Below are 131,286 nucleotides of genomic sequence, written 5' to 3'. Positions count from 1 at the left end.
AACTCTCGTGCTGCCCAAGACCCCACTTTTGCAAAGCTTCACTCTTTTAGTATTGTTGAACTACAGCAGGACAAGCTCTGCAGCTGAAGGGACCTTTACACCCACCTGAGGACCTCCCTGTGCCACCGACCTCAGGACGGGACAGTCCAGAGCTCTTCGCCCCTCACAGGAGTTGTAACTGAAAATGTGGTTAAAGATGGTGCCACAGATGTTTCCCCTGATTCTGTGGGCCACAGGGCCTGGTTTGGAGCATAACAACTCTAAAAGAGGCAAATAAAATATTTCTGAAAGTCTGCAGGAATGTGGTTCTCCTCAGTTTCTCCTGCAGACCACCTGCCCGGTCCTGGCCTCCCGTCACCCCAGGCACACACCTTTCTGCGTGGCCCTTTGGTGTCACTCCTGTCCCCTGCCCCTCCTGTGCTCCCCGTGCAGACCGGTGGTGCCTGTCTCTTTCACAGGCTAAACTCTAAGAAATAATTGCTTATCCCAGCACATGGTGCTTACTAACAGACAATCACAGAATACTTTGGGTTGGAAGGGATGTTAAAATTAATCCAGTGCCACCCCCTGCCCCGGGCAGGGCCACCTTCCACCAGCCCAGGTTGCCCAAAGCCCCGTCCAACCTGGCCTTGAACCCTGCCGGGGGGGGGCAGCCACAGCTTCTCTGGGCAGCCTGGGCCAGGGCCTCACCCCCCTCACAGGGGAGAATTTCTGCCCCAGATCTCATCTAAATCTCCCCTCTGTCAGTTTAAAGCTGTGACTCCTCGTCCTGTCCCTCTGCCCCTGATCCAGAGTCCCTCCCCCCTTTCCCGCAGCCCCTTTCAGCCCTGGGGGGCCGCTCTAAGGTCTCCCCGGAGCCTTCTCTCCTCCAGCTGAACCCCCCAACTCTCCCAGCCTGTCCTCACAGGGGGGCTCCAGCCCCCCCAGCATCTCCGTGGCCTCCTCTGGCCCCGCTGGAGCAGGTCCGTGTCCTTCTGCTGTTGGTGCCCCAGAGCTGGACCCAGCCCTGCAGGGGGGTCTCCCAGAGCGGAGCAGAGGGGGAGAATCCCCCCCTCGCCCTGTGCCCACCCTGCTCTGGGTGCAGCTCAGGTTTCCCGTGGTCAGTGTAGACAATAGACTTCTCCCAGTTTACGCCTGTTGAGGACCTGGCCTTAAAATAAAGCCTCAGACCTGGCTGAGTGGGTAGTTGCAGACTCTGTAACCTTGGCACAAGGGGGGGCAGCCAGCGGGAGATGGGGTCTTGATGCCAACATAGTGCAAAGCAGCAGAGTGTTTCCCAGAGCTAACAACTCCCCTTCCTGCAGGGCAGTGACTGGCGCCAGCCCTTGCACCACCACGTGCCAGAATTATTGGGTGTTGAGGCTGCAGTTGTAGTTGTTCAGTCAGGGGGACAAGACAGGATGAAGCAGCAGACATTTAAGGGAGAAAATGGTCCAGTTCCCCACTTGAAACCATTTCTGCAGCTGCTCAGCTGGTGCCAGGGTCTGCTTGGTCAGGAATAGACAGGGATCCCAACCGTGCAGAAACTCTGGGCAGGTTTGTTTGGTCCCTTGTCCCTGTCTGAGGGGATGCTGAAGAGGCTGTGCTGCAGAGGAAGGGTTTCTTGTGGAGCAAGGTGCTGGTGTGAGCGTGGCCACGTATTGCAACGGCAGCTCGCCCTCGACTCGAGGCCTGTGAATGGTTTTCATTCTTCCTGATGCTGGAGAAAGCCTTTGCCCACACCAGCGCCCACTTTGTTGGGCGTGTGCCTGTCTTTGTTCTGAGCAGCGACTCGGGGAGAGCAGAGCTGTGCCAGGAACCAAACGGGCTTTGCATGAGGAGGTGGTTCATGCTGTGACAGCCTTCCCCATCAGTGGGGCAGCAGCTGCACTCCCCCCCACGGCTCAGGTGCTGCTGAGAAACTAAGGAGTAACAACGGAGCAGCTGCAGATAAGCTAGAGACACGCTGGTACCACCAGTTCCCACCTCCCCGCTGGGGCAGTGCCTGCTGCCTCCAGAACCCGTCGGCTCAGGCATGTCCTTGTGTCAGGCTCGGAGATTGCTGCTCAGGTATTAGCAGGCAAAGTTCTGACGGCTGAAGAGGCAACGCTTCCTTTTCCAGGTGGCCTCTCCTTGCTTTGAGGAAAAAAACCCACCAAAACAACAGTGGAAGGATCCTGAAGGCACTGAGAAGCTTCCCTGTGTGTTTCTCCCCACCTCTGTGCTCATTGTGCTTCTGCGTTTTCCTGCTGTCACATCTTTTGTCTTCCCGCTGTTCGTTTTTAGCCTACTAAAAATTAACACAGTTCATGAACAATTTATGCTTAGGGCCAGAACTGGATTATTCACAACCTGGTCACAGCCTGATTTCTAGTGGCCCCAGTTCTTTCCCACTCTATGTGTGGACACTCTCCATGTTTTTCCAAAATCATTTCTTATTTTTCTGATACTTGCTGTGTCACTGACTCCATGGTATTCTCCCATTTTAAATCCGCTTCTATCCTTACCGAGCAGCCTTGTAATGCCTGCCTCCTATCCCAAACAACGACAAAAAAGGGTCTTTAGACCTATTTCATACTGCTCTGGAGTTTTTCTATCCCACACAAAAATCCCAGAGGACTTTCTCAAGGAACTTCAGTCTTGACATGAAGCCCTGTCAAGTCCTGTCATCATTCACTGCATTATTTATTTACTAGGGGAAAACAAAAGCAGATGCTCAACTACTGGGCCAGCTGTTTCAGACGCAGAAGCAAGCCGTCTCAAAGTCAGCTGCTGATCAAGATTCGGGCTGATTCTCATCTCAGCTGCACAACATACCAGCAGAACCACCTGATTTTTGCAAGGCGCTTGGAAACACCCAGGATAAAACTTGGATCAAATCCATCCGAAAGGAAGGGGGAGCTAGAACTGAGACCTTCAAAAAGAAGCCTCTAAAGCCAGGAAGGTGCCCAGTTGCACTGAGCTACTTTGAAAATTCCCATCTGAAATAATAATAATGATATAATGATGTAATGAAGTAATAATGATAAAGAAAATGAAAACAGGGGAATAAACTAGATCTCTTTAACAGTACACTAATCAACATTGCTTCATGCTTAATACAAAGGGATGAAAATTAGTTCTAATAAACCATACTTCTATTACATTAGAGAATTATTAGTGCTGCAGTCAAGCTGCTGAATCACAACTGTGTGGAGAGCTGATGCTATTCAGAGGATTTTCTCCTGTTGTTAATTAGTCATCTCAGTAACGCCGTGCTCAGCTCCGTAGGTGTAAATACAAGGGGTTGCTCGCTGGGTAACCACGTAAAATTACGTGTGTTGGATTAGAAGCAAACCCAAACGCCTGGTGTAGTGACATGTGCGGAGGGGCATTGCTGCGGTGGCAGGGTGCCCCTGCCCGGTGGGCTAGGACAGATGTGAGCAGAGTCCCCCATGTGCTGGCAGCAGCGTGCTCCCGGGCAGGTATCGCTGCGTAGGAACCCGTGGAGATCTGCCTGGTCACATCAGCAGCAATTTTCTACAGGCTTTCCTTCAGCTTGCCTTCTCTCTTTGCTTTGTTAAGGCCTCTGCAATCCCAGAGCATCTTAGTTTTAAAATGCAGATATACTCCGAAAACATCCCACCTCAAGGTATCTGGCACCATCAGCTGACCCATGCCCGTTTCTCTCCTGACTCTCCCCACCTCCTCTCAAATATTCTCTCCATGTTTCCACCGGCTGCAATACAAACGCTGCTCCTGAAGTACTTGCTGGGCACCGCTGACCCACGGGCTGACCACATTTGCCATCTGATTTTTGGAGCATCCGTAGTGCCGTTTCCCAAATCCCTCCTTCCCATTCCCATCCCCAGCGCAGGATCCACCGTGCATCAGCAAGCTGAGGGTGCTCTTGGGCAACCAAGAGAACCTTGAGCCTCCCTTTGCCACTTTACACGTAGTTTTCCATCAAAACCCTCTAAGACCCACACCTCATGCCTGTGCCCAAACCTGCGCAAGCCTGTGACATCAGGGCGTTGCAGCTTATCCAGCTTCCCAGGACTGTGTCCTTGGGGATTCCTAAATCCACAGGGTGCTACAACAGGACCTGGGCTGTCCCAGCTACACACAGTTGGCAGTGAAGGTGTCCTCAGCATTAAACCTCCTTGCTTTCTTTGAGGAAACGAAGATTTCTTTCCAAGAGCAGAGACTTTCCCTGGGCAAAGGCTTCCCTCCCCAAGTCCTTTGGCTGTGGCATGAGTGCCTGCAAGCGGCATCCCAGATGAAAACACAGCTAGGCCATGACAAAAGTTGTCACCGGCCCTTTTTAATCCAGGCAGTGCTTGCGTCCACTTGAAACAGTTTCCCTTTTTCACCCGCCTTTGACGCGGTTTTGAGTGCTGGCAAAGCCACAAGCGGCTGGCTTTAGCAGGCACCGAGTCCCACATAGCTCCGTCTGCTGCAACTGGCTCCAAAGATTTAATCACCGCTCACTTTCCCTTCACTGGAAAACCATTCGTGTCCCTCGTGTGGCTGCTTTTACAGTTCTGGTCTCTGCAGGCATGATGACTTGTCCGTGGCAAACCTAATAACCTGCAAGTCATTCACTTTGCCTGAATCCTATCATTAATGGGGATTTCCAGAGCCAATTTATAAAGCATCATTTCTGGTGTTTATGAGGTATTTATTAGCCACAATGAAATGCTAACTAGTAATCAGTAGCTTCCTTGCTCTCTCAGCTAGCCACGCTTGCTCAGAGGCAGCTATCTGATTTTCAGACGACATTTTTCCAAGCCCTCCGAGGTTTGGGATGGATTTACTGTTCCTCGGCCGTTGTCCATCTGAACCCAGTTGGGTGGTTGTGCCTGGGATCTCACCCTTTTGGCAGGTCTCAGCCACGGACCTCAGCCCACTGGCCAGCTCTCTTTTACCCTCGTTAGGCAGCTGAGCAGGGCTCAGCTAAGTGCAGCCTAACTGGGTGCAGAACCAAGCCCAAGTCAGCACCAGGTAGAAAATGGCTCTTTCCAAGAGGTATTTGGTAAGTAAGGTGCTATGAAAAGCCAAACAGCGTTTGGAGAAGGATTCCTGACTCTTCTCCAGGGATTGCAGTAGGAAAGAAGCTGTGAGTCAGCTTAGCAGAGGCAGAAGAGTGGGAAGAACCTCCTTGGAGAAAGGCTGGAAAGGAGGGACACGTGTCCTGTGCGGTCTTGGGTGGGACAGACCGACCCAGGAGGGACATGGCCACCAGCTGCTGGCTCAGTGCCCCTCTGCCTGTCAGGATTTGCTCTGGCTGAAGCTGACAGCCACCAGAGAAATTTTAAATGGAAATTTTAAATGGAAATCAGCTGTTTGCAAGAGCCTTCCCCGTGGGAAGGCAGAGCACAGAGGGAGCAGGGGGTGAGGCACCGTCTGCTGCTTTGCCTGCTCCTGCTGCTGCCCCCCAGAACGGCTTGGGGAACGTCTGGAGCTGTGAGCTGGTGCAGGAGAGCGGTGGGGACCCGCAGAAGGGACTGCTGAAGGTATTCAGATCCTTTTTCTGTAGAGATTTTGGCAGAGATTGCTTCTGCTGTGTCAGGACTCCCTTGGGACTTGCAGGGATTGGCACAAGAACGCACTTTCCCGGGTTACCAAGCCCGAGCAGAGCTCCTTGCTGCATTTCTATCCATCTTTGGGGGAGTAAATCCCCCTTTCCCATTGCTTCGCAAGCATGGGGGACACCCCCTCAACTTCCACTGGTTCCCTTTAGCTTTTACCTTCATCCTGGAGCTCCACGGCTGAAATCGTGCAGGTCAGTGTTTTGGGGATGGAGGGGGAGCCTTGCTTTTGGCCCACGCATACAGCCCCCACCGCCGCCTCCCTTGCGCTCGCTCCTGGCAGGGAGGAGGAGCGAGGGGTCCCTGCTCTGGAGCACGGATGGGGCACCCCAGAAGCAGGCTTCACTTAAGGTTTGACAGCCCTCAGCTCCCAGGTGGATTCCCATACAACCTGTCCTTACCCGGACCACAACAGCGAGCAGCAGCCAGGCTGAAACTGGGCTGGAACGTGGGCACTTTGGGCAATTCGGAATTAGAAACGGATGTATTTTATTTCCTGTGCCACTACAGAGGAAGCTCTGACCTCCTGAAGTTAAAGTGTCTGACCTTTGGGTGCCACTGAGGCACAGCACAGCACTAACAGCTCCCAAAGGCTCTTGGGGTCTTGCTGGGCATGTCCAAGTGACCTGGGGTACAGTGGGGAGCACGGCACCCCAAGCCTCGGGGACGGGCACCCGTCCTGCTTTGTCCTTGCTGCGCTCCGTTCCCTCTGGAGCCCGCCAAGGCTTTCCTTTTCTTGAGGAAGACAGATCATGGCCAGTAGAGACACCTTAATATTGCTTTGGATGTCAGATTCCCGTGGAGAAGTATGAGACAGCAGCTGAAGGCAGAAAAAGGGTTTTCCTCTGGAATTACATAAATTATTATTAAAGCAGAGGATGTGTGTCACTGGTGCACGTCGCTTATCAGAAAGGATGTCTCTTCCCAGTAATGCCAATACCTGGGAGTGCAGACCAGCCTGTAAAATATTTATTAGAAAATGTTCCAGAGTGGCTTATCTATTTTTGAGACATAACATCCATCTCATGAGCAAAACTCATCTGTATCTGGAAGAGTGCCCTTGCTCTGGAGGGCTTTAAGCACAAGAAAATGCGGATGGAAAAAATAGAAGATGACACAAACGCCTGCTATTATAATGGATATAAACTTCCCTTGACTCGAGTTAATGAACCAGCCAGAGGATAGGACAATATTTAAATGCTCTCAGCAAGGAATTCACTGCATGGAGTCATCACACGTCAGCTCAGCTGCGTCAGAAACAAAGACCTGACCTGCAGCGGGGAGCACGGGCTCTGCCGTCACGGCACGAGGGGGCACAACGCGCCGTTCCAAACGTGCAGGGATTTGGGAAGCGGTCACCAACCAGCACCGTCTGCCGAGCGGCTCCTGCAAGAGGGCTGGGTGCCGCGGCGTGGGGGCTAATCGCATTAGCGTATCTCAGCCCAGTAACTGTAACGTGGTGAAAGCGAGTGCTGCCAGCGAGGGCAACGCGTGGCAACGCCTCAGCAACGCCGGCCCCGGCCCTGGCAGCGAACGGAGGGTGCGGAGCCGGTGGCATCGCAGGGCCGCGGGGAGCAGGGCGGGCACAGAGCAGCACTGGCAGCCCTGCACAGCACCAGCGCCAGACTTACATCTTGCACATGTCAGGTGGAGAGGCAGAAGGTGCCTTGATAAGCTCTTGTGTTTTATTTAAAACTCTAGCTCTCAAGCCTGAAGTTCGTATTGATTTCCTATAACAGTCTCTGACAAGGGAAAATCTCAAAGAGCCGTTGGCTCTTGTGCAGTGTAATGGCAGGTGCTAAGTAGGAAAGCAGACCCGTGACATGTGTCTGTGTGCCAACCACAGAGCAAAATCCTTCAAAATATAAATCTGCTGCTGCTTATTGCTTATTTTACCCCAATAAAAATGCACCATGTCTCAACTTTGAGAGCAGGAGTGACAGTCATTTATAACAAAAACCAGAGCAGACGTGAGCAGCTGCCCCCAGCTCTGTACAGCTCATCTCCCACAGTTCAATCTCCTGCAATTCTTTCTCCAGCAATACTTTATTTTCACTGGAATGAAATCCCATACGATAGCCTTGGGCTGCAGGACTTGTGGTGGGAGAGAGGGCGTGTTTCAGTGTCCCACAACATATTAATTGTTCAGGGACTGATGGGAGCGGGTTTAAAAAGGACAAGGAGAAAACAGCAGCACCTCGCTCTCCCCAGCCAGCGCTGACAGCACTGTCAGACCTGGGGACAGCCTCCGATTGCTGCTGGGACACTCAAACCGGCCCCATCACAAGTTGCTTCTTCCATTTTTAAGCTGGAAAACAAAGGCCAGATCCATCCCGCAGGCTGGAGCTCGTGGCTGGCAGCTGTGCAGTGACACACAGCCACAGAATCTTTGGTAATTTTGATCATTTTTCCCTGGGCCTTTCCTAGATCTAACATCCCCTTCCCAAGGGATGGACATCGAGGTCACAAGCCCACTTCCCCCAGTCCCTCCCAGAACTCACTGCAAGAATCACAGCACAGACTTCTTGTGGCTCCTGGAGGGCGGGAGCAATGGGGGGCTCCAGCATCGCCGTCCCCCACGCTGAAGTTTCCGTCTGGAGGGAGTCGGCCCAGTGCCACACGCTTACACCCAACCTCCCCGGCACGGCTGGGAGAAAAGGCTGCCTCAGGGTCTGCTGCAGCTCCTTGCTCTGCTCTTCAGTCACAAGCTGGGTTTAGAGCAGAAAGACTGTGGTCCCAGACTTCTAAGAAAACACAGAAAGCGGTCTTAATAAAAAAAAAAACAAACAACAAGTCTTATGAGGAGCGGCTGGGGGAACTGGGGGGGTTCAGTCTGGAGCAGAGGAGGCTGAGGGGAGACCTCCTGGCCCTCTGCAACTCCCTGCCAGGAGGGGGCAGAGAGGGGGGATGAGTCTCTGGAGCCAAGGCCCCAGCGCCAGGCCCCGAGGGAATGGCCTCAAGCTGCCCAGGGCAGGGTCAGGCTGGCTCTGAGGAAGGATTTCTGTGCAGAAGGGGCTGTTGGGCGTTGGAATGGGCTGCCCAGGGCAGGGGGGAGTCCCCGGGATCCCTGGAGGGGTTGAAGAGTCGGGCTGAGCCAGCGCTGAGGGATCTGGGGGAGTTGGGAACGGTCAGGGGGAGGGTCATGCTTGGGCTGGAGGAGCTTCAGGGGCTTTTCCAACCGAGATGGTTCTGGGATTCTGTGAAACAGTCAAACTGTTCCAACCAAAGGCCATTTGCTGACCTCAGAACTGTGGTCCCCAGCTCACCCACCAAAGTCTGTCATAACCCGTTTCCCCTTCTCCTACCTTTGGCTGCTCACACCAACACCAAGTAGCCTTCGCAAGAAACGCTCAGGTAGTTTTTCCCATTCCTCACCGGTTCTGATCGTCTCCCTGCCCAGCAGCACGAAGCTCCTGGGGCAGCTCTGACCCCTGAGCAGGTCATCGGGATTTCTAGGCATAAAGCAATTCCCCATATTTTGAGAGGTGAGGGATTTATTTATTATTTCTCCTTTCCTCTGGCCAAAAGCCGTGTTCAGCTGGCGGCAGAGGGCAGCAAAGCCCTGCCAGGGCAGGGCTGCACCCCAGCCAACAAAGAGCCTAAATAAGAAGAGAAGGCCCATGGGAGGGTGGCGGTGGTTCTACAGTTATTTAAAATTCATGAATTTGCTCTTTTGAAATTCATTAGGTCCTGAAAGGGCCGTACTGCCTTTAGTTTATCTTTGGGCAGCCCCAGCTCCTCGCCCAGGCAGAGATGCTGTAGCCAACAGGGGCTGCAGCAGAAACGGAGCCGCAGGCTCTGCCTAAGACCTGGCAGCCCAGCTCCCCTCCCTCTCATGTGCCGCTTTATTGAGGCAGCCCCTGTTACAATGGGAACTTCAAGCTGTTGTCATCAAATTTTCCATTACTCCTGAAGTGCAAGTCCTGGGAAACCTTTTTTTTTCTGGATTACAGACAACACGGGGAACAGCATGAAGCAGCACCTTTGAATACAGCAGCAGATGCAGGAAGACCCCCAAAATCTTGGTCACGTAGGGCAATGGCCAACACGCAGAGTTCCCAGCCACGGTGTGACAACTCCAGGGCTGGCACAGGGACAGGCAGGTCCAAGGGACAGAGCCCTACGGAAAACCCAACGGATGTGCCCCGCAGTGGGAGCAGACTTCGGCTCACAGCCTAGTCCTGCCCGTCCCGCTCCCACGGGAGCTGTAACCCCGCTCCGGAGATGAGGCAGGAACGGCTCTGCCAACGATTAGTCCTAAAGGAAAGGTCTGAAAGGTCAAAAAGCCATTAGCTGCAAAGTATCTGGATAGAGATGTGGGAGAAAATTGTCCAAGCGAGGCAACCTTCACCCCCAGCAACAAGTTGTGCGACTGGCAACTACCTGAAGTAAAAGACCAACTACAAGCAACACGATCACAGCAGAGCTATGATTTGGCAGCCAGTGAACCAGGCCGACAACAAACCCACAATATTGTATATTTTATTTAAATTAACAAAACTACACGTTTTCCAGGTTGCTTAAAGCATTCTGTAAAAACTGAACTCAACCTAAACAAAAAAGGATATATTTTAATAAGACCCAGGGACTATTTCTGAGACGTATGAGTAGGGCTTAGGAATTAAGAAATAAAAAAAACCACACACGCACGCACGCACACATACACGCGCCCCGTAAACAAATTGTTAGTGTTTGACACAAAATTTGGTTTTAAAGCTGCAGTTCCCCATTTGTAAGGAGCCTTTACAAAATGCAACGCTATACTAAGCTGTAAAAGAAACCATGGACACATCTATTGGAACAACATAAATATCACGTAAGAACCCAACGTAAAAAGGATCTTAAAGTTGCAAAGTCGAGCACTCAGCCAGGAACGTGCCGGAGTTACAATGATGTGCGTTAATTTAATTCACTCCGTAACTGAACAGCTGCCACAAGTAGGAACGTTGCTTGGACCTACTAGCACTTATTTTCCTTATTTAAATCGCTTACAAGTTATTTTGCCATCCCTGTTGAAGGTGTGGTCCCAGCACTTATTCCTCATACAATAGTGCTCCCTCCTTTTTGTTTTTTTTTTTTTTTTAATTTTAACCACATTTCCTTTCAGTACAGAGGCACCATCATCCCACTTTACAAAAAAAAACCCCAACTCATAAAAAATTATTAGTGTTCCAGTTCAAGTATCTAAAACCACCCGAAGCTACCTCCTTAAGTAGTGTTCAGCACTTTTTCTGTGCTACAGTGACCTCACACGCTCAGACATAGCAGCAGGCGAGGGACTTCACCCCGAGGGCCTGGGGCAGGGCGAGCCGGGGATCCCCGTGAGGGCCCACAGACCATCCAACAGAACTGCTTTCTTTTAAGAAAATGCTAGAATAGCTTGAACTAACAAAACTAGGGTAACCCTCCCACACACGGGGTCTGCCTGCCGTGCTGCACCCCGATCAGAGACCCGTTGGAGGGTGCTACCAACTGGGGCATGTGGGATTATCTACCCCATTCTCTGCCGTGTCGAGCTCTAACAAATGGTATTTTAAATGCTATTTTACAGAGTGCTGTTCTTACTGGGATCGTACCAGCCCAGCACTGCCCGGGGCGATTCAGTTGGCACCGCCAGCAGTTCCAGCAAGAAATCTCTTTGGAGGAAAGGCTGGTGAGGAGATGGGGTGCCCAGCCAGCCCCACACGTGGCTCACCTTCTGGCCCCATTCCCTGGCAGATTGGGAAAATAAGGATGAATAATTTGAAGGCCTCACCCCAGCTGAAGTACTGCCTTGTCTCAAGAAATATGGGGAAGGGAAAGCAATGGGCAAGGGAAGTCGGTGCTGTGTTTTGTTATTAACAGGTTTGAAATGGTGACGGGGATGGTTAGAGCTGAACTGAGCAGCCCCCCCAAACAGCAGGGTGGGCATGTGGGGGTGCACGGGGCAGCCGGACGGGCAGGGCCGAGAGCCAGCTGCCTGCTGGGGTGGGAACCGTGAGGAACCAGCACGTCCTGGTGCAAACCAGGGCCCTGGCTGTGCAGCCTCAACTCCTGCCCAGGGCCCCAGACTCACACACAAAGCAGAGCGTGGCAGAAGAGCCAGCAAGGAGCAGCCTTTCATTGCAGGGCGGAAGGAGTACGCTGGCTACGGGAGATTAAGGTGTCACAGGTATCTCTACTATCTCTAATCTTCTAGTATCTCTCTGTACTTTCATTTTGCAGCCTCAATACTCTAGCAATTGATGTGTAATCTCAGAAGTTTTAAGAATCCAAGGATAAGGGATCACCTTTTCCAGGATGGTGTTTCTACCAGTACCCACTCCGACTGTCTGCCAGCAGCTTTGGAAGCTTCCCCCCTCTCCCTAATCTCTGACCAGACAGCAGTAGCAGATCCTTATCTTTTGGGGACAAAACTGGGGTGGGGAGGTTATGTGTTACTAGCACTTAACACAGATATTTATTAGTTCCCAGTGCCAAGGCCCCCTGGATCCTCCAGGCCCTGGAAGATGAGCCCTGAGCAGCACAGACCCTTCTGGCCACGCTTCTTCCCGCACACACCATTAACACTTCTCTTAACTGGTCCCCAGCACAGTCCAGTTTACGCCTCCACCCCAGCCCAGTTCCCATTCCCCTCGTACTGTCAATGGCCTCACATCCAGACCGGCCCAGGCACAGCGCAGGGGTGAGTGACCTTGTCGTCTGCTTTTGCTCTGGAGAAGCAAATATCCACATTACTGCACGACAAGTGGGTTTTTTCAAGTCTGGTAAGCCCTGGAAGAATCCACCTCTGCCAAGCGTGCTCCACCCCGGCAGCGCAAGGAGGAGTGGGATGGCCCGGCACCCTCCGCCCAGCCCACGGGCACCGTCCCTCCTGTGGCCCTTCTCTTCTCCCCGCGGCACGTAAGCAGCATAAAAATGAATGAACCGTAACAAAAAGTAAGGTGGAGGAGGACAACAAAAATAAGGGAAGCCAAAGGGGCTGAGAATAGGCAGGAGCTGGCTGCGGGACCGGCACCTCTGGGACTCGGGGCAGGAGCACTCCCTTCTCCTGCAAGTCAGCTCAGAAATCAGGTTTTTACATTCCCCTGGAGTTAAACAGCTGCAAAACCTACGGAGAAAGTGTTGCTGCTTCTACTAAAATCTTACCAATTGCGTCCTACTCCCTTCCCCAGCTGCGTTTCACTCAAGTGACAGAGGTTTGCTGCCGAGTTACAGGACCACCCTAAAGACCTCAAACAAGGTTCAATACAATTACAGACGGTGAAATTAAAATGTTTTTACAATGAGGCTTTAGTTTCCGCCCCCCCAACCAACACCTTGTTCAAAGTTGCACACAAGAAGAACACTCGAAGTGCTGAATACGTGCTGCTCCCCGCCTGAGCTCCCTGCACCACCTTTACACACCAGTGTAAAGTAAATACAAACTGCTCGATGCCAGCTCTGCCCCCTCCTACCTTCTGAATGTGCGACTTTGCAACCTTAACGCTTTTTTAGCAGGTTTTTACGTGCTTGAGTGTAACACAATATACATATCCCTCCCCCCAGAAATAACTACACCATATTAAAGAGTTTACAAATGTTCTGCTCGGTGTCACTGCTCTGTGAAAATACGCTAGGTACGGGGTGCTCGAGAAGCAAGTTAGGTCAGAGAGGTCTCCTGCCACAGGGCCTTGGGTTGTCCTCTGCTCTCCACCCCGCGCCAGGTCCCAGCTGAGGCCACCTTGGCGTTATTCCTGAGCCTCCTTACGAGCCAGCTTATAAAGCTCCGTGGGCCCATCCACGTGGGTGATGGTGGTGGTGAGCTGAAGCTCTTCCCCGCTGTTTACTCCCAGGTCACCTGAGAAACAAAGTTATTTCATTAGCCCAGTCCCATAATAAAATATTTGACAATTAGAAAGCAAAAGGTCCGGTTTTACTCCCTTGAGGCTTTCAGCAGCTACCTGTGCTATGGACGACGCAACATTTCTACAAAAGCTTTTATTAACAGTCACATAAATACCAGCATTTCGGCAAAGGATGGGTTTTGTACTACTGAAGGCTCCTGAGAGAGGAATCCAACAGCACTGCCACTCTCCACTTGCCCAGATTTCCATTTTCTTCTTTCATCGTCCCCCCATTTGAGCTACGCAATTACAACTGGGCTGTACTAAACAGTACAAAAACCATCTAGAAGGCTTTAGACAGCCTTGGCTAAATACTCTAACCCTAACCATTAATTAAAATGTCCGCTAGGAAAACCAAACCAGCATTTGCAAAACATTTCAAGGTGCTGAATAGGCACTTTGGCCCCCCCCAAAAATGCACAAAGGATGTCACCCCTTTTATACTGCTTTAGTCCCATGACAGCCTTCACATCATGTAGAGGCATTTACCGTTCGACTGGTCTTCGCCGTAGTTCTTGTGCGACGGCGCGTACAGGAACATCAGGGCGAAGACGTAGAGGTTCCACATCCCGTAGATGCCGGTGAAGAAGGCGCTGTTCACTTCTATCGTTATGTCCCCCCACTTCCAGTGGCCTTCCGTCACCTGCCCGGGAGAAAGCAGACACGCACAGGCTGGTCAGCAAGACCAAACTCTGTAAAAATACAGAAGAGAGCCCCTAAAGCACTAAACTTGGAGTAAATTGGTAAGAACGGCATCGATTCAACAGGATTGAGTAAACAGAGTGTAACAGACAGAGTCGGTGATGGAGGAGTCAGCCTAGGATTCTCCTTTTTAGCCTCAGTCTGCAGGAAGAAAATGGTCCTTACAAAATGACTGCGTCAGGATTTCCTTAACTTTGATTTATCATTCTTAAATGTGACAAAAACTCTCATATCCCGCGATACGTCCCTGCCGTAACTGATGGGTTCAGCAAAGCTTGCCACGTAAAGGGCAGTACCTAGGAGACAACTAGTTACATCTGAAAACATTAGACTTCTATAAATAGACCTTTTATAGAAAGAAAACCAGCACGAATAATGCGAAGAGCTAATGGGCTGAACGCCTGCTTGCTGCTTCTGTCTTGAGAGGGGCCTAGGCTGACAGCATCAGCCTTAGACACGCAGAGATTTGTCAAGAGTTACGGAAATATCATCAATATTAATATTACTTGAAGCTACACAGACTGTTCACGCTGAAATGATGGCTTTCTGTTAAAAAGACGTAAGGGGGAAAGCTGAAAGCTCAACTAGCTTAAAAAGAGTAGCTGGACAAGATCGTTTGTGTCACACCCGTACCCTGCGATGGTCATTAACACTCAATAATGAACTGAACGCCAAGTGGTGTTCCTCAAACCATCGCTTCAGTCTAACAGATTTTCAAGAGCAGAATCATCTGCTGCTGTATTATACACCATGTACCCCAAGGCCTAAGCGGTGTGCTGGGTTTAAAAACGGCTCCTGCACCCCTAATTCTGTACTACTGGACTGGCGAGGCTGTACCCACGGCTCTCCTGAGGCCACAAGCTGCCTGGGCTTCGGAACAACAATGGATGCAAGCTTAAAAGTCACTTGGAAGAAACCATCAAAGTACCTTTAAGCAGTGCTAAAAGCTCATTTGTGCAGAGAGATGGCATCGTCGCTCAGAATAAACAGCTATAGATGCTGCTGGGAACAGCAGGGTTGGCAAAGTCAGCCCAGGGGAGATCGACTTCTGTTAGTTCTCTGTGGGCATACAAAGCCACTGGATTCTTTCAGTGCGAACAGAACATTTTTCTTCTTGCTGAGTTCTCAGAAATGAGTAAACCGTGTTGGCTGGTATTTCAAACAGCACAGCCCCAAAACCTTTACCGTGAGCCAAAGGCCTCTGCGAAGGCTTCAGCTTGAGCAAGTTGATGGCAGTGCTTCAAATAAATGAAAAGCAGTTCTTAAAAAGCAACTTATTATCAAACTTATAACAGGCGTGCCTTGTCTGAACAGCAAGTGAGGTGACATCCTCAGCAGGCAGGCAATCGGGGGCTGATTCTCAGAGGAAGCTGCGTTTTGTCACTCACCTGGCTCACGATGAAGAAGATGACTGTCATCGCTGCACAGGCCAGGGTAATGAGCATCAGGAACTTGAACCTAAATATCAGCCCCTGCTTAGAGAGAAATGTCACTGGTCACATTAACAGAATCCACAAAAACCCATTTTTGTTTTTAGCATATGCAAGACACAAGCATAAAAAAAAAAAAGCGAAGAAAAAACAAAAAAAGGGTCCAACCCACGAAACCCCAAAGCAAAACAACCTCCACCCACTCCTCTGCGCCGGCTTCACGACAGCCCATATTCTCCGCTCCCCACACGTCTGCATTCCTCCCGGATGCTCCGAGCGGGGTGTGCGTGTCTGGACAGCTCTGGCTTTCCATTACATTTGCTTTTTGTGACTGATTTACCAAGAGTTAACGTGGAAGAGGAGGCAGGTCAGTGTAGGCCATGGGCTTCACGAGGAGCCGGCCTGAGAGCTCAGAGCTCTTGTAAAACAAACATCTGCGGAGAGCCTGCACGGCTCAGCAAGGCGAGTCGGGGTTTCTGCAGCGCGGGTACTGGGTCTGCCCCGGACTAATCCTCACCTCCACGCTCTGTCTGGGAGGAAACTGCAGCAATTCTCAATGCCGACGCTGCCTTTCACAGCACAATGGAGATTATGAGACAAACGAAGCCTCGAGATCACCTGGTTGGCACCCTGACTGCACACCGTACTTAGTTTCACTAGATTTACATTTTTACTTACAAATTCTTTTGGTTTTGTTTTTGTGTGTGTAATGTTTTTTTTAACCTGTTTCTGGAATTTTGGTGGAAATGTCAGTGTGTGCGTAATTACTATGCCACACTGCGACAACAAATTACTATTAATTTAACTCTTCCGGATCAGATTCATGCTTGCCAGATGTTTGTATGTAGAGCACGGCTGTGGCAGCTCTACAATAAGAGCTGAAGTCCTGTGCCTCTTGCTAAAGGGAAAGATGGAAAAAAATGCTCAGTACCTTCTTTAAATTCTCTCAGGTCCAATTTTCTAGTTTTTTATGTGCATTCTGGATGGGTGATAATGGACTTGTTTAAATCAGAAGCAACCATCATTTAACAGAACAACATTGGTGATAAATATTTACACACCCATGGAAACAACAGGCACTCTCAGCTTAAGCACTTAAAAGTGAGCTCCTTGTGTTTTGCAGCAGTTAGACAGCTAGGACAGAAACAATGTACAAAGTCACAGGCTAAAAATGGGGATAATGGGCTGAACATGTCGCATTTTGATCCTAGCAGGACAGTTTCTCTCCTGCAACTTGGTTAGGAAAAGGCAACTCCAAAAATCTGAATTCACACCATGGAAAAACAGGGTGGTCTTCGCAATACTTTCCATTAAACACAATAATATCACAGGAGAAACAGGTATGGGGAACTGATGGGCTTACACCCCGAAGTAATTTAAATGGTAATTTGGACAGTTTTCTTCCATCTTCCAACACTGTTCAGTAAGCTGGGAGAAAGGAGAACCAGCTTACCCACCCTCCTGAGAGTTTAAAGTACTTCCTCGGACTAAAGACCCAAAAAAAGAAGAAACTTCACAACAGCCAAACCAAAAGGCAGGCAGGGGACTGGAGCAACACAAGACAGCTGGCAAAGAGCGCATCTCCCACTTCAGGACTGTACGGATAGAGAAGGTCTCAGTATAGACTTTAAGGTCAAAAATACATTTTAAAAAGAGAAGAATGCGTGCAGCAAGGAGGGACAGTACCTCGTAATGAAGGCGGCGAGCCTTGCTCATGGCTGGGAGGCTGGACTGCTTGCCACTGATGTTTCTGAACACTTGAAAGACCATGAAACACAGGAAGAGAAAATAGAGACACAAGCAGATTCCTGCAACTATAATAAAGGCCATCTGAGCAGCACAAGTTAAGAGAAAATGCTATGAGCTAAACAGAAATCACAGAAAACGTTATTCAGGCGATTCACTTGTTTTAGTATCAAGTCCTGCCAGCGAGGGCAATGCGTGGCAACGCCTCAGCAACGCCGGCCCCGGCCGTGGCAGCAACCGGAGGGCCGATGGCATCGCAGGGCCGGGGGGAGCAGGGTGGGAGCTGCTGGAGCAGCACCAGCTCTGGGGTTACCATCATAACACCCAAGATCTAAAGCCCCTGTGCTTCCCCCAAAACCTCTAATATCTTGCAGAGAGGGTCAGTTCTCCCGTGACTTCCCCAGGCACAGCACTGGTCCCTGCCAGGACTGCTTCTTCCAAACAACACCAGCATCTCCTGCAGTGCCTGAGCTCCCCCCGCTCTGCTAAAAGGAGGGTGGGTTCCCCACACCCCCCAGGTATCTGGCAGGATGGGAACACCTCCCTCGCCTACTGACACAGACCGAGCCTGCTCTGAGCCGGGGGGGGGGGAAGGATACAGCCAGCTCGGTGCCAACTTCAGTGGTCCAGATGCTGTAGAAGGGGTTCTTCAGCTGCACTCCCCTGCAAAGAGGAGAGAAAACGCAGAGCTGCGAGGGGCTCAGGGAGGAGACAAGGTGGGAAGCGTTTCTTTAGGGCCGTACGGGACAAGGTCCGCTGCCGCGATGCGCCAGCCTGCCCAGCGCACTCACAGGAGCCTCTCCCGGCTTCAGGAGATGGGGCTGAGCATCCAGGCCCGGGAGGCGGCCGGGAGCCTCTGCGCAGGGCAGGTTGGCCCCGGGGGCAGCACACATGGGCTGCAGAGCGGCGCTGCACCCACCTCTCACACATGTCGAAGATGAAGAGGCAGAAGGAGCCAACAGCAATGGGTCCAACCTGCTTCCAGTACCCCGAGAGACGATTCCGCTCATTCTGGTCCTAATCAGAGGGTCAAGAGGTGAGGAGGAGAGGAAGGAAAAGCAGGTTAGCCTGAAGCCCTCTCTCCTGGCGCGAGTCCCCACAGCGTCATTTCCAACACTCGAGGGAGTTGCCAGGTACCTCTGCAAGCAGGGCTGGGAGCCACCTTCCCCTCCGTGTCGTACCCACCATCATGTGCTCTCCGCAGAAGATGATCCAAAACGACAGGAGCATGGCGTAGAAAATACCTTGTCTAATGTCTCCGAAGAGCAACATCCAAGTCCAGTCAAATCCGATGGAAAACCACTCCACGGGGATGTTAATGAACGTCATGGAAATTCCCAGAGCAAAGATGACCCTGGGGAGGCAGAAACACCGTCTCTTTCCAGTTTGCAAGGACACGGAGCCCCAGAAGGCAAGGCTGTTCATGAAGAGCAACAGAAGAAAATCTGGCGCTGTCTGGGCTGTGGTGGTGGGGTGTCACCTCCTGCCAGAGACACCCCTCTGAGCAGCCACGGGCAAGCACAGCTGCTCGCTCTCCGTGGGTTTAATGGGAAAGAAAAGAGAAGCTATGGAGGTCTCCTGCTCCCTCGGTGGAGGGAGGGGACAGGGGAGAGACCACCCCTGTTTCCTCAGAACACGGGCTCTGTCTTGGAGCAGCGACCACCTCGGTCAGGGTCCTCCTGCCCGAGGGTCACCTCGGCCAGCGTGCGAGCGCCTACTCACTTCTCCAGCAGGACAGGAGCGCGCGTCATCAGCGTGATCCGTCTCCAGTACCAGACCATGATAATTAAAATGCTGGGGGTGAGGAAGGTCTTCATGGCAAACCACACTTTGGTAAAGCCTCCGTTTTGATGGATGCCCTGAGGAAAACCAAGGTGGAATGCAGCAGCTGTACAGGGTTTAACATCATTACTCTGTGCTTCTCCTCACGGGAGCTGACAGGAGAGGTGTGTACGTGGCAGTACACATAAGCAGGTCTAGATGCAACTACTCTTTGAAATTGGCTGTTTGTCCAACCCAGGAAAGGGAGCGGGTGCCTACTCAGCATCTGAGAGGGCTTCAGAAGTCTTGACAACACACACCAACCCACAGAGCTTCCACTGCGAGGTGGAGAGCAGTCAAGAGAGGGGCACTCTGACACAGCGTGGAAAAAGCTGGCAGAATTGCTCTCAGACAAGTAACAAGATACTCACGGAGCTAAGTCACCACTGGTGGGAAAGGCATCGGCCAAATTAATGCATTTCTCCAGACACAGGCCCTCCCACCGCCGTCTGCAGCCACCACAGCCGGCTGGCTCACTGCTTCTCTGCGCGGGACGGCGGTGGGAGGTTTTCCAGCCGGGAGCACCCATGGCCACCATGCCTCGAGGGAGGGCAGGAGCAGGGACAGCTGCCAGCCATCCCAAACATCTGCATGGCCATGCTCCCCTCTGAACCCCGCTGCTCTGTTCCTCCTCAGCTCCCATCTGCAAGGGGCAGTGCTACAGGCTTGGGGAGGAGTGGCTGGAAAGCTGCCAGCGAGGGACCTGGAGGGGTTGATTGATGAACAGGAGCCAGCAGTGTGCCCAGGGGGGCAAGGAGGCCAGTGGTATCCTGGCCTGTACCAGCCCTGGCGTGGCCTGCCGGGACAGGGAAGGGATCTGAGCCCTGGGCTCGGCACTGGGGAGGCCGCCCCTCGATGAGTGAGTTCAGCGTTGGGCCCCTCACCCCAAAAAGGCCATTGAATGACTCGAGCGTGGCCAGAGAAGGGCAACGGAGCTGGGGCAGGGTCTGGAGCACAGGTCTGCTGGGGAGCGGCTGGGGGAACTGGGGGGGTTCAGTCTGGAGCAGAGGAGGCTGAGGGGAGACCTCCTGGCCCTCTGCAACTCCCTGCCAGGAGGGGGCAGAGAGGGGGGGTGAGTCTCTGGAGCCAAGGCCCCAGCGCCAGGCCCCGAGGGAATGGCCTCAAGCTGCCCAGGGCAGGGTCAGGCTGGCTCTGAGGAAGGATTTCTGTGCAGAAGGGGCTGTTGGGCGTTGGAATGGGCTGCCCAGGGCAGGGGGGAGTCCCCGGGATCCCTGGAGGGGTTGAAGAGTCGGGCTGAGCCAGCGCTGAGGGATCTGGGGCAGTTGGGAAGGGTCATGGCTGGGCTGGAGGAGCTTCAAAAGCTTTTCCAACCCAGATGATTCTGGGATTCTGTGGACAATGTGTGCCCGAGGCACACTGCTGTGGGGAGGAGAGGACAGAGGGGAGCTCTCCGAGCTGTGGGAAGGCTCTGGAGGTGGTCACAAGGCAGTGCAGGAGGGTGGCAATGCTTGGAGAGGGCTCCTCAAAAGAGAGCAGTCAAAGAGGACGTCCCTTGGGAAGGAGGGAAGTCACATTTGCAGGCAGGTGCTACTCATGATGAAGAGCAGGGCCTTGCTGTGGATCAAAGAGGAGATCAAGAAGGGAGCTGCAGCAGCCCCCGGGCAGACATCATGGACAGAAGCAAGACGGACACTTACCACGAGGCGGATATCCTTGATTTCCCCAATGCCCACGTTGATGCCCTTCCTCTCGTTGACGGGGAGACGGATGTTGATGAGGTAGTACTTGTGGGCCACGCTGCCTATCTCCATGAAGGGAAGGAAGTCACAGTCGTAGTGACGGCCTTCGGAGTCCAGGGTCTAGGAAGGGGCACAGAGCAGCAACACGGCGGTCAGCCTCGGACGGACCAGCACGCCTGCCACCAGTCTGTGCAAATCTGGAGAATCTCAATGATTTGGAGAAAGTTTTGCTCAAGTTTTTGATGGGTTTGGGTCATCAAGTCAATAGGGTTTGAACTGGAGCAGGTTTGTATTTCAGGCTCTTATATGCACTTAAAGTCATGGGAGCCTTTCAAGATGAGATAGTACTTCAGGATCCAAACTTCCTCCCTCGGCAAGCACAACTAGAGCCAAAACAAAATATGCAACCTCTTCACACATATCTTTATGTGGAGTTTCTTAACTCCTGTTTTATCAGCAACACTCCCCTCTGCACCTGGTACGTGTTTTCTGCCTATATGGGGCTGTATGGAAGTACAGGTGCTACCGGAGATGTAAGTGGGTTGCTGAAAGGGGCTGTGAACTGGGAGAACAAGACACGGAGCTGAAAAACATGGCACGGTGAAGAGACACCAGATTAATTTAAGCTACATGGATTGCATTCTGCAGCACAGAAAGAAACACCTTTATTTAAAAAGATGCTCTTGCTCTCAACTGCTAGCTGTGTTCTCTGCACCTAAGCTTTGCAGATTGAGTCATTAAGAAGCTGTTTTAAGAAACTCTTGCCCTGCCTCTCCGTGTTCTTTGAGTGCTGCTGTGTCCCTGGTGGGCTATTTCCTTGCCACTCCTAAAGAACAAGGTTTTATCCATCACAGAAACATAAGGAAAGGTCCAAGTTCTCTTGAATGGTTTGGGGTGTACAGATCTCAAAGCATTTGAGTTCCAGACAACACCTCTGCAACTCCTCACGCCTTTTCTTCCTTACAGTTCTAACTCTACCTCCGACTTCACCCCCTTCTCTTGCATCACCCAACAAAACCAACTGCACATGGAGCTCATCAGGTTTTCAAAGATTTTGAGCCAAGAGAAAGCTAGATGTTTGAAAGTTATGATGGAACAACTCAGAGCACCACGAAGGACAGGAAGAGGCCAACTCCCACCTCGCTCCCACACCTCCCCACCTCCAGTGCCATCAAAACACCTTACTTTTGGTGAGCCAAAGGTGCATTTCAGCTTCCTGATCTCTACTGCGTGTGCTATTTCTTCCCAATCATCAAACATGTCATCGCGATACGCTAATGACACATCCAGGGTAATTTCTGCGTTTTCTTCTGCAAGAGTAAGGAGACATCAGGCTTGTTAGAGAGGAATGGTACAGAACATCAGAAGGGTGGGAGAACCTCCAGACACTGAAAGGACCTCTGAGAGGCAGGCAGCTATGGAGGGGAATGGAAATTTTTGCATTCCAAGCAATACAGATCAAATTACCTTTTTCAAAACATTTATCTCCTTGCTAGTAGTGAAGAAAGAATTTTTACTGGTCATAAAGGTCTGACATCTTTCTAACACATCATGACTTACAGCTTGTATTACGGTTGTGGGTGAAGAGCATTATTTATTCATATAGCATTAGAAACAATAATTTATATAAATAAAACTGGAACTCAGACAGCTGCAGAGACAGAGAGTAAGCCAGGAAGCAGTCCAGCAGCCTGTCCACCACGGGCTGGCAGAGGGACAATAAGACAGGCTTCTACAAAGACCTTCTGCAGGTAACACCAGGGTGTGCAATAGGTCCTTCCGTGTCAGGAAACGGCTAGGTTGCATCATAGGATCTGCTTTAAATCAACGTTGAAATAGTTACAGAAAACCACAAAAAATATGAAGCGTACAACTGCATATGGTTAAATGAATTGTATAAAGGAGAAACCATGCAACTGATGGTGCATTGCGTTCATTCAGACATGACAGCAGAAGTCATCTATCAACACAACCCCAGGTTTCCTATGGCTGTAGGTAAACACCGAAGCCCAACATCTTGAATAAATAGGTCGGGAAACAAAGATGTATTCTACCAGAAAGATGTTAAATGAAAGAAACAAAAGGGTCGCAGAGGTCTTCGGGTGGGATGGGAAGGGAGGAGGGAGGGAAAGACACTGCTGGCAGAAGTCAAAATGCATCACCAAAAGTACAAATGGCTTCAAAACTGACCACAATGAGGATCCTCTGCTCTTAAAAGATAAGCCAGGATTCTTAGAGTAATACAAAAAACACTACACAAAGTTCCTTTGAAAAGAAAGTTCAGCTCTGCTGGCCTTGCTGGAAAAAAAACCTCAGAAATGGCCGCACATGATGGAGTTGATGGTTTCTATATGTACTGTTTAGCTTAAGTCGTTCTACGTAAGACTCCGTGCCCACAGCAGCACTGACTTGTTCCTGCCTTTACAGATGCACCAACTTGCTCCGCAGTAAACACCCGCAGAGTTTGTATGCCCAGGTAACTTGCATGGAAACAGCCAGCTCACCCTCTCCTGGACACGTTCACAGTAAGTGTATGGGGTATAACTGCTTTTAAATATGCTCTTGCTAGGATGCTGCCAAGAGGTCATCTCTGCAAGAAGGAAATGGGGCTGGAAGAGACTTATTTTGGTGTCATAACTGAGTAAGTTCATGAAATCAAAAGTTACAGCTGAAATAGCGTCACGTAAACACGCCTTAAAAACCCAAGGCAAGTCTGCACCAGCTCTACCAGATGTAAAAACCTCCTATTTACCAGGCACCCATCCAAGGGAAGGCTCTGAAAGAGGAACGCATTCTGAAACAAGCATGTACATGCTGCAGCCTAGCCTCTTTTTGTAGATCATCAAACTCTGAGAGCTACAGCTGTTGGAAGAACACTGGAAGATGGCTCCAGACCCATCTACCGTGGAAAAGCACTGGAAGATGGCTTGACCCACAGACCATGGAGAAGCGTTGGAAGATGGCTTGACCCACAGACCATGGAGAAGCGTTGGAAGATGGCTTGACCCACAGACCATGGAGAAGCGTTGGAAGATGGCTTGACCCACAGACCATGGAGAAGCGTTGGAAGATGGCTTGACCCACAGACCATGGAGAAGCGTTGGAAGATGGCTTGACCCACAGACCATGGAGAAGCGTTGGAAGATGGCTTGACCCACAGACCATGGAGAAGCGTTGGAAGATGGCTTGACCCACAGACCATGGAGAAGCGTTGGAAGATGGCTTGACCCACAGACCATGGAGAAGCGTTGGAAGGTGGCTTGACCCACAGACCATGGAGAAGCGTTGGAAGGTGGCTTGACCCACAGACCATGGAGAAGCGTTGGAAGATGGCTTGACCCACAGACCATGGAGAAGCGTTGGAAGGTGGCTTGACCCACAGACCATGGAGAAGCATTGGGAGATGGCTGACCCACAGATCATGGAGAAGCGTTGGAAGATGGCTGACCCACAGACCATGGAGAAGCGTTGGGAGATGGCTGCAGAACCACCTGTGCCAGTGCTGAAGCACCGTGCTCTCGCTACACACAGCTTGCGAGCGCCCTGTGGCACGTGCCTGAGGTCAGACACATCTGTGGAGACCTAAGCTGACAGACACGCTGTCCTGGTTTCAGCTGGGATAGAGTTAATTTTTCTTCATGCTAGCTAGAATAAGTGCTGTGAATTCAGTACAGGATCTGGTATGAGAAGAATGCTGATAACACACTGATGTTTTCAGTTGTTGCTAAGAGATCAAGGTCTCTCCAATTCCCCATGTCCTGTCCCTGTGCAGGTGCTCGAGGAGCTGCGAGGGGGCACAGCCAGAGCACTGGAACCAATCAGCTGAAGGAATATTCCCCATCACATAACGTCATGCTCAGTATATAAAGGAGGGGTGGCTGGGAAGGAGGGGGGTTCTCTCTTGCTTCTGGGATTGTGACTGCAGGATCCCGGTATTTGGGGATGGCTGGTTGGGAAGAGGCTGGGTATCAGTCAGCGGGCGGCGAGCAGTCACACTGTGCATCACCCCTCTGTACCTTCGATTGTTGTTACTGTTTTCTTCTTACAATTACCAAACTGTTTGTTATCCCAACCTACCAGTCTCCCTTTCTCCCTCCATCCCCCGGGCAGTGGGGGTGAGCGAGCGGCTGCATGGTGTCCAGCTGCCAGCCAAGTTCAAACCAGTCCCTACACCCACCCTGCCCCCCCGGGGGGGCTGTGGTGCTGCAGAGGCAGAGCCTCTCCGTGCTCTGTCCCGCGAGGCTGCGGGAGGCCTACGCGACGCCAACGCCCCGAGCTGTGCCCCGGGGACCCGCCGTCTGGGAAGGGGCCTTGCCAGCTCGCAGCAGCAGCCCGCGCATGGGAACGGCCTGCAAACACACATCAGTACTTGATGAGCTTTGAAGTTCAGCTCTGAAAAAAAATCTGGTCTTCATAATTCCGAAGGGAGGCTGTGTCTCATGTCTACGAGTAAGCATGAGTCTTTCAAGTGCTGCGCGTCCCATCTATTTATCATCTTTTTCTGTTATATTTTTGTTGGGAATATGTGGTGGCATACTCATCCAAAATGATGGGAAGGGGCGTGGATGGTATCTGTGGTTTAGACTTGCTATTTATACAGCATTTGGAGGTGGCTCTGTTATGCATCTGATGTGGATGCATCAAGATTTTTCTGAGCATTTTTTTTTGCGCACGTGATCTATACCAGCCAGATTGATACCAAGTTCCTTTCCACAGCAGCCATTAGTTAGGTTTCCATGAAACACGAATTTGCCATCTCAGATCCGCTATTTAGAAGACCAGCAAAACAGATAAATGGGAACATAAGGTTAAACTTGGCCCAACTAAAAAGAACTACAAACTTCATTTCAGAAGCCATAAAACCAACTGGAATGCTTGGGATTAAATCCAACACAAACAGCTTTCATTATTTCATCTTTGCAATCCAAATGTTGCTGCTGCCATCGAGTATGAAAACCAGAAGGCAGGAGATACACCAGTGTGTGCCTTTCCAGACCCACGGATCAGAATCTCCCTCTCAATTTCAATCAGTCACTGAGTCGAGGTAACATCTCCCATTAGCAAAGTTTTGCACAAGGACACTTGAAGATTGCCAACATAAAATACATGTATGTGTGCATACACAGACACACACGTACGTACTTCAGCACAGCATAACAACAGTCCCACGCCAGCCCACCCTCGGCCTTTCATTAGCAATCCTTATTGTCCAAGAGGAAAAAATAAGGACAGTGACATACTGTTTGGCAGAGAACTAAATTTTAAGAAGATTCATGGCTTATTCACATGAATACAAAATTGTCGAGATGGTGAATAAGAATCTGGGGTGTGTGTGCCCTTTTCGTGCGCAGCATTAACACTCCTGAAGTCCTCTGAATGCCAAGGGCGGGCGACGTGCCTGGGCAGGCATAGGTGCATGGGGAAAAATGCAGAGAAGCGGCAGCTGATGTTCCACCAGGCTTGGCTTCAAGATAAAAGAAAGGTGTGTTATTTACCATCAAAACAGCGGGTGGGACGAGTGAACAGGAGGCAAGAGGCTGACGGTCAAGCCAGTTTTTACTTCTGGAATTGCTGAGAGCGAGCGGAGTATTTTAATTATTCAAGGCTGAGCCACAGCAGAAGAGGAAGAATACATGGAAGGACAGAAGAGAAAAAAGCTGCTGCCAACCTGTGCTCAGCTTCCCAAGTGCTCAGATGTTCGAGAAAAGCAATTATCCAGTTCCTCCACGCATGTTAACCAAGAATCTCCAGAATTTCCCAACAATAAAAGGCAGAAACAGGTAGGTAGAAATTTTTGTCTTATTCAACACCCAGAGATGAAATTACCCACGTCAGGAGACTTCACCTCACAAGGACCATGCCAGAGCACCTCCTCATGGCATGCTCCAGATTAACCTTCCCTTCACAAACCTTGTAGATAACATCTAGATAATTTGGAGCCTGGTAAATCTCCTCTTAATATCAGCAGCTCAACCGCAGAGTGGCAACCTCACCAGTATCACAGGGCTATATTAAAAATCCTGCAGAAACAAGAGAGGTTTGTTTAGACGAGCATGTGTTCCAGGGATGGCCAACGAGGAGAAGACAGGCTCCTGCTGGGGTTCCCCGCTTTGAGTTTCTCGATGACTCTCCAGTGGCAGGGCTACGAGATGCTCTGAAGCAGGTCAGAGCCGGGACCCCCCCACAGCAAGGGACTCCCCGATACCCATCTGAGCACCACCAGTACATTTTTTTTTTTTTTTTTCCACATTGGCATTCTACTGCCAGTCGTTCAGCACTCAGGATCTTTTCCATGATTCACTTTAAAGTGTGATATTGGCAGAGGATATCTTCGCTCACATTACAATAGTCTAAAAATAGAGAAGTTGTTTCAGAAGATGGCTCTGTGCCAGCTGCATACTAATACAGCTGTCTGGAAAGGAGCATATGCAAGCAAACAGAAGAAATGCTAGAATTATTTGCATTATACTTCCATGCTTCACTTGCTCTCTCAAATTACAAAACCTACCAAAGAGACCAAAATTAGATGAATTTGAACAGGAGTCTGCAGTGCTCAGCCATACAACTGTACACAATTACTTTCCAACTGCAAAGAAACCAGAAGTTATTCTCACTTACTAACATTTTAAGTTCACTAGACATAAAAAAAAGAGAAGAAAACAGGGTTTTTTTTAGACTGAAGAACTGTTAAGGCCCCTCCATACTCTTACACCATCTGATAGAGGCATCATTATCTAATGTCCAGCACAGCACAACCATCACTTCGCACTCCTCAGGGACGTTGCTTCCTAGATGTCAACTCAATTTTAAGCAATTTTGGGTTTACTTTTCCACAAGGCAAAACCGAGGCAGGAAGAGCTGGGCTGTGGGGGCTCCTGAAGGCTGTGGCAGTCAGGGAGCCAGCAGCCTCCAGGTCCCTGCTCCAGCGAGGGACAGATACCACTGAATTATTTCTTGGCACGTAGGAGGTCGTGCTGCAAAGCAGCTCAGAGGGAAAGGACTGAAGTTCCCTGTTAAGAACAGCGTAGCTTGCCAAATGCAAATGGCCCAGACCCATGGCAGCAGACCAGCCCAAAAAATAAATAAAACCCCCCAGAAATCCCCTCCAAGCTCACAGCACATCCTCCCACCCTTCTCTGAGGTATTCTGCCCATGAAAGCGCAGCAGCAAGATGTGCCAACAAGCAACGAAAGCAAAGCAAGGATGAATTTTTAAAGTGAACCTGGCATGCACGGAACAGAGCTGACTGCTAACCCACTGAGGAGAGAGGGTTTTAGCACGCTCGCTGCCAGCCAGCCCATTCGAGCATGACCCCAGTGCTGCCCAGCAGGGGAAGGAGACACAGCTCCAGGGGCCGGCGCGGCCGCCCGTCCTGTCCGGGAGCATGGACCGTCCTCCCGAGGGCAGATGCTGGTTTGGAGATTGGTCCTTCATGATCTAAACCACCTTCATCACTCCCCTGCAAGCGCCTGGAGTTCCTCAAACCAGCGATGGGAACCAGACTTAACCGTGTGGTAACGGAGTAACGCTTCAGCTTTAAAAGAAGCCTTTTGTCCCCAGGAAATTTCTTATGGCTGGAAACCAGAGGAGGGCCACTGCTCCTCTGGGGATGTAGCAAGGATGGACAGCAGCACGGGCTGGGTGAGGTCCATGGTTGGACTAGATCTTCAAGGTCTTTTCCAACCTTGATGATTCTGTGATTCTGTGAACAGGGTGTTTTGCACCACAGCAGGAGCAGGCCCAGCTCACAGGAGTCGCTGTCTCATGAGCAGCACTAAGATATCCCATTGCAGCTTTTGTGATTGGCATATGGGCAGTTTTAAGATAACTTCCTCGCATTTCTCTGCCTGCCGCCTTTCTCTCTTCTGGAAAAGGTTTTTTAATAATTGAATGCACAATGCATCAAAAAAGGACAAGGACAGCTTGGGCACAGAAATAGCTTTTTTCCTCAGAGAAACAGCAAGTCTGAGTCTCTCCCAGCTTTCTGTGAAGGGTAAACACAAGAGACGCAGCTCAGCTTCTGAACATCTGCATTTTAAAAACATTTCTAAACATCTGCATGACCGAAGTCCAGAGCAAGTTCCCAAGGCGAAGGCAATTAAGGCCGGTTCCTCCTCTGAAGGGTGTAGATCCCTTTCGGGATGCCCAGTGCCTGCGAGGCTGCGGCAGCTCTCCTGCCCCCGGGGGCACCTGCCCAGGGCTGCCCTTCCCCTCTGCCCCAAAACCCCCTCGCTGCTGGGATGAGGAGGGCCTGCGTCGGGCCGTGAAGCACCCCGACATCTCCCTACGGGCAGCCACCCCCCTTGGAAAACCCAAGCCCGCAGACTCACAGTGGGTGCAAATTTTTGTTCTGTGCATTGGCCCTTCTTAGGGATTGCAGGGGAAGCAATTTTTTGAGGAAAAAAAGCAGGGAGCAGTTTGAGATGTGGCTCAGCAGCGTTGGGGAGCAGGGCTGAGCCCAGGACCCTGCATGGCCAGCGCTGACTTTAACATCGTCGGAGCACGCGGTGGGGTTTGGGAAGCCAGTGGAGATCAGGATGCTTCTCCAGGGAGACAGGCAGCCAGCTTCTTCAGGAGGAGAAGAGCATTTGCAGTTACCAGGCGGTGCTGCTTTCCTGGACAATCCGAGGCAGCTTCTAGCTGGTCATTCCGACAGTGACTGGCTGAGGCTTTCACAGCTGTGATGCCTTCCAGGAGCCGTCCCTGGTTTGGCACCAGCCCCTGCTGGCATTAACTACAGCAGGATGACTGCTGGCTTTGAGGTCTCTCAAAGCTAGACAGAGAAGAAACTGGAGCTGTCAATTTAAAAGAAGAAATGAGGATATTTCGCATCTTCAGCGTTGCCTCTTTTGAGGAGCCGATCCCAGTTACCTGATCAATGAAGCTCTAAACACAAAGTTAGCAGCAAGATAGACACACACATGCGCAATTATTTTGGCTTAACAAGACTTATTTTTATTTAATCTGTTACGAGACACTCTAGCAAGCAAGAGATGTGTTACTCGCTAGTTTCTTAGATTTTACACTTAATTTACATCTGCCTTCAGCTTGGCACAAAGTGTAGGAAAACAGCGTTTTAAAATACTTTCTTCAGTCAATGAAAGAAAACCTTCAAGATGTGCCAAGTAAGCTCACACCATAAGAAGTATTAATGTCCCTTGCCTCCAAATGTTTCTTATAAAGAAAAACCACCAGCAGCTAGTGAACTGATAATGACCAGAAATGAGTCTTTCCCAGCTACAGCTCCCCCCCAAACCTTGCTTTTATTACCCCGAGGGTGGCCCAAGACAAGCTTTTCTGCTTTTAAATCTCAAAAAACTTTCCCGCCTTTGAAGGACTTGGTCACCAAACAGCACAAACAATGACCCGAAGAAAAGGCTCTCTGCACTTGCCAGAGAAATTACTTGTCAAAAGCTTGTTTAGCATTTTAGCAACCTGCTCCCAGGTGCTCAGCCAGGTACTGACTCCAGCTCAGCGGTCTGACTTTAAAAGCCTCAGAACAAAGCGTTATTTCTCTAAACACAACCATCTATTGAAGTCTAAGAAGTCGAGACCTTAATAAAGTTACAAAGCTACTCTCTCTCTATTGTAGAGATAATTATAGGGATAAGAATACATATGTAAGCTTTATACAACCTCATTTTTCACTTATCTTAACGATGATACATTAACGAGCCAGGAAGGAACAGGTCCACACCGAGCAGGCAAGGCAGCAAAGGAAACGTAGAGCTGTCACGAAAGCTTCAGCAGATCTACAGTGACCTGGCTGCGGTCCCTGGGGCGCAGGTGCCAGCTCCCCCTGCACCAGCACGTTGCTAATCCACATCCCCAGTTTCACAGCCAGTTTCGAAACCAGATTTGCTCCCTGAACCGAGCCACCACATGGTTACACTAACACTAGAGCCAGACCGAGAGACAGGCTGCAGCCAGAGAAAGAGCTGCAGAAGCCCCAGTTCAGACCAGCCTGGAAAGTAAATTGTTTACTCATTGTTAGGTTATAGTTGTTAGAGAGAGGGATTTTTTTTCCCAAACACTTTAAAACATGCAAACACACATACAACTCTTCTTTCAGTAAGGGGCAGACCAGTCTTACCCTTTCAGCTCCCAACATCATTTTGCAGATTTTCTGCAGTGTTGTATTTGAGTTTGGGGGCTGGTGGGGTTTGGGTGTTTTTTTGGTTTGGTATCTTTTCACACATTTTATCTTCTTTTGGGTACTAAAGGTGAATCGCTGTAAGACAGCATCTTCCACAGTTCCTGTACCTATACAGTTTCTCAGTTAATCTCCACTGTGGTTTCAAGGCCAGAAGGTACTCTCCATCTGCATGTATCAAATCCTAGCAAAAAACCACATCTCACAACAACTGAGGGAAGGTAGGGCGACTGCTTCAGTTCAACAACCAACCCCAAACTGAAGACGCTGAAGTTGTTATTACAGCAAAGGCTCTGTAATAAACATAAACTCTTCCACAACTGGTGCCTGATGGAGAACGGGTCTTTAAAAACTCAAGACATGAGAATTCCTTCTTATGAGCTCCTCATATAACTTACAGATCAGTTATTTCATTTACTGAGTACTTTGGCTTGTGGTTTAGAAACCCATCACAAAAAAGTGCTTGGCAAACACAGAGCAGAACAGCACGGCTTAGCGCACTGGGAACTGGTAACCGGTACAGGACTTCATATAAAGGATTTTTGAGGCAGAGACATATATAAAAATTTTTAAAAAGACCTCCCAACACTGCTTCTGACAGAGCGAGACAGCCAAAGGAGAGCGCAGCGAGGTGACGCTGCTCCCCGGCGCTGCGGTGGGACGCTGGCGCGGGCCCTGGCACCACCCGGCCCAAGCACTGACCGGGCACAGAGCTCGCCCGGCCCAGGCCAAGTCTGCTCTGAGGAGGCTGCAGGAGGCAGCTCGGGGCCAGGCTCACACAGAGCCAGCACGAGGTGGGAACGCGTGGGAGCGGGAGGAAAGAAGGGTTTTCTTTCAGCCAAGGGTTGGGCTGTACGATCGGCTGCGAACCGTGGCTGCGCGCTCAGCACCCCGGAATATTTTGAAAAACCGTGTGAAACCCAGGAGCATATGCTGTGAAAGAGCATTGCTGGATTTAAACCAGCGTAGTTGCTGATGGTCTACGTGCTTTAACAGGGAACTCGCTCGTCATCTGCTTCGCTACACGCTAGCGCAGTGTGAACAGCCCTCCCCGCAGAGACACACTGAACCTCTCGGTGCCGATTCCCACCTTCGGAGCAGGCTCCTGCACCCCCTCGCTGCGGGAGGCGCCGCGGCAGCTAACATATGGTGCAAGATGAGAGCAACCTTAAGAGAAACGCCCTGGGAAAGGCAGACCACAGTCAGCACGTAACAAACAACCGAGCGTGACTTACTTAGGTCGTTGTCCATCTTGAAGGCGATGTCCAGCTGGATGATGAAAAGCATGAACTGGAACCAGGGGCTCATCTCCTTGCTGGGGAGGGGAATGTGCACAGCAAACACGATATCGTTGGCTTCGATCTGCCGGCTCACCGCCTCGTCAAAGTCTTTGAGCTTCTCGCAGTGGTTGGGTCCCCAGGGCATCAGCCACTTGGTTTTGTGGTGGTTTTTTCTTACATCAATGCACTTCACTGACGTGTAAGGAACAGCTGTAGTGGGGCTGGGAGCTGTAAATGGAAAAGAACCACATTTTTAGCATCTTTAGATATCTTATATAGTGGTTTCCCCACCAAAATATGCAGCTCCCCGTTCAACTATTTGAAGGCAATTTAAAACAAATGCATCAAATGATTCTCCTTCACAGCTCCTTGATCTTGCAGTTAAGTAATTAAGTTTATTACATCTACAGACGTATTACTGACTTTGTAGTGGGATCAAATTAGATTAGCTGAAGCAGCTGGAATCTGCCGGTTCAGTCTCAGATACCTCAGTCACACCAGAATCATACTGTTACTGGCATCTTTCTCTGTGCATACACCCTTCTAGTTTGCTCACTCGAGCAAATCCACGTGCAAAGCATGGGCCCATATCACAAACCTAGACGGATGAACTAAGCCTAACCCTCGTGGTCCTGCAGAGCAGGGCAGGGCTTACAGCAGTGATTTGAACCCCGCACAGCCGCACGTTTCCTTGGGCAGGAAGGCTCTTAAGACTCCTTGGTAATGGGAGAGGGCAGCACCACTTTGCACCTAACCCAGCCCAGGGCCATCACCAGCCTCTGGTGCTTGCAAGCTCGCTGTGGGAGCCGTCTCAGCCCCGCCAAAGCTCCCTACGTGGAAAACACGGGGTGAACCAGCCACCGCCGCCATGCGCCGAGGTTCCTCGCACACCCACTGCTGCTAACTGGAGAGAAGCGTTTTGCATATGAAGGTATTTCTTCCTTTTGCTGTAAGGCAGGTGTGAACTAACAGATTTGTGTTTTTCCCCTAGCCACCATTTTTTTGAGATATTGGGAGGAATAAAAAGCTGAATCTTGGCTCTAAAACGCTCCCCAAACTCTGCACTGCCCCCATCATCACAGCCAGTGATGAGGCTTTGTGCACGTGCACAAGATACAATGAAAATGGGTATCAGGACCCTGATAACTTCCCAGACAATTAAAGCTATGGAGGAGTGTACTACTCAGGCTTTACACTGATGAGGAAACAGTCCAACCTGGAAGTACAAATAGGGATTGAAAGCAGAAAAGAAATGCATTCCACCTTCAGCCAGAATTTCACCATAAAACACCTCCAAAACTGAGAGAAAGGCTTTTAAAAACTCAATATACATTTCCAACATAGTTCTGCCACGCAAAGCCTTCTTACGACAGCAATTCTACCCTGTTTTCCAATATCATTTGGGAAATAAATATTTTAATACTATTTTAATGCATCACAGAACTGGCAAACCACAGAGACAAGCAGAGCCAGAGCTGCTCCAGTTCCTCATCTCCCCAGTACGATCCAAGGGGTTTCCATGGGTCACAGCATCCAGAAGGTCAATAATTTCCCCATCCCTTATGGATTTATTCCCATTTTTTTCATAGAAGTATTTTTTTGCACAACAGGCAGCTCGCATTTTGACACCCAATACATTTCACTGCAATTAAACCAGAACTTGCCCTATTTTCTGCAGTATTAACAGGAAGGTACTATTGGACATGCTGTAATGAATTCCTTCCAGCTTCACAGGTTTTGCAAAGTAGAGATGGAGCAGGTTAACTCTTTTTGAACTGTTAAAAGAGTGTTCTTGATATCTGTTTTCACTAGAATTTGAAGAAAATAAAGTTACGTAATACAAGCTTGTGAAATGATGTTTATGAAAACCCCCAAACTCTCCAGCCCTTTTTAAAATGAAAATAAGGCTTGAAATGCAAAACTTTAAGTGCAAGTTTTAACCTAATAATGTAAAAATGCTCTAACGCAAGCGATAAGCATTGAAATGTCCCTACACTCTGAATTAAAACAGAAGTAGCACACAGAATAACAGATATCCAGGCACAGAGAATAACAGGTGAAAGTCTTCAGAGAAAAGATGCCAAGGTGGTCAGGTGAGACTGGGGCTAAGGGGGGCCAGTCCCCAGGCAGGTGGTTATTTTCACGTTGTCACCATCCTCATTCTGAGAGAAGGTCTGGGACTTCCTGAGCACATCACAGCCCCCCCTCCCGCCCCAAAGCTCCATCAGCAAGCAGTAACACCCTACTTAGAAATTTCCAAGTATTTCTATGAGAAAAACAAACCAAAAGTGAGCAACACCCACTCAGCCACCCCCATCCCCGACCGGGGCAGAGCCAGCTCAGGGTCCCCCGGGCTCAGCACGCCGACATCCACCCGCACTACACCCAGATGATTCAGACCTGCCTCCCTTGTAATTTGGACGCAGCATCACAACAGCAGCTCTATTGGTTTTTGGGATCCAAGCCAGGAACCCTGCGTAGCATCTTCCCCAACGTGCCACCTCATTAGAAAGATGACATCCGCACTCCTTCCTACAGGCAGGGGAGAGATGACTCAACGTGCGAGTCGGGAGGAAGTTATTAAAAAGCAGTTGTTTATAAACTGCATTTTTTTTTTCAATTTCTTGACAGCAATAAGTTTCTTCTAGCTGAAAAGTAGCGGCAATGCTGGCATAAAGGGTGGGCTGCAAGGGATTTGCTCAAGCAGGAATACTCCCAAATCCATACCTGCTCTCACTAGCAACCCACAGCCTAAGTGAGCACAGATACACAGCGCTGCTGCACCTCAAACCAGCGTGCAGCCAGCAGTCCCCCAGCAACCACAGACAGCCCCCCAAAAAGAGCAAGTCACTGATAATGCCCAAAAGAAACAGCAAAAGAGAATAAAATAAAGCACTCAACAAACAAAATCTAGCTGCAAATGCAGGATTACGGAACACTTTAATGACGTGCCATAAGCGCATAAACCAGTGCAACATTCCTTTATCGTGCCCCGACGTGGAACCCTGTAATCACGACTAAAGACATGTAAGTGAGTATTAGGAATATTGCTGAGAAATAAGTCAGACGTTCAGGCCAAGCTCTCAGAGCCTTGACAGGTCTTTGTGTGATTTAAAAGTAGGCATTTCTGAATTAAAAGACATTGTTACTTCTACGTTGAAGATGAGTGTTTCTTGCTTTGATGCAACTCATTATAGCCATAAATACATGTTTTCATCACTGACTGATTATGATTTTAAATACTTGGCATGCTCACTGAAGTATCCCCTCTGCCAAAGTTACAGCTTTGAGGAGCAAGAGACAATTACTATATATATTCCTTGTTGGGAACTGCACACCAAACAAACGTCGGCACTTGGCTTCCATTACTTATTTGGCTCCACTCCCATTAAATTCAAGTGAGTGTTGAACCAAGTGGAAAAAAAATGCTTTGTGAAACTGCAGCCAAGTCAACTAACAGTATTACAAAGTGCTATGCAAAACAAAGCTAGCATCGAGGGATTTCAGTTAAAGTGCGGTGCCAAGCAGGCTGCTTTCAGTCCTTCTGCCTGTGGGCTGGTAGATGCTTCAGCTTTATATATTAAATGATATATGCCAGTCTGTAAATAATTAAATAGACGTTTGTGCATAATCCAGTGGATGAGCCTCAGCCCGTGTCCCAGCCTGCTGGCTGTGCCAGCGCAGGTGCCATTTGGAGGGGTTAGCGGAGCGACCAGGGACCTGGGCTCTGATCAGGGGGGTTCTGCAGAAGACAGTCAGAAGCGTGGCTCTCTGGGAGCCAGCTCAAACAGGAACCAGCCCAGCCCGAGTTTAGGGCTGCCCGGGGAGCCCCCGGGAAGGAGCCCGGGCTCCAGGAGCAGTCATCGGGCAGACAACCCTCGCTCCAAGGGGTTCGACCCCTGGGGTGCTGGGTGCCAAGAGCCATAGGCATGAGGCTGCCGGAGCTGCCAACGCTGTCAGTAGAGGCTTCCAACCCCCCTACTTAAAGAGAAAAAACTTCCCACAGACAAGTTTAGAGACAGGATGATTCACAGCAGAGCAACAGCCAGGACCTCCAAGCAGCCGGCGTGCCTGCGCCCATGGGAAGGGGGCAGGAGGTGACTGTCACCACCAGAGCCCCCCTTAGCTCCGATGGGACAAACCTGCATTATATCTTCCTGAAAAACCCAGCCCAGCACACACACGAAGATAAAACCAACACGGTCTGAGCAACCTCTCTTCTGCAGTTCACGAGTTTTCATACTAGTTTGGGGAGTGAACACAGGTCTGCCCACTCCATCCAAGAGGCTGCAGAGGTGCCCGCCTCGCTGCAAAAGCCCCAAGGGTCTCCCAAATTCCACGGGTCACAGCAGCACAGCTCCTTGCAGCAGCATTCGCAGGCGAGCCCATTTTTTTTTCAGCAGCGCGGTCACCACTTCCCAGGGAAGACTTCTGATGAACTTCCAAAGCCATTTCAGCTGTCTTACAGATTGAAGCAACCCTTGCATGCCATTTCCAGCAAGGCCTTCAGTGAGACTTCTCTCACTTTTCATACTGAAAATAGCCTATAGCCAATTGGCTCAAGCACATGGATTTTCTCAAGTTATGTCCCCAAGAAACAGCAGTGGTTAAAAGGGATAGAGACATTCACAGCTGAGGGGGGAACTGAAGTTGAATTGCTTTCAGTTTTGAATGATCCAAAACTCTTGTGTGAAAACTCTCCAGTCTCCTGTTAAACTGGGAGCAGCGTTTCACCCAAAACTAAGACAACGACGGTGTTATAAAATAACTCCAAATATGAGGATTTGAAGGAAATATCTCAGCCTACTTTATATATCTACTGGTCAGAGAGGTCAACAATCTTACGACCTCATGTGGCAAAAGATGCCGCAATTTGGTTTCTCAGCACTGATGACCATCCCCGTTGCCAAGACAGAGAGGATTTCTCTCCTGCATCTCAACTGGAATCAAAATTCTTTCACTTCATGTAGACTAAACACAGCATGAGTAGAGGCAAACAGAGATGATTCCTCACACGGAGGGGATGCCCCAGACCATCCAACGCTCCTTCTGCCCCCTCTATAACCTCCATAGCAAAACCCTACAGCGTTTGCTGAAGAAACTGAGCATCCTGCCCCAAATACCCACCAAAATGGTAAACCTGGGGTTCCCAGGCCTGTCTGTCACTGCACACCTTATCAAACAAGAGCTAGAGCTTCATCTTACAGAATTGCACTTCCATTAGAAATGAACGCATCTAAAGGGAAGAGCACAGCTTGTCGCTGAGGAACCAGAGTTACTCTGGATGGGACAGGACCTCAGGATGCCTCTTGGCCAACCTCCTGCTCACAGCAGGGCCAGCCAGGAGGTCAGAGCAGGGTGCTCAGGGCCTTATCCCACCAGGTCCTGCACACAGTTACTGCTCCCAAGATGCGAATGTGCTGCTGCTGCTGTCCCCGTTTTTATCATTCCACATACAGACTAAATATTAAGCTACTATACAGCAGTCGAAGTTGAGTTTGCATGTGACCGAGATTAGTGCCAGCTGGATCATGTGCACACACATGGAGTACGTATTGCACTTCTTCAAATTTTTAGTCACCACTTTGCTCTCTTCTCTGAACACCCTGAATCTTTGCCCTATGACAAACAGCCACGTTTCAACTCCTCAAAACAGTTTTCAACGCGTTTTCTACAACCCAGGAGATCAGACTGACAAAGTCGTGACTGACACGACACGATGCAACCACCACCACAGTTCACGTTTTGCCTCAGAAGGGTCACAGCTGGTTTTCCCTAGAGCTCTCAGGTCTTGCTCTTCCCTCACCCCCACAGATGTTTCTGCTGTTCTTCACCCATCTCACTCCCCTACGCTGTTGGGCACATTTACAGCTGATGCTTGGCTGCTCCTACAGAAAACTTAGGGGCCCAAAGATTAGTTGAGGCAGAACACAAAGACCAAGAATAAACAACAGTAAAGAGGCCTTTTGGTGGCCATGAACCTTTAATGAATCTTCAAGCATGGGAGAAAAATGACATTTCACATTCAGATTTTAAGAGAAAAAAAAAATTAAGTTAAACCCATCAGATCTTTAAGAAGGAGAGAAGAAAAGAAAGCCTGCTTTCTCCCAGTCTTTAATAAATCCCCCTTTCACATCTTTGTGCCACAAGCACAGCTTGTTCCCACCTATCTCTTGGGGTCACCTCTCCTGCAAACACGGTGGTGACGGCATGTGGGGATGGGCGAGGGCAAATGGAACACGGAGACTCAGTGAGACAAACTCCAGCACCATTCACAGCCCACCGAACTCGCCCTGAAAGATGTTAGCAAATAGCACTGAGCAGCTGTAGAACTGATTTTTGTTTAATTTTCAAAGCTCTGGTTCAAACCTTGATGGGGGTTAAGCCGGGAAGGCTTTAACATCTCTCTAGTACAGCCCTAAGTAGCTCTCCTTTAGTTTCAGCTATACTGTCCTCGAAGCAATCTATCCCCATTAACATGTAAGCATTCATTGCCCTTTTCTTTTCTGAGAAAAGCAGAAAATAAGATCCTGCCTGTAAAGGGGCATACCTCGGAGGAAAAAAAACCCCAAACACACACACACAAAACAACTGTTTCACTGTATTCAGACTTAACTCTTTAGGTTAAAGATTTACTATAAGCGAGCTCAGTTATTCAGTATTTTCATTTTACAATATTACCTATGCCTAGATTTGCACAAGAGCCACCATCACTCTGTTTAATTTCAATAAATTAAGTGGATCTTTAAAAAAAATCTCCTGTGATAAACCCTCAGATAATCCCTTCCTTCTTTCCTCCCCCATACTCCTGCAAACAAGGCATTCAGTCCAGTTACCAGAATCACATCCCTCTCTGCTCCCACTTACCTCTATGATATATATTTTGTACCTTCTCATCTAGAACACCTACAGCATTTCAAATTAACTACTGACCCTTGCTCTTGCACCATAAACAAGCCCTTTAGAAAATCTCAATTGCATTGTGTCTACATTGATTAAAGCTTGAATCCTACTGACCTCATGTGGTGTTAACTTCTCCCATGCACCGGGAGCATTCTGCTTTTCTACTCAATTACCCCCTTCTGTGCAGAGCCATCACTACCCAATGAGCACACACAATGGACTTCTGCTTCATTACACTAACCAACAGCAGGATAGGAATAAACAAGCTAATTTATCATCGGACAGACTGAGCTTTTCCAACTAGAACAGTGAGAAAACCTGAATAACATTATATGTACTCGTTTTTTATAAATACATATGTATTGCAGCATGGAAGTTTTCTTTTCCACCTCCCTCCTTCCTGACCTGGATGCTATCGTTAATAAGAGTGACCACTAACACAGTCTTTAAATTAATATTTTTTGTTAATAGTTACTATTTCACAAGCTACAGGAAAGCCTTTTTCTGAACACTGCAGCAGCTTTTATATACAGAATTGCTGGACATTTAAATCATCTAATTCATCTCTAAAACACCCAAACCAAACCCACTGCCTCCTAGAAGCCCCCCCCCTCTAGAAAGGTATTTCTTTCTTCCCATTTGACTTCAAGCTTCATCAAGACCACAGTCCTTTAAAGCCCCAGGGCACCATTTCCACTCTTATTTATAGTGGGAGCCGCCAGACATACTATCACAGCTGAACACCCTTATTTCTGTCATCTCCAATAGATTTTTCAATGCTACAGGCTTCTCTGTCTTCTTTGTTTCAGACCATAAAAACGAACCTGTCCAATGCACCAAAGCCTGGCCTGGGAGATCCCTGACCCAGGCTTGTCTTCTGCATCCAGGTCTCCTGCTGTGGCCGTGGAGAGCGAGGCAGGAGCGGGCTGTGCACACACCTCCTCTAGTGAGAGCGTTGGCTTGGGCAGCCGTGGCTTTTCCACCTCCTTTAGAGGGTGATGGGAGTCCTGACCCAGCTCAGAGTCCATCTGGATGGAAGGGGATATTTGGTGGCCCAGACCTCTGCCAGGCTCAAACCTACAGGCTTAGGAGACTGCAGTGGGAAGTGAGCTGCCAGGATTTGGAGGTCCCTAACCAAGCACTATAGCCAGCAGGACAGTCTTGCTTGGGTTTTGAGGAATTGCTGTGCTTTCTCAGCGTCCTGTAACCGTGCAGAAGCTAGAGATACGTGTGTCTTACATCTTGGAGGGGCGGCTGTTTGGTTTTGCTCAAGGTTTGCTCTTCAGTGCTACTCTTGCAGCGCTGGGCTGTGCTAGCGGAAAAGCTGCCCGTGCAGCACGGCCTTTCAGAGCAGCATAAACTGGGGATTTTCTTCAAGGAGTCAGTTTGCAAACAGCCAGGGAAACGGCTGTGCCAAGAGCCTTTCAAACTGAAAGCGCAGCCAGGATCCCCGCTGCAGAAGCAAGAGTGTGAGCACCCCGCAAGGCTGCTGCCACCAAACACCAACCAAAGGGCTTCTGGGGGAGTGTCTTGCTCTCAGAGATAAGGGATTATTCCCTCAGCCCCAGGCAAGTCACAAAGCAAGAAAATCTTACGAAGCACTAGAGTACGAGTAGATTTGCTGGGAGAACTAAATAAATGACCTCCACGATTCATATACATGTGCAACAGCAAGCAGCAAACGCAAACCAAGAGAGCACTAGCAGTATGAGTTCCATAAATGCAGAAGTATATATTAAAAAAATACTTTCTTTAAAAGAAGAAAAGGGAAAGAAAAGGTAGAACTGATTTCCTAATTGCCACAGACAGTTTGATCTTTGTCCAAGCCATCCTTTGTCAATTTTCGACTCAGATGAAATGCATTTCCTGCTAACGCCCAGCCAAGATATTAAATCCCTGCAAACAGAGGTCTAAAATAGCAGGATGACCTGATGTTATCCAGCTTTCCTCCTGAGCACAGCCTGAAACTCCCCAAGTCGCACACTACAGATAACAAGGTACCTTGAAAGGGCCGATAGGGAGATATGTAAAGAATTTCATCTGCATTTGAATCGGGGGGATCAGCTCCCGGGGCACTCCCCCAGGCTGGGGCCAGCCGCAGGCAGTCCCGGCGCAGATGGACACCTTGCGCCCTTCAAAGGCTTTCCGAGGCTATCAGGGAGTTATAACATGACTTCAAAGAGCATAAATGTTATTTAGGAAGGCAAAGACTTCCTGTTCCAGCGTTATCCCTTGCAAAGGCAGAGAGGCAGCACGCCCACCGCCTGGTCAGTGTTCAGGTCACGTTTAAAACCCAGCCTGTTCAGTTCGTATCAAGGAGAAGAGGAGCAGCAAGAGGACCATCGTCTTGACGGGAACTGCAAGGCACAGCGTCTCTCTGATGCATCCCTCCCAAGTTAACTGTACTTTGGAGGCAACACAACTGTAAGAAGAGCAAAAAATCTAGCACCTCGGAGGATTTAGAGCCTCGCTGCCCACTCCTTGGGCCCCCAGCACGGGCATTTCTGCCTGGGAACTCTCAATTTCTGGCACATTTGCCCATTCAGCTACAGTTACAGCTCTTAAAAAGAAGAATTGAGCAGACCTAAACTAAATAGACATGACCTTTCATGTCTGCTTTTTCATCGGCTCCCAGTGCTTCTGCCAAGGCTGCAGCACTAAAGGAATGTGGCTATACAGAGGAGGCTATTGGCATTCATGTCCACGGTGCAGCACCGACCTATTCAGCACAGCTTGCCCATCTTCTGGAGAGGCCAGCGATGAAAGTCAGGCACAGAAAAATGGTCTTTTGTCCCGGAGCCCACAGACACTCTTCCCTAGCTGGCTGCATCCACATACCTTCAAAATCAGAGCGTCTCTCCTGTCAAAAGATCAGTTCAGCCCTAAGAAGGTAATGAAATCCCAGGAAAGAAAATTAAATCCTGGAAACTCACTGCTCAGGAGCCAAATCAGACATTTAGATAATGAACTGGAATTGTTGATAGCTGCTCAGCCATTTATACACATGACTCATTATCTCTCTGGGCGAGACACACAAGTAAGAGTTTTATTTGCTCCAGTCAAAACAATTCTGTTTTTTCAACCTTAAGCTGAGGCAAGGGAGCAGTGAACCTGCACCTTCTTAAATGCATCCCCTTCGTCCCAGCAGACTCCTGTGCTAAATAAATACCTCCACTTTTCCAATCAGTTAAATTTGTAAAGTGTACGGCTGGGCACTGAACTTTCTGTACTTAACTGTATGTATGCCTGCTCCTGGACTTTGTCTGCACTACAGAGAGGTTCTTCTGTGCTCTGTCGGCTCATTTGAACTGAAAGCAAGATAATCTGTGACTTGGGACGAGGCGTCCTTGAAGTCCTAGAAGTACCTCACATAAAATAAGTTATTGGAAAAGTTGTCTTTCCGGTAACTGGTCTAAAGGAACAGAAAACGCAGTTTTGAAGCAGGGATGTTGCTGCACAGAGCTCTGTGGTCCCATCTCCTCCCGTGCCCTCCATTTCAGCCTGCCCAGCAGCTTCGCTCTTTGCCACAGCCTCCCGCAGTGCCAGCAAACCCGGGGCGACACGCACATCCCTTCGCCTGAGCAAAGCCCTGGAGAGAGAAAGCCGCAGGGAAGGTGGGGTAACTTCGTGACCCCGGGGGGTTAGAGCAGACCAGACCATTCAGCGAAGCACAGGCTGACTGAACACAAACCAGCCAGCGTGACAGTGAGGGGCTGCAGGTCTGTGCCTGTGCCCAGGCTGCGTGGCGATGGGGCAGCAGCACAAAGCCCACCGAGGTGCAGGAAACCCTGCCCAGGGCTGCGCGCTGTCCCGCGCTCCGCGGGAGCCGCACAGCCACGGAGCGCTGGGAAAACTGCCCCACGCTTCGGGGCTTAGCACAAAATTTCCTGCTGTCTCCATGATCTCTGGACAGATTCGAGCAGTGAAGTCTGCTTTCTTTCCTCTTTTTTCTTTTTAAAATACTGTATGTAGAAAAAAATTCCAGGATGCAAAGGAAATTAGACAGACACCACCAACAGCTTCCCACAAGGTATACAGAGGAAGACAATTTGTAATCAAAAGCTTTGGTTTGAAGAAAACCAAGAGTCATTAAACCCACAGGAGAGTCAAGTCAGATTTCCACACACAGAGAGTTCCTACCACCTGGCCAGCAGTCAGGAGAGGACACGAGGGGTCCCAGCTCAGCAGCTGTGCTGTGACCTCCGTCACAACGCCCTGGTCAAAACTTCCAGTAACAAGCAACAGCCACACAGATGCCGCAGCTGGTCCAGCTGTGGGAAGGTTTGTCCTCATGCTGAGCCCAGGGCCGTCACCAGCTAACCTGGCTCCACGTCCTGGTCACCATGACTCCAAGCCTGGATGAGCCCAGTGGCACTCCCGGCGACAGCCAGGATGCCAGGGGGCTGGCTAAACCCCCCCCCCCGTGTATTGAAAAGGCTGAGCATATACATGCATAGTACGTGAGGGCTCCTGGGAATGCTGGCACAACTATATTAGCTATAGCCTCATTTCTCACAAACATTTATGCTGCCTTGAGTGATAACAGAAAACATTTGTTTGATCCCATTCTCTTCTAATACATGTATGCTATCACTTATAGCAGGATAGCAAAGACAAGGTTGTATTACGATTAATTTTATGGATCATGTTTTATTGAGTACTGAAACATCCTAACAGAATGTGTAACACATAATCCAGAAGTGTAACCTTTAAACAAGCTGTTTACCAGGGAACAGAGCAGACACCAGAAATTCTGCAGGGTTTGAAAACAGAACGGTTTGAAGCAGTGACAGTCCCAGTTGTCTGGAGCCAACAGTTCATTACCATAGCACAACAACAAAGAAACTGCTCAATAAAATTCTCTTTTGAGATGTTTTCTCAACTCCCTAGCTCTGCAAAGCTCTCAAACTGCCACGCGAGCTTCACCCTGGTAAGGGAATGACTCCCATACATGCAGGTCTCATGCTTTGCCAACACACATCTAAGCAAAATCCATCAGAGAGCTGATAAGACTCCTGCTTCTAAATAAAAGAGCTGTTGGGAAAGTGCAAGCCCTATTAAAACTCAAGACATTATGCAGCTGACTATTCAAAAACTAGCTAGAGAACCGCCACTGGCCGAAAACCCCAGTTGCAGAAAAATGAAGCTCTGTCATCATTGTCGTATCAGGTACCAATGCACTGCATTTGTGTATTTTGGACTTGCACAAGTATTCTGTTAAAATAGAGCACTTAGTCATTGTTTTGAAATATGACCTAACTGACTGCTAAAGGAGAGGCTGGGTTAGCCTTGTAGCGTGTTCCAGTTGTGTACATATTTTGGTTTGTCTAGACCTGAATAAACTAAAATAACTAGATTCTTGGTGTCTGTTTGGTGCGCTGGATCAAACCAGACCAGGATCGCTATTTCAGTGACACCTCAGCTCCCATCCCACCTTGTGTCACACCTCTCTGAAGAGCAGCAGTCCCGTGTCATTCGGCACTTCGAGTACTCGCAGCACCGCTTGGCTCCCCACCCGCCGTCTCCAGCCACAGACCCATTTCTAACAGGTATCTCTTAGAAAAACGCCACAGGTGAGGGACTAACCGCAGGGGCCAGGACGCCGAGTGGGCGGCGGGGCCCAGCGGTGGTCCGAGGGATCAGCCACAAGCCATGGGCTCAGGGCTCCCAGGGACACGAGGACACCAACGGCACGCTGTGGGGCTAATTCCTGGGAAGAGTTTGATGCATCCCCCCAGGCTGAGGTGCCCTGCTTGTGTGTCACTGCGCCAGATGTTGGGCCCCACACCTAGTTTACACCCAAGATCTTTGAGCTGGTTCCCAGGCACTTGGTCTTAAGGAGGGCTGGTGGGAGCTGTTGGAGCCCATCGGCACAGCTGCCCCACCGCCTCTAATCCAAGCAGGGGAAGAGCCTCTGAATTCCTCGAATGCATCATAAGTGGTAAATACTGTGGAGAAAAAACCAGTTCGGGTGATTGATTAGTGCAGTTTTATCTGCTCCAAGATCAGAAGTGGGGTTTTTCCAGCAATTAAAGAAAGTTGGCCTGCAATAACCCCCCTAGGACTCGCCCACAGATGCACCGACTCCAGCCCTGAAGTTACCCGCAGTTTGTGCCCCGAATCGCTGTCTCCGTGGGTGGAGAGCTGCCCACCAGCCTTCCAGTCCCAGCAGCAGCATCCCCGCCCGGGACAGGGCCCGGGAGCCCGGCGGCAGCCGGGAATAGGCAAGATGGAAGGCTGAACTAACAGCATCTAAGTTCTTTCATCTCCGAATCCCTACAAACCTGAACAAAAACATTTCTGGGTATTCCCTATAAAGCTGAACAGAAATGTGTCTGTTTATCACACCCTGAGGAGGACAGAAAAGGGGCTTTTCTGATCAACACCTTCCTTTTGTACAAGCAACTTCTTTTTTAAAGTGAGAAGCTACTAGAAAAACACTTTTAAGACGAACACCGAGTCTAGCTTCTCTGCGCAGCACAGGCCAAGACATTTTATCTAATGAACCAGCATCGGGTTCAGTAACCTACACTTGAACCAGCTTTCTTTAAACACAAAAATAAGGAATGAAGGAAAAAAAAAGCCAATCCTAGTAATATTCAGACCCACAGGACTAGAAAAACTGGGTTTTAATCCAATGTTTGCCACTGACTCCTTTGTGATTACGCAAAAACGAGAAATTGAAACGAGAATGAGGGAAACAAAAGTTTCTGAAAATTCTGTGCAGTAGAATTCCTATGGGTCTTAAGAACCGGTATCTAGCGAGGCTACAAATGTAGAGCACTAATATGCCTCAGGAAGACCAACTCTGCTTTCTGAGGAACGGCTGCAGGTATTTCTTCCCTCAAATAAAGATCACCCCGAGAACAGTCCGCTTTGACAGAAAACATGCAACAAATTTTTCCCGATGCCCTTTCAGAGAGATGTAACTTCAGATACCCGCAGTCATTACTATAAATCCCAAGGGCCCCGACTACGAGGGAAGGGGAATAATGCCCCGGGCAGGGCAGGGGGTTCCTGGGGCTGAAGGGCTCGGCAGGGCAGCACCGCCCTTCCCCAACAGCCCCGCGCTGGAAACGGCCAAAGCAGCCACGAAGAGGCGACCATCACTACAAGGAGCCGGCGCATAACTCAGCTGCTTTCTAGTAAAAAATTATAAAAAAAAGTAAAAAAAAATATATATATAAATTCCCGGGACTGCCCCAAACCCCTGCTCTCCTCCATCTTTCTCCTTCCAGCTCTTTCCCCAGGCAAAAAAATCAAAACCCCCGGAGGCAGAGGGGTGGCAAACCCCGGCCGCAAGTTTGTTGCCGAGGGTTACATCTGTGCCAGCACTTCCCCGAGGATTTTGCAACGCTCCCTGCCAGCTAATAAAGAAATAAACACAATCTGCACTCAAAAAGTTTTAGGCGAGGAGGTTTGCGTGCCAAAAGTCGGGAAGGCTGGATGCCACCCGAGGAGCTTCAAACGCGGGTGGGGGGAACGTGCCCGATCCCCGTGGCCGGGGCCGGGGCCCAGGAGCAAGGCGAGAGGGGTTGGGGGGGGGTGTAAGGCCCCCCCCCCCCCCCCCCCCAACAGCCACGCGGGTTTTCCGTGAGCCGAAACAACCCCGAGCCGACCCCGCGCGGGCTCAGGAGCCTCCTGCAAGAGGATTGCGGGGGGGTGCGGGGTTCCCCAGGGGGTGGGGGGGTCCCCCAGGAGAAACAATCCCGGACAAAAGGAGGAGGGCGGCGGGGAGGGGGGGTCGGCACCCCCCAAACGCACCCCACCGCCCCCCGGAGCCGGTAAACACAGTCCTGTCCTCGCCCGGAGCAGCGCCCATTAATTTTATTTTTTTTTAATTTTTTAATTTTTTTTTTTTTTTTGTTATCATGATGGCAAGCAGCGAGGTTTCCTCCTGCGGTCGGCTGGAAGGCCGAGAAACGGGGAGGGGCAGAGGTACGAAAAGAGTGGAGGAAGAATTGTTTTTTAAAAAATCAAATATTTAAAACCCAACTTTGCAAGGCAAGGCTGCCCTGCGCGATCAGTCGCCATACTGAAGATTTCCCCCCTTCCTCTTTCTTTAAGTACAGACTGAAACCAGGCCAAAAAAACTTTTCTCTGCCCCCTTTTTTTTTTTTTTTTTCTTGCAGGCACTAGAGTGAAATGTGCACAAAGAGGCCCAGGGAGCCGTGTTTTCTTAACTACAATAGCAGGGCTAATTAGATCATAGGGGCGAGTCAGCGATACTGTAACAAGTAGCTAAACAACGCGAGCGAGGAGAGGAGGAAGGAGAAAGTTTTGCACCTTCAGCACTCACCGATCAGACCTCCCACCAGAAAGGCGATGACTTGGAAAACCAGCAAGATCCCCCCGACGATGCACAGCTTTTTGGTGCTCATGTTCTCGATGATGGCCCCAGCCATTTTCGCCCGGTTCTAAGCCCCCCGGGCTCCCCCCAACCTGGGGAGGGGGATGTGGAGGAGCGGGGGGGCTGGCGAGTCTCCGCACTGATTGCCCGGGCCCGCCGGGGACCGGCTCCCCCTCCGCCGCCTCCAGCCGTGATTGTGGCCGCTGCTCGGTTGCATGTGGCTGCTTTAAAGGAGCTGGGAGCCGGTCACATGACGCCGCCTCCACCGCCCCTCCCCGGTCCTACGGGCCCGGCCCCCCCCTCCCCTATCCCATCCCACCCCCCCGGGGTTTCCGGGAGCACCCCCAGACCCGGGGGATGGTTGGGGGGGGGGGGGGCGGCCTCACGCCGAATTTCCGCGGGACGCGGGTTGCCCCCCTCAGCCGAAACGCGCCGTTACATTCCCCCCCCCCCCCCTTTTCCCGCCCCGTTTTTTCACCTCTGAGGCAAGGCTTTGTCCTTCCCTAACTGCCGTCGGAGTTCGGTTACCCTCCGCCGGCAGGACGCGGGAACACCCCCCCCCCCCCCCAAATCCACGGGTGAAATACGAAGAGGAGATTTATTCCCGTCCCCTTTGGGGGATCCCCCAGGCAGCCCCCACGCCAGCGGGGGGGAAAAGGTGAAGAAAGGAAAAAGGTGAAAGAAAAGGTGAAGAAAGCAAAGGCCCGGAACCTGCTGCTTTCCCCTGTGATTTCCCCACAGTGCTCTGACCTTCGCCCCCGCAGGGCAGGAGCCTCCGAGACCCTCGATAAGGTGACTCGGGGTCTCTCCCAGGCCTGGGTTACCTGGACACAGCCCTTCTCCCCCGTCAAGCATCGCAGGACTAGGCGATAATTCCTGTCGGATCCGTGGGTTTTGGCACCCCAGCTGCAAGTCCCTCGGGTCGTGCGTACAACCCTCCTCGCCACCCCTCTGCTGCGCCCACGTGCCGGCCGAGGGCCGGGAGCGCGGCCCTCCCGCTCCGAGGGGTCTGTCCCCGTTCCTGTACGTGGCCGAGAATGGATCGTGACCCCCTGCCATCATCTCTGTTTTTTTGGCATCGGTGCCTTCCAGCACTTCATGGGATACCACAAGGATGTGTGAGTGCTGCCCCGTTCGACGTGCAACGAAGGATACGGAATGCCATCGGGTACAGCCAAAACTAAGCAGGGAGCTGCTGGAAGCAATCCCTGAGGACAAATAAGCCATGAAAGGAAAGAACTGGTGACAAAAAATACAGACAGGAACTATCAAAATGAAAGGCGGGTCAAATTATTTAGAGGCGCAAACCAATCGCCTGAAGGAAATAGTAACAAGAAAAGAAAAGTTTAGAAGAAATAAATGCAAAACCCGCACCGCAGAAGTCACGGTGAGGTGGCAGAAGCGCTGGCAGTGCCATGGGCAGCCCCGCTGCTGAGCCTCCCAGGCTCCCAGCACCGTGCTGGGTTTGTTGGGGGTACTGAGGGCGTCTGCGCGCCGATCGGCCTGGCCCCGCCGGGGGCAGCGTGTGCCTTACAGGGGTACCGGGAAGCAGCGTCAAAAACGAATCTAGCAATTCAAGGAAGAGCAGAGAAGCAGAAGGCGCAGGGTCGGGCTTGTGAGGCAGGACTACACCAGACCTTGACCTTGACCATACAGCGTCCAGCCAACACAAGGAGGTGAGTGCAAGAACGGCAGGTTCGTGGTGTTTTGCTGATGGATATTTAGGAGGAGGTCCCCCTCTGGAAGGGGGAGGGTATATGCCCCTGTACTAGATCAGGCCTCAGTCACTGCCACCGACTCGCTGCCTCAGCGCCCTTTCCCTGGCCAGAACAAGGAGGGTGGCTGGCAACCCCAGCAAAGTGGGCAAATCCTCTCGGCAGCCCAGAACCCAGCTTCAGCGCATCCAAAGCAGCATCGGAGCCCCAGGGTGCTGGAGACATGCACAGACCTAACGCTGGAGGCCAACCAACGGTACTCTGAGGTATCTGGGGTGATGTAATGAGACGTGATACTATGATCAAGATCCTGGATGCAACAGAATCCATCTGAAAAGGGCTGCAGCAGTGATCCCCAAATGCTTTTGCTGGTTTTCTAGCACTGAGTCTTTGGCTTCCAAAACTGGTCTCGAAAAACTAAATGAGACCAAGCTCATGTGCTACTTTTGTGTTTCACTTCTGTGATCTTTTCCTGATTTGCAGAGCTAATGAGTTCTCTTCCTCCAACCATCAGGCTAATAATGTAAGTCGGGATATAGGCATCAGGGATAACTTGAGATATTTTGCGACTGCGGGACAATTTAATCTTTTAGAATATTTCAAGTTTAACTTTTAGTTTAGTTTTAGCTTTCCTTTTACATTACAGTTATGACTTCATTGTTAAAAATAGCTCTTAATGGACAAGTCCTTTGTACCCATTATGAACCCGCGAGGATCATTCACACAGACCTGCTTCCAAAATCAAAGCCTGTTAGTGGGTTTTTGCCCAGACAATTAAAGACTTAAAATACCAAATACTTTATACTGAAATAATAAAAAAAAAAACAACCAACACATAGAACAATTGTTATTAAAAAGGCTTACTTTGAAATATCTAACACTAATTTTTAGGATGTCTATCTAACACTTCATGTTGATTCTGAGCGATGACTTTTGTTGTTGTCTCTGTTGGAAACAGCACAAGCTTTTGAATTACATTGGTTCCCTTATGGTCTGTAATCGGCGCTGACAACGAGAGAGTCTTACAAGTCCTGGCCACCCTTCGAGGCCCCACAGTTATCCAATAGGCAGGGACCTATATGACCAAACATCTTTGGAGCCACGAGTGCCACTAAATCAAATCTGTCTTAATGACTCCACAAAAGTTACATGGTGTGATCTGCTGTTAAATGTCCCATTTGCTCCAATCAGTTTATTTCTGGGACAAAAATGTAAGCGGTAGAGCTAAGATCCTGCCACAATAAAAAAAATCTGAAGTGAGAAAGAGTAAAAATAACAAAAACGCAGGAAACAATACTTCACATTTCTAAGGCACTTTCCATTTCTACTACATTCCTACATCTTTAATACTGTGAAGTTGAGAGATATTAATCACATGTGACTTTTGACACGCGTCCAAAGGGCGTATAGAGCACATACCATAGTGAGTTGGGACCTCTCTTTTGCCAAAAAGTGACCACACACAAAATCGCACAAGAGAGAAACGAGCTCAAAGCACATTAGAAAGTCCATCTCCAGCCATTGCTCTTCCTTTTCAGCTGTTTACAAATCAGAATTTCTATCTCTGTCAGGTCTCCAGAATCAATCATCTGGGAACTCATCTACTTGCCGCTTATTACATTATTTTTCCTGACTGCTTTAGGCTGTTTTGAAAGCCTCAGCTATTAAAATAGCTATCCTACAGTCAGCCCCAGGCAGGAGGAGGAGTCTCCACAGCAAACTCCTTGCAGGGCTGGGCCTAGAGCCCAGATTTTTAAAGGGGTTTAGTTGCCTAAAGATGTAGGTGAGGGCTCGGCGGGATTTCCACAAGCTCCTCAGTTTTGGTGCTACATGTCTGTGCTACAAGTTACTGCAACAGTTTTGAGAAAACTTTCTTTGGATGCTCAGTTTGCATAGAGATCAAACCCTGAAAGTTTCAGTGTTGTTCCTCCTCTGTTGTCTCATGTCAGCTGGACAGTTAATAGAAATAATCTGAAAATATGCTAGAATTTAGAGGTATTTTCCAAACACAACTGTAAGAGAAGGAAGTATGCTATGAATACAGCATAGAGGCTTGACAGAGGAACATCTATGATCTGGATTAGAAAGTCAAATGACATGATCGTGATAATAATTCCTAGTTTTAGAAAGCTAAAAAAAAAACCCCAAACCCCAAACTATCCCAAAATCAAACACCCCCCCCATTATTTGGACTTATGTTGCTGCATAGAAGTCCAGTATTGAGCTGCTTAATTTTTGCTTTACAGAGCAAAAATTAATTTCCTGGGTTTGTTTTGTTGTGGTTTTTTTTTTTAATATGAGCAGCATTGCTGTTTATACCAGCACAATAGCAGACTCTGACCCCATGTGTAAAATACAAAGTAGAGTAGTAGACAAAAAGCTGATTAAAGCATGGTCATCCACCACCAGATAGAATCTCTTGAACTCTTGCTCGTACTTGCCTAATTTATTTATAATATAGCATGCGACATAACAACAGACCTGTGGGGATTAAGCTTTGGCTTTGCTCTCCAGTTTGTAGGCTACGTCTTTCAGTGTGGGTATTGGCATTGCTTGATGCCATGACTGCAGTTTCTTGTTTTGTTTGGAATACACCTAACACAGTACAAAGTTACTCCTAGTAATAAATAATGTGTAGCTGCTACAGGGGAAAGATGATTAAAAGCGTTCAAGCTTACATCTCAGTGCTCCTGACTGCCTTCATAGGTAACTTTCTGGTTTTGTTCTCTTACAAATACTGGTAACATGGAAAATTTTCTCACAGAACAGGAAAAGGGCGTTTTATGTTATTTCTAGTGCACAGATGGTGGGGAACATTTATCTTTGTAAGAAAAGCCTTTTCTACTGTTTGTAAAGATACTCAAACGTAAAACTTACTGCAGCACACATCAAAAAAAAAGCATGTGGGGGTTGAGACGGGCGAGTAGACAGAGCTCTGCAACTTGCAACTGCCCACTGTGCTTAGGATTAGGAAGAAAATCGACAGGTATGCAATGTTTCATCTTAAGCAAGCCCCACTCTATAATGTAAATATTTGGAGTGATTTCCAAGCCCCATTGTAGTTCAAGGCTAAACATTCATTCAATTATCAAGAATCAGCAAAGTTGTGTTGAGTTTTGCCACTGTTTCTACATCTGGGAACTCAGAGCTAGGCTTTTTTTTTTTTTTTTTCCCTGCATGACACCTTTTACTTAAGTGGCACCCAGCCTGCTAGATCCCAGATCCCATGCTGTTCTTTAGGCTTTACATGGGCAACCCGAAGCTCCGCCTCTGCCAGGAGTCATGGACTCCTCACATCATCTCTTTGATGACAATATGGCAAGAAAGAAAGGAACACAAATTTAGCAAGGGAATCACCTGGGCACCCAGATTCTAATCTTAAAGCACTCAACGACCACAAGTAGCCAAGAACAAACCTATAGAGTACCCCCCCAATGCCCGCTCTCAGCCTCTCGGTACCTACTGGGCTCCTCAGCAGCACTGGGTGGGTGGCAATGTCCATCTTAGCTCCTTCAGAGTAACGGGCTCCACTCAGCTGTCCCTCTGTCCTGTGCTTCCTCATCAAGTCCTGCCTGTCTCGGTAAGGAACCGGGCAAGAAAAGCCATTAATTCATTGGGTGTGGACCAGCATTTGCAAAACGTTGAGACAGCAGTCCCAGATAACTCTCCTGATGGCTTGTCTCTGATATGCTTTCAGCCAGATGACAAAGCCTTCCTCACATCAGGATGAAGCTTCAATAGGGGCACTGAGGCTTCCATTAAGTATGTGAGGCAAACCCGAGCTGATAATTTGACAGAGAGCACATTTTAGCTTGTCAGACTGAAAGTGTAGACTTGTGATATCCTGAAGGAGGGGCCAATAACAGTGCATTAAAATAATTTATTAAAGACTGTTTAAGCTAGATTTAAAGTTTTATTTATAGTCTTTACAATTACCATGTGGTTAAAAGGCTCAAGCCCTCCAAAGGAAATCTGTGAAAAGCCTTTTATTCGAGTCTGCCAAGCTGTCTCTTTCAACCGTTAATCCAATCATCAAGAGGCAGAGCTTCTGCAGTGGGATATCTGAACAAGTCTAGGGCAGATTCATCAGTAGTCTATCACTAAATTTCCAAGCACTATCCAAACCTCTTCCATAGCATAATAATCACCTGGCAGTAAGTACAGCTCTACTTGAATCTTTCTATTTGATTAAGTAATCATCTGGAGGCCCAGAAGACTTCTCTCATCAAAACCAGTCCTAACACCCACCACCTCTATAAAATCCATTTAAAAAAAAGCCACAGCTCAAAAGCTGCATAACTCAGGCCACTTGGAAGTTTTTGCTAATCCACAGTTGAGGGCTGACAATACGCTGTGCTGGCCTGGTCTAAATTTGTTGTACCAATGCCAGTGGCATCCCTGGTATTTTTGACAAGTGTTAAGTTTGTGTGACCAGTGTGTGGTGGCCCACACATCGTCAGCCAAAGTTGTGCTCCACCTCTCACAACCCTCCCATGGACCATTTTGCCAGGTCCTGTCTCCTCTCCGTCCTCATGAAAACACAAGCTTGGAGCTCTGCTCTTTTATTTCTCTTAGGACTCTCTCCATAGCTGGGCCTTTCTTCAGCCACCATCCCTCAGACCGAATCTCCCACCTCGCATCAAACTTCTGCAAAGGCTTTCACCAGGGTGACTCCACCTCTCACAGGGCTTCTTGCCTTGTGTTGAACCTCCACATCAAACCCCATCCAAAACTTGCCACTTCTGGCACCTACCGTAATATCATGGCTTTCCTTTACAAAGACCATTCCAGTCTGGGATTTCTCTGCCTACGTGTCCGTGTTTTCATCCCCCGCAGTGACGGACATCACCGACACCAGCTCAAACATGGTGCTCTTGGGTTAAGGGCCTCCAAGGAATCGTGTATCCACGCAGGCACCACACGCAGAAGCAAGGAAACCTCTGGATGGCTTCAAGCGTCCATGCAGGTGTGAAACCTCCTCAAAAGCAAGCAAAGAAAGTTATTTTACTAAGAGATATGGGTACTTTAATATTAAAAACGACGTCCAGTACGCTATTGTAGGACAATAAGATGAACAAAAGTAAATTCCTTCTACTAGCTGAATTGTACAATTGTTTATAGTAAAATTTTCATGGTTCAATCGCTCCTATCAGTGTTCAGAATACACAGAATGAATTCCGGAGGTTTTTTTGAAAGCCTCTTACCATTTCTCTGTTGAGCCTTTATGTTCCCATGAATCCAATCCATTCTAAGTTTAGCGCTGAAGGCCGAATTAGCAGATGCGACTAAATTTAAACCGAAGCCCCATGGGAAGTGAATAAATGCACATGGGCTGAGCATTTGTAAGGGTGGTACCTGCTTCAGAACTGCAGCACCAAGCAACACGCTTTAATTCAATTTTAGTGAAAGCTGATTTAGTTAATTAAGATGGCGGAGGCACGAGAGATTTAATCAGGGTCCAGTGGTAACAATCTCGTGACACAGATGGAAAAAGTTGACAAATATGAACTAGCTGTATCATTTTATTCTCATGTTAAATAACACACAGTTCTGTAGGTTGGCTATACTGTAAAATTTTTCCATGTTTGCACTGTGTGTACACGCAGAATTATCAGTTAATGCAATCTGAAAACTCAGAAGTCTTGAGAAATTAGAAATGTAAAGTTAAACTAAGGCAATATATGCATCCAGCTAGCGTCCTTGGGAGACATTCTCAAAATACCACCTAAAACCAACCATAAAGCATGTATTAGTCTCAAGGATCTCCTAGAAAGAGACATCTGTTTTGGAACAATCACAAAGGGCTATCGCCAAAACTATCCCGTAATAGTTATGAGCTGTAATTTGACATTTCAGATACGCATTCCTCCGGCCAAATAATATCATATTTTTGCTCTTGGCAGAGAAAATAAAGAGAAGCATATATCCAAGATGAGTAATTTAGTACAATGTAATCAAGGCAAGCTGCCCCACAGACTAGGGACCGAATTAGAGTTAGCAAGATAGGTTTTATTGTCCTCTTAAATAAAAGTGTGTGTATTATGCAGGGAAAAAAAATTTAGAAAGAAGAATGGTTTTCTTGTTTATCTTTTTTTCCATCTGAGCCCAAGTGTAGGCTTTTATTCCAAGAGCAGATGATTAGAGGTGGGGTGGCTAACGCAATTATTGCTGTGAGCTGTGTTCTGTGGAGGTTTCCATCCCTGTAGATGCACATCCCAGTCAAGGAACCTTCTGCTCCTCAGCTGTCCCAGTTCACAGCCCAGCATATTTATGTTAATTGTCACTGATTTCAAATTACATCACTATATGGGGCTGTAAATGGAGCTGGCCAAGAAGCACAGGCAGATCCCAGACCTGTGGGGAGGTGATCCATGGCAGAAGAGGGCAGCTGGCAGTAATATTTGCCTCAGTTGTCACAGATTAATCCACCTGTAATTAGGAGTAACAGCTCTGTGTCCCTGGGCAGGGAAGTGCCTTGTAGCTGGAGCAGTAAATTGCTCTCCCTGTGCCACTGACTATTCCAGCATCATTTAACTGAGCTAAATAACAAAATCATTTAATGTGGCCAAAGGACTTTGTATTACTGAATCATCCCATCCTCATTTTACTCAGAGTCTAAACCAGTTAATGAAAGAGATGGCTAATTTAAGGGAAAAATAATCTGTTGTCTCCAATCTTAATGATTCACGTTCATACACAGCAGTTTGGGTTATTAGTCAGCCCTCTGCCTTTCTGCTCCCAAATGCAAGTTGATGCAAAATGACTGCATCTCAGCTGCCCCAGTTAACAGCTCCGTATTTCTGTGCAAACCCACCTAAATCAGCTGTAAGGCAAGTTCATGTTACATGATAATAGAGAGATTAGCTGGAGCTGGTCTCTCAGCATTCTTTGAGTTCTCTGCTCTAACTGCAAGAATGAATGACCCAGATACTTTTTAATATTGGCTTCTCTCACATTCTGGGTTTTTAAATTAGAATAATTTCCTCGGTTTGCTATCAGGCATTCCTTTAAAGTAAAAGCAATCAGTACAAGCACATATCTTGAACTCTGACGTGGATTTTATGTGTTATTTAAGCGCTCAGTCAGTTTTCTGAGAACATATACTTTGTAGGCAGCAAATGTTAAATGGAATATTATTTTTAAAAGGTCTTATGGTATATTAAAAATGCATCGATGTAAGCAAAAGAAGATTACTAATGAAATGATACAATTAAATATTCAAATGTAACTAAGCTAACATTTCCCAAGTGCTATAATATATGCTGACTGTACTGTACTTATTTTACAATATCACTGTACTTATTTTACAATAGAGTCGCAGACATTTCAGCTGTAAAGACTGATTTGGTTAGCCTGTGCATCGCTGCCACTGTAAATTTTTATCCAGGTGTATTTACCAGTTCAAGCAATGGAAACAATGAGCTGAAAGAGTGACAAGAGTAAACTCTACTCCTTAATTCCAGTGTTGCTCATGACTTAAGAGAATGAATGCATTTTTAGAGAGATCTCTACTCTCACAGCAGCCAAAAATGATGCCCATCTCATGTCAAAGACTGATGACAAGAATGGAAAAACAGGGAGAAAGTTGGAAGAACATATAGTCCTTCTCTCTCACACACACACACACACAGAAAAGATTGTATATTTTCAGGACATCTGATTCTGTAACAGTAATAAACCCTGTCTAAAAGAATAATGCAAACCATGTAGAATGTGTCACAGTGAGCCACGTTTCCTCTTAAGGCAAAACAGAAACCTGAAATCATTGTCCTGGAATGCACTGAAACCTCTTAGCACGAGTTCCTGAAATATTCATGAACATTAAGAAAATAGCAAACTTTTTGGAGAGTGTGCTATTTAGATGTAACTTGCTATGTACATGCCATCCTCTGAGCTCTAAAAATATAAAAGGATGGCTTTTTGCAGAAAGTAAATGAAGTAATGGGGACTCGGGCGTTTTATCTCCTGGCTGCCACAGACCACGCAATGTTGATTAATTCAGTTCCTCAATTACTCATCTTAACTGGGAAAATTCTTATGTGATGGGGTGTTTGCTAGTGTAGATCAGTGAGGAGTTCAGAATTTTAAGATGAGAAGATACACTAAGTGTGTAAATTATTGATAAATAGTAGAGGAAACACTGAACGTAGTATACCAGCCAAATACAGATTTAACATTAACTTTCCAAACTTCTGCCTTTTTGTTACTCTTGGAAAGTTCAGAGGAAGGCACCTTTTAAACCTCAAATTCTTATGTTAACCACTGCAGAAAAGGAGGAAGGAAGGCAAAAGAAAGGAAAAAGAGAACTAAGGAGACGCAAACTTCAACTGCAGGTATGCGAAGACGCAGCGGCGCAGCCGTCGCCGTCACCACTTCCGTCACTTCTCTGAGTTTGTTTCTCGTAGTGTGGGGCTACGTGCCTCTGGTTAGGCAAGTCAGGAGCTCACCCAGTGTGAATTAGTCGTATTGAAGGAGGTTTAGGAGCATGGAAACAGCAACTTTACATTAAGTGCTGGAAATAAGTGCTAAAGAGACCACTGTTGAAATGTTTATGTATTTTGCAGAGACATAAATATTTGGAGAACAGTGAAAGGCACTGCTTGGCATAGGCAGGCAGAAGGCATTTTACCTGATGACTTGGCCTCGGTTCCAAAGACATTTCTGTTGGCGGCAGCATCAGCTCAGGCAGCCTCTCCTCTCCACAGCCCTGGGCGTATGGATTAGCCTTGCTCCATGCTGGTAAAGTAGTCCGTGGTACTGCACAGCAAAACCAAGCAAAAAGGCATTCTGCAGAGAAAGAAAAAGAAGGAAAAGAAGGAAAGGAAGGAAGGAAGGAAGGAAGGAAGGAAGGAAGGAAGGAAGGAAGGAAGGAAGGAAATATCTGGCTGGGAGATTATTTTTTTGTTAGAATGGGGATGTAGATTTTTGTTTTCGCAGCTGGACTGATTTCCCATCCGGTTCATCAAGAGGCTGGACAAATTCTTGTACAAGTGTTTTTGCGGGGTGAGCTGGATGAGGCATTCATCCATGTTAAAAATAAACAGGGGCTTGGTGGGTGTTCGTTAGTTCAGTGCTTCTATCCTAATTCACAGCACGGCTACATAAACAGTTTTACTGACACCACATCACAGCACAAGAAAAAGCAGGAGGGCTGTGTAATCCGTCACTGTTCTCAGGGGGAATGTCCCTCCAACGCAGCCACCCTGCGATGCAGCTGAGCACAACGGCCGCAGAGCCACCAAACCCTCCCACCCGTCCCACCCGGCTCTGTCTTGCCCCACTCACTATGTGCAGCCAGTTTTGTAAATGGAAAGTTACTGTGAAGTCCTCTGGTCCTGCTTCTTAAAAGATGTCTTTTGACTCCGGCACTTAATCCATCCTAAAGCCCCTTTGTGGGCATCGTCCTGCCTCCAGGGCCACTCTCCTGCCTGCTGCTGCTGGGAGGATGAAGATGAAATGAGAATTTGCCAGACTGCTCCATATATATATATATATATTTATATTTTTATTTATAAAGCGTCTATCACCATATTGATAAACATTCTTTGGAACCACTCTGACAGCAGAGGTAAGAACAGGAGGCAGCCTGTTAGTACCTCAGCACTTCTGTTTCCAACCAATTAAAAAAAAAAAAAAAAGCCACAAGACTTTGCTGCCAGCCTGCCTGGCTGGCGTTTAATACTGGGACTCCATCAGGATGGATCCAGACTGCCCCCGACAGAAGAAACCCTGGTGCCCCTCTACCAGAGCTAGTGCCGAGGACTTTCAGAACCCAGGTTGCTCCTCGCTGCCCGCTGCAGACAGCAGGGTAGATGGAATCAGCGTTTTGGAGATAACCCAGCGGGTCCTTAGGTGCAGCTAGGCTTCCAAACCCCTTTTAACCCTGGTCCTCTTACCCCAGGCCCTTCTGTGATAGAGGATGGCAACAGCCCTGGGTCGGGGGTGGCCCTCACCCGCCCCTTTGGGCCAGCCTAAAGCATCACCTAGACACCAGGTGGCAGCATCAGATCCAGAGACAAACCTCAGGGTTGAGATCAGAGAGAGATTTGAGGCTGGAGGGCCACTCTGGGGATTTACAATACACACACACACCCCACACACCCCCCAAACACAAACGCAGGCAAAGCGTTCCTCCTGTTTCTAATCTGCTAATTTATGGTTGCATAAATGCAAGTCTTCTTGGAATGAAAATACAAGCCCATCAGGCGAAGGCAGGGCTAGTGGTCAGCTCCCTTCAGCGAGCCCACGCCACTGCCATGCAGCCTGTGAACGCAGAGGATTTTGTTGTTCTCCATTGAGTCGAGTGGCTTTGCTTCTTCCGTATGTACTTGAAGACAAAATCCAGTAGAAACTTTGCAGAATGGCTGGGGCATGAACTGTTCTGAGCTAGCAGGAAGCAAACACCGTGTGTGTTTACCGTGGGGTGACTATTTCTAGCAACGCGCTCTCACAGATATTGATCACAAGTCTAATGTTGTGAATAACATTCTGAGCTGGAGGTCTGTCTCTAACTGCTATCTTTATAGGTGGAACAACTTATTTTGGATTGAGTTCTTTCAAAACATAGCAGCCCAACTAAACTGCGCTTAATAAAATTATTTGTATACATATATATATATATATATATGTAATGTGGAGTTACATCCTTGTATTTTCTCCAAGAGCTTGTTACTGCCTAATAGTGCCTACGAATGTGAAATGAGGGCTGCTGCTCATGCAGGAAACAGGACTCCATCTGACAGAAAGATAGAAAAGTCACAGAAATATCCCTTCTTGTGCGATGCTTCTTCTAATGAATTTTGCATTTCTGTCCAGGTATACTCACTACTGGTGATACTGTAGGGTTCAGCATGGTGTCTGTTACAATTAGTTCATTAGATCTTCTCAGATCAAACTCAGCGCTAATCTTTAACCCAAACCTCTCGTTGTGTACCATATTTGATGTGTGCAAAAGAAATAGGGGTAAGGGAAATTTATTTCTTTACATGCATTTTTAATGCTTATGACCATTTAGTGATTGAAGGCTTCATCTTCTGAGACTGTTATCAATACCTGTCTCGGTCAACAGGAAGAAGGAAAATGAATTTTTTACAGTGGACATTTATCATCTTTAAAACAGAACTGTCATTAAGACGGACCCCTGCCAAAATATCTGACATTTAATGTACTTAAGATCCATTATTCATGAAACTTTCACAAGGAGATACATATAAGAAGACAAAAGAGGTCTGTTAGACAGACAAGCAGAAATAAGAGCACTCCTGGCCCATTTGCACCGTCAGTTGAGTTTCCGTGGTTGTTTTTAGCTTGCTGGTCCCCTCACCCTACACCATCGTCTGGGTTTGAAAGCCTGTTCACTTTTTCCTAACCTGTTGACTGTTCAAATTTGGAACATGGTGGGAGGTTCAGGGTGAAGTTACAGGAGATGGAGCGAGCTGATCTGATAGCTCTCTGATCCTTAACGGGGGAGGAACCACTCCTCCTCCTCCCAGCCATGCATTCCTGACGCTTATCATGTGCTGGCTCGGAAGCTTGTTGGGCCCCTCCAGCTGCTAACCAAGCAGAAAGCACACTTTTTATCTTGCAAAGCTAATAGTTTCTTGCCAGGCGGGAGTTAAATCAGCTCACCAAAAGGTCTAATGAGTGCTATACTTCGAATAATAGAGTGGAAGCAGAACCATAAGGCTTGAACTAAAGGAAAGGTAGAAAAAAGAGGGAATATGACCTCGTCCTTTTAGATTGCTCATCAAAACGCACACAAAGTCTCTGTGTACTTGTGATCCATAAAAAGGAAAATCTGTGAAAATTAACAACAAACAGTCCACAGTCCAACTAGCACAGTGATTCTGCCAGCTAGGAGCAGTCAGTGCTGCAAAGAGATTCAAGTGCCTTCAACCAAAATGCTTCCAATCTTGATTTTGGTGCCTGGTAAGACAAACGCAGCCACAGCTCTAGGATGGAAACATGCTGTAAGCAGCCCTGACAAGGTTATGAGGAATTAGAACCACTCCCGCCTCAGGACAGATGTTGTCAAAGTCTAAACTCCAGATTTTCAGCCCCTCTATTCTTGTGCTTTGGCAAAGAACAGGGACCGTGACTTTGAAGTAGCTCTACGATTCCTATATGCCGCGCTGTACAAGGGTCTGAGGTTGCTGTAATTACACTGGAGCCCCAGCCACAGAGTACTGCAGGGCTTTCCAGCTACCTCTCCTCCTGCCTGAGCGCAGGACTGGTACGAATCCCTTTCATGAGTTTTATTTGACTGAGAAAGCTTCTGGTACAATTGGTATTCTCAAGTGGTGGTTTCCACCCAATTCAAAAGGGCCCATATGAACCCAGATGGTTTTGATTACAGGACGCCTTGTTTGTGCCAGAGGTCTGAAACCTCCATCCTCCCCTGCCTTTAGGAATCGGTGCTGAGAAGGGCAGGTCCCCGAGCACACCCACGGCGGGCGGCCACGGGGACGGGGCTGGCTGGGAGAGCGAGGCAGCCTCGGGCATCAAACAATGCTCTCAGCAGAAAGACCCTTTAGAAGGAACCGAGGAGAAAGAAAAAAGCACAGTAAGCGTTGTCTCTGCTGCTGCATGGCTGCCCACCCCTATAACAATGTAGGCTGACCCCCAATGCACCCCCAAAGCAGCTCCCATAACTCATGCCAAGCATTGCAGAGGGACAATCCCACAACCTCTGCTTGCAGACTGACTGAGCAGCCAAACCAATCCGCCCTGCTTTTTTTTCACCGTTTCTTATCAAAATACTGACCTGATCCAGGGAAAATCTTACAAAACGTAATAAAGTCTGCTGCTGCCAAGGAATGATTGCTGCTAGCTAACATTTATTTTTCCACAATTATATTCAGGGCTGTTGAGGGCTCGGTTGTCCTTTCGAGACAGACCAGATCAAGGAGTGGTGCATGCAGTACATCATCCCAGGATAAATCCGGGGAGGCTCTATGACTCAGAAATGAGTCACTGCTCCTCCTCTGTTTCTTCCAGACTCTTGGGGGCGTACTAATTTATTGTCGGTCTGTATCTGCAGTAAATTATTACCCCCAGCTCAGCTGTCCTGCGCAGAAGGAATTCAGACACGTTCTGCTCGTCCCTCGCCTCTCGGGAGGGGTAAAGAGGTGAGCAGACTCACCGTACGGCCGCACACCGGGACCCCGGGGCTCGGTAACCTCTGCGGAGGATCGGAGAGGAAAGCAGAGAAATGGGGGAGTTATTTATTTCTTCCTTGAATGACATGCTGCCCAGGTTAATTATCTGGAACTAGATTGTTCCTACCAAATCCCCCAAATCCCAATTACTAAACTAAGATTGACCTTTCGGAGAGTTATTTCTAAGAACTTGGATAAAATAAGATAGTATGACTCAAACAACAGGAGGAAAGTGTCTGCATCACAGTTGAGCCACACAAATTGCTTTCACTGTCAGAATCAAGTATTCTAAAAAAAAAAGCCCAGGAATGATTAATCTTTTTTTTCTCTTTAGCAAGACAGATTGAAGTATCCCAGTGGAGCTAGACGGGAAGTGTTTAAACAATGCCTACTTAGTCTCCAGTAAGTCTTCCCTAGTAGGAATACAAGCTTTAGGTCAGAAAGGAAAAGAGTAACTAAGCAGATTTTTACATATGCATGTACAAGATAAATATATTCAGAGAATCACAGAAAAGCAGGAAGAGGTACTGAATAACAAATAGGCCTGTTCAGCTCTTTGCATCCAAAGTTGAGGAGCCTGAGGACACTGAGCAGAAATGCATAAAAATACCATTTTTCCAGTGGCAATGCTGATTTAAGAATTTCCTCCCCCATGTCATTCATCTTCGTCCCCATGGTCGTTTCTGCACCTCCCTCCTCCCCTGGCTGTGCTTCATGAGGCACTTTCCAATGGCAGCACTGGCTTAAGGTACAACCCTTCACCATCGCCGACTGCTTATTGCCAGCCTTGAGCCCCCTGGCACAACTCTTTGCATGGCCAAGGGGTAAATTCTGCAAAGATGGGTGCTGAAGCGGCCCTGAAATGGCCTTTCAAAACAAAGAAAGGGAGAAAAAATAGTTGCAGAATGGCAGATAGCAATGAAAGAGAACGACGATTTGGGGAATTATGTATGGTGAAATGTAAACAAAATCCCCAAATTTCTAAATAAAGGCTTTGAACAGGAATATACTGCTACTTAAAATCATATGTACTCACAAATGTGATTAATATTAGAAATTAATCTTATAAATAATCTTATAAAATTAATAGTATATATACTATCAATATTATAAATCATAAAAGACTGCATATTCGTTTTCGCCACATTCCTGATTAGTCTCGGCACAGGCTGGCCCTTGAACTTAAATGGTCTTAAAAGCAATGGTTTCCAATTTTTTCCCCCTTCCTTAACATTTTTCACAGCCCCTCATCGTATAGCAAAGGATCCTGCTGGCCAGCTGCAGGCTGCTGGCTGTGATGTGCCAGATCGCTGGCGGTCAGCGCAGCAGGGGCTTACTGGGGATCACTGTCTTCATGGAAGGAGACCTGGAGGGACACGTTCCCAACAATACTGCAGCCCTAACGAGTTCCCCGTTTTATGGTAAGAGCTTGCAGCGAGGCCACCGGGCCACTGCTTCGTGCTGTGCTGCTCCAACGTTCATTTCTCACGGTGTTTCTCATACCGGTTTGCTGTTTGCAGCGCAGTGGGTAATAAATATGATAAATATGCTACGATAAACAACTATGGGCTCCCACCCGGTGACTCTTATGTGTGATGGCAGCACAGCTATGGGACAGCAGTACACATGGACAGTGCTATAGGGGCCGGAGAAAGGATGATTAATACGTATAGTGGGATTCGGTGAAGAAGAAAAAGGGAAAAATTCAGCTCTATCAGTGGGTATTTTACCACTGTGAAGAACGACAACAATAAGTCAAAACTGAACAATGACACCCAGGAGAAAACAGAATTCCCCGCAAAAAGCTCCTTAAGAATAGCTTCCCTGTTACATCAGAGAAACCTCATTTAGGGAATTTAAGATCACAAAGAGAACAACTCTGAAGTGGCAAGAAGATGGGCCGTCAATAAATTCTCCTGTCCCCTGTTTATGTGGTGGTGTGGCTTAACATTCAAAACCATCTCCATTCTAATTCTGTCTTAGAGAATTTGGCAATTCCGAAAACCAGACTGAAAGCTGGACGAGCGAGGTGTACATGGATTCGGATTCCCCCCGCGTCCAACCTGGCAGAGGGAAGCGGCACCGGAGCCACCAGCTGAGGCCAGTCCATGCCCTGGAATGCAGCTGCCCGAGGCAGGCTGAGGGATGCTGACAGCCCCGCTTTCATCTGGCACCGTCCCCGCCACCAGCTGCGCCGCGGAAAGAAAGAGCGCGCAGGAATTCACAGCATTCCCCCCCTGATTAATCCCTGGCTTTCCCGCTGCGCCTGAATGAATTGGGCTAGGGATTCGTGGCTCTGCTGGGGGAGATTTGCTGATTTCTTTGAGCCTCCTGGGGGGAAGTGATATAGAGAGCAAATAACCAGCCGGCAGTGCCGAAGTGATGTAATGGGCCAGGGGATGAAAGCCCCTCGCCTCTGCTCGACCCACGTCTCCTGGTCTGTTCTCTGTAGGCAGCGAGGAGCGGGCACAGAGGAGAACCTCACGCTGCCCCCACATGCTGCAGCTTTACAGGAGATTTATAAAGCACGCCCCAACTTCTCTAGCCAAGGTCTATGCAGATTGGCCAGCTTGCAAGAAAAGGCATAAACAATGTTTAAGCCAAGATCCTGGGAGCACCCCGACAGCTTGGTTGCCACCTGGCAGGTGATCTGAGGGTGAAGATAGGTCGGTGCCGGGGTGCAGGGCGCTGTGGTGGGTCCAGCCACAGCCCTCAGTGACGCCCCAAACCCTCCGCCCTACCTCCCTCCTTCTTTCCAGGCTGGACAATGATTAAATATCAGAATAAAGGGTCATTTTAGAAATGAGAGCAAACACAGGCAGAATGGCGGGAAGGCCCTGGAAGTGTTGCACTTCAGAAACTAATCTGAATCTTAGAAGAGAGTCACTAAGGGATCCGGCTGATTAACCAGGTACCTAGGGACTACATGAAAACACGCATGTGAATTCCAACTATAATTATACAGGCCTTGCCATAAAATAACATCGCTGGACCATCCTGATGCTTCAAAAAATCGTAAGGCCTCAGATGCTCAGAAATAAGATGAAAAGAGTTTGCAAGAATGCACAAAGCTTTTCACCTCTCTGCCTCCCCAAATAAGTTTCTCTAAAAGACAAATGCACATTCTTGCAGCGTGCCCTTCCGCCAGCTCCAGCATCTGTTTTCAAGATCCAGAGGATGGAAACGTGACAGATGATCTGTTTTTCCCACCTGTGTGATTCACATATAGCCTCTGTCATTTATAACAAATAATGCGAGATTTTGTAAATTTTTTTAACTTTAGTTTTGTTATTGTTTTGTGCACGTTTTGATATCTAGTATGGTAACTCTGAGAATATTTAGATCTTACATTTATATATATTTAGACATTACATTTATAGATATAAATGTATTTATATTATATATACTATATATCTATTCTATAAATTATATGTATAGATAATTATTAGTAATATAACTTATTCTATAAATTATATTTATAGAATAAAATATAAATTACATTTCTATAATAAAATTACATTTATATATATAAATGTAATAAACACAATTGACAAATAATCACAAAACAAACAGAAAGTGGCATCTGGATTACTCAGCCAATTCTAAACACAAAACACAGAGTTCTGAATACTGCACTGAAAAAATTCCCAGCAGGTAACTCGTGATCACGCTACAGCAAGGAAAGAAATGAAAATGCATCATTTCAAATATTGCTATAATTCAAATCTACGCAGAGACAAAGCGGACTCATGGGGTAAGCCATTCTCTGGGGATGAATTAGCCCAGCCAACAGCTCGCACTCTGGCCCTAGTCTTTTCTGTGAAGGTGGAGGCTGAAACTGTTTTTCTGAGCAGCCAGAACTAGCCCACTCTGTGTAAGCTACCTGGTCTGCGGTGCAGCCAGCTCACAGGCTCACATTTTCTCTTTTTTAATACACTGCTATTACATAAAATTTTTCACTGATTTTATACCTTTACAAACGTTGCTCCTGAGTTCTGAAGAATCAGAATGTTGCTGCAGTCCTGGGCTAAAAATTCCTGATGTGACAGCCACTCCTGTGGTAGATAATTATTACTCTGGCATTAATGAAGCTGTTAAATGCACTGCTGCTGTTCTGCTGAGACCAGAGGATAGTGGCCAGAGACCTAAAAATGAAAAAATTGGATTATATTTTCAAAGCTAAAAACATTACCACTGGAAATCTCTTTGAGGTTTTGGTGGAAAAATTCACTCTGCTAAGTGCATATCCTAGCCATGGTTTCTTGGCTTTCTATAATATCCTGTCCATGAATATTTCAACATTCCCTGTTTACAGCAACGCTCAGGTCACCAGTGTGGGCTGGATTTCCTGGAGGGGCAAAGAGGACTACACACTCAGTCCCCAGCTCCCTCGGCCGCAGGACCCACTCAGTGCTACCTGCCAGCAGAAAACCTGCTGCTCCATCTCTTCTCTTCCGTATCGTGGGTACGTTCAGCCTTACTCATAGGTACCTCTCATCTCAGGGCCAGAACCAGAGGAAACCAAGACAACGTAATGAAGCAATGTGCTTGCTGTCACAAAGCAGGGCTGGGTCTGGAACCAGCGAGTTTCCACTTCCCGTTACAGAGCTCGTTCTCTGACAGTCCTGATTTTACAGTGTTGCTATAAATATTGGATTAAAGTATCTTGCAAGGACAAAATTTAAATTTCCTTCCATTTCTTTAGCACTGCTCATTCAGTTATCCAGAAGAGCTTCTTAAAAGTACCAGGTTGCTTCCAGCCTGAAAGCCTGTGCACCTTTTTTACTTTATTACTAACAATACCAGCTAAAAATGACTCCATTAGAATTGAGAACCCACTGTTAGGTGTTTTTTGTCATCTTAAATGATTAAACTGTGGTCATGAAGGATGAACGCTGAAAAAAGGATCTTGTCAGACAAAATGGGTGAAATCTGAAGGCCTCTTTTATGCAACAGCAAGGCTGAGAGCTGCAAAGGAACCATAGGTGACCCTAGTTCAAAAAGATTTCGAATCAAAAGATCTATCCAATGACTTAGAGGTTTCAAGAAGGCTTTATCCATCGCTGTGTTTTAACGGCTGCATTGAACAATCTCTGAGAATCTTGCAGCCCTCACTTTCCAGCCCGGCTGAAGAGCTCCCCCGCAGCGTCGGCGCCTGCAGTTGTTGAATAAATGTTTCTCACACTACAGCTCAATTAAGTCAAGAGTATGAGGGGGAAGATGATCTGAGTAATTCACTAGCCTGTAGAGCAGAGGTAACCCACAGGAGGCTGGAGAACTCAAAACCCTCCCATCAATCTTTTAAAATGTACCTTAAGACTTTACAGGGTGTTTGGACTCTGATTTTTCTTTTTCATTCTTTTTCTGGCATTGTTAGCTGTTCACTATGTTTCACAGTCAGTCTTCGTGGACCAAATACATAATTTGTAGTGCACCAAACTAAGCTAAACAAGTTACCAGTATCTACAATTACAACAAAGCGGTGTTACCATGATATGATATTGCAAGGGACTACATTCAAACTAAGTATAAAACAATTCCAGTCCAAAGACACAACAGAAATTTGCTGCGAAGATTTACAAAAATATAAACATCGCATCAAAGGATCTAGGATGACTATTAATTTTTTATCATGTTTCCATTTTAGTCACAAACATGCACACAGGTGGTTACCAGCAGGAGAAATGTAAGCTACTTGATGTAAGTCCATTGCTTCTTAAAGACTGTGGGTTTTTAGCCCTGATGTTTGCCACAGATTTAAATGCTGAAGTGACTTTTCAGAACATCACTTCCCATGGTTGTTTGTGCGCTCTGTTCTTCTGTTGCTGCAAAATGTTAATTCACGTGTTACCAATTACTGGATCTCTGACAAAACAAGTAGCAGCAAGAAGAAACCCCTGTGGTTTTTATGATAATAGTAAGTAGAAGTCAAGATAACATTTCATGCCAAGTGGATCAGGAAAGCAGTAACTGGAGAAGGATTTTATGGTATCACTGCAGTATCTTGTCTGGAAATAGCTTATGTCATTTTCTATGTATTGTTGCTTAATGCTCGGTTTCTTGCTGAAACTTTGCACTGAAACTTGTGATATTCTACAAATCATGGCAAATCTCACAGAGTTCAAAGCTCAGACATGAGGTTTTTGTCTTCAAAAACTGTGTGCCATGATTTCAAAACAATCCAGCTTTCATTACAAATCAAATAAGCGCTAGGGGATAGGAGAATGCATTTCAGCACACATGGATAAATACACACACACACACATATATATATGCATGCTTTTTACTTTGGTTGCAACAAGGCAATTGCTCATCTAATTTGTATTCTAATTAGGCCTTTTTAATGGTTAAATCCTCAACACTGTAAACTGGAAAGAATAAGCCCTTTACCTGGATGGACACAAATGCTGGGACCGACCATTCTGCCTCAGTTCCTCTTCCCTCCCAGTGAGGTTCCCTCCGCCGAAGGACGAACCAGCCCCGGGGCTGATGGCAACAGGGTGCCCAGCCCGAGCACCCCCGAGGGGCACAGGGCTCTTCAAGCAGATGTACTGTACCACCAAGATCCTGAAAAAGTGCAAAAGAGAGGATGGAAAAATACTTGCAGGGCTTTTCTTCACGATTTTGGTACTATATCAGTCTGTCCTCTTTATGTGGCATGCAAATCACAGTAAATGGTATTTTTATCCCGTTCTATGTTACATGGTTGCAAAAATTGCTGACAGAAACTGCCAACATGCTCCACTAATGACTATAGTGCTGTTTCACTGGCACAAATGTCTTTTCACATTAATGCAGACCATCTACTTTAGGGGCTTTTAATGATGCAGCGACACTGACATTTACAGCAGTGGAAACTTCTCTGATACGACCTCGGATTAAGGGATCAAATTTAAGGAGATACGTAAAAAGAAGTGGGGTATGTTAAAAGCTGACAACTAGTTACGAGTCTAAAAGGAGACAACACATGCATCAAGAAGGTGTGGATATGCAGATCTGGAACTATGCATTTAGGCTCAGTTCTTCTTTCAAGTGACATTTTCCTGACAACAGAAAACAAATACGTCACATCTGCCACAAATGTGCTGTACATAACAGCAGTTCCTACAGCATCAATATATTTACTTAGTGATTCATCCCCTTCCTCTGTATGTTTATCTAACTACCCTAACCACATCCAGTTACCAATTACTAGCTAGAAACAGCCTTACAAAACCATGTTCAAGGGACTCTAAACAGCTGAACACAGACTGAGGCTTTGGTGTCACCACTCGTCGCCAAACATCTGCACAGGAGAATAAATCAATCAGCACTTTTCGAGAATAATATCCCAGGGAGCCACCTCACCATCTGCAACCGAATCTGCATCTCCTCTACCCAATAAAAAGCTTTCTGATGACTTCAGAGACTCTTGATTAGGCCTTTAAAATGGAGGAAGCAACAGATCTTCCGATAGTTGTTGCATATTGAAACAGTAAGACAGTTTTCCATTCAGTGAGTTCAGATAACTGTTACAGGTAACAGCAACAAGTGATTTGCCAGCTCTGCCATTCCAACCCGGGAAAGTCAAATTTATTTTTCTTCTGATTTGGCTATCACCACCAGTTGCCTGGATTCTCAGAATCCAATCCTGTTGTCTTCAGCTCGTATCAGTGCAATTCAGGACAGACTCTGGTCCTGCAACGGGGAACTGTACATGCTATTAGATTATGTCTTAACTAGAATATAATTCTGCTCTTTTCGTTCTGCGCATTTCTTGCAGACAAATCAGAAACTCACATTTTTCAGTAACGTAAGCAAGTGTACACACTCCTTGTCTTCTCAAAATGACCTATGTTTCCACCATTGTAATTATTATGTAATTATTCACAGTTTTGCAAGCTCTTTGTGGCAAGAGACAAATGCCAAATCCAACAGCAATGAACCAGACTGTCACTCTCACACCTCTCCCTCATCCCCTTTAATTTCTCCCAGGAGTTTGGTCTCCTGACATTTTTAGAAGAGGGACAGACTCTGAGGCAGAAGAGCTTCCATGTATGAACAGAGTTGCACAGCACTTCACCCTTTTGGGAATTTCTTTTTTAAAGTATTCCCAACACACGTGTAGGCCTACATAATAGTCTTCTTGCTTGAAAGATAAATTATGAAGTCCTAAAAACTCTCAGCTGCTGAAATTCAGAACCCAAGCCACACACCTTCCTCCTTCGGTCTCTCGCTTTTGCACAGGACATGCCACCAACAGCAGATGATGTTTCTCTGGGTGAGAAACAGAGAGGTGGCTACCTCCAAAAGCTAATTCAGCCCCACAAGAACATTCTCCTGATGCTCCCTCTGCAGTCAGCAGAGCAACGGGCACTTCTATATGAGTGTCACTGGCTACTTCCCTCTCCCCTCTCTCCCAGAACTACAGAGGAGGTTGGTCCTACCACTGTCAGAGCACCCCAGGAGTTAACCCTCTCGAGCCCCAGACCCTCTCCTCACGCATCTCTCCTTTCGGTAGGGGGCTGCTGTCTCACAGCACCTGAGCTCATGCATCTGTCCTCAAGAAAGCAGCAGTGAAGTGACGGGAGTAGCTCAGCAAGTTGTCCTGGACTGAGAAGTAGCTTTCCTCTCTCACAGCAGTTCTCACGTGCTTTTCCCGGGGACTTACTGAGAGTCTGGGAAGGCTAAGAGTTAAAATACGCTGCGATCCTGTGTTTAATTATGTGATAAATAAATGTGGATAAGGGCTGGATGCTAATACGTATTTTTTATAGGTGTTGTAATACAGCTACTGTCTCATATAGCTGCAATGAACAAATGTGAAGAAAACTTCCATGACCCAACTACCATCCTCACCCTTTCCCACACTTTGTGAGGGCATACCTGGCTCTTCACATTTCTCTTCATGTGGGGATTCATAAAATCTGAAGTCATCACAAATAAGAAGCTGAACAGTGTGGGAGCAGCCCTTCACCTGATATACCCCCAGTGGAACTTACATTTACTTACAGGAGCTGAGGCTCCCAACTCCTCCTGTATTTAGTCTCACATCTCCAGGCTAGTTCATTTAACTCCTCGTGTTCTCCTGGAGCTTCCAGCAACTAAAATAAACTTCTTAACATTTCATATCATTTCCAGATACTACACTCAGCATACCTGCCAAGGCTCAGCTGTTCCTTTTGTATAGATGCAAATACATCAAGCGGGCAAAGAAAACTACTTTTTGCCAAATTTGTTCTGAATCAATCAAATCTATTTTAGAATGATGTAAGCCCTGAAAAATGCTGTGGGACTGTCTGAGTCTGTTAGCACTTTTAAATAAACAAACAAAACCTGCTTTAATTTAGACAAATTTCCAGGCCACAATTGTCAGGACACCACTAAAAGCTCTTGGGTATTAAAAAACAAAATCTAAATAAGAAACAGAAGCTACATAAGGAGGAGGGCTCTGTGGGAACCTTCCTGCCTTTGGTCTGACAATCCAAAAAGTGTGTTCTGGTTTCCCCCAGCATCCGGTGCACTCCAGCAAGTTTCTAAATAAAGTTGAGTAAAAACTTCACTCAAAGCTTCAGTGTTCCTTAAATGGCATGTCTCATCTTTGCTGGCAGAGCTGCAGCTCATGTTAAAGTAAGCAACCACATTAACATTTTTCCTAAATGCTACTCTACATATTCTAAAGGCTCAGCTCAAACGTCGCTAAAATAAGCACTTAAAATAACAACTTCAAACACTTGCATGAGGCTGCATCCATTCAGATGAGCTATTTTTTCTTACCTCACTCGATTTCCCTTCAGTGTTCATTAAACAAAGGATGAGCCATGCCATGACAGGAGAGAAGGGCTGGATTTCAGCTTGAGGACTAACATAAGTCAATTAGAATCTATTGGCTCCTAATTACAGGATTTGTTATTTATCCCAGGCTGCCTCCCAGTACAAAAAACCTGGTGACTGATGCCTTCTCTTCGTGATAAACATTCACTGAGATATACGTGGAGGCTGAAATGCAGTGAAGAGTGCTTCTTTTTCCTTTACTCTGAGCAAGCAGTGCTCAGCTTTCTCGCAGAATGTTTAATCCCCTTTGCAGCCTGAGTAAAAGCAACCTGTTTTACACAGACCATATTCTGTGAACACAGATTCTATCTACTGGAAAACCTGTAAAATAATATAAGCTGCTACACTAATTGCAAAAGGTATTAAAAAAAAAAAATCTTCAAATTAAGATCACATAAAATGAAATTGCTATGCAACGCTAGCATTTTACAGATAATGTATCTCGTGGAAGTCTAACACTTAATTATGGAAAATGAAATAAGAAGCACGACAATTATAATTGAACAGTAGTCCCTGTGATACGTTCACAGAACAGAGAACTAAAAAACCTTATGAATCCAGGGAAATGATATATGGGTCAACTTAAAAAAAAACCCACAGAAACAATGGGAAGCCCAAACCTCACTTTAAATCCATATTCGAGCATTTGCATCAGCTTCTACAACCCCAGCACCCAGCATTTTCACTACCATCAACACCTCTTTGAAGTTCAGACCTCCTCAAATGTATTCTTCTGCTTTACATGAATTTCTGTCACCACTCTCTCCTTCCCCATTATCACCTGCACCACAAAAGGCACAAAAATTCACATAAAATCCCACAGGAAATGCAAAAGATCTATATAAAGTTGCAAAGTGTCTTCTGTCTCTCATCTTCAGCTTTTTACAAGTTTCTCAAACTGTTGGGAGAAGAGAGTTCTGGTCACACCATGGAAGGAGGGAGGACGTGAACCAAAATAAGGAACCACCACCACCATGAATGCCCCAAAACAGCCTGAATAGTGGAGCAGGCTGCTAACTTCATCCACGGGCTACGCCGGGAACCTCTCCGTGGCTGCATCAGTGCCTACAACACGCGTCCTGATGGGGGGTTTTGTTCAATACTTTCATTATCGTTAACAAATGCCCACCACTTGCCTCATTCTGTCTGGTCTAGAATTAACGAGCATTTTCAGAAAATGCGAATGAATCTGGGATCCTGTTTTTTTAAAGGGATTTTTACAAGTGCAGACACCTCACCCCGGATTTAACATGACCCTCTTCTACCCCTAGAGTGTGTGTGTTGCCCTTGAGTGCTCCGTTTGCCCCGAACCTCCCGGGCTCTGGGTTCAGCACAGACCTTCATCGTTCAGCACAGACCTTCATCTCCCTAGCAGAGGGCTTGGGACAGCAGGTGAGACGCTGGAACATCTGGGAGGACAGCTGAAGCCACCCAGGGCAGCGGCGCCGCTCCCCGCAGCTCCACCCGCGTTGTTTCTTGATACAAGGGAGCACAGTATCAAAGACAGTCCTATCTAAGTGTAAAAGGAAAAAAAAAATAATTACAGAATCACAGAAAAAAAAAAAACCCTAAATTTGTATAGCTCAGTGAATCTTAATTCTTATTGTCAAGATTTTTTTACTAACATATACAACTTGTTTACCTACAAATTCTTTTTCCTGCCTATGCTGGATACTTACATTCACAAACATATTAGTCATCGCTTAATTATCGCTACGAAGCCTTATTAATATGTATGGATAAAGAGCTTTCTGGCAGGAATGCATTTTAATGAAGTCGCTGAAAGGCAACACGCAGTAATTTCTAGAAGGTTATGCCACGACTAACAATAGTGAAAAGACTGAAGCAGCCCAGGGACAGGATGCGGTACGGAAGGGAAAAAAAATCAAATTCATTTTAATATTTTAATGATAAACTTAATTAGAAGGCGTTTAGGCATTCTGACTGAGCAGCTACAGCTTTGGAGGGCTTACAGCCATTCTCCAGAGGAACGGCGTCACTCAGAATGCCGCCCAGCGGCGTTGTCTGTAGGACATGGAATATGCTGCGTGAAAGGACCTTGAAAAGGCCAAATTTTGCGGCCGTCCTGTATTTTAAGGGCGAGCGAAGCAGCAGCGTGTCATTTCTGGGGACACAGCCGGGTCTGTAACATGCGATATTGCCCCACAGCGTGTAATTGATGACTCAAACCCGTACGCTGCGTATGTCATGGCACGTATTTCCTCCAGCAGCACTCCGCCTTGCTCCCAGGGTGATTTTGGCGCCGTTGGCCCTTCCAAGGCGACGGTTCGGTTCTTGCAGCGTCACCTCGGGCCTTCCCGGAGGGCGCGGGCCCCGCCGCCATCCCGAGGCCCTCAGCGGGCACCGGGCCGCCCCGGGGCGGGGGTCGCGGCTCCGAGAGGGGCCCCAGGGCGGCTGAGCCTGAGCGGAACCCGGCCCCAGCGCGTCTCCTCGGGAAGGCAGCGGAGGAGGCAGCCGGCAGCGCGGCCCCGGGGCCGGGCCCTGCCCGGGCACCGGACACCCGGGGGCGGGCCGCCGTGTGGGCTGCGGGGCCGCCCCGAGAGGCGGGCCCGGAGCGGAGGGCTCGGCGGCGGCTGCCCGAGTAAGGGTCGGCGGGCGGGGAGGGCGAGGGGGGCCGAGGCGCAGGCGGGGGAGCCCCGCGGGGCCGCGCCGCCTGCCGCGGGGAGCGGGGCGCGGAGGGCTCCGCCGAGCGCCGCAGGCCGCGGCCGGGCCCGCTCCCCGCGGCTTCTCTCTCCCGCTCCCCGCGGCTTCTCTCTCCCGCTGCCGGCGCCCCCGAGCCCCGCAGGCCGCGGCCGGGCCCGCTCCCCGCGGCTGCTCCCGCCGCGGCCCTCAGGGGCTCTTCCCGCCGGGCGCGGGGCCTGGCCGAGGGCGGGCGGCGGGCTCTCCCCTCACGACCCCAGCCTGAGCGGCGGCGCCGCCTCTGCCCGCTCGGCCGAGGCAGTCCGGAGCTTGAATTTTCGGCAGCAAACGCTGTTTCTTCTCCCCGCAGCTCCCGGGGCCATGTGGAACGCGGTGGCTTTGCGCCCCCTTGGCAGGCTGCGCCCCGGCGCCGCGCCTCCGCCGCCCCCAGGGTTACAAACCCCAAATCACGGTTTTGAACGAAAGTATAAGGACTTGTGTCACGGGAAACTGCCAGCACACGAGCCGCAGAACCGGGGGTTGGAAAGGACACGCGACGTGCTTTGCTGCCGCTTAGTAAGTAATAAAGCAAAGGACAGGCGGTGGGCCAAAACTTACCCCGTTTTAGATGGACGTATCCTGTCTGTGCATCGACATGTGTTTGAAGAAAATGTAAGGAACAGTGAGGCTGTTATTAAAAGGTAATAAAACTGTTCTGGTGGTGGTTTAAAAAGTGCTACTGCTTGTGAGATGATGTGAGAGTTACTTAGGGGCATTCTAAGGAGCTTTTTAACATCGGAAGAATGCTAATTAAATGTCCAGAGATTTAAAAAAAAAAAATAAAAATAAAAATTTAAGAGTAGGCTTTTCCACCTAAACATTTTGAAGCTTAAACTCGTTTCCTGGCTGCTCTTTTCTCAGGCAGCTTCTCTGCAGAGTGAATTTTACAAGGATCAGCCCTTAAAAATTTCATCTCCCCCAAAGAGGTGCCTAAATGTTGACTTAAGTGGCTAAATCTAGGTGCAGGCTGTATTTAAAATAGTGCCATGTGACGTCGTGTTGCATATATTGCCAAGAAGTATTTTTTTCTAGACCTTCGTAAACTTTCAAAACGGTTTTGAATGCGAGGACATAAATAGTGACTTGCATTTACAGATCCCTCCTGAAACAGTAGGCAACAGTCATTGCAATTAATTGTGATTCACTGATAAAAGCAGGAAAACGTATTTTGTGTGTTTGTCCTGAAAGATCAGATGGCAAAAATTCAGACGCCTTTGTTCATTGGAATGATACATGAAAGCTACGGAAAACACACTGTGCCCTCCTGTGGTGGCATTTACGACATTATTAAAAATCCTTAGCTTTTTTTCTCCTGAGGTTTTTCAATCTCCACAGCCTGCAGGAAGCCACAATAAGATAATGGAGTCACGTACAGAGTGGTGCGTAGTTATGTCAAACACTATTTTTAGTTAAAGATGATCCATCTTGGCAAACAAATATTTTATTTTAAATAAATAAAGAACCTGGTTTATTTAAGACCAGAATTATTTGCGATATCACATTTGTTGACAGTTTATTCAACTCATTATCAGTATTTGATGCTGCCCTGACAATAACATTCGGTCATCCCTTCCTCTCTTTGTGATTGTAGTGACACTGCAGAGTTCACGACGTTTAAAGTCTTATCTTCCCTGATACAGAATATGCTTGAGGCCTCTCAGAAAAACTTGTTGAGGGAAACTGAAGGAAGAAGCCCTTGACTGGGTTCTTCCTTAGAGTAGTTGGAACAGAGAGGCAAATCTCCATGCTGATTGGGGACTAGCAAATTAAGATGGCCTTATAATGGCTGCGGGTTTATGGGCTAATGTTGTTGTAGGGCAGTATCTCCCACAGGCAGCGCCGGCTGCTGGCGACCAGCCCCTGTCACTACTCTGCTCCCGGGGCTGCTGGCAGAGATTAGGAATGATCATATATTGTGACATACTGTGTGTTGGGTGTGTATGGGCAACACCTGGCGGAGGATGGAGGCTTAATAATGGCTGCTAGCTGTGACCGTAACTACAGATAGGATATTTATGTTATTTCACTCTTTTCTTTGGTCTTTATTAGACAATTTTTGAATAACCAGGCTAAAATGCTTGCTTTAAATAACCTTTGCCTTTTCTTACAGGAAGCAATAATGCAAAAATGCAAATTCATCTTCGTTTTCATACCACGGATACAAAACCTGTGCAATACATATAAGTACTATGTTCAGTCTACTAAAGGGTAACTTGTAAGTAAAGTTTTCATTGACTGAAACTTTGTTTTTTAAATCAGATACTCGGAGTTGCTAGAGACGGTCAGTAAAGGAGGGGGAGAAAATGCCATCTTGCGTCATACTCAGAGAAACAAGAAGCTGTTTGTTCGTGACCGCCTCAAGTTGCTCCTCGATGATGAGTCTTTCCTGGAGCTGTCCCCGCTGGCAGGCCTGGAGCTGCCCTACGGCCACGTCCCTGCCGCCGGCTGCCTGACTGGTAACGGCGGCGCCTCCGCGAGGAGATGGAGCGGGGATGAAGTTTGGTGGTTGCGTCGCTCGCGTCTTTAAATACGATTCCTATTCGGTCAAAGATGGATGTGGGTTGAGGGCGTTGTTTTGAGCAGCCCATTGTTGGAGATGCAGCCCAGAAGGAGGAAGGTTTGAACCACCGTGAGCTTTAGTTAGAGAGGTGCAGTGATGGGCAAGTGCTCGTAGGCCGTGTGCGTTGGTTGTGTGCTGCACACCTTCCCGGAGTAGCTAGCCCTGCTCACTGGAGGTGAGGTGGTGGTTCTTACTGGGAGAGGAAGAGGATGCGTGTAATCAGCTTTATGGAATATTTTAGTATCTTAGGGATGTGCTTTCCTAGGAAAAGTGAACATCAGCTCTATCCATTAGTGCTCCCAACACAGAAGAGTTTAGCCACTGGTGTATTATCCTTCTGCGATTTGGGCTGGGGAATCTGGGAGAAACCTTTAAAGAAAAATAATTTATTTCATTTCTTCTGGATTTAGTAATCTGTTCCACTTACCAGTTACTGATTTTTGTCCCCATTTTGTCCCCAAAAATTTAGGATTATGTGTTAGATAAGCTGTTGTCTGTTAAAGGAAAGGGGACCAACTTACTGTGAGACAGAGGAGCTGTGACATTTATTTTGTAATATTTTTCAAATTATAGACAAGTGCTCTGATTGCATTTTGAAGAGCAGTTCCAGTTTAAAAAGTAGCCAGAAGAATAGAGTATGAAATCCTGTCTTTTGCCACAGATTGTTACATTTTTCAGTTTTGTACAGGTAATTTTTAACTACCTTCCCTGTCATCTCAAGAGTTGGAAGTCAAACTGTGTATTTTTTCCCTCTTAAATTGTCACCAGGAGGAAGTTTGTTTCAAGTTCTGTCTTCTGTCATTTAGATTTTTTTTTAAATGTCATTGTCTTTCAGCTTGTTATTCCAGAGGAGAGCAATAGATTTCTTCCCTGTGTCAGATTTTTTTTAAAATATCATTGTCTTTCAGCTTGTTATTCCAGAGGAGAGCAATAAACTTCTTCCCCTTGTCATATTTGCAACTTAATTTGCAGCTTCTTGATACAGTATTACCAAAACAACATCCTGGCTATAGTTTGGCCCCCTTGTTTCATCTATGGTATTTTAGAGAGTCCTGCTAAGTATCTGTGGTACCACTTACAGGAATTGGCAAAATCTGTGGGGTCTGGTGTGTCTTCATGGCAAATGATGCAACTGTGAAAGGAGGAACTATTTATCCAATTGGAGTGAAGAAACAATTAAGAGCTCAAGAAATAGCCATGCAGAACAGACTGCTCTCTGTGTACCTGGTTGACAGTGGGGGAGCATTCCTGCCACTACAGGTAATACTGGCACCACTTCATAGAAGAAAATACCTGTGATGATCTTAATTATAGTAACTTTTAGCAACAAACCTCAGATTTATGTTGTGTTTTCTTGGCTGGCTGACTTCCATTGTCTGTTGTACTTCCGTTGAGTTTTGTCCACAAATCAGAGCGCAGGAGATTATTTGAAGATTTGTAACAGGGGTGATGAGTTTGTGTCTAGCATCTAAATAGAAATTTGGAAACTTGAATACCAGTGGAGGGACAAAGGGCTGACCAACGATGGATATTCCTCGGTGTGCTGAAATGCTTTGGTGTCTTTAATAAATTAGTACATTGTTTGAGGCTTCTATTTTCAACATCAGAATCTATAAAACCACTGTGTGTTTTATGGTAACGTTTGTGATAGTAATGCAGTAGCCTCCGTGACCTTTAAGAATGTAGTTTTAAAAATTCTTACTGTAAAAGGAGAATTTGCACAGGTGACTTTGCAATGTACAGAGGTCATATTATCACAGAGACTACAGCTGCTCCTTCTCCAGGCTGAAAGCAAACTGAAAAATCAGTTTTTACCCGACTTAAGGAATTGCATCAAAAACTAAGTAAAAAGGGAAACTGCTGAAGTCATTTCACAGATAAAGTATGAACATGAGCTTCCCCTTCTCCATGTTTACAGTCTCAGCTTGTGTAGAATTAAATTAGTTTCACAAAAAATTATGAAACTTGTTTCTGCTGTCAAAACACGTTGGGTATTTTTGTGGAATTGCACAATGTGTAAGGGGAATAAATACCAGAGCGAAGGCTGTGTATGAAAATTTCAGGTGTGATTGTTAGTGGCGACCTTCCCAGAGTGGGTTACAAGGCGTTTGTGGGTGAATGAAGAGGAGGAAGTGTTGGCTTTTGCAGTTCATACTGAAACTGTCTTTTCTCTGTCATGCCAGTCAGAGCTGTTTCCTGACAAGTCGCACGGTGGCAGAGTTTTCTACAACGAAGCGATAATGTCAGCCATGAGGATCCCTCAGGTGGGTGTCAGTCGGAGTACCAGCCGGTGGAGTGTCTGTGAGGGGTTCTGAAAAATGCTTTCTTCTCACACGGATTCTAGGAACAACTCCCAAACATGCAAAAAAATGCCTAAAGCTCACCTTTTCTGCTTGTGGGGAAGGGAGATGTGAATCGTATCTCACATAACAGAATACTTGAGCCTCAAGGCTCTAAGTGTTCACTGCCTGATCATGATGGGAAAGCATCAATCAGATCACTGGGTTATTTCAGCATAAATGCTGAACTCTCTCAGAACCAGCACTGCTGTTCATGCTGGTATTTCTCTCTCCAGTTCATTGTTTCCCAAGCTGCGATTCAGTCTCTTGAATGTTTCTGAAATAAATGTAATGGGTTTGCCTTTCCATTCTCCTCTCCCCAGCACCCTGATTTGTTCTGGTTTCCGTGCCCTTCAGGTGGCAGTGGTGTGTGGCTCCTGCGTAGCCGGAGGTGCCTATGTGCCAACCATGGCAGAAGAAGCTGTGATTATAGATAAAATCGGTACGCTCTTCCTGGCTGGCCCTCCGCTGGTAAAAGCTGCTACAGGAGAGTATGTCTCTCCCGAGGACCTAGGAGGAGCTAAACTTCACTCTGAGTACGTGAAATAAATCAAAAATAGCAGAAATTTCAGCATACTGTCATTTAAAGAAACTCTCATTTTATCTTAATGAGTGACTGAAGCTGCTCCAGTGTGACAGGATACGATACGGTCCTCAAGGACCAAGAAACATGCAGTGAAAAAAAACCCAGTAGAAATGATACAGGAATTATTACAAAGGTTGGTGGTATTCAGTTATATACGTGGGAGTACCATGGGGCTAGATATAACTCTTTGAAATGAAAAAAGCAACGTGGCATTGTAATTTCAGCTTTACTACTCTCCACAGGAACTTTCCACTTCCACCGTGTGTGTATATATATAAACACGCACTCTGATAGAGATCTCACATAAGTACAGAGGTCAGGATCAGGGCCAAAAGTAGAACCTGTTATTATGCTGTTTGCTTTCCTTCCCAGGGACGGGGTTGGGTTTTTTGTTAGATCAGCTTAATGGAAGTAAAATTAAGTGATGTTCACGGGGCGAAGCAGGCACTGGACAAACCGGGTTTTGGTTCCCCGTTTTTCCACATACTCTTTGAATGACTTCAGGCAGGTCAGTTCCTCTGTGCCTCAGAGGGACCAGCTGTAGAAGAAGGACGGTCTCGCCTTTTTTTCCTAATGTAAACATCATCAGGATACATACATTAAAAAAACCAGTTGTGAGTGTTCAGATACTGCCATGATGGGGAAAATGGGTAAGAAATTTATTTTTCTTCCCTCGACTGGTGAGTGGAGAGGTGTTATGGCTTCTTTCCATTTGTCTTCTCTGCTTCTGAAGACACCACACTAACTTGCTGCAGAGAAGAACCTGAATGCTTGTGAAAGTACCTGAAGCAGAGAAGAAAAATGGAAAGCCTGCCTGCCTCTGCTGTTAATGAGGGCTGTCCAGCAGGAGATGAACAAACAGGAAATAAACCTGATAGTAGCTATCTAACCATTTCTTTAATGCTGTTTTTCTGTGTCCGAAATTGCTGTAGTTGTCAGAATAGTTATTCCCTTCTAGGTGGGGAAAGCGGGTGGCTTTGCTTTTTTGTTCTTGGCATTCTGTGCTGTGTGGATGGGAACCAGATCCTTACCTTTCTCACAAAACCAAATGCTAGTGTGGCAGTCAGATAACCACATTACACGTAGTAAGTTATTGTCTATATCCAGCGAATTTGGTTTGGGGTGGGATTGCACAGAAATTCCACTGACGTACTGCTTTCAACTCATCCATACCAGAACGGAACGAGGCAGTATTCTCACGGCGTTTGGAGAGTCACAGTGTGCATTAAGGTTTTTCCTTTAGTTTGTTTTTTTTCTATCGGAATTCAGATTTCATTAATTCAGTACGAATTAATGTTGCGTTCTCTCCTAGAGTCAGTGGCTGTAGTGACCATTTTGCGTCTTCAGAAAAGGAAGCCTATGAATGTATTCGAAATATTATCTCCACGTTAAATTACGACCCACTGCCAGAGGAGGTCACAGAGCATGACAGTCCTCTGTACAGTTCTGATGAGCTCCTGGGCCTGGCCCCGCGAGATTACAGGTGTTCTCTTCCTGTAAAGCTGGTAAGGTGACGGATACCGAGTGCCTGCGTCCTTCCAGTCCCCTCTGGCCAGTAGCTCCAGATTAACAGGCAACAGGCTGTTTTCTCTTGGAGAATCCTGAAGTCTGAGATACTCCGTATCATTACCTAATCAGCTGCCAAACTGTCTCGAGTCTGCAACAAAGCAGAATGGCAACAATTCTGTAGAATTATAGAAAATATTTAAGCTGAAAACCTGCTAGAGATAATTACAGATTATGCCAGCTGATCCCCATCTGTTTCCAGGCACTGTTTGAGATGCTGTTACGTCAGTACGCTTGTACTGAGTTGGCTGCCTTGAGAACGTGCACCCCTTAGTGTCCTGTTTTCCCCTCCCCCTGCCTTTTTTTTTTTTTTTTTTTTCACCCAGGTAGTCAGGACTCTACCTTGTAACTTAAATGTCTAATGAAAATACTGCCTGAAAAACAACAAAGCTCAAATGAAGCTTGTTTGAGGCTGGGACAGACACTAATACACAAGCAGAGCCCAGCAGAGCTGCCCACGCTTTTTTCTTTGTGTTGTTCTAGAAGAGATTTTGTCTCCAAGGGTGTGAATCCAGTACCTTTTCCAGGGGTAAATTCCTACAGTTAAGGGGACTGACTGTGGAAAGCAGCGTAGCTTTGAAGGCAGCTTTTAAACTGCGTTGGAAAAAACCATGAGCAATATGCTGCCGAGTGTTTCTTATGTACACAAACTCTGGGGTTTTTTACAACATTTTTATGTACATGAACAACTGTGCTCTGTAACACTGAAATAATTTTGGAGTTGAACTTTGGCTCGGAACACACGGTTGGTAATGAAACGTAAACACAAATTTGATATTTTGTGCATATTGAGTATTTAGCAGAGTGTAAGACATAAGAAGGGCCTTCTATGCTCATTTAGGTTGACTCCTTGTGCTACAGAGGTCTCGTTACTATTTGAACAGAGCGTATCTTTTAGCAGAACTATCCTATTTTCACTTCAATTTCTGTAGTAAGGACTGTGCATCTTTGCAGATTCTGAGCCGTCTGATGGATGGAAGCAGATTCCAGGAATTCAAGGCTAATTACGGAACAACATTAGTAACGGGCTTCGGCCACGTGCTAGGGTAAGGCTAGAACAGGTCACTATCAAAATTTGTCTAAACAGCTTTCATATCATCATCAGGTTTTACAGTATTCCAGTAACAAGGTTTATGAAGTTCTGAGTCAAGAATTGGTAATAAAATTCTTCTAGAAAGCCTGATCTTCTGCCTCTGAGCTCCGAGTTCACCACGGCTCAGGCCAACAGCAGCAGAGTGATTATAAATGGATGGTTTCCGTGGCTTTGTGAAATGATGTGTTTGTTCACAAAAACTACTAGCCAGACAGTTGGAACACTAAAGCTTCAACAGGTTCCTTAAGAAATAATAAACAGCATCTGTAGAAGTGTTCCCTCCCAAACTGAGTGGAAAGCTAGTGTCCTCCCATGGGGTGGAGATGGGATAATGCCCATAGAGGAAACCTTGCATAACTCAGATCAGACTGTGGTATTAACACATTCATGAAGCACATAACATTCCAGTCAAAGCATATGAAAAATAGTAAGGTGGTAGAATATATTTTAGAGCCAACTTTTCAGATTGTTACGCTGTTTGTTACAGGCATTAGAGAGGGGCCAGAGTCCTGGCACCTCGTACCTTGTCTTGCAGTGTAAATTCTGATGCTTACCTGCCCTCTGGGTATGAACCCGAGCTCGTACTTCTGTGCTTTACGTACCAGGAGTGCTGTGAGACTTGTTGTTGTTAGGTGCGTGAGGTCCTTGAGTGAAATGCCACAGTACGTGCACCCTCCACGTACGTGCTGAATTTCTGTAAAGGGCAGATCTGTGTGTGTGTGTGAATACTGATGTTTCCGTCCTCCAGAGCGTTACGAGCTACATACTCATAATTTCTAGGTTCAAAAGGGAAAATGTTCATGTGTCTTGTAGGCACTTGGTGGGGATAGTGGCTAACAATGGGGAGCTGACTCACGATGCTTCTCTCAAGGGCAGCCACTTCGTACAGCTGTGCAGCCAGCGGAGCGTTCCCATTCTCTTTCTCCAAAATACTGCTCCTCATACAGCAGAGCCAACGAGCATCTCACAGGTACAGCCGTTTCAGTTCAGTATGTTTACTTCAAGCAGTTCCTAGTTCTTGTTGTATTTAAGGTTATGTTTTGAAAATTATTGTTAGGAAAATTACTTTTTTCAACCACTCTCGATGGTTCAAACCATCGTGATTACTTTGTTCTTAAATCTTTCCATTAGCATTCTCACTTTATTCTAATTTTAAGCAGGCCTGTATGTTTATCTAAAATGGCACTGTCCAGCTGGCAATGCAAGCTGTAAAACTTGGAATTTGTAGTGCTTTTTACATGGAAATACAGCCTATTGATTCTCCTGGTACCGCTGCACTCCACAGAAAGAGAGATATTTCTCTTTTAGAAGAGTGAAGGCATTAAAGTACAGCATGTGTTGTCCTGGGCTACAGAGAGCCTCACAGTAAAACCTGCATTAGATTTTCTGATCTCTTTCTGCAGCCCTGTTCCTCCCAGCTGTCAGCAGCTCTTAAGACAAAGCCTGGCATAATTGTGTCGTATCTGAGCTTTGCTAACGCCTGGGAGAGCTCGGCCTGCGCAGCAGCATAGGTTTGTGCACACTGGTTATAATTGTTGTGCTGATTTACTTGGTAAAGTGAGTGCATAATGGGCTGTGGTAGTTAATGATGCTGTCTTACTGTTGTGGAAGAAATGATTGTACAGAACTGTGAAGAAATAAATGTTCTAGAAAATTAAGTTTGGTGAGAGTGGAGGGAATCCAGAAGAAAGGCTTCGAGGATCTGAAATCTTGATTTTCCTTTCAGGCAGAGGCTCAGTCCCACAGATTAAAAGCCCAGGCCTCCATGATGGCTGCTGTGGCCTGTGCTGCCGTTCCGAAAATCACCGTTGTGCTTGGTGGCTGCTATGGGAGCGAAAGTTATGTTATGGTACGGGAGGCATCAACCGAATGGGTTTGCTAATTGACCTTTTACATTTCACAGCACTTCATTTCTAAAACACAGCCGGCTGTTGTTACAGTGAACTCCATCCGTCATTTTAACTGCTTCCAAAGAAGTGCAGCACAAGATGCGATTACCAACAATTTGGTCTGCATCTAAGAATCTAGAACCAGTCCTAAAAACCAGGTTATCTGAAAACATCCCTTCTCGGGAGCAAATCCTCCTTTTTCTCAGCACGTTTTGGGCGATGAAGGAGCACATCTCCTTCAGTCGTGGTACTGTGTGGGGTTCAGGCTGTGTCTGGCGAGGGCAGTAGGGCTCTTTGTTCACTCAGAATTAAACGTGTGAGTGCTTGGAGGAAAAAGGAAATAATAATACTGAATAATAGCAATACTGATATATTACTGAAATAATAATAATATTTAGCAATACTGAAGGCAGCGGGGATTGGGATGGTCGCTACCACAGGGTGTGAGTGCTGACACAGGAGCTGGAGCTGTCACGGTAAAGGAGCTGTATCGTTAACGCTTCACAAATTAAACCGTGTTACATTCTGCCTTGAACCTGTGTCATCCTACAGCCATCTTTTTGTGAGTCATTTCAATGAGTTTGTACTGCCCATTTTTTTTTTGTAGTGCGGGAGATCGTTCAGTCCAAACTTTCTGTTCTTGTGGCCTAACGCAAGAGTGGCTCTTGTGGATTCGAGACATTTCTCCACAGTCCCACGAGCTGGGGACAACAGCTGTACAGGAGCTGAATCAGAGCTAAAACATCTGAAAGAAAAGTAAGGACACCAAGTATAAACCCTTGCAGTTACGCTGGGATTTAATTAGTTGAATTACCTGCTTTTGTTCCTCTTAAAGATCAATTAATCCCAAACAAGTAAAGCAAACTTGAATTTACTGAAAAATATTTTAAATTTCCATGGAATTCTATGTCTGCTCTTAGGGTCTTCTCAAGGAAACACAAATGTTTGACTGAAAAGAACCAACCCCCCCAAACCGTAGAACCCCAAATCGAGATATTCTGTATTAGTATCTGGCTGTTAAACAGTGGTGATCACCTGACTGTGGAAGGTGCTCTGCACTGCAGAATGATCAGACCTGTTGGGTATTATTTGCTGGATTCTAATTAATTTTATCAGTAGTACTGCACATTCATTTGAGATTGAATTATATCCCTTTTTCATCTGTTACTTTGTTTTACTGGTCTGATGGTTTTTATTACATTTTTGTGCTTTTAAGCTTCATACTCTGTCTTCTCCAGGCTCGAGGAAGAAAGCAGTGCATTTTATTCCTCTGCCAGACTCTGGGATGATGGTGTAATTCTACCTCAAGATACTAGAAAGGTGGGTTTTTCCCCTACAGTACATTTTATTCTCAGACTCAAAAGGATCCTGCAGCAAACGGGTAAGCCTCGGACTCGCTCGGGGTCAGCACGTCGGTCCCCAGAACTGGGTCTCCCACTTCTCACTCCATTTCCCATGGAATTCAGCTTTCTAATTCTCATCTTTTCTCTTCCCCAGTATATGCAAAAAGTTTCTGTTCCACTCTGGCTACTGGACTCCAGCATTTCCTCACTGAACCTCTTAATTCACTTTATCATTCGATTCCATATCTGAATCCTTTCTTTTTTCCTCTTGCATCATCACCCTTATCTTCACTCTTTAAGTTCTGGCTCTTCACCGTTCACATTGTTCCCATTACTTTGTCCCAGGATGTTTCTTTTTGCAGCCTCCTCTTCTTGCTGGTAATTTGCTGTTTACATGTGGGATGCCCCCACTGCCTTTTTATTTATTTTTTAAGTTGGCAGACACCCACTCCATTAGGTGCTTTCTGAAAGCTGCCACCTGCGTTCTGTTTCCTTGTTAGATTGTTTAATAGCAATACTTAAAATGTTCTTTGCACTTCTGAAGCTTGTTTATTTAAAGATCACAAACACAGCTTGTTATCAATTAATCCTTAGGAATATGGTCCATAGTTATGGTACTAAGTAGATGTTAAATATTTTTTTAGAATTTTTTTAATAAATATTTTTCTAAATGTTTTCCGTGGCATTTATGGGAACTTTGATAATGGGAGAGCACTGAAATATTTTCTAGTACTAGAGCCCCAAGACTACCTCTCTCTAGGAACTACACATGAAAAGAAAACACCTGATAGTTGAAATGAATCATTGTTACTCTCAGGTAATTTTCACCAGCATCCCCCATGTTTAGCTGTTTTTTTACAATTATTTTTTTTTTGCTACTTTACCCCAGTTCTTGCTAATCGATTGAATTTATGTTTAGCTTTCTCTGAACGGACAGCAAGTGCTCGTTCTGATATTTAATGTGCTTTTCTTAAAATAGGCTTTTAAAAGACAGCGTGTGCTCCAGTAGCAACAGAAGATGGAGAATTTTCTTGTGTTTAAAAGCCAAAACCAGTTCTGTATCTTCAGCCCCTGTTGTCACAAGACACCAGGAATGAGGACTTAAAAAGAGACGAGTGTGGAAGAGCAGGATGTTATGCTCATTTTTGATAAGCAATTGGAATCTTCAGAGCAGAGCTATGTCCTAGCAGAAATGGATGATCACATAATGTATTCTCACTGGTGTTTTACAGCAAAATAGCTTCCCTGTGTTCCAGAAGTAATTCTCTTGTCAGCACCCTGCCTTTAAAATGCTTCAGTGGTGTCTGTATGCAGTGGGTGAACTTTGGGAGGCTGAGGACCTTTCTTCTGCTCCCCTTCCCTGCCCCAGTGGCACGTTACACCCACACCCCGCTCACAACTGCTCATTTTACATGTTGATTGTTTTGCAAAAAAGTAAGAACAAATGCATTACTGAATGAGTGCACAGCTAGGAAGTTTTACTAGGGTTTTTTTTGTTTCAGGCGCTCATTGCTTATGTTGGTTTTTTGTTTTTAATTAGGTGATTGCACAGTGCTTAGAGATTGTAGAACAGCAGAAGTACCAGGTCGTGTCTCGGTGTCAGTATCCCGTCATCAGGATGTAACAGCAGACGCTTTCAAGTGATCAGCCTTTCAAAGTTAGTATGGGCACTACAAATCCTCAATGTCAGTGATTTTCTAATTCTTTGATACCATTAATAAAAATGTTAAACCACTGCAGACAGACAAGCAGCCTGGATTTTACGTCTATTAACAATGTTTGTATTGTGAACTATAGCCTCTTACTACCTAAGTTGAAAATTTGTTTTGTGAAAAGGAAGGATTAAGCTGAGAGTCTGGATGACTCTAAGGAAGCAAATTCATCCCAGGTGGTAACAATTGCTTGATTTTTTTTTTTTTTCATATTCATATTTTAGCCTGAAAGCCAGAACTCCACTTGAACAAAAGAAAGAGGGAAGAAAGAACACACAAGCTAGGGTGTGCAGTTTTCAGCCTTAGAAAAGGCCAAAATGCTGCCTGGCACAGCACCCTGGGGCTGCCTGTTCTGAGTTCCAAAGCCAGATGGGAAGCTCCACTCCGATTGCTCTGAGGATACTAAAGAAGTGACCAGGATGGGATTTAAATCCATAATACTTCAGATGAGGCTAAAAGTGACCGTCCTCAAGGCGTGTAACAGAGCACAGAGGCTGTTCCATGTAGCATTACCACGTGTACAAGTACTGAGTTTACACTGTGCTGTTTCATACACCTTTGACTCTGCTGCAGCTGCAAAGTTTAATTTTGTAATTTTAATTAAAACAAAATTAAACTTTGTTGTTTTAACTGTAGAGTTCTTAGCACTGTACGCCTGAAAATTGTGCCGAAAGGGTGTATCTGAAAAACACCCGGTTAAGTATTTCGAAGAGTCATCGAGTAAACTGCAATGCTCAACTTTAATTACCCAGCCATACAAATAGCAGGCGATGTGGAAGGAATTCAGGTCATCTGAGCGCTGGCAAGCAGAGGCTGCACCTCTTCTGGAGCGGGAAGCAGCCCAAGGGGGTGTGTGGCAGGCGGGGGTCATGCTCTTTTGAAGAGGCCGTGGAAAGTCACAGGAATGTTCACCTCCACTTCGGCCCTGGCCACCTCGCTCATGTCCCTGGCGTTGAGGACCAGGAGGTAGGCGGGCTTCGGCCCCGCGCCCGGGCTCACCACCACGCTCAGCACCACCCCTGGCAGGGAGAAACACACAGCCTGGCACCCGGGGCACCACAGCCCCCCCGGGACCGCCCGGGCCTCAGCGCTGAAGCAAATGGGGAGATGGTTTATTTATTGCTCGTGCTAATTTGGGTTCTGGATGTCGTCGGTGTGACAGCCTGGGCTGCTGGGGCACGGTAGCTCCTAGAGGTTTTGTTTTTTTTAAAATCAGAAATTTTTTTATTCTGAAAAGGAACTATAAAAAGCTGCTACAAGGGCTGACAAACATCACTGACTGGAATATATATCCAATTTGTCCATTTTTTTCAACATTAAGAACTAATTTATAAATTATAATTCCGCTTCTGAGGTTTAACGTGACAAGATGCCCGTTTCTGGGTGCTGGCATCCCTGTGGGGAAGGGAGGGGCCATCCTCCCTGCTGGGGGTTTGTTCTGTGTGCGGGTCAGCCACTGCAGAACACCAGAACAGCCCGGGGCAGCAGCAGGCAGGGCCTGGGGGAAGAGGGCAGAGCCCGGTGTGAACTCAGCTGTCAGAGAGTGCTTCTGCAAGGGCTCAAGGCCCAGGAAGTGAGACTGGATTAAAGTGTTTATAAAATGCACATTGCCTGCTTCAGTTACAGAAAGCTTTTAAGAACAAGCTTAAACCATTTCAGTGGGACTTAATCTCCTGCACAAGCACTTTTCTGAACTGAAAGCACATAGTGTGAAATTTGGTTCTGTACAAACCGGTGAGAGTTGGCTCTTAGCAGAGCCAAGACTTCTCCCAGCTTCATGTAATCCCGTTCAGAGAGGAGGAATTGAGGGAGTAAGTGGACACCCTCTCAGGCCAAGTGCTGCCAGGTACAGTGCTGGGCATGAGTATAACTCGGTGTCCTAGAGTGACAGAGCCTGAATTCCCTCCACCCCTGCACGAGGAGGATAGATTAGGAAGAGAAAACACACTTGGTTTAAATTTTACAAAGCTCTGCCACCTGGAATTCTTTAAATATTGCAGTTCCAGATGGGAAAAGGTTGGGAAATGAGGACAAGAGGTCATCTACACCTAGAGATCTTTCTCCTCCTTGCTTTTCATTTGGTCTTAATTTTCCGATTTCCCCAGAAACTTCCCACCAGCGTTAGGAGGAGCCAGGAGCTTTCCCAACCACGATGCCATGGACTAAACAGAACCAGCATTACCATCATCTTCCTCCAGGGCGTCCGGGTGGGAGACGAAGATTGGCTCCGATGGGTACGAATCCAGCTCCTGCCACACCCACGTCTCCTTTGTTTTAACGTTCAGCTTGCAAAGCTAAAGGTGGGAAAAAACCCCAAACCCCTACATCTCAGAAATATTCTTTTTATTTTTTGTCCTTAAACTGAAGGCTCGTGGAAAAGACGTGCCTGTTGGGTGATAGTTACCCTGTCTGGGACAAAGTGATTCAGCCCCAGCCCGTACGTATACGTGTAAGGTTTCCCACCGTATTTCTTGTAATTGATCTGTGGAAATTCAAAGGCTACAATAAAAAAAAAAAAACAAAGGTAAGTGTGAAGATTAGTGGGGTGCAGGGGGTGCTCGTGCCGCTGCTGGCTGAGCTTTGGGGTCACCGTCGTACCGTGGCGGGGCCCTGAGAAAATAACTTCGGGCTCCAGCCAGACGGTCTCATCGCTGCGCAAGGTCGCCGTAGCTGTCGTGTAGGGCAGGGTGACCAAGTTTTTGCCCGTGTCAGCCTGGGACAAAGAAACATACCCAAGAGAAACGGAGAAACAGATTTTCTAGTTTGCAGAGATCTGTTGCAGACTGCATTGAACAGCACAGGCAGAGCCTTGTCGAGCTGCAGGACAGCGGCTGCTGCTGTGCCCCGAGCAGCAGTGCAGGAAGCGTCTGCTGCCGAAACCGTGCTGGCGTCAGCCCCCCTGGGCTCCTAAAGACACCTGGGGAGTCGCAGAATCAGAGTGCTTTGGGCTGGGAGGGACCTTAAAGCCCACCCAGTGCCACCCCCTGCCCCGGGCAGGGCCACCTTCCACCAGCCCAGGTTGCCCAAAGCCCCGTCCAACCTGGCCTTGAACCCTGCCAGGGAGGGGGCAGCCACAGCTGCTCTGGGCAGCCTGGGCCAGGGCCTCGCCCCCCTCACAGGGGAGAATTTCTGCCTCAGATCTCATCCAAATCTCCCCTCTGTCAGTTTAAAGCTGTGACCCCTCATCCTGTCCCTCTGCCCCTGATCCAGAGTCCCTCCCCCCTTTCCCGCAGCCCCTTTCAGCCCTGGGGGGCCGCTCTAAGGTCTCCCCGGAGCCTTCTCTCCTCCAGCTGAACCCCCCAACTCTCCCAGCCTGTCCTCACAGGGGGGCTCCAGCCCCCCCAGCATCTCCGTGGCCTCCTCTGGCCCCGCTGGAGCAGGTCCGTGTCCTTCTGCTGTTGGTGCCCCAGAGCTGGACCCAGCCCTGCAGGGGGGTCTCCCAGAATTAACACAGAACAGCTAAAGAAAATAAAAAGCTCCTCCAAAGACCCACACTCTAGGCCCCCCCCCCCTCCACTAAAATGTTTAATTTGAATGAAGCAGGGTCTGGCAGGGCTCTAGCACTGCTCAGCCACAAGCCCTGCAGAGGAGAGGAGCAGGCACCAGCAGCTCTGAGCCCCCCCAGTACCTTGTCGATGGTGAGGGGCAGCACGTATCTGCGGGCTTCGGGCTGCGGGGCCTTCTCTGCCTGCTGCTTCACCTCATCCCAGTTGGCTCGTAAGTTGGCTAAGTAGAGGTAATTGTAAACAAACTCGAACCTGCACAAAAACGGCATCACAGACAGAAACGCAGATGGCATTTGCAAGTGCCAGGGTCACACGCAGCTGTTTTTTTACAAAAATTCAGTGCGGACGAGTCTTGGTCCATCTCCTCAGCAGAGGAGGGACCCAGCAACTGGTCGTGTTCACCCCGAGCACCCCGCGGCAGCAGCCGGGATCTCAGCTCAGGCTGCACAGCCAACGTGGGGCTGGGCACCGCCATTTCCGTGCCACGTTTCTCTGTTAATGCAAAAAGCAGCGTTCAAACCTCAACCAGATCCTGCTCATCGCAGCCCTGGGGGCCAAAATCCCATCAGCCCTTCAGCAGTCACTAAACTTATTAAAGATAAAAATCAGTTTTTTCTTGGAAAATGAGTTTTAAACAGGCGCTCTGTGCCTCTGGATAACTTGCACACTCTCTATTCTGCACGTCGTCATGTATTAATACTTAGGTGGGTCAAGGGAGGCGGTGTGAGTGCTGAGGCAATTCCCCGGGGGAAGGGCCTCACCCCTTCCAGGTGCAGAGGTCGACGATCAGAAACCCGTTATCTTCGTAGGTGTTGATGTGGTGGAAGAGGTTGAAGGCCGAGGTGCGGTATTTGATGTTGAGGAGCCTGCCTTTCTTCTTCTCTGCCACGTGAAGCCAGACCTGAAAAGCAAACAGCAGCTTGATTTGGGCTCAGAGAAATGAAGGTGACAGCAGTAGGATGGACCTCCCAGTCCAGGGCTGGCTGCCCAGTACGGCCCAGTTTGATACTTTACCCCCATGGTTTCGTTGGACTCGAAGCAGTCCATGTAGTTGGCTCCCCAAAGGCTCCAGGAGGAGAGGAACTTGAGGAGGTTGATTTTCACCGGCGTTTCAACAAACACTATGTAGTTTGAGGTCAGCCCGAAGCTGTTTGGAAGTGCACGGGGAGCAGATCAAGCTCACTGGAGTTAGCAGGGACAAACCCCTCCCCAGTCAGCCGACCACCCCCCCGCCACGTACCTGTGAACGTAGGAGGGCTTAAACCTGTCGCTGCACGGGAACTGCACCACCACCTCCGACCTGTTCATCGGGTCTTCCTTGTCTGCAACGGGACAGGCACGGGGTGATGGAGGGTTTCACCCACGCTTAGTCTGTATTTATAGTCTTTACCCAGCAAGTTTCTGCCTTTAACCCAAAGGAAGTTCATGATTTAGAAACCACGCTTTAGTGTTTTAAAGAGAATGTTTCTATTACTCAAAAAAAAGGCCAATAAAATCTAAAGATTAAAAAAAAAAAAAAATGTAATTTGATGACAAAACTTGTTCTAAGGATAAAAAAATAAATTATTTATAAGCCAAGATTTTCTCCATTTGCCCAGAGGTGGGATTAACTGACCTGCCTGAAGCGGAGGAATCCGTATGATGTTATAAGCGAGCGAAAAATTTTTCCCAAAGCAATTGCCAATGTTATAAACCGTCCCGTCGTTTTCAACGTGGGGGTGAGCCGTTGCCCCGTTGACAGACACGTATTTACAGAGATCCACCTGAAGAGCAAGATGGAGAAAGTCAGGAGCTTTCCTGGCAGGAGGTGGGAAATGACCAGCTCCGCAAGGCGACGCGGGTCAGTACATCCTCGCTTCAGGCACAGACGTTCTTCTCTAAGCCCAAATCACCATCTTGTGAAAAGGAGAAGAGCAGCAGGATGGTCAGGTGAGCTGACACGGTTACAGGGAGAAGTCTGGGATCCTGGGGTGCGAAAGAAAGGGCTCCGCAGGCTGGATGTTGGTGACACAGCAAAGAAAAACCTTCAGACATGAATTCTGTGCTGTACAGTTCGTTGGGGTAAACGTGGCTTGGCTCCGACGTAGCAAAGCTCTGGCAGGAGCCCTCCGGCCACGGTCCCCTTCGGCCAGGCCGCTGTCTACCTCCAGTTTGCAAACCCCAACCCACGCAGGAGGATACAGACCCTGTCACCTCCTCATTAAATACTATGCGGAGCAGCAGCAGCGGGTTCATTTACAAGCTCATCGTGACTCTGCTCTCATTAACCCTCACAGCTTTGTTTCAGTGTGCCTGACAGACCCCAACCCTTGCCGTGCTGGAAGAGGCTGTTATTAAACATTTTCATTTTACTTTTACTCCTCCATCTATTTAGAAGCACAGTACAAAGACCCACCTGCTTAATTGTCTCTAATGTCTCTGGGTTAATTTTGGTTATGAAGTTGGTCTCAGTACAGGCATAGTAATCTTCACCAACGGGGTAGACGTTAACGAGGGCGTTATCAGTGACCTCCACACCTTTGAAGTACGAGAAAAACCTGAGCAGAAGAAAACCGACAGGGAGTCAGGGGCTTCTTGGGCGTGGAAGCGCCGTAGGACAGCACTGCAATGCCTACACGACCCCGAGGTACCTGGAAAAGATGTTCTTGCACGGGTCTGGGTACGCGTAGGTGCCAAATTCCGTTATCACGATCCTCTTCTCGGTCATTGCTCTCACATAAGCATCAGTCCTGACAAACCTGGGGAGGGCAAGAAGGCACAGTGCAGGCACAGCCAGAAAAAAAAGCAATGGGCTGTGTAATTACAACAGGAGTATTCTTGCGATGAGCCTTATGAGACCACCAAAAGCTGCAGCCTCTCCGCAGCCTCACGATGCAACTGGAGCATGTGGGGTCCAGCAACCCCCGCCCACTCCGCAGCCGTGGGACAGGCTGGCTGGCGGGGAGCTGAACCCCATGGGAAATAGGGGCTTTGCTTAAATATTCCACACCAAACACCCGAGAGCTGACAGCTCAGCAGCTTCCAACTGAAAACACATCCCAGTTTTCAAACGACGTCATTCCGTCGCTGACGGCAGCTACATCCACCCCTCCCTGCCCTCTTCTTCCAGATGTGCTGTAATCTGTACAAAAAGCTGCCTTTCTGCTAACTGTGAGGAAGTTCTAGTTATTTTTGGTTGGTTTCAGTGATCACACCATTAAAACTCTTCCAATAACTGCATGAAATAACCAGCACCTCCCATGTGCTGGGCAGCAGAGCCCGAACCCAGCACTCAGAGCCGAGCAAACGCTTTGGTATTTATTCTTTTTTGCTTGGAAAGTTGCCACGTACCTTCGGTGGTAAGTAACGTGCCCGTCCTTGAAGTCGAACTTGTGGAGGAGTGCCTGGCCATCAAAGAGGTGATAGAAGGGCTCTGCACCCACCTCGAACAAGCCAGGCCCACATCGCAGGAGGCTTCCTCGCAGCCAGGTGGGAATCCTGCCTGCGGAAGACACGGCGTTGGCACGTGCACGGCCCTCGGCAAATCAGACCAAGTAATTTTGATTGTGTCAACAGAAAGAACAAAACTTCAAAATATATTTTTTTTTAATGTTTTAAATTTGGGTTTTAAATACGCATGAGCTCTTAGAACTATCCTTTCTTCTGCATCTACAGACTGACCAAAGATCACAGGCTGGTTTGGGTTGGAAGGGATGTTAAAGATCATCCAGTGCCACCCCCTGCCCCAGGCAGGGCCACCTTCCACCAGCCCAGGTTGCCCAAAGCCCCGTCCAACCTGGCCTTGAGCCCTGCCAGGGAGGGGGCAGCCACAGCTTCTCTGGGCAGCCTGGGCCAGGGCCTCACCCCCCTCACAGGGGAGAATTTCTGCCTTAGATCTCATCTAAATCTCCCCTCTGTCAGTTTAAAACCCTTGTCCCTCGTCCTACACCCCCTGATCAAGAGTCCCCCCTTTCCTGTGGCCCCTTTCAGTCGATGTTGAGTATCATCTAAAGATCCCCAACCAATCTGTCCTTCCTCTCCCCCAGAATACACCAGCCCTGTCAGGTCCTTTCGCTCTGGCCCTTGTAACACCTCTGAGCTGTGGTGGCCCACGAGCTCCCAAGAACACGAGCTGGGCAGGGGGAGATGGGGGAGCCCACACCAACCTGTGACATGGGCAGTCACCGGCGAGGACAGCTCCTCCACCGTCTCAAAGAGCTTCTTGTAGCCTCCAGCGGGATGCTCGACTCTGAAAGGGCCAGCAGACATGGGGTTAGCTGGATTTTGGGATAGCTTGGAAGCTCCCCCTGAGAGTGTTTTGTTTTTTTTTTTTCTTGGATGGACTCATCTGTGACTTAGAAATAAGAGAACAGAAGAGAGAAGCACCAGCCTTTGTGGGGAAAAAGGCTCCGAGGGCTCTGACCAGCTACTGCAGCCGCTTGTGAACCATCCAGAGAAGATGGAACAGGGAATATTGACAGGACAGCCCACACCACAGCCCTGCAGGCAAACTCCGTCACCCAGGGAATTCAGGATATCCCAAATCATCAGGAAGGAAAATCCATCTTGTATCTCCCAGGTCTTGGGTAAGATTTTTTTTCCCCCTTTTTTCTTTGAGCAAAGCATACTGGAGCATGTGGCTCAGAATTATTTGTCAGGTTCCAATTTTGTCTGCTGCAGAGCCCGTGAAAACACACCAGGAACGGGGCTGTGTGGAGCAGTCCTTCCCCTTCACCATCCCCCAGTACCTGGAGATGAACCTGTCCCCCCTGGAGCAGAATCACACCACGGGATGGAGCAGCACCGACACCCCCACACAGAGACCTCCCATCCTCCTCTCCTCCCCTCTGGACCGCACTGACCCCCAACCTCACAGGAACCCCCCCAGCCAACGCCGCACCACAGCGATCAGTGACTCCCTCCTAAAAGCCCGGGGGATACTCACTGGCTGTACATTCTCTCCCCAGGGAAGGGCCTGAGCCTCTGGCAGCCAAAAGCACAGCGAGAGCCGTGTGCTGGGTATTTATGGGGCACAGAGCCCTGCGGAGGGGGAGCCCCGCACCCAAAACCACCCCCACCAATGAGCGCACCCCAGGAACAGAGAGGGCTTTCACCACCAAAATCCTCCCCAGGCTTTGAGAGGTTTTGTCTTGCCCTTCACACAAAAAGGGGCTTTGAATGTTTTTCTGAGACCTAAATTCTTCCCAAGCAGAAGTGATTACAAAAGAAAAAAAAAAGTGAAACGGGGTGTGCTGGAGTCACGCCGGGTGCTTGGCACGGCCGCTCGGCTCTTCACCATCACCCCGTGCCTCAGGGAGACCTTTCCCGCTCTCCCACGGACTGAGGGCAGCGAGAAACAGCTCCTTCCCCCAAAAACACTTTACATTTGTGTAACGGAACGTTCCTCAGCCTGCCCGCCGCACACAGAGCGGATGGCGTCGGTGCCCGGTGTTACCCCTCCTGGCTCCACGCACACCGGCCGCCAGCGCTCCCCTCCATCCCAGGCTCCTGCGGGCAGCTCTGGGTTCCAGCACACCGGTACGCACAGAGCCAGACTCAACGCTGTCCCCGGGCAGGAGGGCACGGGGGAGCAGCCTCAGCCCTGGGGGCTCGCTGCCCCTCGCCCTCCGCTTAGGGCCATCCTGCCCCCTCTCCTCCCAGTCGTTTCGTTTAGTGTTTCAGTGCATGGCACATGCTGGGAGTTCAGGTTGCTGCATAAGGCAGATTTCTTAAGACTTAAATGCCCATAAAATATTATTTTTACACCGGGTGTTAACAGCCCTACACGCTCAGAGACATCAAACCTGACCATTTGTTTTACAGGCAGCACAGCAGCCGGCCCAAAGATCACTTGAAGAAACCACCTCTAGCAAGAGTAGTTGTTTATGGAAACAATGGTGCTGTAAAGAGTAATTTGAAAGATTAATGAGATTAGAAAGATTACTGCTCTCCCCCTCACTGCAGCCCATGGCACAGGATGAAAACATTTCATAATATCACCAACCCTCGGGTACTGCCCCCAGACAAACAGAATCTGGGCTCCAGTGATCAGAACTGTGGTGAAAGGAGAAAATTAGACATCAGGCAGCCCCCATGTTTGATCTGCTGCTACAACCATGAAGGGAAAGGTGAATGGTTGGTTTCTTTCTGTGCTGTGTTTGTTTCCTCTTTACAAGACTGAGTGTTTCCTTTTGGACTGAGGGTTCATTTAAGGCTTCAAAGTGGAAATCAAGATAGCGCGTTGAGCCCGCGTGAGCTCCTCGAGTGAGGCTTCCCAGTAACCCTTCATATTAAACCACCTCAATTCTAGGGCAATTTGTCTGCGGAAGCATCATAGTGATAAATATATTCAATATAAAATAGAGTGCAAACTCAAGACCTCTTTGCAGTGCAAACATCAGAGTTTTTTAATTAACCCCAGGATAAGGACTCCAAACAGGGTTCTAAGTCATCGATATAATGAAAAGTCAGTGTTTCCACAGTGACAGCATCTTCCCAGGCCCCGTCTTCCTCCAGTGGCTCAGGAGGCAGAGGTCCAAAACATCCCAGGCCCACACACCAGCAGCCAAGATTTCCTCCTTCTGCATCTTACCAGCACCGAGCACAATCCAGTGCTGTGGACAAGAGTGGAGGCGAGAGTCAGAAGGAGGATGGCACCACGGGCAGCCTCCACCCCTACGGCTCTCTTCCCTTTTCACTTGCCCCCACGTCCAGCCAGCATCTGCTTGCCAGGACCCCGGGCCAGAGGGATGAGCCCGAGCAGCTGCTCAGAATCACAGAATCATCACACAACTGTTTGGGTGGAAAGGACCTTAGAGATCTAGTTCCCACCCCCTGCCCTGGGCAGGGCCACCTTCCACCAGCCCAGGTTGCCCAAAGCCCCGTCCAACCTGGCCTTGAACCCTGCCAGGGAGGACAGGCTGGGAGAGTTGGGGGGTTCAGTGGAGGAGAGAAGGCTCCAGGGAGACCTTAGAGCGGCCCCCCAGGGCTGAAAGGGGCTGCGGGAAAGGAGGGAGGGATAGGACAAGGGGTAACGGGTTTAAACTGACAGAGGGGAGATTTAGATGAGATCTGAGGCAGAAATTCTCCCCTGTGAGGGGGGTGAGGCCCTGGCCCAGGCTGCCCAGAGAAGCTGTGGCTGCCCCCTCCCTGGCAGGGTTCAAGGCCAGGTTGGACGGGGCTTTGGGCAACCTGGGCTGCTGGAAGGTGGCCCTGCCCGGGGCAGGGGGTGGGAGTAGATCTTTAACATCCCTTCCAGCCCGAACTATTCTGTGATTCTATGACAAATGACCTCTGAAGGTCCCTTCCCACCCAATTTACGATCCTATGATTTTCAGGCTTTCCCCCCTTCCCCTTAAAGTATTAATTTTGCAGTTCTATCTGTCTGCTGCCCACATGCAGTTAAATTTGGAGTACACAGTTGCATCATGACGCTGAGATTAGCCATTAACATTTTATCCATGTAACCTTCTGGCTGTTTTCTACCAGTTGCTGCACACCAGCCAGCGCCAGACCAGGCAAATTCTGGTTTGACACTAACACCAAGAACAGCGTAAGACAGCATATGACCTACCAACACATTATAAACTGTAACCAATACAACCAAAAAGGAGTTCTTATTGACACTAATTAGTAAAAAAAAAAAAGCTGCTGCTAAACACAAATAGCAGCATCTCATCCTGCCTCCCTGTACAGGAAAGGGAGGCAACAAGTTTCTTTACCTCCAATTGCCAGCAGAGCAGCTGGTATTGCAGATGGCAATCACAAATAATTGCTCTAAAACACTTAAGCAGAAGAGAAGAGAGTTTTGGATCTGTGTATGCAAAACAGTAAGTAGATATTCAACACCCAAATAGCCTACTGTGACTGCACCCGAGCCGGCCACACGCTGAGTGAACAACTTCTCATTTGGTCAAGACTATTTACGAGACAGTGCTGGAAATCACATCTCTGCTAAACGGTTTTTTAAATGAATTTACGTCCCTTTCAAATGAATTAAAATAGTCAAACTAATACAAAGGTTTTAAGAAAGCCTAAGGAAGTTTATTATGAGCTTGACTCTTGCCTAATAAAAGCAGCCCGTATGGTTCAGTGCTGGACCCTGACAGCATTTTCTCCTCTCAAGTCAGTGTCAGCAACCATGAACCCTTCCCACGGTGCCAGTTTTCAGAACAAAACTGTACTTCAGGCACTTCTGCTACCCCACGCTGTACACAAGCGATAGATTGCAGGCAACCGCCGCGTCCCTTCGGATGAACTGCTCCCCGTACAGAGTTGTAGTTTTTGTAATACAATACTCAAAGAACAAAAATATAAAAGGCTTCCAGTAAAAAGTTTCCCTCAAGAGAAAATGATAGCTCAACAAAAGGTTTAAGTGAAATTTAAATTTGCATCTGTCGTTCACTTAGAATGTTTTAATTGTCCCCTAGTCTATTTATTCACATTTCAGTTAAGTTCTGTCAAAACCTTAGAAAGGAACATTAAATAACACAGAGAAAGAACTCTGAATAATGAGGGCAGTCCTTTGAAAGCTAAATCCTAAGAAGTGTGAGCTTCTCACCTAATAAGTTGCTTAACTGGAACACAAAAATAAATAAAGCATTTACGCAACACTTAACAGGTCAAGAATAATTAGAAGCAAGTTTAGGCAGGTGATGGATTATTTTAGAGTAGCTGACTGCAGGTGTTACAGAGGAAGAACATGTCTCCTACTATGCAAGCCTAAAGTTATCTACAGGACATTAAAGCATTACTAATACAGGCTAAATCTAGGCTAATCTTGGTTTCTCATTTACAAAGCCTTGCTTTCCATAAGGAAAAGAGCAAAATGATATACTGCAAAATACTTATTGTGCCAGATATTAAATTTCTACCCTAACCCCCCACTCCTGTAAAGCTAACATAAGACTAATTTGGTGTGTGTGTATACATATATATATGTAATTGTGTATATAGATATGTAAGTATCAGATGCAGAATGCAAAAGTCTTTTTAACCTCTTTTTTTCCAAGGGAGGAGAACCCGAGAGAACTGAAGTGCAGGCTCATGAATGCAACCACAGCAGTTATATACTAAGATGTCAAATATAAAAGCAAAAATCCTCCACCAAGACCTTTGTTCCTAACACCAAAGTACCCGAGGACAGTGTACCAACCTGTACCAGACTACCAGGGAGCCTCCCCGAGAGATGCCAAAAAACCCAGATCAAACCCAAACCAGGTCAAAGTTGAGATTTGCTTTGGTTTTAATGTTGATGATGGGTTTTATGACAATTACTGTAAGAGTCTGCATGTGCAAGCACAGTGCCAATTCAGTTTCTTGTCCTAGGAACGGGCAAGGCCTGACAAAGCATAAGGGATGTGCCTACGCTGCACAGCCCAGCACAGAGGTAACTGAACAAGGCAACAGGCAGCCAGACAGCTCACACAAAGGGAGAACATTCATCTCTAAATGATTCTATAAAGCACAAAACTGCTTAATAAAAAAACCCCAAACCCTAAAGCAAAAACAAAGTTGGACTTTAAATGTACCTCCTCCTGCAGTCCCGTGCTGGCAGCGCAGCCCTTCCACTTCCCTGCTAACACAGCCAAAACAAGCAGATAGTTTAAGATTATCTCGAAGCAATATTCTAACTGAAACGTAACACTTGACACAAACTGCTTGCAGCCAAACCCAATTCTGACAGCGTTCTAAACACGTTACTGGCTGCAGTTGATATGAGCTTAAGGAAACCTTTAACTGCAGAGCAGCCTGGAAGCATCCCGCAGCCATGGTCCCACTGTTGGCTTTGGCCGTGTGAGGGACAGGTCAAAGCGTGGACTGTGGCCCTCACAAGTGACCAACGTGCCAAGAGTGAACATTCAAGACCCTGAATTGCATTTATATGCACATGGATAACAAATTCCAGCACAAACAACACTTACATGAAGGAGATATATGTTGTTCCTCACTCCTTATTTTTCATATATTCCAATGCTGTGCCAAAGTAACGAGAGAATTTACAGAAATTATATTTTACATGGTGGCCCCATTTCCTCCAAGGACCTTTAGCTGCTCTTTATCAAACTACCTTACTCAGTTCAGCTGCGTTATGTATGTCCCCACCACCTGCCCATGGATGCAGCTACACCCTCACCAGCGGTTTGCAACCCCCGTTGTCACATTGTCATCTCGGTCCAAGGAGAGGACAATGTGATGAGAACTGTGTTCAGAGGGAGAGGCAGACCCAGTAGTGCTCCCACTCGCAGGACACATTCTATAAAAAAAACTTACCACACACGTAAGTTGCACTCACTCCTGCTCAGAAGAGTCGCCTTCCCAAACCAGGAGCAGCGACGTCGCCGGGTCTCAGGGCAGAGCTCCTGCATGGCGCGTTGGCTGCGGCAGCTCCACATCACAGCTTTCCAAAATGACAACGCTTTTAATATAAACAAGGCTTCAACCAATCCTTAAAGGTTCATCCATCTTTTTGCTATACTACACTATTTCTACCCTGTTAAGAGGAAAGGGATTTTTTTTTCATTAAGTCTTCTTTAAAATTCCCTTGAGTGCCCAGGCTTTACACCTACACGCTACCCCTGTCTCTCTGGGAAAACAAACAAAAGGATGTCAGGCTGCTTTTTTGCTGGATGCAGATACGGGGGAGAAAAGCACCCATTTCTCACCAAGCCCAGTACTGAACACTAACATCATTCACCGCTTGCTACCTTTTAGGTTTTTTTGCCTGGAGCATATCTGTCTAAATATTAAGCCCGGATCTTTATGAAAACACTTTGATTGTTCTCTCACAGAACTACTCATGCAGATTTACTCTTGTAGGGAAGCCTTGGCCCCACCAGAATTAACATGCAAACTTCTAACTCTGGAAATAAAATAGGGAAATTTAGTGTATTCTGATTCTGTTCATTGTCACTTCATGTACCATCCATCACTTTTGGGAAGTATACCAACAGATCCAAAATTAATTTTCCATGAGTGTCAGAAATATACCCAAGACTTTTAATATAAATAAATATACAAAAGCTTTTATGAATATTACAAACGAGATGAACAGAAGTATTTTATGGAGTCAGATAATCATTTATTTATGGTGAATTTCTGGCTCCCTTGGAAACAACAGAACCAACTTCTAAATTTGGGTCCAAACTCAAAGAACATTATTTTGTTTAAAGGATTTCGAAAATACAAAGAAGGCACTTATTCACAACATACGGACATCAAAAAACCTACACAAATGATAATAAACAACACAAATTCCTGAACGGACATAAAAAAAGTTACAACAATATGCATATCATTAGTTTCCCATATGAAAACCATATATAAATTTTTTTGGTTACTAATAGCTTCATGCTTATCTTCACATTTATTTTACTAAGCACAATATATTGCAATAATTTGTGAACAGATAAATATTTATTTCGCTCTTAACAGTTATTCAAAAGTTATCTGCGCAAAAAAAAAGTTATTTTGGCACCTTTCAACATAAGTGTCCATGTAAACATTTCTTCCTTCTAGACACACAGCCACCACCAAATTTCCGCAGCAAGTGCCCTTTGGTAAACCATCTATCCATCCATCCATCCATCCAATAAATAAGCAGCTGAAGTGTGGTGAAATTAATATCTTAGGCTACGAAATCTTGGTTTTCTTAGGCTAAGCATTGGTTGTTTGATGGTAGGTTTGTTCTCAAATAGCATTGCTTCAGTTTCTGTAGTTGGAAATCTGTTCCGGTAGATTAGAGGGTATTCCTTCTGAAACTAGAAAACACAAGAGTGAAAAATAAAATACCAGGCTCCAGCAAAAACTCCGGCCACGCGAGGCGTGAGCACGAATCACCTTGTAAGGGTGCGTATCAGCAGGAGCAGCCAGACTACTGGCATGGGAAGTATCTGCTGGTCAGAGCTGTGGCCCTTTGGGCTTACGGCTTCACCACTGATAAACAAAGAGTCAAACAAATGCCATCGGTCACTCCATCATCTGTTGAACTGAGAAAAGCTTCTCACTGTGTTTTATTCCCAAGGATTTTTAGCTGCTGTGATGGGAATCCTGTGATGAGCAAACACTGTTGTTCTTGCCTGCCAGGATCTCCGCTCACAGTTCCTCACCGTGTTGTTCCTCAGCTGAGTAACAGTACGGCTGCGCCTCGCCTGAGCCCGGCCTCGCCTGAGCCCGGCCTCGCCTGAGCCCGGCCTCGCCTGAGCCCGGCCTCGCCTGAGCCCGGCCTCGCCTGAGCCCGGCCTCGCCTGAGCAGCCACCACGTGAAGCCACGCTGCCCAGCCAGCTCCCTCTATGCTTGGAAACCTGCCTTTCAAGAATCACCATGATAAATGTGTTTTACCTAAAGGGAAGTTAAGACTGAGCAGATTTTGAAGGTATTCTCCCAGAAAAGCTTAGTACTTAACCAAAGATGTTATTTTTCAGTTCTTGCAGATATACAACTAAACAAAAATATCTGGCTTCAGGTGTTTTTGACATTTTGCCTGTCTCCTGTGTAAGGCCTCAGGAAGGAATGGCTGATGCACAGGTGTGTTCACCACTATTCAAAAGGTTCCTGCTGACTGATTCAACCTATGGAAAATGACACCATGTGTAACTTCTGGTGTTGATACAAATTGGAGCTAACCCTCTAGAAAGTGCCATGGATTTGGCTTTCCCCAATTCAAAGTATCAAAACTGAATAATTGCCCCAAGAAGTAGTGCCTTGTCACACCACTAGCCATCTGGCACAACTGGCAACAGTGTAATGATGTTGCTCTGCGAATTTAAAAATAAATTCTGCTGTTGCAGTACAAGCAGCTTCTGGGCTTTGGTGGGAACTCCTCAAAAATTTAAATCTGTACTTCCAGTTTTACTATCAGAGGATTTTAGTTTTCTCTCCTCCCCACTTCACCTGCTTAAAGTGGCACTGAGTATCACTTCTTACCACTTGCTTACTCCAAGTTTTAATCAACTGTAATTAACTATCCTTTACATGCGAGAAGTTTTAATGAACTTGAACAAAATTCCCGCCTTCACTTTTACAGGACCAGAAAGTTTTCCCAACACATATGAAAGTCAGTGTTGCAGAAGCTGGGGGAGGGTCACCAAAAAAGAAATGTGCTTGCTCTGAAAAGCTGCTTTTTCAAATTTGAGTCACAAGACTCACTTAGGAGATTCTAGGACAAGCACAATACTTTTCAATTGGTCAGAAATACTTGCCAAAGGTTTTCCAAAAAAGAAAAAACCCTTCAGTATTAAATCCTGCCAGAATTGCTGGTATTTTAGCTTTATTATTAGGCAATATGTTAGTAGGCCACAGAAGTGCCAGATAACCTTGAGCCATATACATGTTACAAAACACAAAGCTAAGTCCACAGGAAAGAACACTGCAGAGCTGTGAACGGGTAGAGCTTGACCTCTTAAAGCTAGAAAATCACAGCTTTTATCACCTATTGATTTTAAGCTCATCTATGAATTTTAATGGCCAACTCGTACAGCCAGCACACCACAAGAAACCATGCTGTAATTCGACTGCAGACGATGTAACGCAGAGCAGTTACCTTAGAACAATTTTATCCTGGTTTTAAATCATTGTTTGAACACCACTGCTGCCAGACAGCATCACATGCTGTATTAGACACCATCTTTAATAGCCCAATCCAAGCATGCAGTCAAAAAAAAGCATTAACCAGCTCTTCTGTAGAACAAGCATTTCTCTCTAGACAGTCTGCTCCTGCTCTGCACCAGGGCCCAGTGCCCAAGTTCCTTCCCTCAAAGGTGTTTTCAGAAGCAGACAAAATATCCACCAAGTTTCTTACCTGTTTTAACTTTTTCTTTTTGTCTTTCACAGACAAGTTTTTATCTTTGATAATGTTCTCTAAGAGCTCTGCCACTGCAGCCTGAGAGGTAGAAACCTTTTGTTCTTCAAACTCCTCAGGAGTTATTTGTCTGCAGTATGAATACGTTGGCAATATGGCACAGATTTCTTCCTTTGGGTATTTGCACTGAAACGGGAGTTGAAGAAGGGGTCATACTCAAATGATTATGTGCTATTTCAGGAAGAAATAGTTTGTTCAGTAACAAATGTCCAAGCATACTAACTTACAGTGACATCACAAAAATTTATAATGTAGCTAATATCTGTCTGCACCAAAAGTTTAATAAAATTTTGCATTCAAAATGGTTTAATTTGCAGTTTTCCCATCCCACCTTCACAGGTAGCAAAGACTCCAGCAAATAAACTTTAAACTTCTCTCATGTCACCAACCTGAGCCATCTTCATGTGTTCTATGTGGTCTTGCACTGCAACCTGCAGGTAGGTTGGTACTTTAAATATTTCTTGTTGATGGTCCATTAGAAATGAAACTAATCGTGTAGAAAGTAGCTCGTCGAGATCTACTTCTTCTGCACAGCACAGCACGCATCGAGAAAAAGTCTGTATCATCTACAAGTGTTTAGCAGAACATTAGTATGTGAGATTGAGGGATTTGCCTTCTTTCCAGTCTACCCAGTGGCACAACAAATTCTCCAATATCACCTTTCGTTGCAATCTCTCTTGCTGCACCACTGGTCAAGAGAGGAGGAAAACTGTAGTTTTTTTCCTCATCTGAAATAAAGTAACTTCTTGTAACATTAGACTTGTACTTTTTTTTAATTGAACAGTACTTTCAATTAAGAAGTGCATATTTTAAAGAGGTAATAATAAGAAAAAGTCTTCCCCTGTAGAAAAGTGTACATGTTCACTTAGCCATCCTGAGACAGTGAGGTAACTAAAAAAGCTGCAGAGCCAACCTAACCAAGATGCACATCAAGATCCAGTTTTACATAGCTTTAAAAAAACATTTTTTCAGCTTTCATTATTTCCAGCTTTTAGCAGGCTTATTTTAAATTAGCACGTGCAGGTATTTGCTGTTTTATCTAGTCTCATTTGACAAAAATCTTTAGTCATTGCTATGAAAGCTTAAATTCAGATCTTGAAATTCATCTTTAAACTCACTAGGCAGTTAATTTACTTCTTTGGAACCGTTTCTGTCTTCACCTATGCAAATGTTTAGCCTGAGAAAGGTTTTCTACAGAGGCTTTGCCAACACCTTTTAAGTTAAATGGCAGTTGGGTGAGAAGTCGCACTGAACCATCATTTGCATTCTTCTAAGAAATTATTTCCCTTCTCCTAAAGTAAACAAAAGCAACACCAATATTTGAAATACATTGGGATGAAAACAAGAAGGTGCTCGAAGTCAGATTTTTTGTAAATATTCTGGAGATGAAAAAACCACCTGCGAATCCCTAATTCACTGCAACGAGCCAAGCACCTCACGCACAGAATACTGCCAGTACTGTCAGCGTTCCTTCAGCCGTGGTAAAACAACAGATACACTGCACTTCGAATTCTCTTACCAAGGAACGTGTGCCCATCGCATCATGCAGCCGTGGCATATCAACATTTTCGCTGATCCGAGAGATCATGCGCATGAGGAGCTGAATCTTTCTACGATTTGGTGGTGGCAGCAACAAACAACATATCTGTAGTGCTTCGACAGCAATTCTTTCTAAATGAGGCTGAAGGAGATCTACAAGTCAATTGTGAAGACAGCTGTCATTAAGATTTAATCAACATTCAGGATATTTTTATCTCGGTAAAAGAAACTCCTTTTTTTCTATATGGTAATCTATGTTTCACAGAAGACAGCTGTAACATAGTAAATAATGTTACATGCCCTTTTTTTGTGGTCACCTTCAACTTGCTTCATTATGATGAACTGCTGGTACAATTGAGACCATAATACAATTAAGAAGTTACACCAATGTTATTCCCAGAAGTATTTCCAGAAAATATACTTGAAAAAACAGAGAAAGGCATCTTCTCCAACAGGCAGGTCCCTGCAAATTCCCTGCCTCACTCACAGACAGCGTCTAGGCCAGAATTACTTATCACTTACCTGAACAGAAAGGTGAGTTACCAACACATCACGTTTAAGGCTCCAAAGATACTACACACTACTACTTGTTAGCAGAGGTTCAAAGGGCTACCTTTAAGCAGTGTAGTTTAGCAACCAGTTTGTTGTTTGTTTTTTTAAAAACCCACAGATCACGTTATATGCATCTCAAAAAACCTAGCAACAGTGCCAAAGATAAAGGAAGCAGAGATTAGTTAGTCATCACAGTAAGCCAATACAACATGCTTTAGAAAGCCATCTTACTTTGTGTGCCAGTCAACATACAAGAAGAGTGAGTGAAAGAGTAATCTGAGAGTTCTGTGGTACTTTTGCAGAGTCTCTTTTTGACGGTGATATCGGAAACCTCAGTCCCGACGTCCACTGAAGCAGCCACACCAGAGGTGTTTGGTTTTCCTTGCCCACAAAGTTGAGACCTCGGCTTCACTGTGATTTCAGCAACTGGTACATTGATGCTAGTGCAACTTTTGGAGTTCCTCTTGCCAAATAAACTCAGAGACCTGCATATTTGCTTCGATCTGTGATTTTCACTGAATAGCTCTTTACCCTGAGCAGTTGGGGCAGACACTCTCTCGATACCACGGGTTTGGTTTTGACAAGTGTTATCAAAACCAAGCTCCAACACCGAATTAGCTTTATGCTCATATGGCAGTGACTGTTTTCCATTTCTTGTGCTCAGAATAGTGCTCACGTCACTTTGCCTGAGGAAATCAGATTCTCCTTTATTACATATTCTTGAAGTAGTATCTCCAATTCTTTCCAAAGAGTAGCATCTTGTCCTAAATGTTTGAGGTGGATCTTGTTCATTCCTAAAACCTGAAAGATTTTGACAACTTCCTCCTATTAGATTATCACCACTATCTTGTTTACATGTCAGTTTATATTGCTGCAATTTCTTTGCACATTGGTTTTGAATAGTTAGCTCTTCTGAAGACGACTTCCTGCAAGATTTATATTCTTTCTTTTTTTTGCCAGGCTCTTTGCGAAGTAGGCTAAGAAGAAGACACTCAGTTGACTTGAAAGAGTTCAAGTGAAGAATTTTTGAAGGTTGTGGGTCACGTTTCTCATCTTGGCCAGAATGCTTTCCACTGCATATATCTGGAATTGTGATGTAGCCACACATAACTATCAGAAAATGAAATATAAGTTAAGATGCAAGTGGTATGAAAACGAACAAGTTCAGAAAGAAAGCTGCTATCCAAACAGAGAAGACAACAAATATAAGACACTAATTTATAGTTGATTCTGTTAGTAAAACCAAAGAAAAGTTTAGCTTAGTCCAGAAGTAATCTAACAAGATAACTGCAACCAACATGCAAGAATAAAGAAAGCTGACACACTGCAATAGTGAGGAACAGACAGGAACGAGCGCATTATTTTTAAATTATGGTTATTGCCTATTTTGAATGTTAGCTCAAACAGCAATTTATAGAGGATAGTATGGGACAGAACTGCATTTCAATTGATACTGTAATAGAGATTGATAGCATTGATGATCTTCCTCAGATTCAAGCGCCATACGCGTTAAGGGATCACAGTCTGCTTTGAATTACAGATTTGTTCCCCACTCGATATCGACTCATAGCTTGCACTGATTATTTCTAAGTTCATACATACCTAAAATATTAACAAAAAGTTCATAGTATTCAAAAGTAAGTAATGGTTCAGGAAGATTGAGAAAGTAATCAGCAACTGTTCTGAATACATCCCGTTCAAACCCACTGTAAGTTGGTTGGCTCATGTCATTATTTCTAGGCCCTAAAAAGAAGAAAAAAAAATTTACAAAAGTATTTATTCTCACAATTCCATTATTAAAGAAAAAAAAAAAGTAAAAACTCAGCACGTTTGTTCTTGTAGGAATGACTGTTTCACAGGAAAAGAATCATGACAGCAATGTGCAAATATTTTATTTAGTTTAGCACTGTACCATCTGTAAGCAAAAACCCTGTAACGTATTCTGTACAGCCACTGAGGAGTTGTGCTCAGTTTCACACCAAGAAAATAAAAGAGAACTCATCTATGCCCTTTATAGGTTCCTCAGCACAACAGTCACAGACTTCTAGTACTTTCCTTTGCTCCCAAACTCCAGCAATCACCGTTGTCCCACGGGGAGCTGCAGCTTCCAGGCCAAGAAGCTCATGCTATGGCCAACTGTGAAGAACGTGCCGAGGATCTGGCCAGCTTACACATGTGCTTTACACCCAAGCCAAATCCAGCTGGGCAGGGTCCTTTCCCTTTGGGGGGAATCTCCTCTTTTCAACTCCTCTATTCAAATCGTTCACCAAGAGAAAGTTTTGTCTACCGCTACTCCCATGGTGGATCTCTTCTTCAGAAGTGGACAGATAATCCAATAATCCAAGAGATCTGGTTAATAAACCTTGACCATGTCGCTACAGACAAAAATGAATAAAAGGGCTCCCAGTACAAACAAAATTTGACATTGTGTAGATATTTTAACCCTAGCATTATCATTATCATACTCCACCTACAAATGAAATAAGCTACCTTACCAAACCAGTTCTAATGAATTAGGATATGGCAGTTTTAATTATAAACTAGGGTAAAATATAACTTTTGATATGACCAAACTTTATAATTATAATTACATTACCACACACTACACTAAAAATATAGTAGAGTAGTGTTCTCCCTGCCAGTATAAGTATTTTTAGTTTTCACTGTGCAAAGTAACTACCGCCTTAATCATCTGGTTACAGCACAGCTAGCAGATGCAGAGATAAAACCTCCACTTGAACTAACTCACTCAAATTAGAAATTGAGAGTTCAAAAAACCCTAAAAAGCTTGCTTGCAGTTTTGGTGCCGTGAACACAAAGACCTATTAGTTCTAAATACTGGACTGATGTGGGAACTAAGGTATTGAAACACTCAAAGACCAGTGCTCAGCTATATTTTCCACTTTGATTTAAACCCACTCACCACGCTCTTCCCTGTCCTGCTTTTCCTAATAGTGCTCTTCATGTAAGAGGCTCTATGGCTTTGGGAATGCAGTTGAAGAGAGTCATGTTGAAGAAAAAAGGGTCATTTTCACAAGAGCGTATGCTGCAAACAGCTTCTGAAGCCATACTAACCCTGTATGGACCCCCCTGAGCAGGTAGAGATCTCAGGCTGTAACCCAGCCATGTTACAGCCAGTCCAGCTTTGTGGGGAGCTGACGAAGGAGAGCACTAGGAAAAGGGACAAGAGTTAAACAGCAGGGCAAGCACCCGAAGAAAAAGAGCTCATCATCTCCTATTTCATTTGAGAGCCACTCATCTAACTCTAGCATGCCCTGTTTGCCATTTAAAGAGGCAGTTTTGAAAGAAAAGAAAAAGTCTGATTGTCAGTTTGTCCTCTGCTTCTCCAGAATCTTTTCAAAGTCTGCTTCGTAGAGATGCAAAGCTCACATAATCGCAATCTGTGTGTTTGTAACACAATTTCAAACACATCTGACAACGGAAGCCTCAAAGGCAGTTGCATAGAAATCAGTGGAACTGTAAAGAAGACTTAGTGCCACACAGGTCTGCTTCAGCACATGCTGAGAAACAACACTCCTTTATTAGCAAGAGAATCCACAGACTGGGCCAGTAGAAACTGAACTTCATTAGGTTCACTGTGAAAGCACTTTTCTCCCCCCATTGTGTGAAAACCTGTGTTAATTGTATTATTCCACAGTAAATACTTTCCCAGTGGTTCCAAGGCAGCTGCTCAAGTACACTTAACACTGACACCTTGGGTAACCCAGTCGTCTTTGCTGCAGTTCAAGATTTAACATTGTGCCTTTCTAAATTTTACATTAAGCAAACGGACAAAGAAAACAAACCAGAAGCACTAAGTTTGCTGTAAATTCTAACCACGTTGAGTTTTGCTGCTTGGTATTTCATACAACGATACAAAACAAGGGATGAGTGCAGACTGACTCTCACTCTGCAGACAACGGAAGTTCAGTTCTGTCACAAAACATGTTTAACAGCTAGAAATGCCTGACAAAAAAATCCATCTCATCCACTACGCAATGACTGTTAAGACACTGAAGGCCTTCACCCTCCACAGCTGAACTGCAACTACAAAACAGTTTTAAGCAGAAGCTTTTCCTAAGACAGTTTGAAGAAAAAGGTGGGGAAGCAGATAAGGAGGTACCAGGAGCTACCCTCCAAGTCCATGATCCAGGAATGAGTGGAACTCTTCCTTCTGTTCTCTGACAAATTTAGTAGGCCATCAAGCTGACTATATGAGCATGCCTTTATCCCAACCCCTTCACAAAATTTTGCTTGATTTCTTCCAAGATAAACAAAAAACTAACTTGTTTTCTGTGAACTGGTCTCCAGCTTAATATGAAATGTAAGAAATGTTTTAGCCCAACTCCTAGTCAGTAACTAGAAAAGGAAAATCCCTTTACTCCTGAAAAACTGCATTAGGAGAAACCACACACAGGTTTTGCCCAATCACTCATATTTTCTTCCTGCCTCTTTGTTAATAGGAACTATTTTCATAAAAAACAGTCCTTTTTTCTGGCCTCAGACAGCATGCTTCTGCTGAAAGCTTACATTTTTCATTAATCCTCCTGCACATTTAATGGCTTAAGGAACACTGAAGCCCCTCCTCTTCCACTAATTTAACCTGTTCACGTTGCCAAGAATTCATGTGCAGAATCACACAAACCAGCCTAAAAGCAGGATAACTAGCTAGACTGCTAAAGGACTGATATCTTGATTACCTGAAATAGAACATCTTCAACATGTGTTAGCTCAAGTCACATTTCTGCACAGTAACTTGATATGTATTGCTCAACATATCAAGGCACTTAAGATGATTTGAATTTACAAAATGAAAAATCACAATTGATCTTAACATGCAAGTATATTTCACTTTCAACTCAAGAGGTTTCTGGAACAGAAAAAGCTATTCAGTGACTTACAGTATGCAAGGCATTTCATAGCTGACAACACCCAGTGAGGGAGGTCATCTAAAACAAACAAAACAAGTACATTATTTATATATAACCTCCAAGACTTAATAACAAATGCAAATAATGGCTCACACATAATAAATATAAGAGATCAAATTTAAAACTAATTTATTAATGGTTGGAGTAGATGATCTTCAAGGTCTTTTCCAACCTAGATGATTCTGTGATATTTATTCAAAATAAAAATCTGTAAGTTTAAAAGTGAATGCAATACACCTTCAAAACCTTGTACACAAACATACTGAACTGTGCTTTAGTTTGTAAAAGGTGTAAAAAAGGTGTAAAAGACTATGAAACATATTACTTTGTTTATTTATTGTTGGTTGCAATTGCACCATATAATCTTTAAGCAAAACCAGAAAAAAAAAAAAATCTTACCTGATTTGTTCTGCAAAATAACAACACCGTGCCTGCTCGTGTTAGTCATGTTGTATATGACGTACTCGGGAACGATCTGTGTTGGCTGCAAAACTTCTTCCAAAGACGGGAGCCCTAAAATGGTTTGCAAACTGTGGGGAGGAAGAGAGCAGATGATGTCTAAAGAGTTTGCTAGCTAGGAGCAAAACCAAGCTCTTTCCATATCCATTCCGACACCAGTTACTTGTCTGCGATTTATTAAAATTCTCACTTCCAAGAGGACAAATTGAAGACGCACTTTTTCCTGGGACAAACACCAAAAGCAGTAAGAATGAGCACCTATAGTACTTAAATATACTTCAACACCAGCAACAATAAGTTTCAATAAATTTCTTAAATGCAACAATCCAATGTTAATACATACATTAAAAAGCATATGTAAACAATAAGTAGTAAAAAATATTCAATTCAAAACATAACTTTCAAAATTTCAAAAAATTTGCAAGTCAAAAGCTTGATCGGGCCATTACACACCCAAAGCACGTATACAAGAATGTACTTTTAAAAGTGTATTACTCACTGTATCAGAATGATATTTCTCCAAGTTTCTTGCACATACTCCTGGCTTATTTCCTTCTTAGGTAGTGTGTCTTCCTTGTTTTCCTCTATTATATCTGGCTTTGTTTTTTCTAAATTTTCCTAGAAATGAACAGGTTATAGTATAAGACAAACAAGCCTCTTAATTAAAAATTAAGTAAAAATTATTCTTAAAAGTATAGGGCATTCTCCAGAACATTAAATTCCAAAACAGGATGAACTAAAAAGCAAAAAAAAAGGACGCTATGGAAAAAGACCTAATCATCTCAGAAGTCAGTGTAAAAGATGAAAACACATCAAATCCAAACGCATTAGCAAGCAAAGTACTCTCTTTTAGGATCACAGTCTAAATTCAGAAAGTATGCACACACACAGATCTCAAAAGAATAAAAGGTCAAACACATTCAATCATTTTCAAAAAGTAAGCAGAACAGTTTAATAAATTTGTGCCTTTTACTTGTCCTAAATAACAAAAATTAAGTTTCAACAAGAACATATTGGCCAGATCATTTCTATAACTCCAGCTTCCAGCCCTCTCAATAATTTAAAACGCTGTGGCAGGGATAATTCTGCACTGAAGGAGACAAAACAAACAAAAGAATCCAGAAGAAAGCAAAAAAACCTCCCAGACTGGTGACATGAGATGCTCAATTGCTTACACATGCATACACAATTAAAACTCTCCGTAACCCCAGATCATACTGATACAAAATTAGCCCTATACTGCAACGGATGGGGAGTCACTGACCTTTCTTTCAGCTCAGGTAACTGTACTGAGTCTGGCCATCACAGTAACATGGCTGCATTAATATAATTTTAACCACCCTCCCACCCCTCTTTCCCTTCCCAAACCTGCTGCTGGTATGAAGTTTAAAAAACTTCTTACAGGTTTAAGAACATACTTAATTTCTTCTGTCAAAAAAAACCCCTTTCACCTGCTGACAGCACTTCAAAAATGCCATGTTACAGTTTTGTTTGAAGATTTAGGGACTACTTAATAAAATTTCTTTTTGTACATGCAAGAAAATAGCACATGTCACCAAGAGACTTCAATATAAAAATATAGCTGCATCTTTCTATTATACCTATATTAATGTTCTATCTCGCTATCTAGAACCTACCAATTCATTTGTTCAGCTAGAAGGCAGGATGACACAACAGAACAGTGTCACTGAAAGATAATTGCTTCTAGGTGGATTTTTTAATTTAAGAATAAGGAAATTACATGGCAACTACAATTATGTAAGAAAGATAAATTATTACCAGAGACCGTAGCAACTCATGTTTTTTAGGAGTTCTCCTGGATAAATGAGGCAGTTTAAAAAGCCTTTCTTTGTCTCTAGAGAAGTTTTCCAAGTTCTCTTTTGGTGGACACGAGCTTGGTAGAGGTTTAACTGGAGATGTTGAAGGAAACCTGTAATGAATAGGAGAGGTGTTAAATACATTTAGAATAAATTAAAAATATAAGAAGTCACTTAACCAAAACCATACCCTAGCAGTGTAAATTCTGTAAGATTCTGAAAAGATTCAGGAAGGTAAGAAAGTTACTGAAATTTCCTCTTTAGAACACTGTTTAACATTGTCGTACTATAAATACGCTTTGGACTAATTTTCTTGGTTTCAAAGTCAAGCTGAAGATACTCAGCTATTTATACAGCACTGAGAGCAGAATCTGAGAAGTGAGGGCCATTAATACCCTTAATTTAAGAACTCAGGAAAGACCGTTTCCCACTTTGACTTTCTGCAAAACGCACAAGAGAAGCGGACACAGAACTGGTAGCACAGCACGAAACTCCTACAATAAATTCTCCTTGGCTCCCCTCCAGAGCACTTGAGTGTAGCATGCACACCAGTGAATAACTTGGCTAGACAAAAGCACAGAACCAGTCTTCAGCATAGAGGATGTATGGTCTATACTGAGAGCTGAGTAAAGTAAATCAGTGAGTGCAGTAAAATGGTGACAATAATTTAAATTTTTGGCCCAACCGCTCAACCCAAAGCAAATTACTTTTGAGAATCTGAGCACTAAGATTTTGAAATAAAAGCCTCAACCTGAAGAGCTCTGTTAACGGGTCAGTTCAGTACCTGTACAGTGCACCACTGTCTTCTAAGTTTTCAGATCCCCATCTCCCTTTTACATCTTCAATTACATGGTTCTTGAGAAACTTTCTTAATAACTGAACGGTCTGCTGCCTAGTAACGTCAGGACCGAAGTTACCGTTACTCCTTAATACTTCATGGAGCCAGTCTACAGCTTCAGAGGCAGTGAAACAACTTCCATGTTTTTTGAAGTGCTGCCTGTGTTTCCTTAACGGCATGCCTGCTCGGAAATATTTTGTAATTTCATTCCACTGCATGGGAAACAAAACAGCAAAGAACCGAAGATTAAAGCCTGAAGCTGATTATTGTGAGTATCAGTTGAAACAGTATTATATTCATAAACATATAAATGAAATCACAACATTAATGCTAACAAATATTGAGAGTTATACTAAATAACATAGTAGTATTAATACAGAAACACTGACGTTCAGATTAAAGAACAGGTAAACATTTCATTTAGGTTTTTATAGCGTTCTTCTATAACTGAAAGTAAGTTTAGAGCTTCACAGACCTAAGTTTTATTGTCCTGGCCTGCACAGGCCCAGTATTTACAGCACCTCGGTTTCCTGAGGCACTGTCAAACCACATCCAGAGCAGCTCTCGGGCATGAGATAGATCCCGAGGGTACACAAAGCTTTAAATTTTAAAGTATTTTCCTCCCTTCCTATCTACCCGCACAAAAGCGGATGACACGCTGGAATTAGCGGGCTCCTCTTACACAGCTATCGCCCCATTTTCGAGGAACCAGGAGCTGCCCCCGCCGCAAGCCCTCCCCGGGGAGGGTCCCGCCTTGCGTGACCGCGGTCAGGGGTGGGGGCAGTGAGGGGGGCACAGAGCCCCCGTCCTGCCCCACAGCACCCCAGTTCCCACGCGTTGCGTTCAGACACCACCGACCGCCGTCACCCCCGACAACCCCAGGGCCCCGCGCAGCTCCGGACACCTCCCTGACCGCGGGGGCCCGGGGGAGTCACGTTAACTCGCGCTTTAGCCCGGAGGCAGAGGCCCGGGCTGACGGGGAGGGGGCGGCCCGGTGGCCGCGGCAGCAGCCCGCTTCCCTCCTCCCACCCCACGAACCGGCCCCGCCGCCCCGGCCCGCTGTCCTCACCAGCTCGGTGGCGCGGTAGGGCCCCGGGCCGGCCGGCCGGCTGGCCATGGCGGGGACCCCCCGCCCGCCTCACGCCGCCCAACGGCCGCCCGCCGCCGTTTGAATCCGCGGCGCGCGCCGCCCGCCGAAGCGGATTGGGCGGGACGCGCGCGCCCGCCCTGAGGGGAAGGGCGGGAAACGTCCCGCGGCGGCACTCGACAGCCCTGTGCGGGCCCGCGTTCAGGGGGGCGCTCGCCCCGCGGCACCGACCGAGCTAAGCTGTCCCGGCCGCCTCACGCCGCTCGGCTCGGCCTCGCTCGATGGCGGCGGGGTCGCAGCCTGCCTGGGGAGCTGGCGGTGCCCCTCGGCTGAGGGCCCAGGCGGCTGCCTGCCCTGGGAGCACGGAGCCGCGCGGCGTGGTGGAAGGCACGTACAGGTCAGTGCTGAACAAAGGTTTAAAATCACAGAATAATTTGGGTTGGAAAGGAACTTAAACATCATGTAGTCCCACCCCCTGCCCCGCGCAGGGCCACCTTCCACCAGCCCAGGTTGCCCAAAGCCCCGTCCAACCTGGCCTTGAACCCTGCCAGGGAGGGGGCAGCCACAGCTTCTCTGGGCAGCCTGGGCCAGGGCCTCACCCCCCTCACAGGGGAGAATTTCTGCCTCAGATCTCATCTAAATCTCCTTCTGTCAGTTTAAAGCTGTGACCCCTCGTCCTGTCCCTCTGCCCCTGATCCAGAGTCCCTCCCCCCTTTCCCGCAGCCCCTTTCAGCCCTGGGGGGCCGCTCTAAGGTCTCCCCGGAGCCTTCTGTCCTCCAGCTGAACCCCCCAACTCCCCCAGCCTGTCCTCACAGGGGGGCTCCAGCCCCTCCAGCATCTCCGTGGCCTCCTCTGGCCCCGCTGGAGCAGGTCCGTGTCCTTCTGCTGTTGGTGCCCCAGAGCTGGACCCAGCCCTGCAGGGGGGTGTCCCAGAGCAGAGGGGGAGACTCCCCCCCTCGCCCTGTGCCCCCCCTGCTCTGGGTGCAGCCCAGCACACCGTTGCCTTTCTGGGCTGCCAGCGCACGTTGGTGGCTCACGGTCAGTTTTCTGCCCCCAACCCCCCCAAGCCCCTCTCCCTGGGGCTGCTCTCCATCCCCTCCTCGCCCAGCCTGGGTTAGTGCCTGGGATTGCCCCGACCCATGGGCAGGACCTTGCCCTTGGCCTTGTTGAACTCCGTGGGGTTTGCCCGTCCCCCCTCTCAGCCTGCCCAGGCCCCTCTGGATGGATCCTTCCCTCCATCACACCACACAGCTCAGGGTCAGTGGGGAACTTGCTGAGGGTGTCTCAACCCCACTGCCCATGTCCCCAACAAAGATGTTAAACAGCACAGCCCCCAGCCCTGACCCCTGAGGATGCCACTCGTCACTGGTCCCCACTTGGACACGGAGCTGTTGATCTCAACTCTTGGACTGCCCAGCCAATTCCTTATGCACCAAGTGCTCCATCCACCAAACCCATGTCTCTCCAATTTAGAGTATGTCAGGTGGAATGGTGCATTTTCTCAGAAACTCACCCTGATTATTTGTCAAGACAAGGAAAAAAAGCCAACTCACGTAACATGGTTTAACTCGGTTTTCAGAGCGCTTTCACAAACAACTCTTCAAGAGGCAGGTGTGGTTTCCACATTTCTTAGGTCCTGTGAGACTAGCACAGAGCTTACACACAACTGTCTGAACACAAATGCCAACTGCCTTCAGAAAAAAAGGCACATTCATTCAACTGTCCTGTCTTACCCTGTGGATTTCTTACAGATCCAGCTTATATTTAGCAACACCCTCCCAAGAAAACCCCTAACCCCCCAAAAAACCCAACCCCAATGAATAACCTAACAAACATGGCAATAGCATAGCATTCACAGTTTTGGTTTGTTTTTTTTTTAAAAATGTTCTCTTTCTCAGGGCCTGTAGACCAAGTGTACTGTAACCTGTGAGCTATAAATACCCCATGAGTGTTTTATTTCCTCCTGATATAGCTATCCACTGCACAGACATTTTAGGCTCATCACTTAAACTTCTTTTATAGCCCATAACAACACACACACACCTCAAACACTTTTATAAGAAGGAATAAAAACATCAAGGTGTGAGAAAACACACCAGCATAACAAGTGGATTTAAAGTCATCAAGCCCAAAGCTACAGCCTAGGAACAAGAACAGAAATGGAAAGCCAAAACACAGAACTACCTTGATGGTGTCTCCCTGTAGGAGCAGCCCTGAGAAAACTAGTTTTTTCCTAACTAGTGCCTTCCCTGCTTAGAGAGTGAGGGATGGGTATTCTGCTTTTATCTGACTAGGAAAGTTGCAGGAGCCAGTCAGAGCTGGCTCCTAGTAACTTCTATCAGATCTTGAGCTGGAGCACCTGTGGGTGAGGCAGCATAGTAAACAATTCAAAATTCAGTGAGGCTGTGGTATTTCACTTACATTTTGCATCTGATTAGAAGAAAGATGTGTATTCTCTCACTAGATTCAAAAACTTTAGAGGTGCTCTTCATCACTTACATATTTCAACAACTCACCTCCTGTTTTCCTTTCTAACAAAATTGCCTGATGAGTGGGTGCCAAGACAGAAAGTGGTATTGATTTTTCCAGTGACTCAGGCTCTAAACCTGTTCAAGAGTATAAATCAATTTACTGATTATCTCAGGGAAATCTCCACGAGTAAAACCTGCAGAAAGTGATGACTACAACTGTTTCACTATGGATTACTTCCCGTACTCCCTCTCTCAGGTCATTTAAAAAAATATAATGCTTGATGTATTGGCATTCAACCTACTGCCTGTAGATGATCTAATACATTTTGTAAAACTTTGTATCTTAGGTCAAGTAAAGGGATTTTAGGGTCATGCCTGGCAAATACAGTACAAGTGATAATTGGAATAGCCTGGGAAAGACTACAGCCCAGTTTCTTCATACTAGTGTAAGCAGACTTATACTCTTATAAAGTGTTTTAATTAATTTCCTAGGAAACAAAAACTAGAGTTCTTTCTGCTTGTACAATTGAATTTCAAGTCCACTCTTGCTTGTAGCTTTCCCTACTCAAAGAATAATGACTACACAGGGGCAGGTGTTCTGTTTTTTTATCACTACACAGTCGTGAATAGATCCAATCAACAGGAAATAGAAGCCATCTTTTAAAATGCTTTCAGATTAGCATCAGGTCACTAAAAATATTCTTAGAGGAAGTTTTAGGGCTTTACAATGAGATCTCCTTATCTTCAAGTGTTTTTCTTTCCTCCATTCTCATTAGAGAATACCAAGTACCTAGTGCATACCTGTACAAATGCCACCCCGATTTAGCTATAGGAGGGCATCACTGTAGCTCTTCATGTGCAGAGTTCTGCAAAACACATTAAGGAAAGTAATGGGAAGAGTAAAGCTTTGTTTTCTGCTTCCCATTTATAATTGTTTGATGGTGTCTACTACTAGTAGCAGGAGAAGATAAACCAGATTAATAGGGTTTGTTTAAGCTGTCAAGGTTATGGCTGTCCCTCTGTATGTGTTACTACACAGAAAGCGTACACTCTATATGCTGTGGATCTTTGTTTTATTGGGTTTAAACACAGGAATAAAGCTCATTGGCAGTACTTAATATCGATCTCCTGACGTCTAGTGCAGCTGAATTAACATTCTTGCCCTTAAGTTCAACTAGAAAGTGATTTTAAAACATGAGGGATTAGATTGTGGAGAGGACTGGTGAGAACATAAGCCTTCTGTATTTGTCATTAAGGAATACAAATACATATACAAATGCATATTCCACTTGGTTTGGGAGGATGATGCTGTAAACGGGGTGTTCTTCCCCTTGGAAGTGTTGCAGTGACCGAGCCGTGGCAGGACTGGGCATGCTAACCCTGCGCGGGCTGCACGCTGAGCTTCCAGTGACAGAAAACCCAGTAGCCTGTGCCCCAAACAACACAGGTACCAGGCCCACACCCCAACAGCAGTTGACCCCGCAGGACTTTTCTTTGGTCCCTACGTTTATGACGTTCTGTTTAGCCCAGCCAAGTGTTATCCTGATCTCTGGTAAGGTAAAGGCTATGTGGTTGTAGGAGCACTGCTGGGAGCGGCGCTGAAGGATTCAAATCCTTGAATTGGCTGGTGTAAGCACAGGGGGTAGGAGGGGTGAGAGGGGCCCAGCGCAGTGGTTGTGAAGTGCTGGGAAGACTGCAGAAGCATGCTTTGTTAATGCGCTGCTGCTATGCTTCATGCACGTCTCTAAATTTTGATTTTAGGGGGATAACTTCAGTACTTACAGGAGGAGAAACAAATTGCCGTGATATTTAGTGAAATGAAACAAGAAGCATAAAAACGCTTAACAGTTGGGAGATATGCAAGTCTTTAATGCAAAGCTCTCATTGTGTCATTGAGATAACAAGATAAAAACTCAGCTGTTATCATTTCCGGATGAAACATTTAAGCAGGTTTGGTTGGTTTTCTTTTCCCAAGGAACATTATGCATCATTCTTTGATGATATTAAACAGTGAGGGCTGGCTTTTTTTTTTTAATGTATAGTACAGACTGTATAAGAGCAACATTTTGTAGACAGAATCTAATCCAGGCAGGATGTGCCTGGGGGAAAAATCCACCCTGAAGACAAACTGCAGCAATTACCATCATTTCATTACAATAAATTTTTTTCATAGAAAAGCAATTCTGTGGAATTTACCAGCTTTCAGATAACAACATTTCAGCTGATTTGCTGCTTTCTGGAAATGGAATGACTGTACTTTTATAGTGATAGCGCAGACACTTTTCAGAAGGATTGGTGTGGGAAGAAGAGAGGAGAAGACCTGTGAAGGGTATCGTGAAAATGTGATAATTTGAGATAAAAGGAAAACCTCGGTTTGGAATGGTATCTTTTTCTATTCCTGCTGAGTTTTACCCCATGTAGCATCAGTAGCTTGTACAAAAAGCAACTGGTTTCAGGCAGTAGTGTAGAAAAAACAAACAAGGAGGATAAATCCTCCTGTTGTTCAGCCTTCAATGATGACTTGAGATCCCCTGCTCTACCCTCCTAAGTGCTTTCCTCTCTCCCACTAATGTCGAGAAATTCTGTGTCCCATCACCCACTAAACCCAACCAACCTGAGCACTGGGTTATTTTCTTTCCTTTGAATGGGGATGGATCAGCATCCTGTTCTGCTTCCAGATAGTGAGAAACACCCTATACCTTTTCTCACTAAATTCTCATATCATCCCATACATTAACCTGGCCCCTGACATCCCCCCTCCTTGAGTTAACAGGAGTCCCCTGAGCTTTTCAGGGCTCTGCCCTTTATCCCATCCTCCACTAAATACAGTTTGGATCCCACCTGCTGAGGGGTGGGGTTGCCTCCCCGCTGGCGTGTTGGTTACCAGAAGTGATGCCCAGTCTATAAAGCACAGCATCTGCTCCCAGGCCTGCTTGAGGTGTTTGCTGGCAGAGCTCTCCTAGCAGTGATTCCTGAGATTGGAAACCATCACAATACCAGGTAGGGAAATGCTATGCAGTTCCCTCATTAGTCTTAATTCTATTTGTCTAGCTCAAGGTTCTAACTAGCTATTCTATAGTAGTTTATAAAAATGTGAAAATATGCTGATGTTTTGTAGAAGTTAGGAAGAAAAACCCTGAAGTCTTTAATAATACATTTTTTAATGGATATGCCATCCCTTAACCTTGTAGGGGTTTCATTTGTGTTTATAATACCACCTCAAGAATGTAAATACTTCTTAGAACATAAATAGCTCTTAATTTTGAGCTGAATAAAACCGTTAAGAAGGCATGTTCAGAACAGTGTAGAAATAACAATCAATTAACAGCCATCTATTATTATTAATTGTTAGAAAAATTATCGAGTGGATGAGAGCTGTGTGTAACAGTGTAAGTAGCTATAGCAAGGGTAGTTGAAAGATGAGTATTACACCACTATAGGGCAATGTGCCCAAAGAGCCTTTTTGCAAGAGAAAATTCATGTAATGATAAACATGTGCAAACAATTAAGATGTGTATGAAGTTGTGTGATCTTTGAATTTTCAGAAATACTGAGCTTGGAGCTCAGTTTATTTGAGTTAGTTTCAAGCATAGTTTCAAAGTCTTGCAGAAATGTTTAATCTATAATTAAAAACTAGTGCTTGCAACTATCTTAGATGAAGGCTGCAACTTTAATGAAAGCCTGTTTTATTTTTAATAGGATTCAGAGATACTGCATACAGAAATGACGTAGCAGTATCTGTCTCAGCTGTTATACGTGAGATTAAGTATTAATACTAACTATGTATCTGAAGCTCTAGCTGTAAATAAAGCCTTTGTGTGTATAGATGTGGGATGTCCTGGCTTCCAAACACAATTAATACAGACAGTGTGAGGCTTGAGGTATTTTTGAACTAATCCTAAATTAGAGCCCTTTTGCTTTGCCTTTTATATATTATTTATTATCCTGTCAAAGGGTGGTTTATATACTGTATCATGATATATTAATTAACTTGTGCATTTTCTCCCCCAGTCACTTGGCTTAAGACTTAATTAAATAGTGGATGTTAAGTATAATTTAGTAGAGGGATTCAGCTGAGTTTGCTTCATGCTAGCTGAGGTGGTCAGGGGGAGCACTGAAGCCGCTTGCTCGCTCCACTGTGTTGGTAGCCTGTACTTCCTTGGTGTGGGATCCAGCCCATTCACTGAAGCACAGATCTATCTGGATGGACTCTTCCCTCCAAACAGGAGGAGATTCCTCTGCATATTTATCTTCTCTCTGAAAAGCATTTCTCCAATTTTGGTTACAGCTATAATAGTTTAAAAATCACCCCTTGTTATTTGGATGTTTTATGGAAATGTCAATGCCTGTTGCTGTTCTTGCTTACACTAATCTATTAGCTCTTTGAAAATATGTGATGAAATGAAAAACGGGCAATGCCTCAAATTATCCAACAACTTCATCCAGGAAGTCTGGACACTTTTACTTTCTGAGTAAAAGAAAATGGATGAAAATAGAGGGGAAAACAGCTAACTACATGGGTTTTTAATCAGTTTTTACCTGGGAGGGAGTAAGGATGAGTAGAGAATTGTAGCTCATTATAAAGTGAAGAGAGGAAGGAAGCAATGCAGAGTCCTGCACCCAGAATGGGCCGACCCCATGCGTCAGTAGAGCGCAGGGCTGCTGGCTAGGCAGCCTCCTGGTACGTGGGAGAGGGCCTCATTCATATGGCAATCCAGGGTCAGGGGGTATGCTATGAAGCAACAATCAGTGCTCTTTCATTTTGGCAAGGACTCTATGGAACTTATTTTTAAGCCCATCTTATATTTTCTATTGATCCAACATTATGTGTGTCTGTATCATTTGGTTTTGGCTTCGCTCAGTGGAAATGTACTTTTGGACAGATGAAACACTATTATTTCAACTCAGATCTTTTTAAAAGGTAGCTTTAATTGTATGCTATTTTACTGGTTGCTTTGTCGTAGTTATGTATATATGGCACTGAGTCTGTAATAATCCATTGGCATGTGCCTCTCTAAAGGCTTTGTGCAAATCTTGCCACTCCTGTGTTGTGTGACACCTGCTCTTGCGGTGTTTTTTAGAAGGCAAGTTGGGAAGGTGCAATCCATAACTTCCTTCTGGGTGTAACACCAAATGAGAGTTTGCTCTGATAATATCTGTACTTAGTATGCTAAGAATTTTGATCTGTGATGCTTCTCTGGAAAAACACAGGATTTGCCTTTGATGTGTCTATTTGTTCACATAGTTTTTTTATTGAACTCAATTGAATTACTCCTGTACTTCAAAAGAAAACTGATTTTCTGACTCTGCTACAGACCTTTAAATAGCAGTTACTTCAGACATAGGCATCTTCTCCTGGTTCCCTTGTCCACCAAACTATTAAAAAACCCCCGACAACCCAAACCAACTACGTGCAGTTTTAGTGAAGTTGGTCTGAAAAACAATCCTTTTATGCAGTTGCTTACAATTTGTTGCTTTTCATTTGTGAGCTGCCTCACAGCTGCGCCCAGTTTTTCTCACAAATTAGTTCATCAGATCTATTATTCTACAAATGTGTAGCAGCTGTTGCTCAAATCCAGCCTGATTGCACATGCCCTCTGCAGTTTTACTCAATTGGTTTACTCCAAACATTTTGTTACTAAATCATTCATTTGGTTGTAACCATCCATACAAAGTATACATTAAAATGCTCTGTAGTGTGGCAATTTGGAAGCCAGTTGCTCAAAAGATCAAAGGATGGGATCACATATGGAGTATTGGTCGATGTACCATATGCATTCACAACTCCTGGCTGTTAGTAAGAGGCAGGTACTTGTATCAAAAGGGGGGAATGCTCAGACTAGGGTTTTCACTCTAATGGTATTTGGAAGCAGTGGGGAAACATGAATATTGTACATGTTTTCAGGCATTCATCTCGATGATTCTTGGTGTCTCGCTCACTCTCTGCAAGTCTCTGAAATGCAGATGTTCCTGGAGTGGAGGGTGGCAGCTGTCAAGCATATTAAACAACTGTCGGGAAAAGGGGGTGTTGGCAGGAACCAAGGAAGAAACTGTCTTGATCACTAGGAACTATAACTAAATATTTACAAAGATTGTTTTTTTCCCTGGCTTTTCCTAGATCTTCTGTAGTGTCTAAAGGACTCCAGCACAAAGTGAGTATAGCTTTTGCATGAACACAGCCTCAAGGTTGTTACTGCTGGTGTTAGATGTGCTGCTTCCATCCAAGCTGCAGTGTTTTGACTAAAAATTTGAAATAGTTACCTCTTGACCTAGTAAAAAGTCACAAGATCCAAACAGCTTGGAAAAAACCCAGAATGTATCAAGAAAACACGAAGCAGGAATTGTTTTTGGGAATAGTTCATGGTCTTTTCAAATACTATACATTTCTGCAGAGGTGTTTAGCAAGTTCATGCATGAGATGGGAAATCACTAGGGCTTGCTGCCTGGTTAGTCTGCTGGATCCAACTGCATCAGGATACATTTCACACTGGTCAATAACCACTTACTGGGTCTGAGGTCACATAAATGCACATTCCAGCCTGTGAGGACTCAAGGAGTTGCATGCAGGCAGTTCTGCTATGAGCTCTGGCTGGAGGGGAGACATGTGCCCAGACAGACAACTGTCTCTGATAAGGGGAGGGAAAATTGCACTCCTCGGGCACCCTGGTGTAGATGTTGCTGCTTGGAAGCTGACCCAGAGCAAGCCGCCTGCCTGGGACTGCTGCAGCCAGGAGAGCTCATTTCTGAAGTACTTGGCTTATTGCCGGCGTGCGAGCTGTTGTTTCCATTCTGTTCACAGAACACTTTATTGTAATTTGAAGCAAAGCTTTGACAAGACCCTGTTTCTACCTGGTTGCTTGAGGGGATATGACCAATATCAAAACTAACTGGTGAACTGTAGGGCCACAGTCTACCCTGGCTCTAACCTTATAGTTCCACTGGTGTTTATTTGATAGTGTACGTTCCCCATTTCCCCCAGAGGTACAGCCATACCTTTGTATGACAGCCATAGTCTTGTGTCTATTAATACCTGAAAAACATAAGGATTGGGGATGACTGCTGTATAATCTAGACAGTCAAAGCAGACAGGTACTTGCTGAGTTTAAAGTACAATGTCCTGTACTTCACAGGGAGAAAATAGCCGAAGTCCATATGAAAACTTGCTTTCTTCGAGTGAATTCAGGAACCTGCTGTAGGATGTCTGAATAATTAGGAAGAAAATGGAGCAAGCTCTTGCTTTTCTGGATTAAAGTCCTGTATTGCTTTCTTGTGATGCGATTGATTTCTGCCACACGGTGGTGGTGTTGCTTTTTTTTCTAATTCTGAAAAGTTGTTTCTAAGACCAGCTGGAGCAATGAAAGCTGCTTTATTTAAATGCAATGTAATGATAACATGTTGATTTTAATAAACGTTCATGCAATTTTCATGTTACTTTTTCAGCCAGGATGTAATAGTACTATGTCATCAGTACAGAACAGATCTGTTGTACAGCAGCAAGGCTGTTACTGCCAGCTTCCCTGTCCTTTGCATCTAATATTTTCAACTGCATCTGGTGGTCTATTGCAACTTTGTCCCCGTAGGGAAAAAGAGATGAGCCCTTTTTTCAAAGAACTTATTAACACCTTGAGTCATTAGGCATCATTTTATGAAATTAAAGTTTTTGGTTGTAAAAAGGTGATTTAGGCATCATATTATGAGGAATGTATTAGTTCAAATTCATGTTGTCAGCCTGGGAACAGTCTTGCTCAGGGAAAATGATTCATGCAGTGGTGCTCAGTAGCAGACAGAGGTAGTAGTAGTAGCTGCTACATGTGGTCCCTGAGCTCCTCAAGTAGGATGATATGGTCCAAATATACTTGGCCAAATATCTTGCAAGCTCTGTAAGGATGTGAAAGCCTTCCTGGAAGTCTGGGAAGTAGCCAGAGAAGACTGAGGAAAAAGAAGTAATTGAGAAGTCCTTGAAATCCAGCAGTCCCTAGCTGTCTGTGTTTACTGGCTGGGATTTAGAGCAGGAGCTCAAGTAGGAATTAAAATTTTTAAAACCCCTTGTTTCTAGTCAGTGGGGGGGGAAAAAAAAACCCTGTAAAAGTGACATGTCATATGCTCTTCCATCCCTTGTTAATCCTGCTCTGAAAGTCTGTGTGCTGTAGCTTAGTGGTAAGGGCAGGTGCCACTTTGGTTTGGGTTTCTCATGACCTCTGTAAAACTGTTGACCTTGAAGCAGTCCTGATTTTGTCCTCCTTGGAAACAGAGTACCTCCTTGGAGAAAAGGAGGAAGCAACAGAAGCAGTAGCTGCAGTGAGAGCCCTTGCCTCACTCCTGTCCCCTCCCTGGTTATGGAGCCTCCTGGCAAGGAGAAGGAGCGGCTGGGCAGGTCGAGACCATGTGGCTGGAGGGAGTCCCCAAGCATCTGTGCGAGTAGCTGCCTAGGCTGGCAGAAGATAAGGGACGGTACAAAGAGTTCCTGTTCTGTCATAACCAGCTCTGTCCATCTTCCTCTGTGATATTGGTGTCCTTATTGCTACATTCCTTCCTGATCCATAGGTGATGTGTATGGAGAAAGTTTCTAGAAGGTAGACTGTATTCATGCAAATAGTTTTCTTGGAGGGCTAATGCAGAAAAAAAAATCTTCTAAACAGAAAGGAAATCACTTGAAAATAACTATGATTTGATTAGAAACAATAGACTCCTAAGAAAAGTCCTGGAGGGAAGAGGAAGGAACAAACTGATCATGTGAAACAAGGACAGGATTAATACACTGAGGAAGTAAGATGCTTGATAAACATTCACACAGTTAATGTACCAGTACCCTGACTTCGAACGAGAGAGGGCTGCTGCTGAGGCTTGTGCCACTGCCTCTCCCCTGCCCCTTGGCCCCAAGGAAGCCATTCACTTGCACTTTAATTATATTGCCTAATGATTCTGATCTTCACAGCATATGTGCTAGTTCTTGTAAGGCTAAACTGAAGTACTGGGCAGTTGATGACACTGCTTGTTGTGTGTACCCTGTTGCATTCATATGGAAGGTCATTTCAATATACATTCAAAAGTGAAGGCATTTCTTAACTGCTCACTGGTTGGGGTCAAGGACAGCATTATCCTCTCTGCAGGCCCTCCAACTGACAGTACTTTTCCATGGGCATTCTGTCAATGCAACTCTTGCATCCTTGCCACGGACTCCTAGAAATGCCACAGTGTAACTTACTATGAATAGAGTTTGAATTAATTGTATGGAGTTAAACTTTTTCAAATCTTTGTACTTAATTTGCTTGTAAGCTGTGGACAAAAATGTCAGTCTTTTAAATTTTTTTCTAGGTCACTGTACACTATTACCAGCTGGTATCCTTTATATCAGTTTATAACTATTCCGTTTCTAGCCAACAATTTTTTAAAATAAATATTCACTGACTCAAAAAGAGGAGATGCTATTCTAAAATTGTTGGAGCTTGTTGTTAAAAATGACCTTCATGCAATAGTAGGTTATTTTGTTTAAATAGAAGGCTAAATATAAGTTCTCCATTTCAGCAGAGCAGATTTTGATAGACTGAAAGAATTGCTCGACCATTAACTGAGCTGATGAGCTTGAGAACACGGAGAAATTCTAGGACTGCTTCAGGTTTAGTGCCAGCTGTTGGGGCAGCGAGAAGCGGAGGCGAAGGGCTTGGCCCTATCTGTGTGAATAATTGGGTTAGGAAGAATCTTGTGGATAGCCAGAGAGCCTCAGAAGGATGGAAGGACAAGGGTAGATCAGCAAAGAGACCGACATGATTGAGCGGTGAGCTGCTCCAGAGGACACGGAGCTTGCAGCCTCATGTTGGACCCCATTTAATGGTGTACCCTGATAAATACAAACCTGAAGTCTGGCTTGTCTCACCTTAGGCATATGCCTCAAGTGCATCTTTCCTTCAAAATTCTGTTGTTCGAGTCTTTGTCCAGTCAGGCTGAGATATTCATGCCCTGGCTTCTCTTCAGCTTCTGTTTCTGGCCTGGTAAATATTTATGAGCAGTAAAACAGTCCAACAGGAATGACTTAGAGATATCCTGTCCAGAATAGTTAGTAGCATAGAGATAATGGTAGATGGAGGTCGTGTCCTTGGTCCACCTAGGAGCTCTCATCTGTCTCATACAAGTGCCTGAACTCTAGGTTAAATGCTGCTTTACGAATGTGAGGTTTTTCCCTCTGGGCTTGTATTTAAAAATTATAGGCAATCTCTTTTCTACCTGAAGTAGAATGGGAACAGTAATGAAATACCAAATGTTTTCCGAGAGCACTCTTTCTTAAAGACCCAGTCTTCAGTGTTGAGCAAACTCAATAACAGGAAATACAACCAGCCCCATCCATAATTAGCTTGATATCCATTCTTTTCAGTCAAATTTCCACACCCCCCCTGCCCTGATAATGCACTTTCAACAACTCTAACTTTAGATATATGTACACAGATTCAGCAGTGCCAGAAGTGGTGTAGTAATATGCTGAAAATTTATTTGATCTAAACTTGAATGATGCTGGTGGAAATGTGCCAAACTACCCACATTTATACAGTCAAAGAGCAATCTGAAGGAGTCATGCTTCTGCATTGCCAGTTATGTATATTTTCTGCTTTGTGTGTGCAGAACAAGTGTCTGCTTCCCTGACTATGTCATAGATGTCCATAGGCTAGTCACGGCCCTGAGCTCTGCTTCTCACCCAAAGGGGTCTATTTCTCCATTCTTTGTTAATGTTAACATTATTGTTTGCAGGGCATTAACATTACTGTTAATGGGAGTTGTGCCTAGGAGCTGACAGAAACACTCCTTAAATCTGTAAATCTGAATTCAGGCTGGATAGAAGATACACAGAGTGTTAAACACTTTTTTTAACCTGATCAGACAAAGCTGTGCAGTGTTTACATTAATCCTGCACTTTTGAAGCACATGCAAGGTTTTAGCTTCACTTGATACTAGTTACTCTTGATTTCAATGCAAGTTAAACACTGTGCAACACTTTGAACATTTCTTCTTAGAAGTGCCAGATTTGGGCAGCTTGGCTTCTGAAGCCTTTAGATCATGCCACTTCTGTCCTCATATAGAGGAAATGTTAAGAAAATGGGAAACTGTTCTGGGGAGGCTTCCCCCATGGGAGAGTGACAATTCCTAAATGTGTGTTTACCTACAGTCCTGTGAACACAGGAGAAATGGCTGTGGTTTAACTAATAATAGGACTTGTTTGGCTGATAAAAAGCTTTTCTTCTGTTTGGGCCATAACTGTCTTGAAAAATCAAACTCTTCCCTCAGCAGATGACCCTTTTAAAGGTAGTTTACTGTGTTTTAAAATATAGATAATGGTGTCATTTTCTTAACAACTGTAGGGAATAAACAGATGTATTATGAAATGATCATGACCATGTTTAGCTCTTGCTTTACTGAATTTAGATGTTTTTCAAACGTAATTGTTGTCCTGTTATTTTCCAAGGAAAGCACATGGGATGCAGCTGCGGGAGAGGGTGGTGGCATGGCTCCCAGCAGCAGGAGCCCACACTGCTTGCAGGGGGCTGGAGCGCGTCGCTCAGCGGGCACCTGGCCTGTGTTAGTGTCACTTGTGCCTGCCCAGGGCGAGCCTGTGCTGTTTGTGTGGCTCCATGCGAAGCTGCCCGCAGGCACGCTCTGTGCCTTTGTGTATGGAGCACCTGTGGTGGAAAACTTTGGCTCTCCAAAAGCAAGACTGTGAGGTTTCTTCAGCAGCACTGCGTTTCTGAGTGCATTTTTATTGATATATTTGTGCTGTTTTTATGGGAGTATGATGGAAGTAGGCAACCTGGACTATGTCCTGCTGCTACTGGGGTCAGGTGCATCTGTAGGACAGTGTCTTGCCTCCTCTGGGTGGAGAGGTGGACACTATTCCTGCTCTCATCTGTCAGGAGCTGCCTGGTGATGTGGGGAACGGGGGAGGAATGAATTATACAATAGTCTATTTTTCCTAAAGACTTTGTTTAGATACTGTCCCTTACTGGTAGCAGAGATGAGTTCAGAGTGTATAGCTCAAACCTGGATTTGGAACACCAGAAATTTGAGATCCTGAGTAGATCCAGGCTTTACCACTGCATATTTTAAAAAGGGCATAGAGACAAAATTGGGTCTAAACTCAAATACAGAACTGGAATTGTGCAGGCTTTCCGAAATGCCTCACTTCAAATCTGGCATTTGGCTCAAATTCATATCATTTAAAAAAACCTGAAACCAAAAAAGCTTTACTAGAAGCTTCTAATAGCATATTAATGATAATAATGATAAATGGCA

General features: G+C 46.3%; 4 protein-coding genes across 9 annotated transcripts; 1 reads left to right on the top strand and 3 right to left on the bottom strand.

Moving 5' to 3' along the window:
- Positions 1-10,015: 10,015 nt before the first annotated feature.
- On the bottom strand, positions 10,016-47,710 carry WLS (Wnt ligand secretion mediator). 3 transcript variants are annotated; one of them, XM_074905998.1, is made up of 12 exons: positions 47,449-47,710; positions 32,202-32,474; positions 21,999-22,123; positions 20,772-20,933; positions 19,015-19,151; positions 18,478-18,646; positions 18,212-18,309; positions 17,892-17,955; positions 17,233-17,376; positions 15,505-15,588; positions 13,904-14,057; positions 10,016-13,368 (listed from the first exon to the last, which is right to left on the bottom strand). In XM_074905998.1, the coding sequence occupies exons 1-12, from the start codon at positions 47,552-47,554 to the stop codon at positions 13,259-13,261; spliced, it is 1,626 nt and encodes a 541-aa protein (XP_074762099.1). In that variant the 5' UTR covers positions 47,555-47,710; the 3' UTR covers positions 10,016-13,258. The 3 variants fall into 3 exon arrangements, with proteins under 3 accessions (XP_074762099.1, XP_074762100.1, XP_074762101.1); XM_074905999.1 differs by having other exon boundaries at positions 47,436-47,522; XM_074906000.1 differs by lacking the exon at positions 32,202-32,474.
- Positions 47,711-74,198: 26,488 nt separating this feature from the next.
- On the top strand, positions 74,199-88,524 carry LOC141960494 (methylcrotonoyl-CoA carboxylase beta chain, mitochondrial-like). 2 transcript variants are annotated; one of them, XM_074905994.1, is made up of 13 exons: positions 74,199-74,786; positions 75,195-75,525; positions 77,144-77,340; positions 78,526-78,704; positions 79,628-79,708; positions 80,141-80,319; positions 81,682-81,874; positions 82,890-82,981; positions 83,842-83,998; positions 84,755-84,877; positions 85,525-85,673; positions 86,156-86,237; positions 87,801-88,524. In XM_074905994.1, exons 1-13 carry the CDS (start codon positions 74,393-74,395, stop codon positions 87,882-87,884), a joined length of 2,241 nt encoding a protein of 746 aa, XP_074762095.1. In that variant the 5' UTR covers positions 74,199-74,392; the 3' UTR covers positions 87,885-88,524. The 2 variants fall into 2 exon arrangements, with proteins under 2 accessions (XP_074762095.1, XP_074762096.1); XM_074905995.1 differs by lacking the exons at positions 80,141-80,319; positions 81,682-81,874.
- Positions 88,525-88,700: 176 nt separating this feature from the next.
- RPE65 (retinoid isomerohydrolase RPE65) lies at positions 88,701-96,466 on the bottom strand. 2 transcript variants are annotated; one of them, XM_074905997.1, is made up of 14 exons: positions 96,403-96,464; positions 95,624-95,706; positions 94,809-94,959; positions 94,109-94,216; positions 93,874-94,015; positions 93,094-93,241; positions 92,719-92,800; positions 92,493-92,625; positions 92,240-92,379; positions 91,601-91,730; positions 90,571-90,685; positions 90,377-90,471; positions 90,155-90,266; positions 88,708-88,991 (listed from the first exon to the last, which is right to left on the bottom strand). In XM_074905997.1, the coding sequence occupies exons 1-14, from the start codon at positions 96,411-96,413 to the stop codon at positions 88,840-88,842; spliced, it is 1,602 nt and encodes a 533-aa protein (XP_074762098.1). In that variant the 5' UTR covers positions 96,414-96,464; the 3' UTR covers positions 88,708-88,839. The 2 variants fall into 2 exon arrangements, with proteins under 2 accessions (XP_074762097.1, XP_074762098.1); XM_074905996.1 differs by having other exon boundaries at positions 88,701-88,991; positions 90,377-90,685; positions 96,403-96,466.
- A 6,096-nt stretch (positions 96,467-102,562) lies between these two features.
- Positions 102,563-116,569, bottom strand: DEPDC1 (DEP domain containing 1). Of its 2 annotated transcripts, XM_074908054.1 has the most exons (12): positions 116,522-116,569; positions 115,399-115,664; positions 114,577-114,727; positions 113,297-113,415; positions 112,738-112,868; positions 112,309-112,356; positions 109,010-109,150; positions 107,639-108,517; positions 106,836-107,008; positions 105,706-105,882; positions 105,257-105,442; positions 102,563-103,216 (listed from the first exon to the last, which is right to left on the bottom strand). In XM_074908054.1, exons 1-12 carry the CDS (start codon positions 116,567-116,569, stop codon positions 103,076-103,078), a joined length of 2,460 nt encoding a protein of 819 aa, XP_074764155.1. In that variant the 3' UTR covers positions 102,563-103,075. The 2 variants fall into 2 exon arrangements, with proteins under 2 accessions (XP_074764155.1, XP_074764156.1); XM_074908055.1 differs by lacking the exon at positions 107,639-108,517.
- Positions 116,570-131,286: the final 14,717 nt, after the last annotated feature.

The sequence above is a fragment of the Athene noctua genome, chromosome 5, assembly GCF_965140245.1.
Source record: "Athene noctua chromosome 5, bAthNoc1.hap1.1, whole genome shotgun sequence".
NCBI lineage: Eukaryota > Metazoa > Chordata > Aves > Strigiformes > Strigidae > Athene > Athene noctua.
The sequence above is the reverse complement of the archived record's forward strand: the minus strand, read 5'-3'. Positions and strand labels throughout refer to the sequence as shown.

Excerpts from the sequence above, each read along its gene's own strand:
- WLS (XM_074905998.1), bottom strand. The coding sequence starts at position 47,554 with ATGGCTGGGGCCATCATCGAGAACATGAGCACCAAAAAGCTGTGCATC. Across the intron at positions 22,124-32,201 it reads CAAGATGGACAACGACCTAA|AAGAAAACGCAGAAATTACC; the intron begins GTAAGTCACGCT and ends TTACTCTTGCAG. Across the intron at positions 13,369-13,903 it reads CGGCGAAGACCAGTCGAACG|GTGACCTGGGAGTAAACAGC; the intron begins GTAAATGCCTCT and ends TTTGTTTCTCAG.
- LOC141960494 (XM_074905994.1), top strand. The coding sequence starts at position 74,393 with ATGGCACGTATTTCCTCCAGCAGCACTCCGCCTTGCTCCCAGGGTGAT. Across the intron at positions 74,787-75,194 it reads GCTCGGCGGCGGCTGCCCGA|CTCCCGGGGCCATGTGGAAC; the intron begins GTAAGGGTCGGC and ends TTCTCCCCGCAG. Across the intron at positions 84,878-85,524 it reads GGAGCGAAAGTTATGTTATG|TGCGGGAGATCGTTCAGTCC; the intron begins GTACGGGAGGCA and ends TTTTTTTTGTAG.
- RPE65 (XM_074905996.1), bottom strand. Across the intron at positions 92,380-92,492 it reads AGTCCAACGAAACCATGGGG|GTCTGGCTTCACGTGGCAGA; the intron begins GTAAAGTATCAA and ends TTTGCTTTTCAG. Across the intron at positions 90,267-90,376 it reads ATCACTTTGTCCCAGACAGG|CTTTGCAAGCTGAACGTTAA; the intron begins GTAACTATCACC and ends TCCCACCTTTAG.
- DEPDC1 (XM_074908054.1), bottom strand. The coding sequence starts at position 116,569 with ATGGCCAGCCGGCCGGCCGGCCCGGGGCCCTACCGCGCCACCGAGCTG. Across the intron at positions 107,009-107,638 it reads TATGTTGACTGGCACACAAA|ATCTCCTTCAGCCTCATTTA; the intron begins GTAAGATGGCTT and ends ATTGACTTGTAG. Across the intron at positions 105,443-105,705 it reads AACACATGAAGATGGCTCAG|TGCAAATACCCAAAGGAAGA; the intron begins GTTGGTGACATG and ends CTCCCGTTTCAG.